The 131,296-nt window shown below is 41.4% G+C and overlaps 2 protein-coding genes across 7 annotated transcripts; one reads left to right on the top strand and one right to left on the bottom strand.

The window, feature by feature from the left end:
• Window positions 1-12,473: 12,473 nt before the first annotated feature.
• On the bottom strand, window positions 12,474-49,398 carry LOC310902675 (uncharacterized protein). Of its 2 annotated transcripts, XM_083844568.1 has the most exons (7): window positions 49,272-49,398; window positions 46,000-46,209; window positions 38,852-38,926; window positions 29,465-37,595; window positions 19,306-19,437; window positions 17,646-17,726; window positions 12,474-16,350 (listed from the first exon to the last, which is right to left on the bottom strand). In XM_083844568.1, exons 4-7 carry the CDS (start codon window positions 29,538-29,540, stop codon window positions 16,340-16,342), a joined length of 300 nt encoding a protein of 99 aa, XP_083700694.1. In that variant the 5' UTR covers window positions 29,541-37,595; window positions 38,852-38,926; window positions 46,000-46,209; window positions 49,272-49,398; the 3' UTR covers window positions 12,474-16,339. The 2 variants fall into 2 exon arrangements, with proteins under 2 accessions (XP_083700694.1, XP_083700693.1); XM_083844567.1 differs by lacking the exons at window positions 29,465-37,595; window positions 38,852-38,926; window positions 46,000-46,209 and having other exon boundaries at window positions 12,474-17,726; window positions 49,272-49,377.
• CHST15 (carbohydrate sulfotransferase 15) lies at window positions 48,125-95,294 on the top strand. 5 transcript variants are annotated; one of them, XM_083844566.1, is made up of 9 exons: window positions 48,675-48,852; window positions 54,005-54,063; window positions 76,275-77,349; window positions 78,129-78,468; window positions 82,195-82,341; window positions 86,236-86,392; window positions 90,427-90,583; window positions 93,258-93,405; window positions 94,664-95,294. In XM_083844566.1, the coding sequence occupies exons 3-9, from the start codon at window positions 76,807-76,809 to the stop codon at window positions 94,852-94,854; spliced, it is 1,683 nt and encodes a 560-aa protein (XP_083700692.1). In that variant the 5' UTR covers window positions 48,675-48,852; window positions 54,005-54,063; window positions 76,275-76,806; the 3' UTR covers window positions 94,855-95,294. The 5 variants fall into 5 exon arrangements, with proteins under 5 accessions (XP_083700691.1, XP_083700692.1, XP_083700689.1 ...); XM_083844563.1 differs by having other exon boundaries at window positions 54,005-54,073; XM_083844565.1 differs by lacking the exons at window positions 48,675-48,852; window positions 54,005-54,063 and adding an exon at window positions 48,125-48,524.
• Window positions 95,295-131,296: the final 36,002 nt, after the last annotated feature.

Raw genomic sequence — 131,296 nt, 5'->3', positions numbered from 1 at the left:
TTAGAGCTAATTTGGGCTAGATTAAGATTCAGGATAAAGCTTAATGCAATGTAAGAAATTACAGAGTTAGGAGACATGGCGATGAGTATCCTGTCTTTGCGACTTTATTATGATCTACAGTACACTTCAAAATATTTCCACCACTTTAACTGATGGATTTTCCAGCATTTGTATTTAGAGATAATTTTCTAGTCTGGCACTGAGATTACCTGGATAGTTAAGTGTTTGGGAGAGGAATAAAAGTATTTCAGATTCAGGGTAAAAACATCATCCTTAAGTAATGCAGGTACTTTTTGCCAAGCTTGTTGCAAATTGCCTCAGGGGTTGAATATTTGAATATTCCTCTTTGAATACTGTCAGGAAACTAATTAACTCTCAAAGACACAAGTAGAGGTATAAAATATGCATGGAAAATCATGTTCCGAGCCAAAGTTTTAACAGGAGTTGCACAGTGTGTCACCGTTCCAGTTTGTTATTGTCCCATGGAGCATTTTCTGTTGGCATCTCTTGGCCTTATCTTCATTTGGCTTCAGTTTTGAACTAGAAAACCCAAAGAAAATGTCTCCATGTTTGGGTAATGTTTTGAAACTTACTTATCTTAATGCCACAAAAATCAAATACATTTTCTCTGATTTTTTTTTATATAACATGGTGAAAAAAAGAGAAAAGGATATTCACTGCAGAGATATCGAATAACATCTTTGTGACATTATTTATCCTCCCCTAAAATATGCTTTGGAGATTGAATGGATAGAAACCATGTGACAGCTCATCATGTGTGACTGGCCGCACCGGTGAGCCCATAGGGATCGGTGGCTTCCTCTCTTCACCTCAGTGATGGTTGTGGGGGATCCAGCATCTCGCCTCGACTGTCACAGCCTCAGAAGTCCTCCAAAACCTGCCAGCTACCATCCTGTGAGTCCTGCTAGCTGGGACATCTCTGGGGTTGAGGTCACGTTTTCCCGTGTGGCCCATGCTTTGATCTCGTGCTTATTGTGGTCCGGAGCAGAATGGCAAAGCGAGAAATCCTGCAAAGCCTTCAGAGCTGAGAGCCTAGGAGGACAGTGTTGCACCACCAGGGCTGTTAACTTTGTTTTCTGCTTAAATGAGCTCTGATTTTTCTGAAACGTGGTCTGTGGTGGATGGAGCAGGGCGAGGATGCCTTACAAGGTGCTTTCTTGTCCTTAAAGCAACATCTGATCTCCGGGGGTCACATAGCTAAATAATCAGGATTTCCTGTAGAGCTCGGGATCAAAGTCACTGGTGCTCTCCAGCTGCTTGGCACTGTGCTGGTAATGCAAAGCAGCCATAAAGTTGGCTTAACGCTGAGACGTTAGGTGTTCATGTGGCTTTGTATCGCCGGTGAGAGCACGCCAGCGAAGCTGGTGCCATGGAGCACTCAGCGGGCTCGCATTGCCAAGAGAAAGAGTTGCCAAAACCACGTGAAGGTTTTCATTGCCCTGAGCAAAGCTCGGCACAAAGGAAAGAACTATCATCACGATCTGATGTCTTCTGAGCTTTCTGAAACACAATGCAGGATACAAGGCCTGGGGAGTGAAAGCTCCTGTGGTAGGAGTCAAATACTGAAAACTCATTTAAATTTAGGCACGAGCACTGCACTTGAAGTGCGACTCCAGTGTGCATTTTTTGAAACAACTCACTTTGGCTCAGGTGTCTACATGAATTGCATATTGTACAATAATTCAGGTGACAATAAGAGCATTTAGGTGGTCAGCATCCACTTAAAATATCAGTTGTAATGGCACATGATTCTTTTTTTTTTTTTTTCCAGATTAAATCATAAATCTAAATCTATTTATTTTCTTTCCCAAATAAGTAAAATATAATATGTAGCATTTCTCAAGAATTTGGGAACAGGAAGTTGTTACATTTCACAGAGGAAGATTTATGTCATGAACAAAGTGGTTTCCAGTGAAGTATGAATCAGTTATTTTCAGTTCTCTACATAGGGCTTGGAAAAGCTTTAATTATATAAGTGAGGTACACTTATAGACTACGTATGTGTTTTCAATGCTTGAACAATTTTTCTACCTTCAGTGCAGCTGTAGATGTGGGACTGGGGTCCTCACGCTCTGGCCTGTGGAGCATTTGCAGCAGCACATGTTTGCACGAGTCTCGAGAAAACAGTTGCATAATGAGTTATTGAGTTTTCCTATAAAGAGCGGTTTTCCTCTCTGAGAAAAAAGTTTTTCATTGCTAAAGGTCCAAGTAAATACAATTGTGTTTTCAGAATTTATTACTTCTCAGGGAAAACATTTTATTAGGACTTCTAGTCTGTTACTTATGTTGAATGGGGATTCTAAAAGAGTTGTGTTTGTTTTCTGAAGCGTGCTTAATTTCAGCTTAACCATTGGCCACGACTTCTTCAGTACCATTCTCAGTAATGGGCTTGCATATATTAACATTCATTTCTACATCCCAAAGAAGATTTTTCAGAAAAAAATGAACATTGCATTAAATACCCCATTTTCTACAAGAAGAAAAAGTTATAGCCAATTAAGCACACAAGCTCCCTGTTCCCAGTGATGTCAGAGGGCTGGGGGAAAGGGAAAATGCTTTATTTGACATAAGTAACTTGCCATTTCTCAGTTTTGTTTCTCTCTGTGAATAACCTGAAAGTGCCTTAATTTTTTTAATTCAATTTGTAGTCAGCTAATTACCTCTGCAGAACAGCTAATGAATGTAAAGGAGGAGGTTTTGAAGCCTCTTGTGGGAAAGTTCAAGTATTACTGGTGAACTCTGGAGTGCGGAGCTCTGCTCTGTGCTGCAGCTGGGGTAAGCAACACTCACAGCTCTCCTTCCTCAAGAAACCTTGGACACCAACGTACAGTCATTGCCAAACCGGTATACATGTACTCAGGGCACACAGGACCACTGCAAGAGATTTTAGAGAATTTCTCTTTTAAGTAAGCATGTGCTACTGTCCGGTGTGTGCTGATGCCCATACGAAGTGTCAAGGGTGAGCGTGAGCTGCGTGCAAGGTCCTGGACTCTGGAGAAGAGTTGGCCAAACCCCATCCTGTATGCCAAGGGCTACTTTCCTCAGAAACGGGAACAGGGCTTTTCCTATGTAAAAATGGAAGCCTGTATCTAGTGTAAATCAACACTGCTTCTATGACTTTTAATGGAAGTCCTGATTAACCCTGCTAGATGAGCCTCAAAACCTGGACACATAAATAGTCCTTGAGTTGTGTGCAGGGTGAACTAGGGAGGAAGCTGTAAGAAACATGAAAACATGGGGCTTTCAATTCACCAGAGAAATTCACCCATGGGACTAATCTCACAGAATTTCATGGTCTCCTCCAACACCAACTCCTGGGGTTTTTCTACACGCAGCTAAAACATTCACCAGTTTGCAGCATGTGCTTATCTGGGAGTGACGGCACCCTGATGTACCTCACAGGAGATGTGCTCTTCTTGGCATTATCTACTTGGAAAACTTTCAGTTTTGCCATAAATGAGATTTTCCATCTTCCAGTTCAGTACTCTTTGTTAACAAGAGTTAGAGAGCATTTAAGCAGAGAAAAAAGGCAAATTTTGATAGGCTCATTGTGACTCTGGTCGATGAGACTTGGATAGGGAACAGGGAATGGAAGAACAATGCTTTATTTCCACTTCCCCATTGATTCGATCTCACCGTGAGGTCTCAGCGTCTCATTTTCTTGACTTCTAAGATATGGGTCTGCTACATTGCAGGGTGCTTTGGCTTACAGGAGGCAAAAGTGAGTTTTCTGCTTGAAGCTGCATGGAGAAGCAGCCACACACATCAATAATGTACCTCCTGAGGTGTACCTCCCCTGTTGTCGTCTGTATGCACATAAAGCTATACTAAAGCCGATGGGGAGGGCTGAGGAGGTGGATTTGCTTCAGAATTATGTTGTTCACACACATTTCACACTGTTTAATTCCCTTTGTTTGTTTTCGTACCTGGGGTTACTGTACCTCAAGTAGGCTGAGTCAAATAATCTCATCTGCAAGGGATGAAATTCTATCAGGCTTCAGTAAAATAAGCTAGGAGATAATCAGCCTTTGGAAGAGAGCTTCAGCCTTCAGAGCCACCTGCAGGAGAGAGCCTGGGGGTTCGTACGAGGGAATCCGATGTTGGGAGGCAAAATCACTGCTCAGCACAGAGAGCACTGAAGGGAGAGCAGGAGCTGGAGCCGGTGCTTTGGAGAGATTCAGAACCTCATTTGGAGTGGGGAGAGAGTGGAAACTCCATGTGTAAGGAGAACAGAAGGAGAAAATCATTGAATCTGATGCAAAGAGAGCAGGAGAGTGTGATGAAACCCCTGCGAGCTGCTCGCAGTCTCCTTCTGTACATGGTGGCAGAGCTGCGGGGTGGGGGGAGCGCTCTCCTGAGGACGGTGGGACATGTGGGAAGGGGAGAAAAGATGAATGTAAGAAATGCACTTGACATGAAGGAGAAAGCTTTGTTCGGTAGCTGAGAGGAGGGAAAAGGCTTAGATTACATGGACTCCTGTCTGGCTCAGTCATGCTGCGGAGCAGCCTCTGGTCCGTGAAGCTGCCGTCACCTCCAAAATCCCCGTCCTCTTGAGCGACGCGGCAGAAAGCTGTCATCCGAGCTGTTTCCCAGAGAAGAGGCCAGTAAGGATACTCTCAGATTAAAAGTCCTTCTGTTGGAAGCCAGCAGTTTTCCAAAGTCTTGTAAGGCGCCTGCAGGAGCAGCGGGGAAAGGCCCAGCTGCTGCTGGGTGCATTTGGCACTAACCCCAGTGAACGTGTCCTCTTGAGTTTCTGGCTCAGCCCTGCAGACGCAAGGTGCTGCTGGGCTGGGGCTCGTGCACCAGTTCCAAAGCACTTCATTTTTTTAAGCTTTCTTATTGCTGCTCTTAAAATATGAAGAGCTGTTTTTGTTTTGTTCTGTTTTGTTCTGAATTTCAAATAAAACATGTCTGTAACATGCCTGGCCAGAGACGGCAAGCATCTGGCTCTCTTCAACACCTCAGACTTTTCTGAAGGGGAATTATACTCCACAAAGTGGGTCCTCATGTTACTAAAAGCACATAGATTTTGCTTTGAGTGCACATAGAAATAAAATGGATCGAGTAAAAAGATCCCCATGCCTGGGACCCCTGCGGCCATACAGCCACCTCCAACATGGACACAGCTGAATGGAGGTGGAAAGTCAGTCTGTGCTGGGGTTCCCTGTGCAAGCAGGCACAAGCTGAAGCCCAAAGTCTTAATGCAAGTTAATTTCTGAGCAGTGCTGCAATATCTGCGGTGCACATCTGGTTATGACAAACAGTTCTAACCCACTAGACAAGCAAAATAACTTGTCAGCTCTGTTTTCCTCTGGGGCAGCTTTTAAGAGACATCATTTTTCTGTAATTAAGTTTTACAGAGAGTTTTAGAGTGGCACGCTCGCAATTCACAAGAAGAGCTGAGGACACCGTCCTGCGTGGGGAGCCACATCGTGCTTGCACGGCCGGGAGCTGCAACCAGCCCTGGGCAGCGAGGAAGGAGCAGGGAGGACAGAGGTAAAACATTTATGCACCTGGAGGTCACGAGAGCACTTCGAGGAAAACGGACAGACACTAGTGGTGCCTGGGAAATGCTGAGTTTGTCAGAAGAGGAATATTAAAGCAGTTTCCTCCACCTGTTACAGCACAGGAAAGAGCAGCGTTGGAGCCTAGGCACCCACGAGGAGGGTAGCCAGAAGAAGGGCCATGGTGTGATGGTTGGCATGCCAGAGCCGGGGGGTTCTGCTACAGCTCCACATGGCAGTTGTTCCCATTGTCCCAGTCACAGCAGCCCAGAGAGAGGTGCGAGTCTCTCCCGGTGCAGCACCTTGTCCTGCCCTGCCTGGCCACATGGTTTTCCCAGGGGCACTTTTTCCGGTTTGTACGTGAACGACGCACTAGATTTTGCTCTCCCTTTTTCACAAAAATCACCCCAAATAGTAGAAATGTTCAGCTTCAAGATGATGAAGGTTTCATTTCACGACACGTGAATAACTGGGCTGCAATGAAACCTTAACTCATGCATGTTGTCTTGCAGAGTAACAAAGAATCATGTTAATCTTTATAAACCTGAACAAGAACTCTTCTAAGCATGACTTACAATCTGTTCTCTTTAAAGACAGCATGCAGTAACCTTTAGACATTTAAATTCTGTCTAAATCATACAGAAGCTGCAGCATGGCTTAGACATAAGGCCACAAGTGATAAATTAAAGGTATTAAAATCTGACAGAACAGAAAGGCTTCCAGCTTTACTTTACTATCATGGATTTATTGGAAGAGGAAGGCTTTCCAACTCAGTTGAAAATAAGATTAAATAAAAATCCCCAGATGGAATGTGGAAGTCGTTAGGAAATTAGCCTTCCATCTTTAAGTTGGTGTTTGCTCTCTTTCAGGCAGAGGAGGAAGATCCTCCATTGCCAGCCCCCCACAGGTGCTGGTGCTGGGAGCCATCCAAATCTTCTTGATGAAGGTGGTCCCAGCAACAACAGCCACCAGCAGCTCCTAGCCTGGTCCTTGATGTTATGATGCCGAGCACTGGTGGTAAAGCTGCATCAGCAGTGGTAACACTGCATCTTTCACAGATGAACTAAAGGAGTTGTTAAGGATATAATCCCACAGTCTTGCCCAAATACTAACGTGGACCCACCAACAGCCTTAAATGAAATGCCAAGAGCTTTTGGGGTTTGGTCTGTGAAGATATCCGAATGAGTATCAGTTCCCCACTCTGTGTATCAGGCACTTACTCCAGCAAAGAGACACGTGCAGAAATAAATGTCAGGACAAAATCTGTAGCTCTGTGATATAAAACTTGGGAAAAAAAAAAATGTGTCTGATACAAGAAGGGAAACAGAGGATGGTATCTGAATCTGAGTGTTACTCCAGACCTCAGCCAAAGGCTCGGGTTTCTCATCCTCTTTGTGCTGCTTCTTGCAGGCACAAAACATTGCATTTTAAGCACTGGTGTATACAAGGCTTTAGTCTGTATAAGATCAGACTTGAGGCCAAACTCACTGCCCGACTGCAGATTGCTTGCCCACATAAAAATATTTCTGATCAAAATGTTAGGTTTATTCCTGGCAGAATTTAAGTCAAATTTACTGAACTGTTTGTTCGGAAACAAAACTGAGCCGATTTCAAAAACAAACAAAATGTGTTCATGTTTCAGCAAAAATTCTTGGTGTTTTTTTGTTCTGGAATAATTTCCTTTTTATATATATAAAAAAAAGAAGCCTGCATTGTTATTGAAAATAAACAAGAGAAATGTTTACAAGTGTTTGAAGTCCATATGCATTTCTAGTTTGAACTGAACATTTCCATTCCACCCATCACAACAAAACCCAACTACAAAATCCATTATTCTTCCACCCCTCCCTTTTAATAGCAGTACAATTGAGTCAGAAGATTCTAGTCTGGCAACTAAAAAATAAGATGTAGGATAACATTATATCCTTATATACATACACATAACAGTACTCAATTCCATCAGCATCCTAAGGTGTACATCAAAATGAAAATAATAATTTAATATTCACTAAGTCTGAGGACAAGATTTACACACAGCAGGAGAAGTGGAGAAATATTTCACATGCAGTCCACATTTCATTGAACTTGCAGGAACTACGTACTTAGGGAAGCAAGGTCAATATTTCCACTGCTGCCATCCCTCTCCAGTGCAAACTGCGTAGCTGCAACTCTTTTCTCAATAAGAAAAGCATGTTTCTGGAAAAATAATGGCACGGCAATTGAATGTTTTGTAGTGTTTGCCCATGGCATTGCAGTATTCCTCTGTGCATCGCTGCGGTGTGTGGTTAGTCCAAGCTGAGACACAAAGTGGTCCTTTCCAAGAAGGGCCAGCAGATCTGAGGTGGAAATTAATGAGTTTTCCTAATGAGTCTATGGGCTCACAGCTCCAAGCCTGAATTTCAGCCTTATGGTCTCCACTGTCTGGGTCCATGCATTGTTTTAGGGACATACCATCGTTCCCTAACGATGCTGACATGTTCTCCCTGGGTGAAGCACTTCATCTGCTGCCAGACTCATTAGATGATGCACATTCACCTGCGGTTGAACCTGTGTGGCTCCTTAAAGCTCAGCCTTTGCGGTGGGTTAGCATTCCCTGAAGCTGAGGGAGAAACAGGAGAGCAGGGGTGAGAGTGGAAACTCTTCCCTCTGCATCCTCCTCCGGCTGAGTGGTGCAGTGGGAGTCTCTGTTACCTTCCACACATCTCCAATATTCCACAGCAGGCATTTATTTTAATGTCTGAGGTAAACATATTGGAAGGAAAAAGAGAAATTTTGCCAATGTTTAGCCTTACTGACTGATATCCTGCAACTATTGTACAGGGATTTGCATTATGTGCCAAGACTTGATGAGAAAGATGTTTCACGAGCAACTCAGAGAGTGGGTGGATCCTGCCCCAAGACATAATTTTTTTTTTCCTTCCTTGAACTAGAATTTACTTACTGGAAAGTCTCCTTGCATTGCTAGTAAATTTTGTGCTCTGAGGAGAAGGTTAAAATAAATGTTGTGAGGACTACAAATGTGCCCAGATAATCACTTTAGTAGCAGTGACATTTCTGGTGCAATTTTGGGGTAGATCACAGCAGAGCAATAAATAACTTCCTATTATTTACGCTGAAACCAAATATTTGTTGTGAGCACAACATGTGAGGCAGTTATGACTGGCAGCCTTCTGTTATCACAAGCTGAAAAAATATTTGTAAAGTCGTCAAGCGTGAGATACTCAGTGTGCTGGATTTGTCAAGCTGATGTCATCAGATACTGCTGATGTGTATTCAAATAACTGGGATTTCATGATTTTTTGTCACAGAAAAGCCCTTTGGCAGCTCTTCTCTAGCCTGCAGGATAAGCTGAGTGCTGGTGGCTCCGTGCTGGCTGTTCCAGGGCAGCCTGCCTGTCCTGTGAGCTCTGGGGGAGCTGATCCCAAATTGGGATGGAGGAGCACAGGTAAATGCTGAGCCTTCTCCTGAACAGGATCCAGGCCCGCTGAATTGAAACTCACTTTAAAAATACAACTCATGTTATGAATGTCTCAGTGACATTTTAATTAACTTGAAGATGTCCAGGGAGCAGAAAACATGCTGCAAAATTCCCATCCTTCTACCACATCTGTGATGAGTTAATGCCATGTGGTGTATGCATCATGCATTCAGTCACAGCTTAGTTCTGCCGAGGTCAACCCACGACACAGCAGTTAGTTTCTGGAACTCATTCAACCATCTTAACTATTTGCCGAGGAGCCACCACAACCCCACCTACGTGGGTGAGCTCGGCAGCTGCACAGCTCTCATGTGGTGATGTAAGGGGGCACCCATGGCATGGGGACTTCATGGGATTGGGAAGCCCCACTCTCAGTCATCCTACCCTGGCTGCTGTCTCCTTTAGGGTTGGGAAAAAAGTCACAAGACTTTCTTTTTGGGTGCAGGATGAACGGACGTTCTATCCAGCGCCTTTTCTGTGCTTGACATGCATGGACAAGAGTAATGGGAAAGTGGGAACCCACCCTGATAGAAACAATTGTTCTGGTGTGATTGTAAGTGATTGCTTTAAAAGCTGCGCACAATTTGTCTTTACTTCTCCGGCAACTCCCCTGAGGTTAATTAGTGCAATATTTTTTGTTAATCTTGTGGCAGGGAGGAAATTTGGAAGAGATAGCCAGTAGTGACCTCAAGTTCATAGGTTCTCAAAAAAAAAAAATAAAAAAAAAAAAGAAAGAAGCTGAAAATAACTTCCTTTAAACCAAAACATACCGTTTTCCTCATTCTTTTTGTCTGAGTTGGAAAGTCACATTTGACAACTGTTGATCAAGACGACAAATCTTGGAAATAGTTTGTCATAAATATCACATTGAACCTGAAAAGAAGCCACCTTAGGATATTGATGCTAAAGCATTTACATGGGAGGAGAACACAGACTGAATGAAGTGAGATTTTTCACAATTTCAAGGCTGATAAATAAGGAAAACACAGCACAATGAAGTATCTCCCAGCTAGCATCTGAGAAAAACAGGTTAAAAATAAATCATATGCAGATAAATACAGAGATGCTAACTACAGGAGGCTGTTACTGGGCCTTTGTAACTGTTGGCTGCAACAGGAAAAATCACAACATAGAGGCAACGTTTTAACACCATGCTGATTCAGCCCAACTACTGAAATTATCAAGTATTTTTAGAAGGCATTTTGCACCACAAGTAGCCCATTAGAAGTAAGGTATTTGCAATGATGCCAGCTAACAAAGCCAGACTTGAGCCTATTCTTAGGGGGCTAAGTTATCAGATGTGCATCCAAGGGATGCTTCTGGGGAATGCCCTGGCTGAAGTTTGGGCAATGAGAAGTCGCGACGGTCACCTCTGATTCTAGACCCATATGCTCCACTTACCACAAAAGCTCAGAAGAAACTATGAAATCTATAGAAATGACCCTCAAAGCATTTCAGAATGTCAGAGTTAAATGCTGAATTTTAACATTTTTGGCTTAACCAGAATTGGATCTTTTCTCCCCAGAGAGCCTCTCTTGATATCTATCCCCATGCAGTTTTCATACAGATGGTGGGGAACCGTGCTGGCTCTGTCTATGGCTGGGGAGAATCCAAGACAAGAGGTGCCCAGCATCTTGTTTAATGCAGCTTTTTTCGCACCGGTGGGAATACCAGCAGTCTGGTAGCTCTGTTCATTTTCAGAAAAAAAAAAAAAAACCACACATTTTTTGCAGTGTTCCTTTTCTTGTTTTTCTACTGTCTGCAAATACATTTGTGTCTCAGTAGGGGTTAGTTCATGCGCACTCACAACGTCGGGGTCTGCAGAGCCTACTCGGCTGATGATCAAAGGATGCAGTTTTGGAGACCAGCCACTCTTCTGCCTCTGGGCTTGTCCTCTCCAAGTTCACAGTCTTGCTGGTCATTTAAAGGCAAACATCCAAATTCACCACCTTTTTGTGATGAATTATGCACTTATTTATGCATAGACTGCTGCAAAGATAAGACTGTGTGATAACACTTTATTAAAATCTATTAGCTTGCTGGGATCCTACTGCAGACAGTAAGGGGTGATCATATGGGATGTTGTGAGTTAAAACCGGCAATTCTCTTGAAAATATCCTGTAGAAAACAGTCTTTCAGTCCCTGCAGAGGCAAGGAAAACCCCACTACTTCCAGCATTTCCCAAAAGACTTTCTGGTTATTAGCAAAGATGCAAGAATTTTTAAATAGGTCAGCATGGTTCACATTCAAAATGCCAAGTGATGGAGACACGTAATTGACCTGAAGATTAAAGCTGAAAACCCTCATTCCCCCAGTGCCCAGAAGGTTACAGAGGGAGCACCAGAGTGCTTTCACCATTGGGAAGGCCAAGGGGGAATATTGAAAGTATTTGTTTTCCTCCATTGGTAATTACTGCCTTTGGAGTTTCCATTTAAGAAGGCAATTTCAGAATGGAGGATTTTGAATAGCACGTGGAACCATAACACTGGGTAACATTATTTAATTGCAGAGCCGTAACAATGCCCTGTGTTTCAGCAGCCTTAAAATGTAAGTCTTAGTTCAGTAACCTTTAAGATTTGTTATTCTTTGCCTTATCACTGAGTCGTAACATTGTTGAGGTGGTTATCTCTAAGAGGTTTAAATTTCTAATCTATTAAAGTAATTTTAGCAATTTATTATTTCTAGGCCATTGAGGAAAGGTTAAAATGAAAATTACACTGGAGGGAATAAGTTCTGTTCCAAGTAGAGGTTGAAAACATCTCAGCTGTAGAAAGCAGTAAGGTTTCAGGGGAAGAAGCACTTATCAAGGGAAATGAAATGACTGATAACTATTGATTAAAGCAGCTTGAGTGAGGCAATGTGAAAGGATTTTTTCCCCCAGTAATGTAACAGGGAATTTGCAATGCATGATTTAGACAGCTTCTACCTCGGAGGTGCTTTTGCACATCTGAGTTAGACTTTTAGCACTATATTACAAGAACGGAAAATTTCATTTTCGGGAGTACACAGAAAGACCAGCATCCATCTCTGCACAGCCATCCACCCAATTTAAATAAATCTACATGGTGCAGGAGAAGCTATGAATACTGATGTTTGGGAGCAGCAGTGAGCCCAGAGATTCTCAAGTCCTAAGACCTTGTGGGTGCCAGCTGGACAAATCACCTTCACAATTTAAATTTGTGATGGGCAGAAGAGGCAATGCTCTACTTTGGCCACGTTGAGCGTCATTTGGTCGTGGCTTAATGACTGCTCAATGCCTGTTGCAGCACTGGCATTTTGGTCATTGCTCATCGCTCATGTGTTTCTCTCCTCCTGCCTCACAGCCCATGGCCTTGCTCACTGCTGAGCTTTGAGGGATCCAAGTGCATCTGGGTTTCTGCCATGCCCTGCAAGTGAGACCAACTTGAGGGAACAAAAATCATTTGTCTCTCTGTGCAGAAACAGCAGCAGCAGGAAAACCTTTAAAAAAAAAACCCTAGCCCTTAATGCTAGCTGTGTTTGTTTTATTTTATTTTATTTTTGTACAATATCAGCAGTTGATTTTATTAATTTTTTACAGCACTGTTGGGAAATTTAATAGTGCTATAAAATCTAGTATAAAAACCCTGTAATTGTCTTATCTCTTCAAATTAAATGCATACTCTGGGAATTTTGAAAATAGAGACTATCAACTGGATAGGCCCATTACTATGAATAATTTCCCTCTTAAACAAATACTGAGTCCTGACACAATAGACAATAGCCCTCCTGATTTGTTTGGGGGTGAATATGCCAAGGCTCGCTAAAAGGGGTGTTTTGTTCATTGACCCCTGTCTGCTGAGGGCTTCTTTTGAGCTGCCACGTGTGCAGAGCAAATTGCAAAGCACCATGGACTCTTGTCCGCTGTGTGATTGCACAGCAAGTTGTTTGAAAACAAATAATTCAGTCATTTAATGTATTTTCACATAGTAAAACTGTGTAGTCCTTGGTACGGATGAATGGCACGTTCAGTAAAAGGAACAACCCGCCTGGGGCCACTGGAGGTAAGTCTCCAGGAGGTGGTGGCACGGCAGGTTTTATGGGAGGGCACAGACTTTTAAGGCACAGAGTCACAATTTAAGCAGAGGAAAGAGGAAAATTGATGCTTTCCATCAGCCCAGGACCAAACACTCAAAACCATGCTTTTCCCGATGGCTTCTAGAAGGTCATTGCTCTCCCCATCAGCTGGGCCCAGCTTTATCCCATTGTGCCCCCAGCCCAATGCCCCAGCTCAGGGCTTGCAGCCACCATGGCATCCAGCTTCTTCAGCTCACCAAGGCTGGGTTTTCCTTGTTGATCATGTCCCCATTAAGGTCTTCTTACTTTTGATATATATATATTTTTTTTTTTTGGTAAGGAGAATGTGACTTTGCAGGCAGTGACTATAATGAGGAGTTTTTGCCTTCAGGGATCATCTCTACCACTGACAGAAATTGCAGGATGGATATGTTTTATGTTCCTCTGCATAAAGAAGAATGTAAAAAAGAATGAGAGCACCGAATCTGGCACGGAGTTTCCGCCTTCCTTCCTTGATCAGATGGCTTCCCAGGCTTCCCATGCGGGGCTGGTGCCAGGGTGCTGTGCTGTGGGCAGGAACTGCAATCCCTGTTCAAGGACGTGGAGCCAACAGGTGACACGTTGTGTGTTCAAAGAGGACATCCAACACTCATCCCATAGCCTCCAGGCATTATTCTAAAGCCCCTGCAAAATACCTTTGTCCCAAAAAAGCACCAGATGGAAATGGATTTTTTTTTTTAACCTAATTGTGTGAATGGCAGGGGTGCTACTCATCGTCCTCCACCCCCCCGCGTGCTGAGCACCCGACGGCAGGCACACGCTGCATGTTTTATTTCCAGAACGAAAGACGCCATCTGCAGCGTAGCCCCCTGTTTATGTCTGCTGTATCTCTGCAGACTGAAAACTGTTGTGTGTGTCAAAGCAGAGCCTCTCCAGTTGATGAACTTTTTCTTTTATTTATTTTTTTTTCTTACAGGGATGACTCACATAATAGTGCAGAGAGAAAGTCATTTCCAATCACAGGGCTATTTCTGAAAGTGTGCTTGGCACCAGTGTGGAAATCTTGGCTAAAGGTGGTTGGTTGTAGTGGCATACACAATACCCAAAGGCAGAAGTCCTGATGAATTTCTGACAGAGGAGGCTGGGAGATAATTCATCCGGCAGCTTGAGAAGGACTCTGCACCTCTCTTCCAGATAATTGAACTTTAATTTATTTAAATTTAATGGGAAACCATATGGAGAGGAACAGAAAGCTAATTTAAAGCAGTGCTCAAAGCAATCAATATGTTAACAGATTCCTTCAACTTTTCACACTTGGTTGCTGAAAAATGCTTAAAATGTATGTTTTTTTTATCTGGTATTATGAAAACACAGGGTTTCTGGCATGTTGTAATCAAAACTCAAGAGCCAAAATGAGCCTCTGTTGTGAAAATGAAAATATAATTTGAAAGCACAGATCTTATTAGAAGTGAAAATAACAACTAAGATATCTTTTATCAAAAACCACACATCTCTGAAGTCTCCTAAAAAGACAAGTATAAATCCTAGAGGGTTCAAATTGCTGGCCTTCATATGGCGCAGAATAAAACCAATAAAATAGTTGTGTGAATTGCATTAACATACTGAAATTGGCAGCAAAAATCCAGCAAAGAACCCTTGAATGTAAATGGAGTAAATACAGATTATGGAAGGAGAACACAAAATTACCAAGTATGCACAGTAAGGATGAAAGAAAAACTTTTATCAATTTTCATATTTTCCTTACACTTTTGGTCCACCTCAAGATCAATTCTTTTCATACTGAGTTTTGAAAAGCAACTTTCAATAGATTTTCAGGGGCAGGATATCTAATACCGTGCTTCTGCTCTTAGATGTTGATCTTGTAACACTGATCCTCTTGCGTCCCATGTTCAGATGATTATATTTTTTTGCTCACAGCAAGGTACTAATTGATTTAATTCTGTTATATATTAAACAAATTGTAGACATCTTAATATCTGAGAAAATAAGAAACATTCTCAGATTTTATCTAATAAAAATATAATGGTTTAGTAATGTCAGTGAGCTGTCAGTTTATATACGTAGTTTGTAATTTATGTTAAGGCTTCATCTATGCAAGGCTTGAAGAGTACAAGCTGTACAGGGAAGCAAAGCCTGTACTTTCCTAAAGTTTATTAACTTGGGATTGTTAAGAAGGCTGGAAGCTGAAAAGAGCAGATACTCCCTGCAATGAACTTTCAGCAACCCTTACAAAGTCTTATGGAAATTCTATAAATAGTTTTCAGTCTAACCTCACTCAGGGCAGGTCTGACTTCTCTGTGGCTTTTAAAAAAAATAAAAAAATTCTAAGCAACATTTTGGACATTACTTTTTGTAAGCAAATGTTCCTGCAGCCTTTTTCATTATCTGAGGCCTGGAATTCATTTCAGATTTGCCAAGTCCTCTCCCAGAAACTTAGTGAAGTGATACAGCTCCACGGAGATTAATAGCTCCAAAGGAAAAGGATAAAATAATGTCTACAGTAGGTTTTTATTTTTATTTTTTATATTTTATTTTATTTTTTATATTTTAATAATGTAAGACTATGTTCCTTCTATTTCTTTGCAACTTTTCTCCTTGGATTTTTTCTATGCTGGGATAGTCTTGACTATAGGGCAATGGATAATTAAAGTTCCTGTGTCCTGTAAATACTGTTTATTTCTTGCAAGATCAACATAATAGTAAAACTCCTGGATACCAAGTGAAAATGAAAGACTCTTTTAAATAAAATACATCATAAAACTGATGTAATTAAGATGTTTGTCTTCCAGTGGCTAGTCTGCTGGAAGCAATTCACCTACAGTGTAATGCAGAGGAGCTGGAAATTACACTTTCTGTGAGCTTCTTAAGGCTTCATGAAAAAAAAAAACTGTTATGATCAGTAAAAATTGTTATGGCCAGGCCTTAAAGCCAGCATCCTGAAGGAAGAGGACGAAGCCCATGTCTGCGTCCCAGGATGCCCGCAGCAGCTGAGCAGTTGGGGTGTGCGATGCCCATTTGACAACCAGCATGGACCTCCCTCCCTCCCTGGCAGGGCTCTAGGGCAGTGCTGGAGGGGTGCACGTTCCTGAGCTCAGGTCTGGTGGCTGGGATGACTTTGATCTTCTGCAAACTGCACCTTCTGCTTCCTGAAGAGATTTCTGAATGCAAGTGGGGGTGGCATCTCACCACTCCCAGCGTCCCAGCTCAAAGTGTGAGCAGCCTCTGCTGATTTGGAAGAAGTCAAGAAAAACCCCTCAAGTCAAAAAGTTCTTGTGGTCTGTCAGGCAATCACTGGGAGGTCAGAAGAACCGAATTAATTAATGGCATAAATACGGTGCAATCAAATTCATTAACAGTTACTCAGCAAATCTCCTTTCAACCTCTCACAGGGAAAACCACCCTTCAGGGCCTTTAATTACTAACTTGAGGATTCCTTCTGTTCTGTTACCAGCTGCCACCCAGAGAGCTGCCAAGATCCATCTTTAAACAGTTTAGGTTCCTTCCTCAACCATGGGGTCTGAGGGAGGGTTTCAGAATTTCAGCACAGTGGTTAGAAACCCAATTCCACCCTCAAATGTATTCAAGACCTATATATATATCCATTTCATCTTGTACTACCCTTCCACTTAAATAATTCTGGTTATCCCTAGACGATTTTTATAGAAAATTATTCTAGCCTTCTCAGTCTTTAATCTCCTGACTTTCTCTGTGATACCTGAGCAGATAAGTTGGTTAAGCCACTGGCTTTGGCTGCAAGCTATAAATCACTCTGCTGATTTTCCTTTACACTCTTCCTTCCAGAAAGCGGTTCTGTTAGGCCAATGCCCACTTACACTACCCTCCTAAACTAGCTGGGATTATGGTTTCTGGGGAAAATGAAGGGAAGTGGTAAGGGATAATCAGTGAGAGGACATTGCTTTATTTGCTAGGCAGAAGCTCCATGGCAGTAATGGTGATGACTTCATTAAATTAATATTGTAACTAGCTTAAATTATGAAATGCAGAGCTACAGAAAGGAGCAGGCAATAAGAGGATTTTAAACAATTAACATGGGATGTCCAAGGCTTGCTCATAGGGTAAACTGGTATTTGTATTTTTAATTGGTGAGTAGTGAGGTTGCTTCTTTTATTGACTTGAGGCTTTCTGTTAGGGGCCTACATCCAAACATTGGCCTGTCCAGTAATTTAAGACACTCATCTCTGGAAATTGTTTCACAGCAGGAACATCATTAATTATAATTTGTGATTGTCACTGAAGTGTTTTGAAATACTATAGGTCTCCTGCCTGTTATTTTTAGCCCTCCTCTCAGCTCAGCTGTGTAAGCGTGCCAGTGGCTGTGGCACTTGGCATGGAGAAAGTACCAGGGTAGGGCAGATGTGGAGCCACACATCGCCCTGAAGGCTAAACTCCCCTGGGAGATTCCTGCTTTCCTGTGAAGCAGCAACTCCTGGAGGTGAGATGGGACTCAGCTGGAGATGGGCCACGTGCTACATCTCTGCTCTTCCCACCTTTCTTTCGAGCATCATGTTTGTGGGGGCTCGTGCTCCCTGCAGCCAGGGAAACAGCTGCCAAGCAACCCTCCTCACCTTCCTCTTCATCCTTGTCCTCATCCTCTGCAGGTGGGGTTTGATCACCCCTGCACTCCATTAAAGCGGGATTTGTTTTATCTGCAAAGCAAGATCACGTAATGACATGCAGACACTGCTATTTTGTACTTGAGACCTGATGAAGACAGCTTCTGGTTTAAAATATAAATTAGCAACTTCTCTCTAAAGATGAGCCCAAAAGATCATTGAAAAGAAAATCCCAAACCTCTAGTCCAAAGTATCATGGGGCTTGTCTATAATTACGTAGCTTAAAAGAAAATGCTAAACATAGCAATGTTAAACCACACACAGTATGGGATCTCCTTTCCCAAAATCACAACCAGGGCTGTGGTTAGCTCTCCAGGCATTTGTTCAGAGGCAGGGCTAGCAGCAGAGCCTGCATCTTGTACGTGTGGTCATAGCACCATGATGTGAGCCCAAGGGAAGGATGTCCAAGACTGAAGTGACATTTTGTGCAAACAGGAGGATGCCTGGGGATTCTGGGGGGACATGCTGGAGAGAGGAAGGGATAAAGAAGCTTTGACTCCTGCTTGCAGGCTGTGTGCAGCACCTGAGACCCATGCACCTCGAGGTGTGGAGCTGTAGCAAAGCAGTCTGACCTGCCTGAGTGTCTCCAGAGGGGCCCCCAAATAGTCTAAGTTTAGTAAAAACACTAAAGTCTCTCCAGACTCACTCAAAAGGTATGGATGACATCATGTAATGCTGCTAGTGACTTCCTTAAACCACACATGGGATTAGAAAAAGTTTATGTGTATGTACTCCTGCGTTATGTATCAGAAGTAGAGCATGTGCAAATCTCATTTACAAACTGAAAGCAACACGATGCCCCGACACACCAGGTCTCACCAGGGCTGTGCCATTTCTTTATGCTCAGGTCTGCTTTCCCATAAAGTACGTCTGACACAGGCTCTTTAATATCCTAAAGACCAGTGGTGCACATTATTAATGTATTGAAGATATGATACCAGAAATTTCCATTTATACAGCAGTGTCTGTAATTTACTTAATTAAAACAAAGAACGCAACATAAGAAGTAGCACTAATGAATGGCTCCCCTCACCTTTTACAACCAAGAACCATCCATCACTTACAGAGGAAGCTGGTTTTTCAGCTGACTTCACCCTTTATTAGAATTTATTATTTTTTCTTTCCATGGCAGAAAGTCTTTTCTGGTTCCCAAGGCACAGTTCAGGATGTACAAATCAAGCAGTACAGAAAAACATCAGTTGTCTGTTGACTGGAATAAGGAGTGTTGCTGCCATGTGCCTTCACCTGAGAAATGCACTTATCTGGAAAATATTGCTGCAGTTTTGCAGAGCCCAACACCTGGAAATCCCAGCCCTGACTGACCCTCCATCTACGACATTGGTTGGATGGCCTGCAAGGAGCAAATCCTTTTCTCCTGCAGGATTTCCCTCCCGTCTTCTGAACCTTCAGTCTCACCTGGTCCTCATCCCCACCCCCATCTGCACTCCTTACCAAGCTGTCTGGAAATAGAAATAACAGCGGTCCCTCTAGACTTCTCCAATCTCTGTGGAAAGATTGGTTGGTTCACTGTGATTCACTGTTGTTATTTTCTTTTCTTTTCTTTTTTTTTTTTTTTCCCTTCCTCAGCATGGGTGTACGTGTTAGACATTACCTGGCACAGAGACAGGCGAGGAAGGAGAAGGGGTTGGGCTGTGGGTGTGAAGCTGGAGCAGGCTGGAACTCGCTGTACACGGTATATGGACAGTGTCCGTTCCTGGGGCTTGCCCTTCAGATACTTCTGGTCCTATGGGAGAAAAGTGAGAAGAAATAAAAATCCTGTTGTCTCAGATTGACATGTTTTCAAACCATTCTCATTGAACTTTCTGGGGATAACCTTGCCAAGCAGAGCACCTGTCCTCAAAACAGGCAGCCAAGGTGAAGCAACGCTCTCTAACAAAAATGATAGGAGTGATGGGTTCATCGGCAGAGGAAACTGGAGATCATGGCATCCCCCTCCCTGTTTAACAAAGAAACCTCCTTCTACCTCCTTTTGTTCTTCAGTCTCTATCCATGCTACCTCAGACTCACAGGCTCCTAATATATTTCCCGTCACATAGCTCCTAGCCCTCGTTTTATGGATGGGGAGTGAATCGCAGAGAGAGAGATCCGTCCTGTGAGACCTGTGGGGATCGCTTTGCAGACCTGGATGTGGGTGACATGCTGAAGACAGAGAGCAGGGAATCAGACCTGGGCTTTCAAAGTCCCTGTGACCACTGCCACAGACGTGGCAGATCAGAAATATTCCATTCATCACGGGGCAGACTTTTACAGAATAAACATTCAGCTGCAGCTTTCTGCAGCACCGGGAGCTCCACGTCTCCCTGCTAGCATCTGCGTAATATTTTAATCTTTTTTCCATCGTCCATTGTGTATTTTGTTCCTACACCCTTTTGATCCTAAGTGTTAAAAATGGGCTGACACGGGTAGTCCTATATCCCTTGCCTGTGCGGACTGGCTGCTTCCAAAGGTCTCCCCATGGCTGTAACTTTTCCATCGCTCTTCGAAATACCAGAGTCCTTCACAGCCCTTGGTTTCTGCAGAAAGAGGCCGGTTCTTGTAATACACAGCAAGAAATTCCTGTGGTGGTGTTTCAAAGTGCCAGCACATGTGGACTGCTCTCTGGGTACATATTTTTACTGTTTCCATTTCAGCATGATTTAAGGCTGTGGGGAAAATAGTTACAAAGGGGCTAAAAACAAAACCCCAAGCTCTCCGAGATGGCTGAGGTCGGGCAGCTTAATTTCGTACTTAGCAATCACGATCTGCAGTGAGATAATTAGACTCAAAAGTCAAAAGAAAAGAGACAGATGTTTTCAAACCTGTTCAGCATAGATTCTGCCTTTGATTGTGACAATTTAGCATATGAAATAAAACTATCTATAGTTGGAACTGGAGTTTAATTTCTGAGGAAAAAAAAATCTGCTTCCTCAGAGGAAGCTATCTTGGAAAGGAACAAATAGCTTGTGAAAACTAGCAAGATAAAAGGCACAGTTAAGTCAAAAATTAATGAGTTTTGCCCTTTGTAGAGCTTAAGCCCCAGCTACAACAGAAAGGCCATTGGAGTATATGATAAACTATTACTGCACACAAAGATAAGAATAAAAACTGTCCTTTTGATCTGTTTCCATAATAACAGTAACTTTGAGAAACAAAAGAAGTGCATAGGACATCTCTGTCTACCAAAGACTTTAAAAGACTACATATGGAAAAATCATGATACTTGCAGTTTTTGAGTTGAATTTTCCAAATTTTTGTTTTAATACTGGGCTAGAATGAAGTCGACAATGACAGTTCAAGTTACACCGGCTGAAGATTTTCTCCCATTTGATTTTTTTTGTGGACCTCAGCTCTAGCTTTCAGAAAGCAACCAAACAGATTGCAGGAGGATCGAGGAAGAAAAAAGATAATTATGCGAGCAGAAACTAATTAGGATTCTAGAGTATTGGAAAGACCAAGTGCACACAGACTGTGAAAGGTCAGGTAACTAAGAAACAGTCCAATTAAATTTACTTTCCCCTTCGGCTTTCCAAGGAAACCTCCACAGCCACAGAACATTTCAGACCCAAAGGAAAATGGAAATATTAGATTCACTTTAGAGAAAGTTTTTTTAAGTGTTTTCTCAAGAGCACTGGTATATGGCTGTAAACTACACATAACTTTGAACTGCAAGAGTAGAAATCAGTAGAAATGCAGCACACATAGCAATTATCTGATTACCCGTCCTTACGTGGACATGTAACAAAAACAGAGCTGCTCAGAGTCCACTCTGTGGCTGACCTTTCATACTGCAGAGCTGTAATCCAATAACTTCCAATATTTAATGTGAAACGTGTGGTCATGAATAAAATCTCTCTGGACTGGTCAGGAAGAGGAATGACTTTAACTCTGCCAAGAGGAAAGAAGTTACCATGTTCAGAAATCTTTACTACATTATCAGGCTGGCCCTGAGCAAACTGCTGAGGGAACCAGCCATGCCACAAGTGGTGGCTGTTGGTGGCAGAGCTCACCCCCTGGCCACCGGGCGCTGGTGTGAATGATCTCCATGCATGTGAGCTGTATTAATCACTTCCCAGTTGGGGTCATTGGCTGGGGAAACTTAATCCATTGGTTCATGGTAGAATCACATATTATGATATGATTTCCCTTCTAATAACATCTGTATTTCAGAGACAATTCATATTCAATATCTTTTTTTCTTGATAAAATATTCTACTGAGCAGTTTCTGCATATGTTCAAAGTTACATAGAAGGATTTTTGTAATAAACTGTTGCACAATAACATAAAAATTTATTAGAGCTACAATTAACCTGGATAGTTCAAAGTCCTCAAGCAATTTTTCCCAAATTGTTCCTATTCTCCAGCTTCCCTTTCATAAAGTAACTGATTTCTATGTACAGGCTAGCAAAGTCCATCTGAGGGCCAACTCATTCCCTAAGCAAAACTGATCCACATCTTAATCTAGCTGCTTCTGTATATGTTCTACTGCTGAAATTTGTCTTTTTGTAGGTTTGTACCATCAAGGCTTTCAGTCACTCTTCTCCTCATCTTTTTGTTCCTCTCTTCTCATGGTTTCCTACCAGCCACAACAATCTCCCTTGTGAATGTTCAGTGCACCCATGGTCTCATTGCCTGTGTGCTCTCAGTCTCATCACTCTCAATGCAGCTTCTCATGAGCAGGCACAGGTGTCTTACCCTTGTCTCGGAATGTCTTTATTACGAAATTGCCCTCAGTGCTTGGATAAGCTAAAAGTATTAACCTTTTGCTAATGTTATCTTGTTTAATGATGAAGCCCCCAGATCCCTAGCAAAACTGAGCATTGTTCCTACTACAGCAGAATGTAGGTGGCACACCCTATGGATCACTGCAGCTCCCAGATCAAAGATGGCCAAAAAAGATTGGTGGATGATAATTCTTTCTTCATATATAGCTGAAAGAAACCATGCAAATAGAGCAAAGTTGCTCTTTAAGGCTTGCAAATAAGCCTTTTACAACCTGAATCATAGAACAAAACAAAACAAAAAAATCTGCAGAGGATGTTCTCTTTAGATCTTTGAAAAAAAGCATTTTATGAAAATATATTGCTACTGATGTTTATGCAGTTCTCTGCTTTTACAAACAAAGTTCCCTTCTGCTTTTCTTAGATATTGAGATCAATACTGATTTTTTTCCAGAGTCTGAGGGATTGAATTTGCTCTTTTATGGGTATTTCTTTGCTGTTCTTCAAACTGATATCTGCTCACCTTATTTGGTTGGAGGGTGTAACTTACCTGTGAGGTAGGAGGGATTTATCCTTATTTTTCAAGGAGGATGTCTGAGTTTCAGAGATTGACTTACCTAAGGTCACTCAGTGTTACAGAAACAGGTACAGAAGCAGATTCAGACCACTTGTTGTCCAAACCTATATTGAAACTGTTAGATGTCTTTCCTGGGAGCAGCAACTGGATTATATCTGCAGGATATCCTGTTTTATTATGGGCTAATTGACACAGAAAAATATTTTCAGAGAAAATTAATCTTTAACAAATTAATAAAATGAAAAGTTGATTTAAAAAATACTTCTGACTTTAATCATAGTAGGAGATGAAGAAGACACTCTGGCTTCTTCTGAAAAATCTTGTTTTCCTGTAGTTTGAACCACAACAGAATTCAGATCTTGCAGGAATACAGCAAGAGATTAAGTATGTCTTATTTATATGTCATTTATTATAATAAATACTTTTTAAATGCTTGCAAAGTCCTGTCTTCCTAACCATCTGCTTCCAAACAGAATCCACACAAAATGCTACTTCAGTTATTTAGATAAATGTATGTAGGTGCTTTCTAGCTTTTGCGGGTCTTACAGGCAAAAAATAATTAGATGAAAAAGCGTCCCAATTTGATTAGGATGAAAATAAAATCTCTCTATATTCTGTTATTTGGAAGAATGCATTGAAACGTGGCTCACCATCAGACACAGGAGAGTGTCATTTCTGATAGTCTGAATCTTTCAGTGCAATATAATAAATTTACATTTACTTAATGCAAGGCTATACAGAAATATTCTTAGTAATACTACTGGGCTGAAAGTTCTGATATTCCAAACTCCAGGGGACAAAGACATCCTTAATGTACGCTTTGAGGCTTTGGTGTGTAGGGACAAAGCAAACACAATGGGTTGCACACAAGTGAAAACAACCCGTGTCTAATTTAGCTTCAGATGTGAAACATTTATTTGTATTTAAACTCATCCTTTAAGCTCTCCATACAATTGAAGGAGAGAAATTTCTCCCCTGGGCTGTTCCCACCATCCTTATCTCCCACTGAAGCCTAAACCTGAACTCTTTGGTGAGTGTTGGTCACCTGAAGTAGGAGAGAAATTTGTCCTTGCCAGGGGCCGAAGAGCATGAAGAGAGGCTGGACAGCTAACACCAGGACCGTCTGGCCCAGTTTTTAATTTCCTGACCATTGACACCATGGAATGTCACCGTGCTGTAGCAGGTGGCCTGGATGAGACCTCAAGGATTCACTAAGAACAAAAGCTGGCCCACTGGGGCATCGTGTATATTGAAAACGCAGAAGAGCAGAGGTGCTGAAAGCCTCAGGATCCCTGATACTGTCCTGTGAGGGCTCTGGTTTAGCGACAGAGAGATGCAAGGAGGCCATCTCACCTCAGGCATGACTCACTTGGTGGGGATTTTCCATCATTTATCGGCAGTCCTGGCTATCGGGGGAGGTCCCGGTTGACTGGCGGCTAGCCAATGTGACGCCCATCTATAAGAAGGGCCGGAGGGCAGACCCGGGGAACTATAGGCCTGTCAGTTTGACCTCAGTGCCGGGGAAGCTCATGGAGCAGATTATCTTGAGGGTCATCACGCGGCACTTGCAGGGCAAGCAGGCGATCAGGCCCAGTCAGCATGGGTTTATGAAAGGCAGGTCCTGCTTGACGAACCTGATCTCCTTCTATGACCAAGTGACGCGCTTGGTGGATGAGGGAAAGGCTGTGGACGTGGTCTACCTTGACCTCAGTAAGGCTTTTGACACCGTTCCCCACAACATTCTCCTCGAGAAACTGGCTGCTCGGGGCTTGGACTGGCGTACGCTTCGCTGGGTTAGAAACTGGCTGGATGGCCGGGCCCAGAGAGTTGTGGTGAATGGAGTCAAATCTGGTTGGAGGCCGGTCACTAGTGGAGTCCCCCAGGGCTCGGTACTGGGGCCGGTCCTCTTTAATATCTTTATTGATGATCTGGATGAGGGCGTCCAGTGCACCCTCAGTAAGTTTGCAGACGACACCAAGCTAAGTGCGTGTGTCGATCTGCTCGAGGGCAGGAAGGCTCTGCAGGAGGATCTGGATAGGCTGGAGCGATGGGCTGAGGTCAACTGCATGAAGTTCAACAAGGCCAAGTGCCGGGTCCTGCACCTGGGCTGCAACAACCCCAAGCAGAGCTACAGGCTGGGAGATGAGTGGCTGGAAAGCTGCCTGGCCGAGAAGGACCTGGGAGTATTGGTGGATAGTCGGCTGAATATGAGCCAGCAGTGTGCTCAGGTGGCCAAGAAGGCCAACGGCATCCTGGCCTGTATAAGAAGCAGTGTGGCCAGCAGGTCGAGGGAAGTGATTGTGCCCCTGTACTCGGCTCTGGTGAGGCCGCACCTCGAGTACTGTTTTCAGTTTTGGGCCCCTCGCTACAGGAAGGACATGGACGTGCTCGAGCGAGTCCAGAGAAGGGCGACCAAGCTGGTGAGGGGTCTGGAGAACAAGTCTTACGAGGAGCGGCTGAGGGAGCTGGGCTTGTTCAGCCTGGAGAAGAGGAGGCTCAGGGGCGACCTCATCGCTCTCTACAGTTACCTGAAAGGAGGCTGTAGAGAGGTGGGGGTTGGTCTATTCTCCCACGTGCCTAGTGACAGGACGAGGGGGAATGGGCTAAAGTTGCGACAGGGGAGTTTTAGGTTGGATGTTAGGAAGTACTTCTTTACCGAAAGGGTTATTAAGCATTGGAACGGGCTGCCCAGGGAGGTGGTGGAGTCACCATCCCTGGAGGTCTTTAAAAGACGTTTAGATGTAGAGCTTAGGGATATGGTTTAGTGGAGTACTTAGTGTTAGGTCGGAGGTTGGACTCGATGATCTTGAGGTCTCTTCCAACCTAGAGAAATCTGTGAATCTGTGAATCTGTGGATGGTGCCAGCAGGACCTTTGCTCAAAGCGGGGCCAGTGACTGCGGTGGCGGAGGTTGTGTGGGCGGTGGGTGCGTAGTCGATAAGATCCCCGGGTCACATGCAGCCAGGAGCGAGCAGCTGGACAAAAATGGCTTTTCCGGGGACTGGGTTATGCAATTTGTTCTTGTGATGATGAGGGTTCGGCTGTGACGTGGGGAAGCAGATGCAAGAGAGGGCTCATCACAGGAAGTCTGCGCAGTCCCCAGGGGATAAGCTGTTACCGGGGGAGTTGTTATCGTAAGAGACGAACAAAAAGCCACAAATCCAAACCAATGTTCCTACGCTGCCTGGGTGCAGGGGGATATGTTGTGCTCATCTGCTTGGAGAACTGCAATCCCAAAGTTTAGCTCCTCTAGCACTCACCGCCTAGCAGGCAAACGAGAAGGAGCAGCATGAAATGTGAGCGGCCTCGCTTCTCTGCCCATCTGTGTCTTCTCCTTTTTATGCTCATGCATATTAGCATCTAACATCTCTGAACTTAATTCTCACTGTACTTCTTCTCCAGCCCAGATTTGACCTCTTCTTGCATGGCAATAGTTTGTTCATAAAAATTGCTCTTCCTAGCCATCTAGCCAGTTCCTTATTCAGGCAGCTGCTCTTCTCTTTTCTCACCCCCCCCACCAAAAAAAAACAAAACAAAAAAAAAACCAAAAAAAAAACCAACTCTCAGACTGTGTGTAATGGCAGAAAACTTTTCAGTTCCACATTTTACTTTCATGTATATCAGTGCCTTCGGTGCCTTCTCTAGGAAAAGGGGACATGGGGGACACTGCAGAGCCTCTAACCTTCATGGGATCACCCAGACTATCCAACAGATAAGTGGGCTATCCAGTCCTTCCATTTGGAATTCAAACTGGACTCCTATTTTGAGAAACTTTGGTTCCTTCCTCCCCAGAATGATCCCCACATGGGGTCCCCAGTTTTGGGTACTACATTGCAAAGACACCACAGATCAGAGGCCGTGATTGCCTCTGGAGGTTGCAAATACCACAGGAGAGGCATAGCTGAGATTGGGTGTTGATTCAGGCAAGCAGGAAAGAAAAAAAAAGAAAACCAGTTAAAAACATAAAGTCCCTGGGAAACAGCTCAGATTTTTAGACATCATTGATTTGATTTTTTAATCTCTTTTTCCAGTCTGAAAAATCCTCCAAATGAGGAGTGTGTCTCAGGCAAACACAGACATCACATAGCCCCCCCCACCACTGTGCAGCAAGGCCCAGGACAGCTGAAGGCTGTGGACATGTGAGCTGTGCTTTGGCCAGGAATCACTCTCAGTCTCTTTCTGAATACCCTTTGCTACACCACAGACACCATGATCAGTGCAAACAGCATGTGTTTTGGCAAAAGTGGAGTAATTCCTGCAAAACAGATATTAAATATACTTCTCAGCTAACACAGAGTGCTGTCAGCACCCATCAAGGTAATGAGGAGGGAAGACGTAAGGAGATGGCACTGGGCTCCGTAGCATTATTCGCAGTTAATTGGGTAGCAGGAGTCCAAGCTCAAGGCTGGATCCTTAGTTTTTAAAGAGGTGCATGGAGAATTAAGCATTAATAGGGATGGGAGTCATCATGAAGCAAAACAAAAAGCCTCGTGTCCCCCTATGAAAATGTAAGTTTAAGTACAGCAGCTGCCAGCAGAGAGATAATTGGGTGCACTCCTGGCCTTCTCTGCAGAGCCTACCCTGCAGCCAGCCCTTAAAAGCCATCTCCCAGTGAAGAAGAGTGCCTGCCTCATATTAAGCTGTTTAAATGGTGCACTGTAATTATGCTTACAGATGTTTTAAGAGTAGGTAAGTAGGAAACTGCAGGTCTTTAATTATAGGTCAGCCTGCAGACAGTGTGCTTGGCTCGACTGAAAGCAAAGCCTCTGCTGCCTGGGGCGACCTTGGAAAGTGCCTGGGCAGGAGCTGGAGCTGGTTCCCTCCTGGCTTTCGGCTTCCCATGGCAAACACAGCTTACCACGGGCACATCCAGCTCCCAGAGCTTCCCATGGCAAACACAGGACACAACAGCAGTCCCTGCCTGATCGGGGGAGAGGCACTGAAATAAGGCTGGGTTTTCCCAGCCCAGCCCCAGAGCTCCCTGAACTGGGTGCCCCTCTTTTTGCATGCCATGGGATGTGGCTGCTGATGGGTGCTGGGTCACAGCGGGTCTGAGCTGGACCCTGCCTGCCCTTTCCTTCCTCACTCTTGCTTTCCCACCTGCTGGACAAACCCAGGCTGCAGAACCGACGAGCACACCCAAGCGAGAGGGAGCGCTGCTAATTACAGGGTACATGACATTGCTGCCGTTTGCCTGATTCCACAAGGAAACACTTTCTCCCTGTCACCATCTTGCCTTCTTTCATCCTTTCCTGCGGTGAGCACCACAGGGCAGTGTCCCTGTGTATGCGCGAACGTGCAAAACATTACGAGCGGAACTGAAGTGCACTAGCAACAGCAACAGTGCCAGCATGCTTGAAAAGCTGGTTAACCAGAAGCAGCAGCCGTGTTAAGAGGTGGCAACCCTTTCTGCAGAGCGATGCGCCTCGTACACATTCAGTGGCAGCTCAGCCATCAAATATCCCGCTGCCCTTTAATTATTTTTTACTTCTGTTAGCCTGGCAGGGCAGTGCTACCTGAGAAAGAAAACCAAGCCGAATGCCTCCTGGCGTGCTGCCTGGCAGCTTGCTTCGTGAGCTGGGCACACTGCTGACCAGCGCTGTGCCAGCTGCGGGGATGGGAGCTCGGCCACCCCTCGGTGCCTGGTCGTACCCTGGGGAGGGGACAGGACAAGACTTTCTCTTCGCTATCTTCTTGTTTTCCAGTAGTAAACTTAGGGTCTCAGCAACTAATGACTTCATTAAGAAGATTAAGCACTTTTCTATTAAAAGGTTTAAAGACTGCAAATACCAGTCAAGCGTCAAAAATGTACCGCTCATATTAAAATATTTTTTTTTCACTTGGGAAGTGCTCTGAAATCATTCCCTCTCCTGGGTTAGCTGTGTGGCTCACAGATGTACCAGCTCCTCTTTTATTTTACCCATACCCGGGTACCTCTCTTGATCTTACCACTGGTTTCCTCATCAACACTGCAGGGAGAAATCTGCGATTATTGGGGTGTTTTTGGAGTCATGCTCCCCATTGCTGTGATGCTGCAAAGCAGGAGAGGAAAACCATTTCAGGGCATTTCAGAGAAATGGGCAAACAGAGCAGACAGGTTGAAGGTGGCGTTGGCACCGCTGGGTGTAGGGACACCCTGGGGACCTGCCAGCGCTTGTCACCTCTGTCCCACTGCAGACCTGTCCCCTGCCCTGGAGGATCAATACTGCTCTAAAACCAGCTCCCTTCCCCACTTGTAAGGCTGGAATTGAAATTGCATGAGGGACCTAAAGCTGAGACTTTATGAAGGTTTTATGAAGACAGAAGGTTTTGTCAGTTTTGTGTTTTTATTGTTCTGAGGCAATAGGAGTCCTGCCCGAGGCTGCGCAGGGAGAGAGGAGGCAAAGCGAGGATCGTGCTCCCGGGGCAGCAGGTATAGGCAATAAGCAATAACTAATATAGGCAATAAGCGTGACATGAGAGGATTTCACACCTACTGAGAAATGCGTAGCAGGTTCCTATGTCAATAGGAGCAGTACCAGTGGCAGCTAGCAGTGGTGTGCTTGGGCTCATAGCAAATCCTTTATCAAGTGACTGAGGCCAGGGGAAGGCATCACAGCCATCCCCGACTTTTATTAAGCGAAAGAAAACCAATAAACAGGAAGGAGTTGCATGTGGAGAGACCACAGTCGATGGAATGAAACAGGAATAAAGGTTAAAGGATGGTTAGCAAATTTAAATGTGAGTGTTTCCAGACTCTCTTGGAAGCGGATGAAAGACTCTGATCTCCTCCAGGCTATTCTGAGAGGTTTTGGTTCAGGGCTGAGAAGAGCATTATGTAAAATATGCTTTCCTGCAACAGTTCCACTGTTTCACCATTTCCTGACCTTGAAAATCAGAATAATTTAACTATTTCAATGGGTTTGCCGTAGTGATGTCTACTGATAACTTGGAGCTAAGAGCTTGCCCACACTTAAAGCTTTTCAGCACGGCTCTCTCACTGGTAATTCTAGCTTTTACCAGCAAATGCTTTTAATGGCAGATATATGTCAGACATGTAGTAGTACATCGAGTCATTTGTGTGAACAGAACTGCTGTCTCAGTGCTTGAGGATTGCAGAGGAAGGTACGCTCATACAGGACAGAGAAAAATCCCATGCCTCTGTTCCTCACACGCTCAGAAATACAATATCAGTGTCTAAACACCTGTGATCCAGGCCTTTTTGTTGTTGTTGTTGTCGTTGTTGTTCATGTTGCCAAAATTTCAATCTTTTTTCTTTTTTAAATACTTGACTTGAGAGAAAGATGTCGCTGTCGTGTGGCTCCAGAACCAGAACACACCTCTCTGTGTGAAACTTCTGTATTCTGTGTCACCTCAATCCACCACGAGTGTCAAGTTTTACCAGTGATGGAGAATGTGCCTACAGAGCATGGTGAGGAGCAAGTCTAAACGGCAAAGCCATTGATGGGACACAGAAGTGCTTGGATTAGGCACAGGACTCAGATCTCAAACTGGCTTTTATATCCTTACTCATCCTAGTCTATTGTACATGGATAAGAATTTCCACTTCATACAGACTTTACTTACAGCTCATTTTAACCTGAGAAAAGTTAACTCCTTTAACCTGACAGTTCTTATTTCCCCCAACTGCAGCTGACATCAGAAAATTATACATGTGAATCGTGGAAGTGATTGTGGGATGAGCCCTGTGTATGCTCTCCTGCTATTGCAGAAATCGGTGACTACCACAGAAAACAAGTTCAAGGACAATAGCTATGAAACCTTCCTTCCTGGCTTCTGGGGAGTGATTGTTTGGGATATCACAGAACTCATGAGTGAGACTGGGTTGCATATGAAATCAAATAAATAGGTGGACATTTTACCTACCATACCTTGTCTTTTAAGATATTTTCTCTTGTAAGTACAGATATCCTGTGGGCTACAGATTTCCTGAGAGCTAGAAATAGTTCTCTCTCTCCCCTCTTTCTCTCCCTGTTTTAGTTTTGACTACAAGAATTTGTAGATAACTCAGAAGTATTTCATCTAGTGTTACAGTGAGCCATAACAGCTTTTTTCCTCTAGTTTTCCCTTTTTTTTTTTTTCCCCTGTAGCTGGACAATAGAGATTTGGAAAAGAACAAAACAAAACAAAACAAAACAAAAACAAACAAGCAAAATAAAACCAAACAAAAACAAAACAACACATCATTACATGCCTACAGACTTTTCTATGCAGGAGGATGAAGTAATGCCAACTCTGCTCATTAAAATATCTATTGATTTATTTAACGGATATACTAAAAGCACTGGCTATAACAGAGCATCTACAGATTCCTTAGCAGACAGTGCTCCCAAGCATTTACCTTCCTTGGCACCAGAAGGCATGTTCAGAAACTTCCTATGTTCAAGATTTTATGATCACAAAACCCTCTGCAGATATCTCTAAGAGTGATGAACTGCTTGCATGTATCTGCCGTACAAAAGCATGCTTTTAAATGTAATGGTAAGCTGGAGAACTGTCCAAACCATACACTGCATACTCAGGAGCCCCACTTAGAAGATATTTTTGCTTTATTGGAGATTTCTCCTTGGCCTGCTGATGTGTACAGGAAAGTAGTTCTCCTGCTTGGGAAAATAGGTAGTTCTTTGGCAGTTCACCCTTTGTGTAGCTTTCCAAATTTTAGATTAGAGTGTAACTAAACATTAGCTTGAAATGAAAAGTCTCATCTGGGCTCACACTTCATCAAAAACAAGGAGCTAGTCCAATGGGATTTTTAATTTCAACTCCACCTGTAATTTTATCTGCAAATCTAAAACTCATGAGTAATGAAATGGGAAAATCATAAAATGCCTACAGCTTTTCAAGCTTCAGCCTGTGATTTTCCAGCACCATCTGACTTTTGTTTATTCTCACATCACTTTTCATGAGAGCTACTTGAACCCTCACTCAAAGAATTTCCAGAAGCATCAGAAAAAGCCTTGTGCCTATGAGTGAGGGTTCATATTAAATGAGATACAAGGGCTAGAGCTCTAATGGAAACTTCAAAGTTGAGACACCTCCTACAGATACCACCTCCAACTGGACTTTTCCTGTAGCTTTTGTCCCTCCACCACTTGAATGCAGGCTGCAGCCAACTGGAAATGAAGACTACAGCCAGGTTATATGATAGAGCTATGGCATTTCTCATCATTCTGTATAAAGTTAGTCCTTTTTGGTTAAACGCATTCCCTTCTTGTCTTGGTCATCATCTTTGCAGTTAGCTATGGTATTTTATAACCATGATCATCTAGGGTTTAAGTGAGGCAATAGCTTTTAGAAGGAGAAAGTTTATCTCCTATTGGATCACTGTAAAAGAACAGATAAGCACCCAGGCACGCAAGGCCAAATGTTCAGAAAGGAATTGCTCATTTGAAAGCTTGTCCTTTCTCTCCAGCTTGGTCAATTTGTATAAGGAAAGTACTTTTCCTTGCCAGACTTGCCTTAGCCATCCCTGAAATGCTACACAGAAGTCAGGGAACAGCAGTTCGGATTCCCTGTCAGGAAGCGCTCATAGACAATTTTTGAAGAGCTGGAATGCCAGCCATAAACATGAATTATCTGTAGGTCTCGTGGACTTGGATGGGAGCTGGTCTGGGTTTTTTGGCTGCAGACGCTCAAGGCCATTCCTTGGCAGTGTTACAGCAAAAATATTTATACAAAGATGAAGCACAACTTTGTCAAAGCATTTGCACAAATTAAAAACTTTGTTTTTCCTTGCTCTTATTTATAATAGTACTCTAAAACAAAACAAAACAAAAACAAACAAACAAAAAAAAACCAAAGCAAAGCCACAACAACCCAAAGTTGTTTTCCCAATGAAGGAATTTTAATTGGTTTTCATGACAGGACTCGGTGACACTGTAGGTCCTTTCTCATGAGCACTGGGCCTGCGTTTCCTTCATCTTTAGACCCAGGGGAAGTAACCTGTTGCAAGTTTTATCAGAGGAAAAGCAGCACTAAAGAGAGGTCAATCCTGAGACCTAGAATACTTCATTGCCTTGCTCTAGCTACTTAGAGAGCTTCCTTTTCATCTCGGTGTTAGTGCAGTCCCTTGTACAATTTTTCAGACCCATGGCTGAAGATACTCCATGGATATATACCAGTGATAAGCTCTTTGGCATCACCCTCTCAGTGGCTAGGTCAACTCACTGAAGATCTTACTCAAATATTTATACAGCTCTGATGGGCAGGATGTGAATATATCCAAGTGTAATTAAGCAGCGCGGTTCTAGTTCAGCCTTTTCACCACTACAGAAACCTGTTGCAATAGCTATTCATTTAATCTTTCCTTTTGAATATTGAAATAGAAATGCTTTTAAATGCTTAGGCATCACCTCGTGTGAAATGTGGGAATGAGGAGGAAGAGGAAAGAATATTTTCCTCTTATTGAGAATTCTGTACCAGTAGCAAGAAACAGAGGCTTTAATATAGGGAATTTATGCTGAGCAATCTGTCTTAGCTGAGCTGTAGAACAAGCTGTTTTTCACCCATAATATGAAACAAATTCATTTTTGGCTTCAGGCTGCTTCTTGAATGCATGATAATGCAGACAAGGGTTTCTTAAATTTTAACTTCAACTTTAAAAGAAAAAGGAAATGTCTGTATTTAAAATCTGTGGTCACATATGGACCCCGGTAAGGTCTGTTGATGTTGAATACTGTGCTGGCAGCTGCTCAATACCTGGGAGATACACTCTATGCACTGAAGAACAGAAGAATAACAATGAACTGCTAAGTTAACTCTCGTGATTGTGCTAGGTATGAGCACAAGAGAGAGATATTACATAGCTCTCTGAAATGAATGATCTCAAAGATCTCTCACTCTGAGAAATGGATTTGTTTACCTGCATAGACTCATAATGGGTGAAAATAAGATTTTATTTTTAGATGTCTTGGTAGCCGATTAGAGCTATTTAGAAAATAGCAGTTTCATTTTTTAGGCAAATGTTGGAATTCCTTTATTTCTTCTCACTTCAAACTGGAATAAAAAGTTAACATTTGCTGATGCAATAATCATCAAGAAACTGTACTATAGTACTGTAGTAAAAAAAAAAAAGAAACAATGAGGCTAACGTCTTATTAAAATAAAATATTGAAAATATTGACAGTTTCATTAGGAAACTAGTAAGTATAGTAAAAATTGATATGCCATCTCAGCTTGCTGCTGCAAAACTGCAGTTCTCCAGGTTCTGCTCCATGCCTGTCTTAGCAAGGGCTGTAATAGCTGTATTACACACAGCTGTGACTGTGTCCTGCAGCTTGCTTTTCTCATGCATTAACAGCATTTTTTAAGAGAATTTTCTGTGAATACTGTTGGGTCTGCTGGTGTTTAAAGCCCTTGTGCCACGGTATCCCGTGCAAGAACAAGCTGTTTGGTAGAGCAGGCAGATGTTCCTTGTTTCTGCCCCAGCAGTGTCTGCGGGATATGATACACAGTCAGCTTCATGCTGATGTTCTATTAGAGAAAAAGCATATTTCTGGGAGCCTAGGGTGTCTACTTTCTAATCCTAGCCTCACTCCCTTGTTCAAAATACAGCTCTCTCTGCATTGGCAAGCAAGTGATCTCGCCGCTTAAATTCTACCTTGCTCTTGCAATGAAGCAGTAGTAGAAATGGTGAGAAACATTAGGGAATAATGTCTGATAAAGACAAGGGTGAAACAGGTCCCAGAAAGCCCATTTTGCTTCAGAGCTCTTTTACGTGAAAAGCTTCATGCATTTGTTCTTGCTGACAGAGTTAGAAATGTATGAGGCTGTCAAAAACAAACTCAGAAGCAATGTTATGTCTGTCACTATGTTGGTGGAGTTTAGATATGACTGAGAAAAAGAATTTGTTTCCTTGGTAGCAGAAAATTGCTTATTTTACAAGGTGCCATGGAGAGTGTTATCTACTTGGGATTTATGGAGTAGAGGCTTTAATAATGCATTTCAGCAGGAAAGGAATATTTGTTTTATGACATACTTTCCAGTGTGGTGGTTGGCTTTTAGACACACTGTGTCTTGAAAATTGATAATGCACATATCAGAGAGCTCGGAAGTCACTTGCCACAAGGGCAGGCAGGATTTGTGGAGCTGGAGCTCAAACTGACTGGGTAGATCCCAAGGCTCAGGGCACCCTGGCTGGCGGACATCCTGGTGGGACAACATCAGAAGTGGAGCATGAGCACAAGCATCAAATGAAATTCATTATTTTGGACAGCGTCTCCTGGTGTGGAAATGCCATTAGCAAGAGCAGTGGTGTTTAAGCCATTAAAAGCTATTCCTATACGGTAGTATAGGGATTTGGTCCTGTGGAACATTGCTTGTTGACTTCTGAAAATAATGATGAGATAGCACAAGACTTTGAACCAAATTCAACGAGGATAAGAACAGTGCTGTTGCTGTCATATTAAAGTCAGAGGATTGGAAAACATGATATAATTTACAGTTATTTGGCATGCAGCAGCTCCGTCAGCTGAGTGGAACTGGCACACCAGGCTGGGTAGGGAGGAAGGCACATCGCGTGACAAACAGCTAACAGGAGGATAATATCAAGTAGGTGCCGAGAGTTATTTGTTGCTTAATGAAGAGCCTCTTGAGGTTGAAAATTTACAGTCCTTTCACAGTTCAATTTTGTCAGAGTACAGAATAAAAATAACCATTGACTAGACCGTGGAGATGTTTCAATGCACAGAGGAAGTAGCGCAGACCTTGCAGACCCAAGGCACAAAATTATATTGACAAGGGAAGGCAGACCCAGAGAACGAGACAGCAAAGGCCAGCTAGGGCATAAAATGGGGGTAGTAATTAGGCCACTAATTAGATTCTTAAGGAAGGAAGGATGCTTTTGAGTAGAAAAAGGAAGAAAAAATTCCCAGCACACATGAAGTTCAGATCAGAAACTGCCGTGACTCCTCCACCCTCCTTGAGGGAAGAGGCCTGGTCAAAAAGTCGGGAACAAAACTGGGTTTTGGTGAGCAAGGGCTATGGATGGAGGTGTTCAAGGCAGGAATTGCCCTTTGCAAGCCAGAATGCAGTGCCATCTTGTAGGTGATCTCTCTGAGGTAAATTACAAATGCTGAGAAAGTTCCCTGTGGAAAAACATGTCTCCAGTGAGTTCAAGAAGCTGAATTTATGTCCTACAAATGCCTGAACTTGATTTTCTGAGATGGTTGGAGTCCCTGCAGAATCACATACATTTTTGACCTGTGCTTGGCGTCATCCTGACCCCCCTTCCACTTGGTCAAGTTTATAAATCACACTCATTTCATTATATTTTTCGTTTTCTAGGCTGGGAGTTCAATAGTCTAGTCACACACAAATATAATCCAAATCCTCTCTCCATACCATTTTAGTTCTTATCACAAAAATGGCTCACTCTGAAAAGAACTTTTACAAAAGATTGTTGATTCTGCCAGAATTGATGAAAGATAAATCTGTAATATGAAGAGAAGAGAGAATTCAAATAGTAAGGAAAAAGTGAAGGCACCTGGGACACAAAATAAACGTGTCATTTTAGCTGTGGCTCTTTCACCTCTGTTTTATTGTGTTCATGTTCTTATTATTTGAAATAACATCTCAGATTTAAAATGAGCATAATACCTGAAATGGCAAAAAGGCCAGAAAAGCTATTCAGAACCTTAAAAGTACAGTTAATATAATTTAGAAAATATTTAGTGGAGCAGTGTTTTCAAGGTACATATGCAAATGGTGTGGATGGCAGTGCTGGAAATGCAGTTATGACCAACCGGTTGGGCTGAGCCTCTCCCTGTGTCTGGGACCATATCATCATGTCCCATATCAAGTGCAGCCTTAGGAGTGTTTACCGTCCCATCACCTCCCAGCTCTATATCCCACTCACGAGGTGTCACTGGGGACTGCTCATCTCAGGGCAGGAAGCGGCAGAAAGGAGTATTTTGGTGAACACTTGCCAAAATACCCTCTGTGAACAATGGGAGCAATGATATTATGAATGCCCACTGGAGAGTGGACACAGCCTTCAACTCCACTGAAAAAGGTTCCCTACAGAAAAGTTATGCTCCAAAAAAGTTGAAGACTGGTCAGTGGAGCTTGCATCTTCCTGACAATTCAGCTACTTTTGTCAGAGATCGTATCCAAATAATCTAAGATCATATTAAAGCCAATTAGGGCCAATTGTCCTCATGCTTTTTTTTTTTTTTTTCCTAGCATTGGGCCAGAAAAGGGGAGACTTTGAGAGAGAGAGGTGACATCTGGAGCAGCTAATAACCAAGCTGCATCCCCCAGTTGCAGCGTGTGTAAGACGGTGTTGGCCCCAAAAGTTGACCAGAGCTCACCTTTATATCTTGCCTACAGCAGAAAGCACCAGGAGCCGTGGCTCAGCCGGTGGCCAGTTGGAGAGGAAACCAGCCCACCGCGTGACCTGCAGCAGCAGCTGCCGGGCCCGGCGGCAGCCTGGCGGTGGGAAGTCTCCAGCCGTGCCGTGGGGACACGGTGTGCGCTCACTGCTGCGGACAGCCCCGGCGGAAAGGACAGGACAGCTCTTTGTGTTCCTTTGTGTTGGCAACGCCATGCTTTTGTATGGCTGCAGGCTCTGGAGGCTGGGTAAACAGCTGAGCACACAGCTAGACACTTCTGAAAAAAAAAAACCAAACAGGGATAAACCCAGATTTTGCTGCAAAACTGGAAATGAGGAAGAGGAGCGCCTGATCTTGGCAGGACGTGCCCGGGGCGCTGCTCCAGCCGTGGGTGGAAGTCCCCATCGCAGGCAGCCCAGTGCGAGCAGGAAGCATCCTGCTGCAGCCCCGGAGGAAGCCCTTGCTATGACAACAGGAAACGGCTGACAAACATGAAATGTTGGAGAGGAAAGCAAATATTGCAACTCGGGACGGAAATGGCGATATTTCAATCAATGTTGTCACATCAGCTACGGATCGTTGTTGTTTCCTTGAAAGAAGTGGAAGATGGAGAGGAGCAGAGAGTTTTATCTTGCAGCACAACTCCCGCCTTCAAGAAATGTGCACAGAGTGCAGAGCGAGTTCGCAATGCCCTGGTGACTGCAGAGTGCCCCGCGAAGTTCAGCGTCAATACTTCTCTGCTACTTGCAGGTCGTAATTGACAGTGGCAGTTTAATTAAACAAAAACAGCAAGGCACTTTCTTGCTAAAAGGGCAGACCATAATCATTTTCTAGAAATGGACTCCTCAAGCTCTCGCTGAGGATAAACAATTGCAGCACTTGCAAATTCTGCTAAGTGAGTTCAAGCCTTCATTGTTATCTTGCCTTTTTTATACTGCAAAATTGTTGGGAGGAATAAAAAGATTCAGGAATATTTATTACTCTTCCTAAGGGATTCATTGCATTCTACTTTGCAGTGCTTTGTCATATTACCAGTTGTCACTGTACACACATTTAATAAATACTTAGTGTTATAAAGATAACACTCTTATCACTTTAATGACTTTGCACTGGTGCAAATGAAAATGAATACTAATAAAGTTAGCAGTAACCATGGTACAGTAAAAAAATGGTTATTTTCTTTTACAGTTCAGCGTAGTCTGTTTTACTAAAAATATCTACTCAGCCCCAATTCTTCCCCGAGGTAGTTCTGCTGCCTATCAGCACTGCCGTGACTGAATGAAGACACCATATGTGCATTTCTCTGCCAGCAGGTATACAGGTCTTTGGGGGTTCTGCAGGAATCCCAGCATACGGGTCAGACTGACATTTCTTTTTCGATCCAGAAGAGAAATAGCAATGGTGCTACAGCAGCCAACAGTGCTACGGCAGCCTTTCTAGACAGTTCTGCATTGTCTCATCCTAGCAGCTTTCCATATCCTTTCTGATCGTTCTTCCCTACCGTTTGTATGCCAGCAGAGCTGCCTTACCTACCTGAGCTGCTGCCAGGACGTGCCAGTGCAGCTTCATCAGGGCTTGGCCAGGGCTGCACATGATTTCGGTCTTGCACTGTAAGATAGAGCAAAGCCGGGGTCATGTCTGGGAACAGCCCCACGCCCAGGGAGCCGCGAGCTTCCAGGAAGGCTCAGACATCCTGTCTGTGGGTGATCTGCGAGGGCGCAGCCGGTTCAGGCGGCGTGGGATGTTCCCGACTGGTCGCACGTCTCCGGCCCAGCTGCACAAGGCACGAGCAGTTGGTCTGGCATGGCCCAGAGGCACTGGGCTGGCTCTAAAGGGTCTGTTCATTTGATCTCTGTTACTGCAGGAGACATATCTATGGTTTTTAGAGCTCTCCTTGCTTGGTATGAATCACTGGAAGTTGTGGACAAGGGGAAAAAATCCTGCAGTTGCAACCTACCAGAAAAGAAATCTTTGTGGAAGCAAATGCGTTGTAGTATTCATTTATTAAATGAGTCAAACGAAAGTTTGCTCCCTCTTACATTAGGTCATTTCACTCTTATTTTTATTTTTTAATAGTCACCACCAAATGATCAAATATAGAGATTTTTCCATCCCTGTACATTTCCCAAACATTTTTCTTTGTTCATATGAAGGTTGAATTTGAGATTGAGAGCACATGGAGCTGAGAACCAAATCTTATTGCATGTTTTTTCTCCAGTATACTTTGTGCTGACCTAAAAACAGCTATAGAAGCAATTAATACCAAGTAGTTGTATCTTCCACAACAGAGAGAATAATCTATTCTGAACAAAGAGCTCTCAAACACATGGTGCTTTCTTAGTCTAAAATGAGAGTTAAGCCAAAGTGCTGAAAGTGCAGTCAGGAGAAATAAAGATATTGCAAGATTTCAAATACTAAGCATGAATATCTTAAATTCAAAAACCAAAAGCTTATGTAAGTTTAAGCCTTGAGATTTTTACGTCTACAAAATCTGATAATTTTAAAGTTATTGTCCTTACTACACAGAACTCTCACATTGCTCATTTGCTTTTATGGTTGGTGGACATTTTTACACACTAAGGCATAAATTTAATAGAATAAACAGTAGTGTAAAATACTACAGATAGCAACTGTACAGCAGCCAAGCACTGGATCTTATAGTGAACTTAAATTTAGGGTCTCCTGGTTGAACAGATGGCAAATGTCAAGCCTGATGTTGCATTAATGTAGCTCTCTTCAGTGCAGTCTTTTGATGGAAGGAAGCTTGAGGTCAAATTCACAGAAAATCTGCATTAACTGCACCAGTACATTATCCAAAACACTCACTGTGATGATAATACCTTGACAAAGACTATATTCATGTGGATATGCAAGTCATCTCAGATATATGGGCTTGGCTTTCCAGTTTGGTGAAGGTACCTGGGATTTACAATGGGATGGAGACCATCAGCAAACCGCTGGTGGCAGAAGTTATGAGAGATTCAAAATGAAGGAGAATTGATTCAATCCGATAGCCTAGAATAATATATTTCTCTATTTTTGACTCGTAGATATAAAGAATTTAGTAAGAAAATGTGGTGTATCATTGTGGGATCTTGTGCTAATTCAATGACCTCTGAGGCACTTAATGAATAGTGCAGGAGTTTGACCTAGCTCTAAACATAGCCCTGTTTTCTGCACCATTATGACAGTGTTACTAGCCTTGGGTATAAAGGAAATGTAGTTGTATTTTACAGGACAATGTAGATTCCAGAATGTTCGTTCACCTCTCTACATTGGCATTACTAATCTGTCTTTCTGCACCACTCTGATTTACCACAGTCCATAAAATGCACACTAAGACCTCTCACTACTATTTATGTCACTGTCATTTTTCTTTATTTTGTCCTGCTGTTATGCTTTCAAGCAGTCAGAAGCTGGCAGCCACTGTCTTAAGGATAAAAATGAATTGACTAAATTAATAATGGCCACAGGGTACTGAGACAACCAGAGGTGTGGAGAAAGGTGGCCAGGTTCCCAAACAATGTTATTAAATATAGCAATATAACCTTGGTGAGTCAATACAACATCAATTGCCCACAACTAACACAATAATTTTACCATCCAGAAACACTCCAGGGAAATAAACATATCTCAAGATTGCCAGGAAAGCCAAATCATTAATGAACAGAATGATGATGAAATGCAGAAAGTCTTGGTTCTTGAGCAAAGCACATTAGTTTCGGGGACATGAAGCTCATTTGTAATGTGAATTTAATTCATATAATCAACACAAAGACTCTGAACAGCAAAGAAGAGATTTTCTGAAATGAAGACTGATTTCTTTGCCAGTACTTTTATGTGAAACACACTCACAAATTGTATTTCTGTGGCCAGGAGTGGATATTTAGACGCCTAAATATCCATTTGTATATACCAATGGGCAGTTTGCCTCTGCAACTAGAAGAATAGCAGCAGAGCTGCAGGTTTTCCAAGTCTGAGTTCCCCAGTGGTACTTCTCGACTCTCACTTTGAGGAGAACTGGCTCGCTGTGCTTTTCTGCCCTCAGTACTTCTGGATAAGATTCAGAGGACACTGAAGTGCTCCATAGCACTGGTCCTAGCTCTTTGTACAGGGGTGAGACTGTCCCTCGGTCTCATCTGCTGTGTAGTTATGCTTGCCATTAATATTTCACTTCTCACTAGAAGTTCTCAAAGCTCTTTTCAAACCTAATTAAGGTTCACGTTACGTTTAAGAATGAGGCAGATATCCTTATGACAGGAAAAGTGAGGACAAGAGAAATGAAGTGACTTATTCAATATCACACAGTTGTAGTCCTGAGACTGAAACACAAAGATCTCAATTCTTGTTAGTTTGCTTTAACCACTAATGAATAATAATGACTGACCATATTGAAAATTAATAGCGCTTTCACCGTGCTTAGCACGTTTAAAGTGCTGTTGAAATACTAATTCATTCACCCTCGCTGATCACTGGGGGTTATGCAAGACTTTCTTCCTGCAACTTGATCAGCTTTGCACTCGTGGAAAACCACTGAGTTAATCAGATTGCTCACCAGTGGAAAGCAGAGCATGGAGAGGATTGCAGGATGAGGAATGAGAGAGGATGCTCACACTGTCTGGCTTTGTGTGTAAAACTGAAGTGTCTGATGTAGGGGTGCTTGAGCTGAGAACTTGTCTCCCTTACCATCAGCAGAGAGAAGCAGGCTCCATTAGAAGGCATTCAAAGCATCTGAGTTAGAAGCTATTTCTCTGTGCTGAGCCTCTGGAGAGCCTAACATTAGAGGTCTCAAGCTAGACATGTGAATCCTCTCCCTTAAGTGCTTATTATTATTCCCATTTTGCAGGTGGGTGAACTGGAAAAGACAGGACTGTGCTAAATTAGGTGAGCTGCCTGCAGAGGAAAGGCTCCCTCCCTGCTCCCCCCCACCCCCCCACCGTAAAACCCCTGGAAGTGTGTATGTGAAAAGGAATGCAAATATGAATAAATCTCTGGAGGATATGTTTAGGCTGTAAAATACAGAGACAGCATCAAGATATCTGAAAGTGCTCTTAGAATATACGGTGAGTCACGGGCACGGCACTGTGTATTAAATGGTCAACACTTATTCAACAAAAGTAATTTCTCATGCGAGACCACAGGAGTCACAGAAATTGGCTTTGCACCAAAGTGCCTGATTCAGCAAGATATTACCAGTCTGCAGAAGCTCTGCTGCTGTGTTTCAGCTTTTAGGCACTGGGAGACAAGAAGTAACCAGTGTGAGGAGAAACCAAGAGACTCCTTACAGATTTGAGCATGGCGGTGTTTTAACTATGTGAATAGAAACTTATCGCTGAAAAATATGTAATAAGAATAGATAATATATGTATGAAATTCAGCCCTCCCATGCTATTTCTTTAGCTTGTATGAGGCAGATTGAATTTTACTTCTCTGTCTTCTGCTACCTCTACCATTCCTCTTGAAGTCAGAATTCAGTTGCAACTATGGCAGACGTTAAAAATGATAACATAAGAAAGTGTTTACCAGTTCTACCACTGCAGGTGTACTGGAGGAATGACTACAAATTGAAATGACTCCATAACAAAGCCTGACAAAGGGTAAAAAAAAAAAAAAAAAAGGAATATTCATTTTTTTCTCTGAAATTAACATGAAGAATAGCACTTGAAGAAAACATTTATCAGTATGTCAGCAAGGCAGCAAGGAGGTATGTGATTTATCCTTGTAATAATGGTTTTTGTAACTTAGAAGGTAAAGAGTTGATCCAGCTTGTTATTTTTCATATGACATCTAGGAAGTTAAACGACTTTATTTGTGTTTCTAAAATGAAAGCTAATCTAGCATAAGTGTGCCTGGCAATGCATCACCCCGCAGCTGGACAGGGTCAGGGCCCATCGTCTGGTCCTGAGGGAAGGAAGCCTGGCAAGAGCCATCATTGCACAACTAAACTCTCCTCTCCTAAAAGAGGGCTGATCTCATGTGTTGACCTCATCAGTGACTTCATGCCTATGGGAACAGCCCCTGACCATGCTGTTCCCTGAAGCGGGCACCCTCAGGGAATGCTAGCTGCCCGAGGCTAAAAGCAGAGCCTGCAAAAGCTTGAGTGCAAGTCCGGCTTCAGATTTTGGCCCCTCTACCCTCAGAGTGGCCAGGTAACAACTCCTCACCAGGTCAGAAGGACCCCTGGAGAACCCCTTGGATACTCTCTTATACAGGTATGGGGTTTTCTCCTCATAAGTAGGATTTCTGTTGCAGCAAAAGGCCAATCCATACAGAGAACATTCACCCCATGTACTTTACATTAACAAACCAGCATTGGTAATTCAAATATTTACACATTATGGCTAAAAGAAACAGCCCTTCCCTTCCCTTCCCTTCCCTTCCCTTCCCTTCCCTTCCCTTCCCTTCCCTTCCCTTCCCTTCCCTTCCCTTCCCTTCCCTTCCCTTCCCTTCCCTTCCCTTCCCTTCCCTTCCCTTCCCTTCCCTTCCCTTCCCTTCCCTTCCCTTCCCTTCCCTTCCCTTCCCTTCCCTTCCCTTCCCTTCCCTTCCCTTCCCTTCTTCCCTCCCCTCCCCTCCCCTCCCCTCCCCTCCCCTCCCCTCCCCTCCCCTCCCCTCCCCTCCCCTCCCCTCCCCTCCCCTCCCCTCCCCTCCCCTTCCCTTCCCTTCCCTGTGCTTGTTAGAACACATTCTTGATCAAATTTTGAATGCTTCTTTTTGAATTTAAAAGCTAAAGGAAGAAGAATAAATGACATGAAAAGAGAAACCCTGGGCAGGGGAGTGCACACAAAATGTCCCAGTGACCTACAATTCCTTACCACAGGCACAGTGGTGAAATATGTGACCATACAGCATATATCTGGAGAGTGACATTTTAAATGTATGACACAGAGGGGTAAAGATGGCTCAGTAGCAGAAATTAAACACCTCCAAGGGCAAGACTCTTCCCTCCTCCTTCACAGGAGCAGAGCTGCCATTAACTTCAGAGGCAGCAGTGTGTGCTTTGAACCAGGAGCTACATGCAACCGGTGCCAGAGAAGCCACCGGAGAGTTTTAGCGGAGATCTGTGGCATCTTGGAGCATCTTTCCCTATTTAGTCTGCCTTAACCACCCAAACTCCTTCTATAATCAAAGCTCATGATGTGTTACAGATTGCCAAAGACTTTTTTTCTGCATTAATACAAATAATTCAAATAAGAAACTGAACTAACCTAACGCCAAGCCCCTTGGTTGCTGGCTCACATAGTTGTTCCACAGCTGCAAAGAGCCCTTGGTTGGTGTCGAGAGTTATTGGAGGAGCAGTGTGAAACCCCCTGGCCATCAGCACATGTGAGCTATTTCTGCTGCCAATCTGAACCCATCTTCATGTGTCTTCTAAATCATAACCCCTCATTCAGATTCCTTTAGGGAATCGCAGAGCTGTACATGCACCAGGCTGAAAAGCGTTGCCTGCCCTAGGAGTTAAACACACGTATTTCCAAAAGCAGCAGGCTTCAATCGGCTCCGAGCCTTCTTGTTGCATGTGGTGCCACGAAAGCATTATGGTAATTCTGAGCACTGAACCATTTAAAATCTATTTTAATTGATTCCTGGCTATTTTGTGATTCCAGCATATTGTTAAATGGGTGGTAGATAAAAGTAGCAGGAGGTAACATCTTCTTTTGTATTGCTGCAGGGAGATCATGCCTAAAATACAGCATTAAATTCTGGGTACCTCATTGCCAGAGAGATGCAGACAAATTGGAAGGAATTCATAGAAGAGCAATAAAAATGATTAAGGGTCTGAAGAGACTGAGTTATGAGTGAAGATTAAAGGGACTTAATATGTATCACTTGGCTAAACGATGACTAAGAGGGAAATGATACCCTTCAACAAGTACTTGGAGGGCATAAATATCACAAATAAAAAGGAATAATTTAGGGTGCTGAAGGACATACAACTTGGGATAAAAGGATGGTGTTAGGCAAAGGGAGACTGGCTCTGAGTACACATCATTAAATCTAACAGACCATTTGTGGGGAAACGAATCCTGACACATTTATCTAATCCTGTTTCAGTATCAATTATTGCCTGTTCTTGGAAAAATCCTGTTGTCTTCAATTAAAGACTGAGAAAGGACTCCCAGATGCAATCCAGGGATTTATGAGCCAAGAAGCAGTGGCAAATTGGGAAAAGTGCAAGAAAAAAAATATTTGGAGTATTTGAAGGTTGATATACCCTTTCCCCAGCACCAAAGGATGTATAAAGACATGAAATCAGTGATCTGAATTTTAAGAATGTGTCTGTTGCCAGGATACCACGGGGAAAATAAAAGTAATAATGCATTTCTTTACAACGTACACATTCCATTAATTCCAGCGAGAACTGTACCAACACTTTAATGGGAAAACAGTCCATGAAGAAGAATAAATCTTTCTCTAATTTTCTCATAGCACCAACTTAGAGCTCTGAACCCGGCCTCAGAGCTGGAAGAAGTGCTGAAATGGTCTCCACAAGCCTGACAGCGCTGCAGCCCTAACCCCAGTCCGTCTTAGAAAGCAGCCGTGCATTCAACAGGATTGAATGTCTGCGTGAAATTAGGTTTTGCCGTGCCTGTGCCCAGCAAAGCGGATCAGCAGCATAGCAGTGTAATGCCTAAAACTGCTACACACGCCGTATAGAGCACCTTGTGGTTTTTTGGACTTACTGCATGAAAACTCCCCGGCACCATTCAGAGGTCCCCACGCAGGACATGATTTTGCTCCCAGCTCCAGCTCCCCCTTTGCTTCCCTGTGCTGAACCTGCTGCCTCGGCGGGACTCGGCTTTTCTGTTTGCTCCTCGCAGCTCACAGCACAAGGGGGACGGAAGCTCTTCGGGGACGTTATTCGCTTTTCCTGTCATAACCCACATCAGGTTCTGGTGAGATAAGAATTTAATGTGAGGGCATGAGTTTATGCTGGTACCCTGTGGAAAAATCCCTTGAGAAAGCCTTTGGAAAGCTGGGCCTGGGGATGGGAGGTCGTGGGAAAAGAACACCCCAAAAGCAGCAGGAGTGGGAAGCAAAAGTCTCCGGGGTTGTTGCGGGGAATGGACTTCTTCCTCCAGTGTTTGAGGGTGGGAGAGAGCAAGCGCCAAGCAGACACATCAGCATTCCTGCCCTCTTTGTGAGAATAGCCTAAAGATGCTGATGCTGTAGCAGGCACGCAGAGGAAGAGCAGTCCATTTCCCCGGATTAGCATCCCATTACAGCTGTGCTCTGAGGACACAATCTGATTTGTTTATCCCAGAGTTAACTCTGGCTGTAAATGTGCAGTTCTGCTCCTGTCAAACCCAGCCACCAGACCTCTTCACCAGGGGTCTGCCCCTAACTGTGATCAGTAGCAATGAGGTAGGAATCTCCCACATTAAAAAATCACCTTTTATATTCATGCGTCTGTGCTCCCAGGTTTCTTTTTTCTTTCTTTCTTTCTTTTTTTTTTTTTTTTTCCCCACTTGATGACTTGATAAGCCTGCTCAGAGCTTACAAATATGTTCAAACATGTTTTAAAAGCGAGATGATCCTTTCATGCACAGTGAGCATGGCAAGCATGAGGAATCGTATCTACAGAGGTGGGGGTCAGGAGCTTTTGTTTTCTGAAAGCCAATATAGTCAGGGACAGTTTTCCTATGATTTCTCTGTTTAATCACTTCATTTCTTCCCTCTTTAAACATCTTGAATCATGAGAATTAAAGCCCAACCTTAGTTTTAAAGATTATTTATTTTGACTGCTCTTTTTTCTGACTATAATTGTCCGCGATAACACAATTCATTGCTGGAGAGTGATTTAATATGTCAAAACATTTTGGATTTCCCTCCCCATCTCACTGGGTAAAGTTGAAGATAGTCCGCAAGTGCCCATGAGATGGGTAGACAGAAACTTTATGGACTGTCTGGAAGCTACTGCTTGTGGATACTGCATGAAGATATTTGCTCCAGCTGATGGTTGGTGGGGAGCGGGGTGAGCAGATCATTACCCAGGGAATGAAGATCTTGTTTTCATGACAGTTTCTTTGATTTTTTTTCTTAAATATATAGAAAGGAAGGAAGGGAGTGCAGAAATGTGGCTAAGCGTAATTGCTATTCAGAGCATCCCATGAGGCCTAAAAAGGCTTTGGAGGGCAGCATATTTAACCCGGAGCAGAAACACTGAATATGTGTGAATATTTCAGAAGTCCCAGGTTTTACCCAGTCAGCTGTTTTATTCCGAGAGGATTTTAAGGTGAGAAATTGGTGAGACTCATATATGACCTTAGCTGAGGCTCTCTGATCCATCCAGAGCTCACATATACCACGAAGTAGGAAACTTGTGGATGTGTGTTTTTAAGTCAGTCTCTTAGTTATCTGTATGTGATCTTACAGGTGTATTTGAATTCTGTTTGGCTCCCAGTCACAGCTGTAGTTTGGGAGCTGTTTTGCAGTCTACTTTTAAGTTATATATGGTTTCACTTCAAAGGGGATTCCTGTGATTTTTTTTTTTCTTTGAGATGTTTCTGACTGCTATAACCAAAGTTGGATTTAGGAATGGAAAATCTCCTAAAACCCAGCATTTTCATACTTAGCTCATGCTTTGTTACCTCGACACGTTAGCAATGAAGTCGCTGAGCACTACCCACGCAGACTGAAACCCGACAGTGGCTTCCCTTCGTGGTAGGAGAGGGGTACGGAGAGCTTTCCACCTGCGGTGTGCTAACACCCAGACCTTGGCCAGGGCAGGCACAGCTGCACAACTTCAGATAAGGCGAGCCCTGCGAGCGTGGCACGCGGCCCTGCCGTGACACCGCACGCTGAGCGCCGCAGGAGCGTGCAGACGTTGTGCGGACGGTTTCACGAGCAGGCTGCACGTTCAGATAAACACATCTATTTATGTCTACACGCTGGGGTCCTCTTGACGGAGGATGAACCGTGCGCTTTCGGAGCACTGGGTTTTGCCTTCCCAGCCAGCGTTTGTGCTGTTTGTGCTGACACAAACCCGAAGCGGGGCTGCGGGACCCGCTCGGGATCCTCGGCTCTCCCTCCTCCTGCCCCCACTCGGCGACTGGGGCCGCCGCCTTCCTCCGGCCCCGTCCCGGTGGGACAGCCGGGATCCCCGCAGCATCCCTCGGGAGAGGCCTTGCCGGGAGCTCCCAGCGAGCCGAGGCTGCAGCCGATGCCGGGGCGATGCCCGGCGGGACCCGGAGCCGGCTGGGTGCGGGTGCGTGCGGGTGTGTGCGGTGTGTACGGGTGTGTGCCGTGTTTCTGGGGGTGTGTGCGGTGTGTACGGGTGTGTGCCGTGTTTCTGGGGGTGTGTGCGCTGGGGCGGGGGGGGGTGCACAGCGGGAGTTCCCCCCCACCCCAGCGGAGCCGAGCACGCCTCCTCCCGGGCTGCGCAGCGCGGCCGGGGAGCGGCGCGGGGCTGCTCCCTCCCTCCCTTCCCCTTCCTCCCCTTCCTCCTCCTCCTCCTCCTCCTTCCCCCCGCAGGGGCGCGGATGGGAGGACGAGCAGAGCGGCGGGCGCGCCTCCCGGCGCGGTGCGGAGCCGAGGTAAGGCTGAGCCAGGCGGAGCCGGCTCTGGGGGGGCTCCCGAGCCGCCCGCTCCCCAAGTTTGGAGGCGGCGGCACTTTGCGGGAAGTTGGGCGGCACCGCGGGGCTTCCACGGGGACACCTCGGGCTGCCCCGCTTTGCTCCGAGGGGAAGGCTGGCGAGCCCCCATCCTCCCGGGTTTTTTTTTTTTGGGGGGGGGACGAGGGGCTGCGCCCCCGGGGCTCGGCCGGTGGGGAGAGGTGTCCCCCCTAAGCGTGTCCCCGCGGTGACAAAGAGAGAGCCGCTCGCTGTCACCCCGCAGGGAGCTGCGCCCTGGAGAGGGAGCAGGCGCCCGGCGAGCGGCTCCCCCGGGCAGCTGCGCCCAATTCCCGCACCGCATCCTCCCTAGAATTAAGCCCCGGAGGGATGTCGCCACTCACCGCTGCTTATTTTTCGGTGAAAAGGGGGTATTTCTTCAACGCGAGCCGTTGGCCGGTAAAAATAGCTTCGTGGCATGCGTTTGCTGAGAATGCAGTCAAGGTTCAGTGGCGGGTTGTTATGGTTAGGCTCTTAAGCAACAGTCCCCTCTCTGAACTTTGGTGGTGTCGTACATGGTGAGTTGGTGGCTTTTTGTTGTTGTTGTTTCTTCCTGTGCTGCTTCATTGTGATACTACAGCCGTACCCTGCGGTGAAGCCTCTTACTTGGTCACAGCCAGGTTTGCAGGTTAGACGGGGATAGATGGCAACATTGCTAGGGTGCTGCATCTCAACACCCACCAAACTTTCCGATATGGAAATGTATTTCTGTCTTATTCCATGGTTTTGGGCCTAAGGACATCTTTATATTGATTTGCTTGCATATGACATAAGAAAGGTTTCGTTTTTTGAATTGCGTTAGCCAGAAAAAAACACCCAGAAAACATTCACATCTGAAGAACAAACATGTGCCTTTTGTGTTTGGTGATCGAGGAAAGAGCAGAGCAGTCAGCTGAGCAGATTACAGGTTAAACCCCAAAGTTTGCTGGAGCTAGTCATGAAGGGTAAATATCTTTAAGGTTTGAATCAAAATTGCATGCGCTCATTTGTGTAAACAAATGCTTTATTGAACAGCATCGTACTTGATACTAACTGGGGACTACTAGGTCTCTGGCAAAAAGGAAGCTTATCTTAATGAGAGGTCACAGCATCTATAGGTTTTATATATATTCTATAGGATTTATACATATAAACTTATTTATGCTATTATATAAAGTGATGTAAGTATTTGATTTATAAAGAAACACACACACACACACATATATATATATACATACTCATAAACAGTAAATAGTAATGGAATAAATATCTTAAGGTTTTCTTTGTCACTGATCAAAATGTTGTCACATATCTCTTGGCCTGAGAGCTTCTCTGCTGCTGGTGCCATTTCACTCTTGGGCATTGAGTCAAAGTATTCATCTGGCTCTTCACATGCCAAAAGGAAGAAAATCAATTTGAATGCAGAAAAGAAGAAACTACTTCTATGAAGATTTAGTAGTGAAACTAATCTTTTTCTTATTTTTTTTCTTTTAAATGGCATTTATATCCTATGTCTGTAAGTGCAGTCAACATGCAGTTCTGAAATCACTAACAAAATAGTTTCATGGTTCAAATTTTGTAACAGGAAGCCTAATCCCAAATTCAGAGTGCTTTATTTGAGGGTTTGGAACAGGAACATGATGAAACAGCGGAGATTTGCATGACAAAACACTTAATTCCACTAATGCAGTGGAAGACAGTAATGGATTTTATCTTCTTTGCTAAACAAAAAGTAGTTATCTGGAAACTACAAATGAGCAGGTTGAAGCAGACTCTCATATTTGGGTTATTTCATGTAGTTGAAGTGGAAGGTTAAGTTATATAATCCACTAGCAGTATTAGTAAGGATGGGATTATAAAGGCATAATCAAAGAGAGGTAAATGAGATACTGCTTATATTTTAACACTATATTAACAGCACAGCCATTGTGGTATTTGTGTCCAGAAGTAGCATAAGTTTGGAGTTGACTTATTTCTTACTTTTTTTTTTTTTAATACAAAATATTGCTATATAGTTACTGTCTAGAATTGATGTATTTGTTAGAAGCAGACTAGTAACTATAAAATTAAAATAGTCTGAAATACACAGCAAATTTTTATGGTGAGAAAAACAATGAAAGTAGTTAGAAATCATAGACCCTCTGGACGAACTAAATACACTTGTGCAAAAATAATCATGAACTGTGATGAACAATTTTAATAATAGAGATTGACAAGTCATTCTTTTGCTATTTATCCTCTGTGCTAAAGTCCTCTGAGTGTGTGCAAGCACCTCATAACAGTCTTGAAACTTGAAGTGTCACCAAGAGTGTTTTTTTCTTTTTGTGGCCTGGTAACATGCAACCCATGGCAGGAGCTCTATGAGAACTGGGACTTCCAGTGGACAGAGATGGTGTTTGTAGCCCAGGTGATTTCAGTGGGCATTGGATGTGTTCTTAAACATGGACTGTGTACTAAAATCTCTTAAGTGTTTATTTATACTTAAGGTCAAGTTGCTAGGTGGTTGACAGCAAACTTCCAAAGTTCACGGGGCTATTGTTAAACATGATGCTACACCTCCCGCCACCCAATAGGGATCTTTTTCTCAAAATTCCTCTGCTGCCTGGCAAGGGGATCCTTCACGTTATTAAATACTTTTCCACTGCTGAGTACTTCCCCACATGCTCAAAGGAGCAAAATTTTAAGAAACTGTAGCTCAGCATTGTGTTACTCTTACATTTGGTGTTCTAAAAGTTGTTCAGATGCTTTCTCTAGAGACAAACAAGCAGCAGGAGGCCGATCTTGCCTAAATTACAACAATTTAGGAAGTTGGAACATCCAGCTGTGCTCTTTCAGTACAGATACATCATTCAGGTGAAGAGAGACATGACTTAAATAGGTACCGATATACTCCCTCTGTCTCCGAAGTTTTAATTACTCTTGCAGTTACTATGTCCTTAAATGCTGTGTATCCTGCCATTAGAAACTGCAAGGAGATGTGCTGTTAAATCATTCAGTGCTGCTCTGGAAACTCAGGTGATGTGAATTGCTCTGTTTCCAACATCCTGGAGAGTTTTTAGGAGCCTCCCCTGGTTTGAGCTGAGCTCCTTAATTGCTTTCTTGAGTCTTCAGCTCCTCCCTTGCCCCACCTATTTTTCTCCTTACCTTGCACAGGGAGGGATAACTGAGTTTCCACCACGCTCCTTGGCTGGACTTATTTTGCTCAGCTGGAAGAACCCAATGTGCGGTGGAAAAACAAGGTAGATTTCCAATAAGAGAGCATTTTTTTTAGTGCTTTTCCCCACAAATTAGTTTTTCTTATTTATTTATGTTTCTAGCTGAAGGCACTGTTTTTCTTACTGAAGAACTGCGGAGCCAGATTTGAGTCTAAATACAGCTATTCACATGAGGGGATGGGATCTGTGAGCTCCTACAAGCTCTTATCTCAGAGCAGCCTGAATTACACTGATCTTTCCACTTTTACTGAAATTTCACTAAAATAGACTGGCTATGTATAACATTGTTGACCCACTCTCTTAAAGATAGGTTGGGCTGTATGTGTATCTAACAGAAAGTGTGTTGTACAGTCGGTCACACTGGCTGTTTGTCTGTACGTCCTTTTCATTTGTGCTTCCCTGTCCGAAGGACGTGATTACAATTCTGCCCCGGTTGCTCGATTTGGTTTTTACATGCGAGGGAGACAGGAAAGCTACCGAGGAGCTGGAGTGCAGCAGACGCGCTGCAAAGGGAGCTCTGTAATCCTTTGATTACACAGCTGTGCCCGACATGCCACTAAACAGCACTTTAGGGGCAAGCAGTTAATGTAGCTTTTCCATGGAATATTTATTAATTTATGTTACACCTGGCTTCCAGCAGCTGTTGGACGTGGCTTGCAAGCACTGGTTTTAAGGATTGTGGAACCCTCCCTAAGAGGATGTAACCAGGTGAAGTGCTTGATGCCTAGCGAGAAGAAACAAAATAAACCCAAGTCCAGTTGGGTAGCGGTGGCTGATGGCAATGATGGGGCAGCTGTGGCTGTGATGAGAGACGAGATGTGATGGTGGATGTGAACAGGAGCCCGTGTCAGGCTCTGGCTGAATGACCTCTCTGTGTCCTCCCATGGCAGAGCACTGAGGTCATGGACTTGCCAACGCCAACCCACTGCCCTGCTGCTTCCCATTCCCAGATCCAGCTTCTCAGTGTTCCCACAGTGGCTTGAACTACCTGAAATGCATGCGCTCCAAGTTTCTGAAGTGGCGAGCCTGCTGGTTTCCTAGTGAGCTTGCCAGAACTCAGGTAGTACCCATTAGCTAACCCAGCTCCAGAGGTGTTTTTGGAGCTCCTGGTGCAGCAGCCCTTCCTCGCTTGGGCTCCAGAAAGTGACTAAGGCCACCACAGTGCTACAGAGCGTGGGAGGAACTTGGCTGCCAAGGTGCCTGCTCCCTTTGTAATAGGTTTCCTTTTAAATGAAGTCACTCATGTGATGAAATGTGGTTTTGGGTAGTAGGGAAATGACAAAGGCCTTGGAATTTCACCCTAAGATGGAAGTGATAGATAGAAAGGCATCCTATCTAATAGGATGGCCACAGTTTCATTAAAAACAAGGCCCTTGCCCTTCCCCAGGCTGAAATTGCTCCACAGAGATTGCTTTTGGCAGGCCTGATCCTAGTGCAGCTTTGGGCTTTCAATCCAACCCCTACAAGCAATCTAAAATGCAGGAGCCAGTGCATGTCCTAGATTACAGACCCCTGAACTGTGCATTTTGAGTGTAATTCCTGCTGTTTTTTTATACAGCAGTAAGTCCATTTTGAGGCTTTACTTGATAGGATTGAAGAATAGGTAGTACTGAATCATGAGATCCCTAAAATTTAGTTATAAATGTTCTTTTTTATACCAAGAACTACTAAATTCACACTTTTTAATTTATAACTTAATGTGCTATTATTTAGACTCATCAAATATGCATGTCACTTTATATATACACTTGTGTTTTATGATGCCAACTTTATATCTAGGGTAGCTGTTCCTTACTGTGAGGTGCACAGTGTACAAAACAGATCTGTACTTAAATAGCAAAATATTAAAACTGACTGCTTTTCATTTGCTTCATGTCTTCCAGGATGGAGAAATGTGCTTCATAAGGAGATATTTTTCCTGTATAAAACATCAGTGTTCAGTGTGGGTGAAGGTACCTTGCTATCTTACCATAAAATTAGAAAAGCTGATGAGATTGAAAAAGACTTCTGCATTATTATTTTTTAGTATGAATGCAAGCAAAGCTTAAATCTGCCTAGTTTAAGTCGGGCATGTCAACTTCTCATGGAATATCAGGAAGTGCTTTCCTTTCATATAATGGCAGTCATAGTTCTACAAATGGCTTTTAACTGGGAAGAACTGTGATATCAAACAAAAAGAGAAAAGAAAAAATGAAAGGTTTCTAGAAGTACGAAGAAAACAGAATAAGACTGCTTTGAAAAATGGCAAACTTCTGTAAGATACATAGAAAAAATGATTTATATGCAATGTGTCTGTATAAGGGATGGAAGAAGCCTGGTAAACTGCAGTGTCAAATGAGTGCTACAAAAGTGAGCAGCCCAATAGATGTGAGTTTGAAACACTGGATGACTTCAGATGAAGATGACAATGTCCTTATGTGCTCTATGTGTCCAGTTAAAATTCAGATCTTGGACCTATATGGAAAAAAGTGCTTAATTAAAGTGCTTTAGATCTGGCATGAAATTAGTTGTGAGATACCAAGAAATGGGAGAGACATTTTGAAAAAAGTAATAGAAATCAGGACCCTGGAAGGTTTTGCACATGATTTGAAGAAAATGTGAGCTCAGTGTAGTGCCTAAGATTGGATATAATGCCCTACGGACACTAGAATTTATTAATAAATTTATTAATCCAAAAAAGGAGGAGGAATATGTTTGGTACAGCCAGGAGGTCTAACTTTAAAAAGCTGGAAATAGGAGAAAATCAAGAAGGATAGTTTAATAGGTTATTTAATAGGTTTATCATGCAGTGAGATGGGTTTGTCTGTGAGCCCAGTTCTTTCTTTGGAAGCTTCATCCCTTGAAAATTCTATATCTAATTTTTATCTAATACTCCTTTCCAAACTCTTGTATTTTGGCTACTTGTTAGATCAGAAATTTGTCTTCTAACTGAACTGTGTAGATATTAAATAGATAATGTTAAGTAGACATTGTTAATATTAAATAAGTTAAATTGAATTCTGAAATGTGTAGGACTTCCCAGGAACATTGAAAACTCAGTAGTTCATAGACCTGTTTCACAGTGTGACGCCAAAGGTTGTGCTCTTCTTCCTTCTGTGATCATGATTAGTGCATCTGTAGGGCTACGGCCATAGAGTTCGTCCTTCTGGCTTGATTGCCAGGGCCTGAGAAAATTGCCTGGATCTATTCTTCTAAAGGATTTTGGATGCTATTTTGTTGAAGTGGAAGAGGGGCAGGTTGCACGTGTACATCAGGTCTGATAGCAGGTCAGCTTCATGAAGGCATATGGGTTCATGCTGTGCGATTGTGCTTCAGGATTCTTCACTTGTTTTGTGGCTCTCTGGATTTCTAACCACGATATCTAGATCATAGTTTTGCATCTATTGCGAGTGCAAAGGTCAGATAAAGTGACTGAATTTTGCTGTGTGAAAGCTCCACTGCGTGAAAGGCTGCCATTAACAGTTACTGCATTAGTTAGTTACTACATTACTGCTAAAATTGTGGTCTCTTCATTTAAAAAGACAAAAACACATTCTTGAACATTTTGGCATTGAGTATTACAGCTTTAGGCTGTGAGCAACTTGTTGGACTCATTCATAAAGTAAATAATTTAGATGAAAAAAATCATAAATTATAGTGCTATAAAAACAGTATCTCAGGTTGAGGATTAACTTGCCTGAGGAACAGATAAGGATAAATCATAATGAAACCAGTATTGCTCTTGACATTCAGTATTAGAATTACTTTGCAAAGCTATTTATGCCAGCTTTAAAACAGTTTCAACAACAAAAGAGATGTGAGAGGTGAACAGAAGGGAACAGTGGAACCTAAGCTCATCGTTCTCATTATAGGAAGGAGGAAGAATTGATTTGTTTAACATCAGGCTATTTAAATACTGAAGCATTTAACTCTTCAGAGTAGGTTTTTAAACACTGCTAAGGAAAGCAGTCAAATTAAAAATACACAACATAGTAAAATGCAACATATATTGGTAACCACAGAAATCCCACGTGGATTTCTCTTCCATTAGGGTAGGTCAGGAGCAGCCCAGCTCTGGGTTTTCACTGATGTAAGGGGGACAAGAATTTGGCACCTCAAACATGTGGGCACAGAAAAAGTTCTCCAGTTGTTTTGGAGAATTTCAGCATTGACTATGTGTGTGTAAGGAGTCATGTCCCAGCTGTGCACTCCTTTCTGCAAGGGAGGGCACCTTGCTGGGAGCCTACATCAGGGAGTGCGTTGGCCAGACAAGCTTTTGCCTTGTGTCCTCACTAGAAGGCAATGCCACCCTCTGCTTCCCCACATCACAGGTGGGAAAACTCCATCTTGTTGGACACATCGTTGTGCTTGCACTGGGACAGACCACACAGCTGAGTTGTCCCATTGGATGAAATCTGTCTCTCTTGCTGATGGCTGGAGCTGATCACTGTTTACATGCTGTACCTGGTCCAGCGGTAGAATCATAGGATCCTAGAACCATTAAGGTTGGAAAAGTCCCCCAAGCTCATCTGGTCCAACCATCCCCCTACTACCAACGTCACCCACTGAACCATGTCCCCAAGCACCTCGTCCAACCTTTCCTTGAACACCCCCAGGGACGGTGACGCCACCACCTCCCTGGGTACCCCGTCCCAATGCCTGACTGCTCTGTCCCCACGTGTCCTCTCCTGCCCCTGCCCAGCAAGTGTCCTGGGGTACATGGGGAGTTTCTTTGTACTCTTCCTGAACCTTGAAGGGATGGATTGGGGGGGTTCTCTGGTGCCTTTAACACTGCCATATCATGACAATGAGGAGCTTTTAGCTTAAGTCTCCACTGCTTTTTTTTTTTTTTTTTTGTAAAGAGGTTTCAGTAACTCTTTGGGTAAAACGCACTTCATAGATGGTTTCAAGTCATCTGATGCTTATTTCTGCATGCAGCTTTAAGAATTTAGTATTCTTGTTGTTTGATATCATGGTTACAATGTTGCAGTAACTCATTTTGGTTTAATACTGCGGAATGCATAAGAAGCTTCTGCTGAGATTTAATAGCTTTGTCTTTTAATGGTACCCATTAAGTGGGTGTAATCTCTCCAGTTGTCTAGGTTTTCATCTCACTGTACTAGTACACTGGATAATAATTGACAAAGGCAGTAAAAAAAAACTACTGTGAAAATACATGTAACAATGTAAATATCAACAAGGTTTTTTGTTGGACTATTATAATTCTAGATATTTTGTCAATATACTTTTCTAAGGCTTTTCACTATTGGAAAATAAAGCGAAACTTTATGACAATATGTAGTAGTGCATTAAAAATATGCGCTTGCTACTAAAACAAGATTCTCCCAAACATAATCACTAAAAATGTTACATTGCAGTATTTTAACTTTCTTTGTGTATCTTTAAAGATAACAAATAATTCTGAAACAACAAATATCATTCAGTTGCATTTAACAACAAATTTCAGGGTTTCAAATTAGGTAGTATAAATGCTGCACTCATTCCAAACAGCAATTCTCAGGATGAACTTCTGGCTTCATTGAAGTCAATGAAAACTCTTCCTGCTGACTTAAGCATGCCAGGATTTAAAAAAAATAAATTGAAAGGGGATTTTAAAAAGTTTTCTTCTTAATGAGTTGCTGGAGTCATTCAGATGTAGCTTTATGTTCTTTAGCTCAGCTGGGAAATTCTGAGGTGAAGATGATGTCTGGTGGGGAAGAGAGCGTATGAAAAGAAAATAACGTTTCCAGTTGAAATAATATAGCAGTGGTTGTGTTATCCCATAGAATCATAGAATATCCTGAGTTGGAAGGGACCCCCAGGGATCACTGAGTCCAAGTCCTGGCTCCACACAGGCCTACCCAAAAATCAGACCAGGTGTCTGAGAGCATTGTCCAAACGCTTCTTGGACTCCAGCAGGCTCGGTGCTGTGACCACTGCCCTGGGCAGCCTGTCCCAGTGCCTGACCGCTTCTGGGTGCAGAACCTTTCCCTAACCCCCAGCCTGAACCGCCCTTGTTGCAGCTTCATGCCAGAGGTCCCCTTTTTGGGGACCCACTTTGGTGCTAAGGAAAGCTGAGCGTGCAGGTGGACGTTCCTGTTGCAGATATTTTGTCCTTTAAAGTGATGGAAACCCCCAAAGCCCAGCTCTTAGAGTATTGCATTGTTGCATTGTGTGGATAAGAGTTATGGCAGGTGATTTTTCTATTTTTATTTTTTTCTTCATCAGGCACAGTATTCAGGAATAGTTTTAGGGACATTTTTAGTGTTGTTCTTCTGGCACCAAGGATTTTTAAGTAGCAATTGAATAGGAGGAAGGAATTAATGTGATTTAGTGTTGTCAAACTGAAAATGAAGTTCCTCCTAAACACATCCTTCGAAGAACACTCAATGGCTCTGGATTTAGCCTGCCATCCGCTTTATTTCCCAGCGATATTTTTGAACTTCCTCTGCTGATAAATATTTAGTCTGTTTATATTTCATCTGATTTTTTGCTAGATAGTGCTTACAGATTCTTTCTGTAAACACTTATTGAAGAAATTGGTATCACAGGCCTTGAAATTGCAGTGATGGCAATTTTGTAATTTTAACTGTAGCTGACCATATATTTGTTAATTATCCAGGAGAGGCTTATTGCTTTATAAAAGGGAACTTTATTTCTGGCTGCAGAAGCTAGAAAGGTAGCTGTAATTGCTTTGCCTGGAGTGCAGGTTTAGTTGCAGAGGACTTGGATTAGATGTGACCATCACTGAGGATCAAGAAGGGATGAAAAGAGGAAACACTTTCGTGTTTGTTAAAGTTTTAGTCACCAGGATGTTGTTAAACTCAGAATAAAAATCAGTGTTTTTTTTTTTTTTTAAAAGTTAAAATCTAATGAAAAACAATTTGGAGAAAGCCAAACCTATGTTAATTTATTTGAGCCCTTGAAGGATTTCCTTCTCAAAATTTTGTGCAGTCTCTCCTTACAGCATGGCTCTGCAATTTTAACTGGGGTTGCCTGGCTATATCTTAGTGCTGTTTTGCTATGCCTTGCTAATTCCTTTTTGGAGTAATGTTTTTTCCTGATGTGAATATGACAACCCCGCTTTAATTAGCTAACAGCAGTTGCCAGGGATCACAGTGCCTGAGAGTCTCAGAAGTGTCTGTGTCAAAATAAATAAATAAAACATCTAAAAAGCTTTACAGCTTTACTAAGAAGCAATAAACTTAATTGAAATGGTTAACAGCATTGAAATGACTTGCCTACTTATATTACAGCATGTAGCCACCAGATGTCACTTACTTTGTGCACTGTGCTGGGAGAAATATGCCCTTGTGTATAAAAGTTTTTTTTTTCTTTTAAAAAAAAAGGCAACTTGCTCTGAATGGGTTTGTTTCTGTTTGTATTCCTAATTGGCAAGTTCCTTCCTTTATAAATATTTTCATCTTAAAATAGATTGTATAAACTTGTTTCTCACAGACAAGACAGACTTGCATTCTATATGAGCCTTAAATGTCAGCAGTGACATTTTGAGATTCAGTCTTTAAAAATATAATTAATAGTCTTACTAAATTTTCAGAAGGACGAATGTACATTTCTGTACAAAGGACAGTCTTTTTATTATGAACTGTACGATCATTAAAGATACTTTAACCTGTGATTTACATATACATTCATCTCCAGCCAAGTTAAAAGCAGTGAGATGAGTCAAAAACTCATGCAGGACTGAAATCATGGTGGAAGGATGTTCAGACAGAAGGACCGCTTCTAAAAGTAGAAAACAGCATCCACTCACAAAACTCCACAATTAATCGTCAGGTTTTAAAGTCTTCAAAGCAATGTGTAAATATGGATAGATACATGGGGATATCTCTCTGAACTGGAAAAGGAACACTTGGTGCCCAGTGTAAAACTCTTTCTCCAAAACCCAATGAGCACAAGCTGTCTTGATGAGCAAAACGTAATGGCTAATTGCTCAGCAGTGAGAGCAAGCAAAGAGCTCATGATCAGGGTTGTGGTGTTTAGCAGTGTTTCTTCTCTCCTTCACCAGAGATGCTCAATTGACTGATGCACACTTCTTGGTCTGTATGCAAAAGCAAAGCCGTTTAAAAAATAGAAACTGAATTTTCTGTACTCGAGATAGAAAGACTGAGTTGTGCTGGTGTCGTAGTATCTCTGTGGGTCTTATGCAGATTGGAGGGCATAAATCCATATCTCGGAGTGAACGATGTGGTGGTTGTTCTCCCAAGTCTTTTTAGTTTGGGTCCTCAGGAACAGCAGTTTTGAAAGACTACTTACCTTCATTTTTCATCTGTGGTGAAAAATGTGCTGTAGCATGGCATTCAGTAAATGGAGGCAGAGTATAGGACACTGTTTTTACTTCCCTTTTCTGTGCTTGAGCAAAACCAGAGGCAAAGCGTTGTTTAACTGCTAGAAATGGTGCTGACTAATAAACGGAGCAAATTGGTGTTTTAGCAGTTAATACGAAACCAATCATATGAATGAGGGTCTTAACTGAGCATTGTTTATGAGCCTGAGAGTTTCACTTCCTCACTCCAGGTCTCGCAGCAGCGCTTCCGAAAATGCCACCTGGGGCTGCTGCTGTGGCAGGGGCTGGCTCAGCCCTGGAGAGGACCCCATTGCACAACCTGTCCGTCATCTTCCAGAAATGAGCTGCTCCACCCTGCGAGCTCGTGGAGAGGCTGACATTTGTCTGGTTTAATGCAGTTACTGGGGAGAATTGAGATTCAGTGCTGCCTGTCTTCGGTTGTTTCTCTAGAGATTGGATTGCCAGTGGCATTGCATCCTGTGCAACACATATCTGAATTTTGGCCAAAGTCCATCAATCCCCATCTCATGGAATTCGAGGTGGTGAGTTAGACCTGGGTTGTTCTTGGTCTTCTACCATTTTATGCCATGGTATCACAGGTAACACACATCAGTATGCACATTGCTTTGTCAGTCACAGACTGCAAAGCACGCTGACATCTGCCACTGGGAGTTACTCCAAGAAAGGGAATGGTGTCCGTGCCCTGAGGGGCTGATCCCCATGGACCTTTAGAAAGCTCCAAGAACCTTTGAACGCACTGCAGCATCCTCCCAAGTCTGCTGCATCTACATGGTATTTGCAACAGAGACTAATGCCTTTGCTCATTTAATATTTTTATTTTTTTCAGGTTGGACAGAAACTTCTATGTAAAAGATTAATAAAATAATTCATGTGTCTTATTTAAATGTTCATGTTTGGACAATAACTTATTGTCTGTTCTACGTCAGTCTTGCTGGCCTAGCTTAGCCCTGAGCAAGCATTCTTTATAAGAAAAAGGTAAGGATAACTTCAAAGCCCAGTTTCCACATGTAAAGGAAGAAAAAACCACAATTGTATGGCTTTATTCAGATTTGCTTTTATTACTGAAGTCTAATCTCAATAATGAGCCATGCAATAAGGAAATTAAAATATATTATCACTATATAATTTATTTTTTTCACTTAGTGAGAAGAACTGTGAAATTGTCTGGGTTTATAGATCAGTTAGAACCTGTGAGGGCACTTACTTGATTATAAACATTTTGGATACTGAAGGCATTTTTCAGGATTTAAACAAGTGAGAAACTTATAAATTGTATTGAACAGAGTAGTGAGGCTGTCATTTCTCCTATAATCCTAGGATGGCTGGTTTTCTAGCTTGCCTAATTTCTACATACGCTGGTGAAGAAAGTGTTGTAAAAGCAGCAGGTGAGTGACTTAGAGTGGTTTACACCGTAGGCTTCATTTTTCCCTTCTAGAAAGACTTTGTCCATTAGAGCCACCACTAATGATGGTACCAAAAAGTGGAGGGTTCATGGGGAGAGCACCAAAGCAATTAACGATTAAAAATAATAATCAATCAGTCAATTCGGCTGACCACCTCACAACCTGGATTCACAGAGACCCGCATGTGTGGATTACAAGGCTGCTGGCTGTCCCGGTGTTGGAGGTGTCTGCTGGAGCCAGGCGCAGAGGGCAGCAGGAGTGGCTTTGCTCTTCGGTCCCCTCTGCTACAGAGGCAGTGCCATGGGGCTGCGGTGTCTGAGACTGTTCCTGCCAGCTGCTGAGTCATGATCCTGAGGCTGTGATGAAAGATGTGGCATTTAGTGGCACTTGATTACGTGTTGCTGGCTTTGGATGTGGGCGTGGAGTGATCTTTGCAGAAGACAATGATTGATATGGCCTTCTGCAGCACACGCTGTGTTTTGTTAACAGCATTCTTGAGGGTGGAAAGCATTAAAGGAAACTGAGCAGAGACTGAATTGTACAATGCTGTATTTTTGAAACCATAAAACTCTTTTGATACCCTTAAAAAAAAAAGTAGGCATAACTCAATAGCATTATTTATACAGCAGGTCAGTGTGGAGCCCATTTCTCTGGACTTGAGGCATTGAAACAAGTGCCATCTCTGGAGCTGCAGTTTGATCCATCAGCTGCACCTCATGCTCCCGCTGACAAGTGCACCATAACTGAAGTGTATTTCTACACCGTAATCTGCACAACACTTATGTATTCTATTTATCCTTGTTTTGTAGTAATTGGGTGTCACTTTCGAGAAATGAACTCTGCTTTCATAGAATTCTTGTGTTGTCACTTACTGACAGCGTTTTATTTTTTTCATGGTGATATTATTTATATAATGTAGTAGTGCTTAGAAACCATAAATGGGCTTGGAAGCCATCTCTTCTAGTCCTAAGACACCCTAATAAGCTCTTATTTTGGTGTAGTCTCTGCAGCAGACATATATTAAGGAATTCATTGTTTACTTCACATTACAATATCTGCTCCAAATGCATCTGTATGCTCTTGATGCCATTTGAGTCTCCTGGGTGTCTGAAGGCCTTGAATGCATTAACAGCCTGAATCAAGTTATTGCATTAAGCTCATGAAATTAAAGAACCATATCCTTGACTCTAGGTAGAGTAAACACTAGTGTAAAAAGAGAAACCTAACAGATGGAAATGCATTCCAATACATGGGAGGTATTTTTTGCTGGAGATGGTTTTAATTAGATATGTTAATTTGGCTAAGGTTGGGGTTTATAGTTCCTCACAAAGCATTTAGTGGTGTGTATTCTGGAGGTTCTTCTAGTTCTTTATGGAGTTTTATAATGTCAATACCCTATCTTTTTTTTTCTGTCATTAGAAACTAAGTTTTTTGGGTTCTCATTAACAGACATGAATCTTTTTGAAAAGCTGAATGCCAACTGTAGTTGTTTGAATTTGTGTTGCTTTAGATTTATCTTTGAATTGCTTCAGTAAATGATTCATTTCAAGAAGTGGAACCAGCATTCCAGAACTTCTGTGGGTCTGATTTCAGCGGGGATCTCCTAAAGAGACTCTTGTCGTCTTCTGTTTTGAGATAATGTTGCAGAAAAGGCGGGGGAGAGGTGGGGAGAGTATATGCCAGGTTCTTCTTGGCACATTCGTCATTATGCAGAGTTCCTCTCCTCAGTTTCTTTCTGTTGAAAATCATTAAAGAAAGTTCTCAGATTTGTATCTTGTTTGTTTACGATCTCCAGTCTGGCTAAGTGCAACATAAAGAATGCAAAGATGCCTATGATTGTGTTATTTCCAAGAGGAAAGCAAGTACCCTGAAACCAAACACAGGCAAAATTTGTAGGAATACATGGCCACGTCCAGGGAGCCAGTGACCTAGGGGATGAAGAACAGGCTTCTATTAGCCTGGATTATGTATATCTGGATACTACAGCATTTATTTACTGGGAATTGGTCAGTCCCATACACAGCATGACCTTATCTTCACTGTTTCTGTTACAAACTAGGGTTTTTGTGCAGTTACTAGGCTAGAGTTTACTGGGTTATGAAAACTGCATCAAGAGTTGGGATTTTTTTGGGACGATGGTGAAAGAATGAAACGTTTTCCTTCTTTTAAAAGTGGAAATCAGCAAATGAAGATATTTGAATTTCTTCTTAAGTTTATGGTTTAAGTAATAATCTGAAGATATGAGAGGATGATAACACGTGTTTAAGCCATTATCAAATGGCATTAGGTTTCACATCAAGCATGTGCTATGCCTACAAAGATAAGTGTTACTATCAGCAGAAAACAGAGTGTAGTGGTGCAGTAATGTCTTCAGAAAGACAGTATCTTGTAAGCTGGTTAGTAAAAAAAATTTGTTTCACTTTTGTGTAGTTAAAGAGCATGTGATATGGGTGAAGCAGTACAGGCTAAGCCCTTGAAATGCTTATGAATAGCATTAGAAGACTTTAGAAGTGAGTATTGCTTGAGTAAATAATAAATAAAAGTAAATAAATTATAAGGTGTTTATTCTTACATAAGATGCAGTAAGTTATTGCTTAATTAGCTGTAGCCAGAAGTTACCTGTAGGAATGTTATCTAGTGATACCATGTTATGCTTAGAGTTTATTTAATTAGCAATTACTTGAGAATATTTAGGCTTAGTGGGGTTCTGCTCTCGGACTGTGAGCTCTGAATTGACTTCACTTTGGAAAAAGTGTGTACCTTCTTGGTACTTTAATAGGCTGAGATTTATCTGCTGTGTTGTCACTTAAAGAATGCAAGTTGTTGAACATTTATAAAAGTTATTGCTATGCTTTTTTTTTGTACTGAAACAAAGTCGCAGTTGTGACTTGGTTTCAATGAATAATATTTGTTGACTAATTTTTGTTTGAATTTACAAGACACTTTAATGACAAACTCCAATACTCAGTTTGTCTCTTCAGGATGCAGCTGTGTATGTTTCCTTTCACCCACTCAGTTCTAGATGAAAGATGAAATGCCCTATTCATGAAAAAGTACTTACACAGTAGTTATGTACAGATGAGATATGTTTTTCCATCCATTTTAATGTATGTCTCATGGAGAAGGTACCATATATGAGTCATAATGGTAAATTTCAGATGACAGGGTTAAGATAACAAAGCTTACAGAGAAAATTTAGTTTGGAGGTGGAGGAAAATCCCTTTCCAGTCATTAAAAATCAGAGGAAAGGCTGCTAGCATATACCCTAAAATTGTCAAAACAACACTGTTTAAAGCAATATTAAGTTTCACATCAACAAATTCCCTTTAGAAAGACTGCTTATTTATTGAAGTGTGAGGTGTGAACAAATGAATTCTAGTGGATGCCATTTTGTTGTGTCATTGCAAACAAAAATATTTTACCAAACCATAAGATAAACAGGCACTGGAGGCATTATGTTATGCATATTCCATTTATTCCATATAATAATATTCATCCCTCAAAAGCATCCTTAAATTAGCAGCTGATCTCTCACAACCCATGAGATTTAGCAATTCATATTGTATACCATTTGCAAAGTGGCAGAAAGTATTAGATTTCAGATGGTGGGAAGAATATGTTTCTCACTTTAAATCAACTTGAGGTAGCAGCTGCTAAAATTAAGTAAAATCAAACGTGTAAAAAGAACAAGACGGTAATCAGAGTAACATAGCTGTGAATGCCCACTATTTTGCAGCATGTCGAGGCTGAAAATGCTTGGCAAGACTGTTGGAAATACTCTCAGAACATTTTTCTCCCATGTGTTGGTCCTGGCCCAGTAATCAATACAAGAGACAAAGACCCATGCTGAAAATAACTCTTCATCACTGAAAGATCTCTTCCTGCAGAGTCAGCTGTGCTACATTCACCCTGCATCTCTTTCTTTAATAAGAGCTAGCTGGCGCTCTGAATAGGAAGATATATTTGTCTTCAACATGGTGAAGCTTTGGTGTTCATCTCACCTTAGAGGTGTGCAGATGTCTAAGTCTGAAGCAAGTCACTCAAAGCTCGCGTTGCAGCCAAGTAAACATATAGGATCTCCAAGGACATGGGTCATATTTAGACTGCTTCCTCTGGATGATTTCTCTCCAGTGTCCAATGTGATCATATTGTGTGTAGATCTCTGGCATGTACTTTTCTTCTGATTAATTTCATCTCTTCTGACTTGAGCTTTTCTGAAGCAGATCCTTATGCGCGAGTTTCAGCCGAAGGGCAACATTGTTTTTTGAGGAAAACGGAACTGGGGAATTGTCAAATGGATACTCATTAATAATCTTCCACCCAATATAAATTTATAAAACTGCTAGATTAAGTTTAGGTTGATTAAACACACCTAGGAAGGTGAATTCTCCAAGAACCTGCACTTCAAAGATCTTATTTTTACAAGAGCTCTGAGAACATACATTTTACTTGCTTCACTGCATTAATTGTACTCTTGTTTATAAGCACAGTCTGGTAAATGGCATGAGACTTGTACTGTAATCTATATTTATATTTTTATATCTCTGCTCTTATATTTAACTTGCTAAACCCTGAAAAGAATTGTCAGTGTTTAGTTGACATAGGTACACAATTACACTGTGATCTGAGGACAAGAATAGGCCTACCAATCAGCTCCTAATAAAATAATAGAAATCAAAGGGGAAATCACATTTTCTTGTCTCAGGAATGACAATGTTTGGTAAATGTCTTCTCTTTCCAGGTTATTTTTGTAGCCGTTTCTGTGTATTGCTGTTTTAGGATCAGTACTTGACCAAGGTACAAGTGTGTGAACACACACAGGAGAGCTGTGCTGTCTGCTCAGGCTCTTGCTGCATGCTGTCTGACTGCCTTGAGAGCTGGACAACCTTGCAGTCTGCTTCTCTTAATGCAAGAAAGTGCTCGAGCCAAGCTCAGCTTGCTGAACTTCCCCCCCCCGCCTCCACTGTTAATGGCGTGGTAGCACTCACTACTGCCGTATCTGCTAGTACTGTACTTGCTGCATCAGGACTGTTTGGTGTCCTGATGTGAGCTTGGAGAGGACCCGTGGTCTCTAAATCCCTTTGATTTCCATGGCTGGGCAGGCTGCTTTGCTGCAGAGCTGGGCAGCTTGAGCACACAGAGGATTTCTCTGTGTTCAGATAAGGTGATGGAGACAAGCGTGTTGTCCTCACCAAACCCAGTTTTACATGAAGGGAAAAGCTGTATCTCCACTGAGCAAGTTGCTCCAGAAGAGCTATTTGAGTAAATTACGGCAGTGTCAGCCCAGAGACTCAACCAAGGAAGCGGGCTTGGAAGGCTGAAACTAAAGTGGGATGGGCAGCTGTCAGAAAGAAGTGCATAGTGAAAAATAGCCTGCCTTTGGTAAGTGAACTCTGTCAATACTGGAGCAATTCTTTGCCTCCAGAGTTTTCTACAGATAAGTACTTATTTGTTTTTTGATTACAGCCTGCCTGCGGGGCATGTGGGAGCTGTTTTCCCACCTGCCAATCCCTCAACCCCCTGCATTTTGTTGTTTTAAAAAAACTACCTGGAGTGGAAGAGCTCCATCACAGATTCACCCTTCGTGTTATGTGTTTCCCTGTTGTATTAGTTCTTTTAATGGGAATGTTACCAATTTACAGAGTGATAGTGTGGTCTATTGCTTGAAAGTGCATATAAGCAAGAATTTTCATTATTGTAAAGTATTGTGATATCCTGTGTTGAAAACGAAACTTCAACATATGTTTGAACCTATTAAATACCTAATAAAATAATTTGTGCAAGGCCAGACTAATTGCTTCCACTGTACCTGATGCTGTATTTCAGGTGGTCCCTTCCTTTACCTTTACCAGGAGCTCTTTGTTTCTTTTGCTTCATAACAAAGAGAAAATAAATATAGCAAATTCAACCTGAAGAATTCTCAGTGACATTAAATCACCGAACGAGTGATTTAACCTCCTATGTCTGTTTTGATCACATTGTTGACGCTGGGTGTCTTTCTGGAGATTTAAGAGTGTGCTTTTTTTTTTTTATCGGGGATAAAAGTTAACTGCCATTAACATCAATATTTTATATCTGTTCTGGCTCTTAGTGATTCAGTTGTTTTCAGTGAGGGCCTGACTGTTTTGATAGCCATTAAATAGATGTGATTTCTGCTTGCATTCTGAATACCACAACTTTCAAATCTGGTTCCAGATTTGTGGGGAAGGAATCTGTGAGCCACACAGAGTGGACACATCAATTTATCTCTGTTTTTGTGGGATGACCTCAGTGACTGTGTAGGATACAGTGGGAGATTGCTCATGGTAACTATGTGAGTAATAATAATTACAATAATAAAATAAAGATACTGAACTTTGACCCTGCATAATGCTTTTTGAATCTGGCTTAAAATGGCTTTTCTGTGAGAAGACAGGCACTAGTATAATTTAGGTAAAGGTGAAGTTTTTCTACAGTATGTTTTTTTTTTTAATGTTCGGTATAAATCTGTCAGTATTTCTCTAGCAAGCCGCTATGTGAGATGAATAGAAACTAAGTGAAGCAAAAAGATGAATTACTGGAGATGTTGCACACAGTAATCAACAAGCTTTGATCAAGAGTTGAGAAGCTAGTTGAGTACTAGCAAAATTCTGCTCTGAGTTACCCTTATCAATACATGAGAACAATGTTTTGTTCTGTGGTTGGAGAGGAGGAATGCCTTAAAAATATCGGTGTGAGCTCCATCCTGATGCAAGGTGAAGGATTCACCATGCCTGGGATGCCTGATGTCACAGGTCAGGTGGCTGGCAGTGGTGGTTTTTCTTTCAGGGCTTTTGGAACTGCTTTTCTGGAGAAGTCAATGCAGTAATGATGCTCCAGGTCCCTAAGCTTCACTTCTGCTCTCATCTTTGACATAAATCTTGCACTGGAATTGCTTTGGAAAATGACTGTGTGTGGATCTGAGGCAGGTATCACCATGGAGGAATTACTGGCTAGACCTCATCCCCTATGCTAAATGCAGAACTACCAGCCCATTGCCTTCTAAACCTTTATGCTAGTTTAGATCTAACAGGGTCACCATGTTATGCTTTGGTATTTATCAGTAAGATGGAGGCTGGCTCTCTTTCGTTCTGTTTTATTTTCCTGTCTGGACATTTTATTCTGCTTTTAACATGGAGAAATGATGGGTCTGATTCTAGACCAATTTAAGTCAGGTGAAATGCAAAGATAAAACCAACTCAGAAGTGATTAAATTTATTTATTTATTTATTTTTCCCACTGAAAAATAACTTAATCTAAAAATGGACAATATCAGGCTTAATTAGCATTTTCACATTTTCAAGGTAAAACAAACAATAACACATCAGAACATGCTGACACAGAAGCAAGAAGCTATGCCTAGATCATTTCTGGGAACACACATGGACTTCAGACATAACAGGCTCCTGGGCAAGGCATTGCCCTGCTGCAGCTGGTCTAGGACAGTCTGCTGCTCCCTTCCCACCTCCCCTCCTTTTTCCTTGCTTCTGATAATCTGTTTATTCAGGCAGTGTTCATGCCCTAATTAAGTGGTGATTCAAGCTCAGTAACTATTTCCTGAGCTCTGCAGGACAAATAAGAAGAGTAGGTCCTTATTTGATTGAAAATACTGTTGTTAATCTGATGTTAGGGGAGTTTGCTGATTTTTGCAAATAGAGGCTATCATTTGTCCCACTTTTGCATTTTCTCTGGAAGTATATTGATGAGTAAGGAGTAGAGTGTGTTTGTATTAGATCTTGAGAAAGAAACCAGCTGTGTTAGGGCATGAGCCACAGTTAGTATTTGGGCAAGACTGGTGATTCAGTGGTGATTCAGGAGGTTTGCTTTGGCTTTAAAAGGCTTCAGAACCGGGTTCTTTAAAGAATATTGTACGCTTGAAAAGTGTTCAGCTGTTGTTCAACAGGTTGAATGTATGACCACGGGTTATGACCACATATTCTAGATTTTAAAAATGAAACTGTTTCTCAAGTGATTGCCTTACAAATGTTTGTGGTGGCTTAATATCACTTCTTGGGAGTTGCACTTATTTTCTTTTTTTTTTTTAATTAGCATTTTTAAGCAAGTAGAAGAGCTATACTTCAGTCTGTGAGAGGTTGCTGAGCTTTGTAATGAGTCCTGTGGCTTTTCTAAACCATTGCAATAGCATTTTTATTTTATTTATTTTCACTTATTTATTTATCTTGCAAGGAGGTTGCAGAGAGCAATGAATCACGATTCTCATTTTTTTTGGCAGCTCTTTGATTTCTTTGAGGTAAGTAGATGTGAATTCAGGCAAAGTTTATTTCCTAAAGTGCTAACTTGAGCGGCCAAATGAGTACAATAAGCAGGATAGAGCAAATATACAATTATTCCTTTCTTTTGCTGAGCAGTTTTTTTTATGTCCAGTTTTTATGGTTTCTACTGTTTTGTTTATTGAACCAGTACTGCCTACTCACTAACAGGATGAACTTCCTCACGTTGCTTGAACAAATACCTTGGCTTGCTCTGAAAACACCATGTTCGAGAGCAAAACCTCTGTGCAGCCTGCAATCTTGCTCAGTCCTTATCCTTTCCAGTAAGGATAGAACAAGGAAGCAACAGAGCAAGAATATGAACTTCTCTTGTGTTTCTGTGTATTAATAGTTCTAGGTTTTGGCTTTTATTGAGAACTATGAAGATTTCTTGTGGAAAAAAATGCCCTTCTTTCTCAGGTGTAATAAACACATCAGCAGACAAAACCTTAATGTGATGCCAGACATGGGTGGCAACAGGAAAATAGAAGAAAAAATAAAAAGTAATTTTGTGAGACTGGAGAGCCTGTCTGTGGGAACTATATCTGAGAGATGTGCTTTGGCTGGGCTTCACCACTTCTACCCTGAGAGTCTGTGGATTATTTTGCAACTTGTCTGAGACATCCACATTTTCAGGCTGTGACCTTCCCAACAGGACAACCTTCCTGGGTCAGATCTTCAAATGGCACATACAGCTCTGTCCCTGTCTCCTGTCTCTGGTCATGACCAGTAAAAAGTGCCCAGTGAAAGAGTGTAAAGCAGGTATTTATAGATTTCTCCCAGCCCCATATTTCTGTCTTGTGGTAATTGGCAAAAGCAACCACTGATAGACATTAGACAATTAATGGAGAATAAATCTTTTAAATGCATTCAAACTTTTGGCCCTGATGAGTTCCACATTTTAATTATATTGTGTGAAGAGAGGAAACAAAGTGATGTAGCTCCACTGACATCAAACAGAGAAACACTGTTATACATCAAGCTGGGAAGCGTGTTACTGGTCTACTTGAAGTGTGTTTATAATAGGTTCACAGCATGCCACTCTTTCATGTGGTAGCAGGAAAAGCTGAGCATGTCTAAAAGTAACAAGGCTAGTATAAAATTTAGACTTAAGTGTACTAGCAAAAGTTCACTTTGTCTTCATTTTAAAGAATTATGAAAAAAGGAAAGCACATTAAAAATTGAAGCTTGTGACCTGAAAAATAGAAGTCATATGCTGAGACGTCCAGAAGATGTGTGTGCATCTGTAAAATCTATTCCATCTGGTTTATCTTATTCATTGAGGAGGAGAATTTTAGTTATACGACTGAGCATATGAAAGTAATTTATTTTCATAGTCATTTTGATTACAGTATTCCCTTACAGTTCTTTAAGAGAACTGAGAGGGATTATATTAAATCTTTATTTAAAAGAAATAAAACAAATTTTGAATTATGTAGGTATGTATGAAAATATGTGAGCAATGAAAAATCTTGCGTGTTTTATTCTTCATGGGATTTATCTTTTTAGCTGTCCTTAGGACGATAAATAAGGCATAGTGGGTACTCCATTTTCAGTAGGTTTGTTGCTAGGCTGTAGTGGGCAGCTCTGCCTTGTGCTGATTTCGATGTATCTGTAGGTGTACCTGCCACTACTCTGGTCTTCTGCAGCCTGCACAGGGCAAGCAGGAGTCCTCTGGCCATTCAGCCTGGGCAATACTGGGCAGTTTTATGTAAAGTGGGAGTTGCACAGGGAAACTAGCAAGGAAAAAGTCAGTTTTTAACAGGCAAAAAAAACTTATTTGCCTATTATATCCTCTGTTGTCTGTAAATATATTTGTTAGGTTAAGTCTTCCTCAGTTGAAATCTGTAGTGTAGGTCCTGTTGGCTTCAGTGGGAGTTTGCTGAAATCTGAGGTAGCTATTTGAAGTGGTTTTTTTTTTTTTTTCCCCTCCCCTCCTCATTCTGATGTGTCATCTCTTATGTCCATTCTGATGTCCCCGTTTCCTACTTAGGAGATTCCCCCAAACCCTCATTTTTATGAGGAGGATTACTTTTGGCCAAGGTGCTTGAAAAGGTTTATGTTGATTCCTGCTTTGTAAGCTGGTATATATTTATGTACAGCAGAAAAATACTGCATAGACATGATCATAAATAATTCACCATTCATCTCAACAAGAGGAAATTACATGCTACATTATTCAAGAATGTACAAAGATACTGCTTGTTGTGTAAAGAGAGTAATATTCTGCCAGTGAGCCGACAGCAGTTTTGCAACTAAAATAAAAAGACATAAATGGTTTTATTACCAACTCAAGTCTCACAGCTTTTCTTCTGTCTGCAATTCACTTTCTTCTGCTGTCAGTATTGAAATACAAAAAAGGTAAAGCATATCTGTGATTATGACTGCTGGAAATGGTGAGTGGAAGAAACAACGAAGAGATACTTTAGATTGCTTGATTTCGTGGGATGAATGAGGAAAACATGGGCTTCATGCCCTGAGGAAGATCCTGGCCTTCTGGGTGTGCATTCTTCATTGCACAGTGGAAGACTGGGGAATGTATTTAATTAAAACTTCTTGGTAAAGAGAAGGGAGTGGCTGTAGGGAATTATATCCTGGTTTTTGTGTGTTTATTACAGTAGTTTAGTGTTTTTTTAATTTTTATATTGCATGACCATGACGGTGGGAAGTCATATAAAATGGTACGTCTGCAACTAAGTTATTAAAAAAAATAAATAAAAATCAACAAAACAAAAGCCCTCTCTCTATTCTATTAGCTGAGTAATATATCATATTGCCTAGTGATAGATCTTCAAAGAGATCATCTAATAAAACAACCTGTTGTAGTGCATATGCATAAGCTGGCAGAATTATGGTTACTTGTGGAACTTTAAATTTTTTCTCCTGACTGGTGTGATTAAGATCTCAGTTTTACTGGGGCCTAAGCGTATTTCTTTTTTTTTTCCTTCCCTTGTATCACCTTCCCAATAAAGCATTTTCCTCAGCTTTCAAAAGTGCAGTTAGTAAGATTTTTCCTTGAGTTTGTAATATGTATACTGCAGTTTCATGAGAAGTGTCTGCACCTATTAAGAGTTCAATAAATTTTGGTCCATTTTATTAACATGCAAATGGACATAGAATAGGACTGAGAAGCTTATGCAATGTTTCTGAGATCCTGTGATCTGAATCCATCAATGTACCTCTGATAGCTCTTTTTAAAAATTTGAGAAATAATGTCAAATACACAAGTTTTGAATTGATTCTGCAAGAGTGTATGGGGTACATTTGTTCAATCCATAACACTGTGAAAGTTTCAGGTGCTTGTTAGAAGAGGACTGGAAAATAAAATGGATTTTCTGTTAGTAGTGCACAGTAACTGGTCCCTCTGAAAATACATAGCATGGGGCTAGGAGGAGACTGAGATACTCGTTGGGTATCGTTGACTTTGGGGTGGAAGGACTGCACGAAGATATAAAAGCAGCACCTAAAATGCTTAATTGCACTGATGCTGTAGAGTTCCTTTTGGTTACTCAGTTTTTTTTATAGTTACCGCTGTAACCTGCTGCCTGTTCTTTGTGCATCTTTCAGCTCCCTTTTCTTTTCAGGGCCCTTGTTTCCATCCGGTCTTTTTGCAGTCTTTTCTGGGGGAAGGAACTCTCTTGGAAACTCTGTTCTAGCCCCAATGGATAATACCCAACTCTGCCCTTCCTGAGTCTCCTCCTGACTCCATTTCTTTCCCAGTGAAAATCTTTGCTCAGGTGCCTTATTACCTTGCATTTTGACTTGCAAAGTGGAAACTTTTTCACTTGTCAGAACCTCCCTTTCTCATCCTCCCTTTCTCTGACAATTTTGACTGTCCATGTCATTTGGAGAACTGCTGAGCTCTTCTTACTTTAAATCTTGGATCCTTCTCTCCCCATTATGGTGCTGTCAAGGAAGTGGAGGTGTTGGGGGGAGTGGATCGCTGCTCTCACAGAGTCCATGTGAGGATGGACAAGGAGTATCACAGAGACAAAGCCTTACAGCACCTTCATTCCCAGGGACTAAAGGGAAGTTGTGTCTTTACTGGGTGACAGAAGCCAAAATAAAAGTTGACCTTCAGGGGCATAACTGCTTCTTTATTTTTCAGCATCTTTTTCTTTTCCTTCTCATTCTGTCCAAGTTTACTGCTTTGTTTCTGACTTTTCAAAATTGTTTTAAAATATTTCCTGTCACAGAATGGCTCGGTTTGAAAGGGACCTTAAAGATCATCCAACTCCAACCCCCATGCCCCCATAGGCAGGGGTGCCACCCACCAGATTGGGTTGGCCAAGGCCCCATCCAGCCTGGCCTTGAACACCTCCAGGGATGGGTTATCCACAGCTTCTCTGGGCAGCCTGTTCCAGTGCCTCACTACCCTTACAGTGAAGAATTTCTTGTAGTGTCTAATCTATATCTATGTTCTTTTAATTTAATGCTGTTTTCCCCTTCATCATTATCTATCCGAGTAAAGAGTCCCTCTCCATCCTTTTTATAAAACCCCTTCAAGTATTGAAAGGCTACAAAGAAGTCTCCCCGGAGCCTTCTCTTCTCAAGGCTGAACATCCCCATCTCTCTTAGCCTTTCTTCATAGGAGAGGTGCTCCAGCCCTCTGATCATCTTTGTGGCCTTTCTCTAGACTCACTGTAACAGATTCACATCTTTCTTGTGATGGGGGCCACAAACCTGGATGCAGTATTCTAGGTGGGGCCTCACAAGGGCGGAGTAGAGGGGGACAATCAGCTCCCTCGACCTAGTGGTCATGACTCTTTTGATGCAGACCTAGGATGCAGTTGGGCTTCTGGGCTGTCATTAGTTCCCAAACCAAAGTAATTCTTGGAATTTTTAAAAATAGGTAATATAAGTATTATCTAGTGTATTGAAGCACATGTATTATCTGTGAATTTTGTATTCGATAATCTCTGTTTTGAGAAACTGGATTTGTTTTTGACTTTAAAATGTGGGTAGTTCCAGGAAGTTATTTAATAAGCTGCAAAAACAGAAAGTCTAGAGGAACTATGCATAAATATGCTGTAATTCAGACTATCCTTTTGAAAACTGAGGACTTGTTTGTGAATTTGTACATCTCTGCTCTGAATTCTGTCTGGAAAACCAGGCATGAATGCTGTCAAAGGTAGACACAAATACTTCTAACCACCTCTAGTCACTTTTTGGCTATGAGCAACTGTGCTAATGAAGTGGTTAGAGGAGGATAGCACATGTCCTGTGCATCAGGGTCCTTTAACCTGCATGGATGCGGAGGCCTCCATGAGATCCGTGAGTGCTCAAGTCCTTGGAGCAAGGGGGCATCCACTCATGTGGTCATTACTGCACAACCTCTCCTGTACTAAAGTGCGATCATTTAAGAGGATTTTCTGGGTCAGGGCCTTGTCTTGAAATTGCAGTACTGATTGTACATTTCATTTAACTAACACATCTTGCCATTTTTGTTGATTGATATCTTGTCAAAATGTATTTGACAGGTAATGCTGAAAGCATCTTAGTGCCTTTGTAGTGCATTGCTGGTGGTTGCTCTTGTCACAGAACCACTTGTTCCAGAAAACAAAGATCCTGATAGGAGTTTTTGCTTATGTCTATTATTTAATCTCTTAAATTTACTGAATGTTTTACTTGTGGCTTTTTTATTTGTTTTTTGGCTGTCTTCCCCTTGTGCTTGAAAGCATACTGTTGTCTTATCTCTACCTTGTCCTCTTACCTGGGTTCCTGCCCCACTTCAGGAAAGTTAATTTAAGGTCCCTGTGCACAGATACAGGGTGAACATTTAAACCTGTGTTATTGGCTACTGTCCAAAAATGCTTTCAGACTTAAAGAGCAGATTAAAAGCTGTTATAGAGGTTAGTGAGCAGGTGATGTAGGTAGAGTAGTGTTACCTGTGTCAACAACTGTTTGCTGATGTGAGCAGGTGGGTGACTGAAAAGAAATGGCAACTCACTGCGGGCTTGAAGCCAAGCGTTTCCTGGGTTTAATATCATGAGTGCCGCAATTAATATACTTAGCAAACAGAAGGCATCTTTCATACGGTAGTGTGAAATTACTTGTGATGGATTGCAGTTTTGCTATGACCTTGAATGAAGGTGAATGTACATATTACTCATTTGCTCTTCTGCGTGTGTCAACACACGTTTTTTTTCTTTAGGTTGCACAATGCACATCTTTGAGAACATCTCTGGGACAATGAAGCTTCCAGGAGCAGAAGTCTGATTTGGAACCTGCTTGTTTTAAGAATATCTGGGAATTTCTATGCATATTTGCTTATTCCAACGTAAATCAGAGGACAATGAATTCTTTTTATTTTTTGTATATTTTCATGCCAAGTAACAAATTTTCTTCTTTCCCGTTCTGTTCAATGGGAAAAACTTGAGCCAGTTGTGTAGCTGATTTTTATTTTGCCACATTCCTCCTCCTGAGCCAATTTCTTGGAAAACGCGTCTACAATACATCTATTTTTGTAGTTGGATTTATTTTTTTTTCCCCTGTATATGTCATATTTCACTTCTGGAGTCCTTTTAACTGTTCTGGTTTGAACCTGTACTTTTGTGTCACTGAGAATTCATAGAATCACTCAAGGAATTAAATAATTTCAGACTTGCAGAAGATGACTCATATGCTTCAGAAACATTTTTGTGGCTGTGCTAGGCTCATTAATACAGGAGTTTAACAGTACTAATATGAAGCATTGCATTAATTGTTGCATACATTTATTACCAAATGACTTGCACAGACAGTGTTTCAGATGCCGTGGACCTAGCCATAATAACCAGAAGTGTCCCGTTTGCAAAGGAGAAAATAAAAATCATTTGTACACTGATAGCAAGCAGATGAAGTTGCTTGCAGTTTTGGAAGTAAGGACTGATCACAGTGAAAGCTGGCATGGATTTCCCTGCTTGAAGAAGGGGAAGCTATGCAGCTTAATATTTGGGTTGATTATAATGACTCTAGTGATGGCATCCTATGTACTGACTGGAGCCAAACATGGCCTGTTGTTAATACCGTCTCCCTTCCATTACGGAGCTTTTACTAGCAATCCAAGCTTAATGGACAATGAAAGCCTTAGTGAGATGAAAGACCATTACCAGTCTTCTAAAATTAATATTTCATATGTAAAGGATTATCCAAGCATTAAATTAATTATTGACACTATTTCTTCAAAGATAGAGTTTATAACAAGACAGCGCCCTGATTTAGAAGAGCTGAGGAAACAAGAGCCACATGTAAGTAAGAGTTAAAGTGTGTCTGAAATTAATGCATGCTGGTTTATTTCAAGAATTTGGGGTCAATCTTTTGCTAAGATAAAAACAGTGCAGATGCTCTCATGTTCGTATTGTGATTTATACCACCTGGAACCTCCTTATTTATACCAGTTGAAGAGTTGATGTTATAGATCAAGTCCTTCAGAGTCAGAGGCAAAATGGATGGGCTATATAAATGGTCTTGACACCTGAAACAAAAAATCAGGCAGTCTTCCGGCAGCTGTACACTCTCATTGAATTGAGAACCTTGTCTCACCCAAAATCATTCTGAGTTAGTCAGATTTGCCAGTCACCTAAAGTGATAAATAAGAAGGGAGACTTTCTAACTACCTGTGTGCGTTCCTGAAAAACTGGTTATTGCAAACCTTGTGTTTCAGAATTAACAACTGGAAGTTAATTTGTATATTACAACTTTGACTTGAAAAATTAATTCCTGGGGTGGTGGGGGATGTGGGGTTTTGTTAATCTGCCTTCTGGCCTTAAATTCAAAGGATTTTTAAACGTGCTTCTCTCCCAGTCCAACTGTTTGCACTGGAGTTTTTTCCAGTGCCATCAGAAGTAAGTTAAGTCAATTTCTTAGTTTAAATACTTTTTTTTTTTAATATATTTAAAACAGGGTGGGGGGGCAGGGGATGTTAATGATAATGTTTCTATTGTGTTGTATCATTGTGCTAAGTTAGAAAAATATAACTGCCACTTTTTTTCTGCCTTGACTGAAATTATTGTTCTTTATGTTGCAGATGTTTTCAGTAATTCCTAATAAATTCCTTCCAAATAGCAAGAACCCTTGTTGGTATGAAGAGTACAGAGGAAACACAACCACAGATCCTTATACAACGAACTCCTATGCACTGTATTCAAAGCGTTTTCGAACCATATTTGATTACCTCAGGAAGGTATTTTGGAACCACTTGTACCATTACAAGGACAAGCACTACCGGCTGCGCTGCCTCCCCCACTTCTACATCATCGGCCAGCCCAAATGTGGGACAACAGACTTGTACGATAGGCTCAGGCTGCATCCCGACGTTCGGTTCTCAGCAATCAAAGAACCACACTGGTGGACAAGAAAGCGGTTTGGTGAGTAAACGTGCCCTCTGGTATTCAGGAGGGTGGTCTATGAAGCTTTGGTGTTACTTGTATGTATGTGGGGTGAATTATATGGATCTGGTCCATATTGGTTTACCTTGAAACAACTGAAGGTGATGGATACTCAATAGGTTCTAGCCTGCTTCTGTTTAATAATGTTTTGTGTTAAACCTTTCAAGATGATGCACATTAAATTTGGTTTCGTTGCAGTGGATTGGAAAAGTCTAGAAAAATATAAAGACACTGGATAAAACCAACTATGTTTTGTAAAAGCAAGAAAAGGAACAGTTAGGTTGTGATAAGAGGTTTAAAGAATAGCAGTAATAATTTTACCATGCAAAATTTTTCTGTGAAGTATGGATAAACGATGGGACATTATTTGATACATGAGTGTCTTCTGCCCTTGTGATTCAGTAAATACAACTGTGTATTATAGTGGCAGCTTCACTAGTGTTACAGCTCTAGTCAAATGCTCTGTGTGAGACATCTCTCTCACACGGAGGAACATGGATGTATTCTTAATGCTCTTTTCCTGAGTGACATCAGTATTTTAGGAAATGGTTCTTCATCTCTGAAGGCAGAATGGAACAGCTGAGGTTGTGGCTGCTTCTTCAAAGCATGTCTGAAAACCATGGGCCTGAATGCATTGTTTTATCCAACTGAAGTGTTTTTATCTTTCTTGTTCTCTCTTCTGTGGGTACGAAGGCAGGTCAATCTTGTGGCTAAAGACTGGATGAGACTCAGAAAGTCCAAGTTCAGTTCTTGACTTTACTGTGTGCTTAGTGCTTTCCTCTAAATGCAGGCGTATATAGTACTTGCTTTATTTCACCCAGGCTTTGTGTTTTGTCACGGTAATAGTGGTTGGGTCTAGCTGCTAAGTTCTAGGATGTTGATATCAAAGTTCACAGGCTTTTCAGTGGTATTATTGTTTCCCAGTAGATGCTGGTTATTTTACAACGACGTTATCTTTCCTTCCGTATGTGATTTGCTGTGCTCTAATGCAGCCATTGCCTTTGGAGCAAGGGAAAACCTAGCACTGTGGGGTAGATCATTTGATGAAGCCTTTACATCACTACTTCCCTGTGGTGCTTTTCCTGAGCTTCCTTGAAATCAGAAACTCTCTCTCCTAATGAACTGCCATGGCTAACATTAGGCTGATTTCTGAGGGACTGGGACACCTGCAGTGCTGCCTCTGTGCTTTATTTTGGGGTTGTACCTTCAATTCATTCCCATACACATGGTGTTACCATTTCCATCTCCCTTCTTTTTGCCTTGAAGCCCTGAAAAACCCTTGAGCTCCTGCAGATGGGGGGTTTGATCATTGCTGTTTGGCTCAGCCACAGATCTGGGATTCTTAATTTCTTATACAGAAATGGCTTAGCTGTGTTCTTGGGGTTTGTTTTCTTCCTTTGAAAGTTTCGTGAGAAAGTGGCTCGTACTAAACCCACAGTGGTGTTTCATATGTAGTGCACCACAAAGCTAGTGCAGAAACAGTGAGCTTGGCTTCCTTTGTCTCTAATACAATTAACCCTCTTCAATGTATTGTAGACATTTAGAAAATGTTTCTTATAAATTAAGAGTTAAAACAATATGATGAAAATACAGTTTTGCTTTCAAGATAATTGTCTCCAGTACTGGAGGTACAGGAGGTACCAGTGTGAATGAAGGAGCTCGGCTAGTTGCAAAGTCAAAGAAAAGAAGCATTGTGGTGCCTCCTGAAGTCCCCTGAGAAGGAGTTCATTCATCACAGTCAGTGGCTGACTGAAAATGAATGATAAGAATTGCCTCATGACCTGCAGGTGGAAAGTCAGATCAATGAGGAAAGTGGATTTGAGACTTGGACACCTTCCAGTGCGAATGCCGTGCTGCTTGTTTCTGGGTGTCTGGATGCAGGGACCATCAGCAAAACCATCTGTGGAAGATTGTCTTCCAGGAGAGTGCTGGCAGGAAAGGCAGAAGCAAACTCTCAAGTGATGAACTAAGCTAAAATCCTTGATGCTAAATGAGTATCTACACTTACTGTAGTCTTAACAGCAATGTTTGCAATTCATGGTGGAGGAGGCTGTGCACTCAATCTCACTAAAGCCAAGAGAGTTGCTCAGAAATGGACCAACTGAACAGAAGTCAGTTTGGAATGAGTGTAATTTGAGAACAAGGATGAATTCCAGTCTCAGTGCTGGCACTCACAAACCTTCCACATGCACAACCTTGTGGTCAGTCACTGGGGGACCTGCAGCAGATCCACAAAGGGAACTTTCTTTCCATAATCAGTTTGTTTGTTTGTTTGTTTTTAAAGCTGAAGAATGAGGAAAGGTTGCAGAGCTTGGCATCTTATTGAAGTAAGATCTATAGAGATGACCTTCTGGCCATCTCAGGCAGTCTGCCATAGAGAAAAACTAAATTTTAATTTTTTCTGCCCCCGAAGTACTTTAGATAATGGTTGCTATTCAGCAAAATGAAAAATAAAAAGGAGAAAAAAAAAAAAAGAACAAGTAGGCTAACGAATGAAATAGAGACAGCCCTCTTTAAAAGCCAGCTTGTGGATATGACTTCTATGCTGCTGGTTATTATCTTGTTTAGTTTGTAACACTTATCTGGAGAAGAAAGTCTCTTTGTTCTATGGCATTCCCTGATTCAGGGATTTTTATAAGACAGACTAGTTTCAGCTGAAGCTAAACAACCCTCCTGGGAAGGTCCCTTTTCACAAATCACCACTTTCCCGTTCCGATGGGATGGTTGATGCTCTACAGGACTTTGTCCCAGCTTGACTGTCTCTCTTTCCTGGCTCTTAGCCACAGCTGCTGCTCCCATGAGTGGGGTGGCAACAAATCAAGGCAGCCTGTAGCACCATGCATTTTTGAGCCTTTTTTTTTTCCTCCTTTAAAAACAAAACAAAATACACTGCTGAGCTTTTCTCCAACTTCATTAAATCTAACTTTCCTAAAGGGGAAAATCAGAGGAAATAAGCAAAAGGACCCTCTTGTTGAGCTTTTCTCTCACATAAATGATAATTACCTGCCTTGCAGGAACAGAAAATGAGAGCCAAGGAGTCCTGCTCTATGCCCTTAGTTTTGTTCCCCCTTGGTTGTTTTCCTTGACCTCTGTCTGGCTGAGAAATGTGGCTCACAATGATGAGAAATGCAGGGAGAAGGCTGATGATATTGAATGCACCCTACAGCACATGGAGGGATAGGGAAAAAAGTTACTATCGTGGAGCCTTGCTTTCTTACTTCTGAAAGATAAAGACATGAATAATTTCCCTGTTTTCTGACTTTGATAAATGTACATCAATTTACATATTTGGCATCAGAGTCTGTTCTTAGTCTCAATACAGTAAATCTAGTTGGAGTCCATATTACTCCGGTTCATACCAGTGAAAATGAAAGCAGAATTTTGTCTTTTATATTCATTCATTCTAAATGCTAAATTTTGAAGAAAATAAATGCAAGCTATTCATGCAGAAACTATAAAACAGAATACTTAAGATATTCATATCACTAAGAATTTATGGCTTAATCGTGTAATATCTTGAATCTCAGTTACTCCATTATTGACTCTTTTATCTGAGTGCTACATTTCATGGCTCTAATTCTGTGCCAATGTTAGCTGGCTCAGATCCAGCAATGTCAAGGAAGCTGTCTTGATGTACACCAGCAGTTAATCTTGCCTTGCTATTATTATTATTATTTTAAACTTCTCTCTTTTCACTGTCTTTAGGAATCATTCGTCTGAGGGATGGATTTCATGACCGCTACCCAGTGGAAGATTACCTTGATCTGTTTGACTTAGCAGCACATCAAATTCAGGGCGTACTGCAGAGTGAAGCAGCAAAAGAGCACAGCAAGACGAATAACATCATAATTGGTAGGGCAAATACAGCTTCTGAAATGTGTTTTCATCTCTGTGTTTGTAGCATCCATACTGTAGGCACGAAAAGGGCATTTTCTCAGGGGTGACTGGTTCACTGCATGGGGCCACTGATGCTTGTTTCCCCTGCTGTGCACGGATAGGGCAGAAGTTCTTATCTTGAGAAGATGCCTGAGAAAGCAATAAATGCCTGATGAACATCAGCATTTAATTAAATAATAAAATAAAAAGAAAGCGAGGGAACTTGGTTACTCCTTCAAACGTTTTAATTTTGTTTTCATTACAAAGGGTTTGTCTGTATCCACAGGATTGTAGCTTCAGGTTCAAATGCTGCAATGTTTCTTCCCAGGCATAGCAAACAAATTGTAGTATTACTACTTACAAAATGACACTGTAGAAATCCTGTAGCTGACTGGAGACAGTTTCCATGATAGTGACACAAGAGGCTCTTCTCAAGCTCCATCATAAGACACACATAGGAAGAAAGACCACCATGTTTTGTGTCATCATCCTTATGTAGCCATTCTGGCTTCAGCTGGGCTACAACAGTAGCCTATGGTGGACTGATATAAACAGGATGAAACCCTGAGCTGCTTCATTAACAGCAAAGATAACACAAATTCAAGAGCAGGAGTATACAGAGTCAAGCTGAAGCTATCTTGCACTGCATTATTTTTCAGGTGTGGAACTGAGAGGCATGGTACAGGATCGAATTTGAAGAAAATTTTATGGTTCCAGTTGATATTAAGTTACTCAATTAGCATTAAAAATAGAAATATCCAGTTTAGAAAAGCTGTTGTGTTGCACATTATGGAAGCCTATGATCAGGTCCAGGCTCCACGGAAGGATGCCTGGGTTGCTTTCCATGACACGTGGTATTCAGTAGACCATGCTCATCCACCGTGGTGCAAACGGATTGCAGTGCCTGTGAAGAAAATCAGCAGAAATTCTTAGATTCTGTTTTTGCTTTCTGCTAGAAGCAGAAAGCCAAGGGGAAGAAACTTTTGCTGATCTTACTCTGTCACCTCCAAATCTTCCAGGGAAACCTGACACCACCATGAAAATATTAGTTGGGCAAGAGGTAGTTCCTTGTTGAAAAGAGACTTTTGAAATAAGCTGAAGTTGTTATCCTACAGAAATTGCAGACAAGGGTTTTGCTGCCTGCTCATGAAGAGAATACCCTCAGAATCCTCTTTTTCATTTAATTTTAACCAAAAATAAATTCACCTATTGTTGGCTTGATGGAATGGTGACATTGTGTTACATTTCTTAAGCCAGAGACTTGGCTATAGTCACATTTGTTCAATACTTCCTTAGCCTTTAAGTCTACCATTTGGTTTATTAAATATTCAGTGCTGAGCAAAAGTTGCAAGACTGGGTCTTTAGAAATGTTGCCATAAAGGACATCTGCAGATTTTCCTCCTACTTACAATAGTATCTCCTGTCCTTTCATGGGTGAATTGTTTATACTAATTAAATACACTAATCTAATTGGCTGTGTACATCTTTGATTACTTACCTCCTGTTACAGCTTTTTCTAGAGTTCAGTTTGTGTTTCTTTTTCCTGTAGTCTCATTTCTTGTTTCATTAAGGTTCTGTTCACTTTTCTTATTAAGTTTACAGGAAAAGTCCTGAATGATTATGCTCATTAACTTTTTTTTATTACCTTGGTGAAACAAAACAAAGCTAGCTACGATAAAATGAATCTGTATGAATGTCAGGTTTGCTTAGAATCCTGCGTTTTCCTCTTTCAGGTTATTAGAAAGAAAAATCTAATTAAACCTGTAAACATTTCAGTAGTTCATCATGCTATGTTATTTTGAAAACGTAAACTTCATTGGGTATTATACTTAGTGGGTAATAATTGCATTTTTCCAAATAAAATTATGTCTGCTTAGAGAGAATTAAAGTGGACAATGCTGAACTAGCTTGAGGGAGCTTGAGCAGGACTTGTTTATCTATGATCATTAATATCATTAATTCACAAGAATGTCTTTTGAAAGCACAATATGATTATAATCCATTAATGACTGAATATAGAAGTTATACATTTATTCTTTGAGCAGCTTAGTAATTCATGTGTTCTTTAAGTCCTTGAGAAAAAAAATACATTTTTGGTTGCGCTGCAGTAATTTCATAGAATTACTATAGCAGCGATTAATTTCTCTCATGTTTGGTATGGCTGACTCTCTTTGCAGATATTAAATCTGTATTATAACTCAGAAAAGAGCACTATCAAATTATCAGAAGTTTTTTGGGCTGCTTCAGGAAATTAAAATTATAATTAGCAGGGACCAGAATGATTCTTTTTTCTTTTTTCTTTTTAATTCTTGATGGCCATCTTGTTTTGAGACTTGCATTCTGGAACCCAACCTAAGCTGGACTATTAGAGCATTTATCTGCATTAGATGGTGCGACATTGGTCTTCCCTTGCTCCTGCGCTGCCTGCAGATTTTGGTGGTGGCAGCTGATCCAGCTGAAGTGATTTCTATGGAGTATTTTGATCTGCGGTATTAAGAGAATCTGCCCATTTATGTCTAAATGCATTGACTTTGTTTAGTTCAAATAGCACGTGTGTATGCAGATGTTCTTATGTTCAGGTTTAGTCACCCTATGTGAGCTAATTAGGGAAATGCTCCGTCCAATACAGAGCATGAAATAAAATCAGAAGTCTGTGGAGCACAGGTGTGTGAAGGAAAATCAGAAGAACCGTATTGAGAGAGGAAGAGGCTGTGTATAAAAGAGTATGGAGTTGAAGAGCTTACACTGCAGTAAGAAATATGGGAAAATGTGCCCTCTTCTGCTAGCACTGGAATAGCTTCTGTGGCCCAGCTATCTCAGCGCTTGTCCCATATTTAGTCTTTTGTGCTTCTGCTTCAGCCATCACGGGAGCCAGGCTAAGTGAGTTTTAATTGACAAGTCAAAGCCTACCGATGATTAGGCGATGCCTTGGCTGATTAATTTAGAATGAAAAAACAGAGCTGTTGTGGACACCCAGCTTTAACCAATGGACCTGATCCCCTCCTTTTGAAATGAGGCAAAATGAACATGACAGAAGATTAATGTGTTTTCTAATAACTCCCAGACTTTATTAATGAATCACATTATATTAAGCTAGAGTTTGGAGCAAATAACTATTTCATGTTGTGTTTTGGCAATCTTTTAAAATCTTTATTGGTCTTTCCCAAGAGAGAAAACAAAAACAGAAAATCATGTGCAGGTCTACAAGCCTGCAATAGTGTTATTATTTTTTTCATCTCATTCCTTTTGATTCAAAAAAACTCATTAACAAGAGTTAGCTCTCATTAGGCTGTCAAAGAGTAGAAGTTTCCAAAAGGCTTCTATATCACATATGCTTTATTAAGCAGCAGTGTGCCACATAAATGCCACTATTAGTTAAAAAGACAGGGAAGACCGAGCAATTCAAAACATCATATCAGATCATATATTTAGCAGCTGAAGCATCATATACCTTGTTCTGGTGGAGGTGTTACCTATTGTGTTTCTCCCTGTAGCATTGCCTTAAGAGTATGCCTCTTCAGAATCTAAGTATGTAAGAATTTGACATTTAATGAAATGTTAATCTTTAGTAAATACTTACATTTCACTTGTTCTATAATAATTGCAGTTATATATTAAAAAGAAAAAAAGGCAGTGGGGACATTAATAGTTCATGTCTAATTGCATAAAACCTGCCATAGCCATCACCAGCTTCATAAAGGTTGAGGCAGCGTGACTGCTCTAGCTCTGGGGTGCATCAGCCAGATCCATCTGGAAGAACCCACAAGGTGTGTTGAAGTCAGCTTTTAAATGGTCTACACCAGCTACTGTATTTCCACACTGATACAAAGAATGAAATGAGTTACTAGCAGCGATGTTTTTCACTTCCAGGGGAGGCCAGTGCCTCAACGATGTGGGACAACAATGCATGGATTTTCTTTTATGACAACAGTACTGAAGGAGAACCTCCTTTCTTAATCCAGGATTTTATCCATGCCTTCCAACCGAATGCCAAACTTATCATCATGCTGAGAGATCCTGTTGAAAGGTGAGCAAAGATTGCATTGCAAAAGCATGCAAGAACATTTTCTTACTATAACAACTTGATTCAGTCTTGCTCTGGGGCACAAATAAACGCTCGTGTGGTATTTGGTCAGTTACTTAGTTTATCATATCATGTTCTTGGTCTGTAATTTTTGGAGTATGTAATTGTGATAGTGTATTAAAGAGAGGTGTGTGAGTGTAATGCCCCAGTGAGTGCCATGCACAGACACCAGAGCTACTCAGAACAAAGCAATTTGTACGTTGCCTAGTACAATGGAAGTCTATTACCTGAGCTGACATGCCCTGGTTCTCAGCAGGGCTCACTAGGCTGAGCATGGCATGGCATTTACATGTCTCAGCATAAGTGGCCCTGAGAAGGGCTTCCATCCATATTAAATAATAAGTTTTATGTCTTCAAGGGCATACGGTTCTAAATAATCAAAGGGTTGTGAAGAGCTCCAGAGTCAATAAACAATACTTTTCTTTTTTTTTTTAATATGAAAAATGCTTGGTGCAACACCCATAAAACTTCCTAAAGCAATTTTAGCTTGCAGAGCTAACAGCTACTTAGGAGTTCCCCCTTCGTCTTCCTGACTTTGTCTGCAAAGGAAGGGCTCTACTTGCGCAAAAGTATGAGCTGCTTTTGATAGGTTTTCCACTGTTTTAGCCACAAATGTCCTTCCTTCCATCTGCATTTCAATCTTCCTCTCTCCAGTTTTGTTTGAGAGTTTTAGGGGATTTCTTTCCAGCGTCCTCTGAAGGAGGAAGATAATGGGGGTGTGGGGGTGAAGGAGACAAAGGCAGAGACCTTTTCAGGTACCTATTCAGGTTACGTGGGGCTGGGTCAGAGCTCAGGGGCACCCAGGAGCACCCAGGAAAGAGGAGAGAAGGATGCAGATGTTGATGGGGACCTACTCATGAAGTGCAGAGCTGTGTGAGCCTCCCATCTCCCATGTCAGCAAATACAGCTCTCAACCCTTAACGGCTTCTCCTGACCTCAGGATTTAACAGATGGTAATTTTATGAGAAAGAGCTGGCCGAAGTGAATTCCTCATGTAAATTACCAACAAATTCCCTGATTGCTTTAACCACCCTCTGTAATGTGGGTGTAGCTCTTTGCCAGCTGTAATGAGGGTGAGATGAAAAGTGAGTTTCTCCTCCCTTACTGTATGTATGGTAAATTGGTTTCTTGTTTGTGAAGTCCTTGCAGCTTTACAGCTCCTCTGAATGGAGGAAGGGGCACCAGGGGACAGCTGCCTTACAGTAGCAAGGAAGGTGAGGGGGCAGTGTGCAGGTGCTGCACGGGGTCTGAGAGCAACTGCCCAGTGCCCCCCAAAATGGGGTGTGTTTGAAGGACATCAAGGTTGGTGATGGTGGGTATTGATGGTGTCCTTATTTCATTGTAATGGATGGGGTTTGAGGGTAATGACTTCAAGTAGCTCGAACAGCTGAAATCCTAATCAGCAAAGGTTTTATTTCCACACAGATGTCCCCAGAATTAAAAACAGATGGGAAGAAATATAGAAAATCTCAGCTGCCCTGCAGAGAGAGAGAAAGCTTGTCTTCAAGATCATAGTTTTCCATAAGATGTCAGCAAGTCTTTAAAACTATGGGTTTATTTTAATGCACGATTAGAAATACTAAGCGCTCCTATTAAGCCTTTTAAACAAACAGCAGCCAACCCATGCTGTACTTGATGCCTGCTGGCTGATTTCCTCAGGCAGGAACCTTTCCACCTCTAGGAGCAGCTGGTTGTGCCCTACCCGGGATGAGTCTTGTTCATGTTGTTGTTTGCTCGCTGTTAAGCGGCACTCTTCACAGGCACACACTTTTCTGCACACAGGAGAGGCTGTTGTGCGTCCAATGTAGCTGAAGTTGGCTGGCTCTGCCCCATAGCTTTGCTTCATCTCATCCTTGTCCTCTTTGGTGGGTCCAGCAGAAGGACTCCTGGAGGAAAAGGACAGGCATGGTGCTGTGGTCATAGTCCTCAAGAACAATTGGGCATCGCTCTCCTCAAGTACTGGTTAGTCTGGTCCATGCCTGGTACCCTTCCTCCTTTCCTGTGCTCTGAGATGGAGCTTTTTCGTTTAAATATATATTTATTTATATATATATTGCTTCCAAATTGTTCATAAAACAGGACTGAGATGAATTCTTCTTAACTTTCATGGCAATTTTTCCAAAATGAAAAACAAGTCACCAGTAATATATTTAATTTTATTTTTTTAAAGTCTATCAGCATTAAATTAATAACTATGGGACATAACTAATACAGACACCCTCTGCTGAGATTTTTATTTTTTAAGCAGTTTTCAAAACACCTAGATCAAATACACTTACAGTGGGCAGTGCATAGTATGGCAGAATATTGTTAAATTAGTAAATTGAGCAACCTTGGCAAATTCTCTGCTTTCACTACAAAGAGCAAGGAGAAGGACATAGCAGCTGGGGCTGTGTGCTGCCTGTGCAGCTGGGTCTCCTGTGGACATGGGAAGTGATGCCAGGCAGCAGCATGTCAGCATTTGCCAGACTGGAAAGAACTGGGCAAAAGTAATGATTTTCAATCTTTCTTAATGGATGATGCATTGGTTGCTGCTGCCTCATTTTCTATGCTTTGCCGTGATTTCTATTTTAAAGGGTGTAAAAACTGAATTAAAAACAGTCTGCAACATATGCATCCCTTCTCTTCCTTTTTAAATGTACAGAGAATTTGTCTGTCATATGGGAATAAAAATCTTGTTCTTGCAAAACACTAACATAAATAATGAGTGCAGAGGGGCAATTCCTGGGCTTAAGTGCTTTGCTGGATTAGGGCCTAAACTTTCCAAATTAAATGATGAGTTTTAAAGTACCTGTGGCAACCTAGGGAAGTAAAAATATAAAACGAGTGCAATACAAAAGACTACCGCACTAATAAAATGAGCCTTTTTTTTTTTTTTGAAAGAGGCTGAAAGATACCTTCTGTTGGGAGGTGGTGCCATGGAGCTGTAACATGGGTAATATGAGAACACTGGGAAAGTAAATCCCTCTCAAGTGTTACAAAACTGGCTAAATAAGAAAGAAAATTAAAATACCATGTTCAGCAGATGATTCACAAACTAATATTTGTCATGCTACAGCATCTCCCTTGTCTCTTTGGACCATGCATTGTTGCAGAGTTTAATCAAGGTCTTAAGGATTAATGCAAAAGTAGATTTGTTACTTGCTTCTAGGTTTGGGGCTATTTTCCCACCGCCACCACCCAAAGGGATTTGATTTTAGATAATCTTTCTTGAGAGATGTTAAGCAACTGTAAAACTTGTGCTAAAAATGTGCAATGAGGGGAAACCTCCTGTGCAGCAACTTAGAGGAATTCCTGCTGCTGGTGGTTAGTGCAAGGCTCTGCTCTCCTGCAAACACAGGGAAGAAAAGTGGAATGATGTAAATTGGGGAGTTTTCAATGGGCAGTTGACATAGAAACAATTTTGGATTTGGAGGTGGAGCTTCCTGGAAAAACTAGGAAATCTAGATTTTTTTATTATTTCTGATGATGGCCAGCTTGGTAATCAGAGAAAAAATGTTGTTTCTAACTCATCCCATTCCCCTGTTGGTTTTGGTTTCAACTGTAAGTTGTTGAAATAAAGACTGTTTCTATCTTTTCTATGTGCTATGGCAGCGTGGAGCACCTAGTACAGGGGGGTACTGATATCTGCCTAGACCAGTTCTACCATTTATAGATAACACAATTTTAAAGTATATATGTTCAAAAAGTTTGCCTTTATGAGAAATTACTGGCTCATGCGATTACTAGGGTCTAGATCTCACAAGATGCTGACCTAGCAAGCGGGGAAGATTTTGAGCAGCTCCGTGGAGTAGCTGTCATTCTGAGCCAAAGCCCATCAAATTGAATAGAAAATGTGTCATGGCTGAACAGGGCTGGTGGGGCAATGTTACACACACGTGCCACTGCTCTCAATTCATGTAAGTGATTGCCATTGTCATGTAAATAGATCTTCTTTCATTTCCTCTGTCATTTACTTGCACGTATTTCATCCACAGATTGTACTCTGATTATCTGTACTTTGCAAGTGCTAATAAATCTGCAGAAGATTTTCATGAGAAAGTGGCAGAATCACTGCAGCTGTTTGAGAATTGCATGCTGGATTACTCACTGAGAGCCTGCGTCTACAACAACACCCTTAACAATGCCATGCCCGTACGTATTTCCAATAACGTTGGATTCCTCGCTTGGATAATGACACACTGTGTCAAGGTTGTTAAAATGCCAAAACGCTGTGCCTATAAACATCAAGAAATAAAACTTTCTTCCTTTTCATTTGTAAAGCGGATGACATAAATATATATGTAAGCATGTAAAAGCTGATGTACTGGCTCAGCTGTCTCCTCAGTCTGTTCCCTGATGAATGCCAACAGCAATAATACAGTCTTTCTATTGTGCAGGCGTATGGAGAGCACATTTAGGGAAGATTACAGTTTAATGTGTAAGCTTTTTGCAAATCTCTCCAAAAAGTAGCTCTGGCAAGGACCTTTGTGGTAGGAAATTGCCTCAAAAACAGAATAAATTATGTATTCTTTCACAAGAGAAGTCTACCAATAACTAGATAAATCTTCCTTTTTTAAATTGTGCACATCTAAAAATGATAAAGAGAAATACAGAAACTGCTGGCAGAGGATTGATGTTACAGGCTCAGTATTCCAAAATTCACATTTTTAGTGTAGAACGGGCTTTGAATTTTCCTTGAGAGGGAGACGAACGCCTATGCAGAATAATATCGAGGAGACTGACTTGAAGTATCAAGTCTGGCCAATTTGCCATCCAATCCTGTTTTATTTGCTAAGGTTTTAACGGCCTCAGAGGGAATACTTCCCTCCTTTGTCCCCAGGGTGAAGTTATTGTCTCCTTCAGTCGATAAAGTGCCCATAAATGAGTGCATCACACAGGCCTGAGCCCCATAGCAGCAGGGAAAATGGGATATTCCTCTTCCTTACCTTGGCAGTAGAATGGAGCCATAAGGCTTGGGTGGTAGCCTCCAGGACCTCCAAGGACAGGAGTTGCTGCCAGGTGGTGCTACAATACTTCCCAGGCATCTGCTTGCATAAACGGATTTCTTCCAGTGTGGGGAGAGAAAGGCAGGGAGAGAACCAGAAGGAAAGATTTTTTTCCTCTCTGTTCTTCCTCAGGGTGCAGAAACACTCTTCATTTGTTGTCTTAGGCAGCCCTCAGAAGATGCAAACCCAAGCAGATGTTCATAAGAAAACACAGATGCTAACTGCGTTCCTCTGGACTTCTTCAGCCCCTTCTTCAGACAAGCTGATAATCTCTGTTATGTGCATGGTTTGCTATAGATTGAAAAAGATGGGATCACTTTCCCCTGTGAGCTTATTAGATTGCCAGTTATGTTTTGCTATTAGTTAGCATGTTCCTGAAAGAAGAGAGGTGAATGTCATAGATGTTGTCACTGCTGCTGGATGCCAGCCTGTAAGGAATGAGGCGTTTGTCAGTTTATCCTCATTGAGAATCTGTGAAAAACATATTATCTAGATATAGGCATGCTGAGCCAAAGGAATCAAACCAAGCCTGCAGATGTGGACATTATGGAAAGGAGAATAGCTTGGGAAACCCCACTGGTGCCCTTTGATGTGCAGGACGAAGCACTGAATCTTATGGAAGATGATGATGTGTTTTGGAAGTACAACATGCTGTGTAGGGTAGGAAATCAAGGTTGCTCTTGATATAAAGAAAACTGAAAATTAATGGGACAGATAGTTAAAATTCCTGTTTCTGGTGAAAAGCTTTGAAAAAAAGATTCTAGGCCTGTGTGAGGAAAGCACTGCACTGCCAACATGTACCGTGCAGCCGAGACTGGACTTTCACTCGCCTTTATCTATCAGAAGAAAAAAGTGAAACCCAGTGCTGAGCTACATGTTTCCCCAGAGTTCAGTGAAACAGGATACTAGCTAAGATTGATAAGGTTAATCAAATGTTTTATCAAATAAGAGTTCAAGAACTTGTGCAGCACATATATAAAGAAGTCTGCTGAATATGGGGGCTTATTGTAAAAAGCAGCCAAAGACACATCAGAATCACACATTGTGATAACAATCGCTTAGCAACAATCCAAAATTTGGCTTATTTGGGGGCTTATTTAGGTAGTTTAGGTACATGAGTCTGAGTAAGAAACGAAAGACTTGTTATGTGTCTTCATCAGTTCTGTGGTAATGAGACTAAAGTTGTTAAGTCTCTTTTATGAAAGACGCTTATGACTTGGGATTCATGTTTCTGTCTTTTGAGCCTGAACAGTTTTAGAAAAATAATTATAAGCACAGTCAGAGGCTGGACTTTTAATTTTTGTATTGCAACTTATCTAAAATTGAGAGGGTTGGAGGGAAACAGATTAGGTCAGGACAAGATTTTCCCACCCATCCTCCTCCTCTCTGGTTTGCACAACGTGATGCTCTCAGCGTGTGCTCAGCCGACACACCACAAACGCTGACTAGCAGCCACTGTTGCAGCCTAGATCTAGATCTGGAGATCACAATCAGAGGCCACCAAGCTCCTAGGAGGCAACGCTGCTACGCAGAGCTGCGGCTGATGCAGCAAGTGCTGCAGGCAGGAGTGCAAGGTCAGGTCCTTCATAAAATGTTTCCTCTCATAGATAGGCCTTTCGAAAAGATTTCCATAAGCTTCACTGAAAGCAAGAGTAAAATTAATTTTTTTTCATACATTGTCTTTTCATGGTCCTTCCAGAGAACATATTTGGGATTTGTGCCCAGAAGACATAAATGAATGTTGGTTTGTTTTTGCTCAAAGTGATGTAAATTAATTAGTTTTTTTGTTTGATGGTTTGTTTGTTTTTTTATGCTTATAGGTAAGGTTGCAGGTTGGGCTTTATGTTGTCTATCTTTTGGACTGGCTGACTGTTTTTGACAAAGATCAGATACTTGTTCTTCGCTTAGAGGATCATGCATCAAATGTGAAATACACCATGCACATGGTGTTCCAGTTTCTGGATCTGGGTAGGTGTCCTCTGGCTGTTCTGAGATAAGTACAAAAAATCATTATTATCCTTCTTAGGTTATTTTTGCTTTATTAGCAGACAAAACAAAAGCGTGTGAATCAGTCTTGAAGGATTCATTAATCTTCTTGCCTTGAGTCAAGCAAAATTAAAATTCCCTAATTCCCATAGAACGGTTGGTGTTAGAAGAACTTAATAAAACTGTATTAAAAAAAAAATATTAAACTCTTTCACATTGTAGGGATATATCTTATCAGACAGAAGCCGGTCCTGCTTCTGAAGGCAGTCAGGGCTTGTTTGTCATGGGTTTTACATAGGTGCAAGATCTATCCCACGCAATTTAAACAGCTTCAAGTGTTACCAGGTTGTGAATGCTGTTGCCAGCTAAAACTGATCCAGCATCTAAATGCGGGTATGTTGAAAGGTTCTGTTTTTAGCTGGGGAGAAGGGGAAAATTGTGTTTTTGCTGTGTTGACTGAGACATCTGTTGCTAATCCTCGGAGAAATGCTGGCAGACAAACTGTTGCCCAATGTTGATTTGACAGTAGCAAGAGGATGAAAACGTGGCTGCAAAATAGTCTGACTGGTCCAAACACTGGTCTAGATGATGAGAAAGTTTGAATGTGGCAGATTGAACAGATGAAGAGCTTGGCATCTTCTTCTTGAAGATGGTTTATGCTGGAGAAGTCTGTGGGTTATTATCTTTCTGAAGTACATTGTCAAGGGCTAAGATTTACTCCTGTGATATCTATTATGTGTATATATATTACTATACCTGTGCATCACTTTGATCCCACTGACAACCTTAGAAACAGCAATAAAAAAAAAGGGGGGGGGGGGCTTGTACAACCCATGAGTGAGTCTAATGAGTGAGTTTCTACTACGGATTAGACAACTCACATCATAAAGTGAAATAACAGTTTAAAAAAAAAAAAAAGAATTTTGATTCCAAAAAAGGACAGGGAGTATATTCAGTGTCAGAGTTATTTTCTGAAAACAAATCTTTCCCTCTAGAAGTGAATTACACTGCTTGTTTTACAGATGATTAATTAATATGAGAGAAAAACATATTTCCATATTTACTAAAAATGATTCATTTTACTAATCTAAACCTGTTTTTCAATATTCTGAAACACTGTCTCTGCTACCACAAATTCCATTTGTCTTCACTTGGCAAACCTTCCGACTTAGTCATTTTTCTTCTTTAGCAAGGGCATTTTTGGGGAAGAATACTAAGATAATATTCTATTTTACCACAGGACCTCTAAGTGAGAAACAAGAAGCTCTGATTACAAAGAGTCCTGCATCCAACACTAGACGACCTGAAGACAGAAGCCTGGGACCTATGCTACCAACAACAAAGGCAATTTTAAGAGATTTCTACAGGCCTTTTAATACAAAACTGGCACAAGTTCTTTTTGATGATGCTTTTTTATGGAAAAGGACATAATATGTAAATTTAGTGCCACAAATACAGTGCTTAAAGGAGTTTTTATTTTTTTAAATTCTATTTTTGTGCGTGGATATTTACATTTTTCCCATTCCAAAGAGAAGCCGATTGATGAGATGAGACTCTCACTTTCAGTCAGCACAATTCATGACAGTTATATCACATTTTCCTTGTGAGAATGTAAAGCATCTTGCTTATGAGTTTCTTGCAACTTCTTTTACCCCAGCAGAAGTGTAGGATGGAAAAGTGTTAGGCAATGTCTTACACTCTCGGCTGGGATGCAGAAGTTTAACCTTCTCTAAGATGCTGCAACACAGAATTAGCATCAATTTCTTACAATTACACTTATAATCTCATTTTCAATATATATTATTCATTCATTTTTTCAAACTATCAATGTCATGTAGTCATTAAATTTTTTAAGTGAATTCAACCAAAAATTTTGTTTCTTTTTGTCAGCATGTTCATAAATAGTCTTCTCTCACACTAAGGTTTCTATGTCTCCTTAATTCTGAAAGTAACTTTAATAGATAATTACATTTACATAAATTTCCAAGTCTAATTTATATCTTCAGTATAAATAGGCTTTCCTAGCCCCAAAATTAAAAGAAATTTTACGTTCACATAAGAATGGATGACTGAAATTTAAACAACAGTCCACATTCAATGCTTAGTGTAACAAATCCATTTGCCTTCCATATTTTGTTCATGTAAACACCAACATGTATCATCTATTCATATCATTCACGTTTTCCTAGGAAACCATTATTGGGCTTGATGTAAAGTCAATGCTGGCCATGGAGAGCTTTTATGGAGTTTTCTCTTAGGTCCTACACAAGTGCTCTACTCCATTGCAAAGAAGTATGCATTTTTAAAATCATTATGAAATCTGGTCATTAAATGCATTAATGGACAGGATACACCATATCAGGCATCGTTATAGAAAGGATATGTTAACTAATGAACTAGTTGCACACTATGTACCTCTAGTTTAAAAAAGGCTTGAAAATAAAGACTTGAGGAAAAGCTATTTTAAGGGTGGTGGAGAAACTTTGGATTCAGTTTGTAGTCTGGAATGCCTAAAATAAGAAATTTAGGTAAGCTGTTCTGGACAACCAGAACTGTTTAGCTCTGGTTCAGAAATGTTTATAGATCAAAAATTCTTAGAGGAGTGAGAATGGATTTTTTTATCTGTCTAAAAAAAAGTAGTATGGCAGCATGGATCAGAAAGTCAGAACGAATTCACCGCTAAAATTTTCACTCAATATTTTATTTACACAACACATTTCTGCTAGCTGTTCTCTGAATTAGAATCAACACCGTATGGCCAGGAAAACTATATGGAAATTTTAATAAACATAACTGCCATGGACACATTTCTGTATTTCTGTTTAGTTGCCAGCTACAGCCATGATCTGATACTATCTTACCAACCCTAAATGCTAATGAGTGTCATTTTCATTTAGTGTGAACATCAATTCCCTGAACTAATCATATGTACTAGTTTGGGCATGGTGCTGAACTTTAATTTCACCAAGGGCCAGAGAGACTCTCTATGTCCATTGCCTACTTGTACAATCTAAATTAGAACATGCTTCAAGGCCAAAATTTCTGCCCCAGGTTGAATCAGCCCCAGCACACTGCTAGATCACAATCTTGCCTAGTTATGACTCAAAGGAAGGGGAACGGTTGAGGGTTCCCTGTGCAAAGGCGGACGGTGATGGCCTTTCAAGTGTGGGTAAGTTCAACATAGAGCCAGTGGTGCTCTGAGTGTCACCACACTGTGTATGGAACAGTAACGCAGCGGGAAGGAGCTATAGTTATTGATAATCTGTAAGGAGCCTATGGTTCTTCCAAAAGTGAAGTTTCCAGTGAGGTTGCTTTTATGTCTTCATCTCTTTCATAAGCTTCAGCACATGATCTCATGATTTAAGGAACCGCAACCTTATGACACTGTGTTATTGAAAGACTAAATATTAAAAAGTAGAAAATTAAAGAGGGCATCTCTTGGGAAGTTTAGGGGGTGGGGATGGGGGTGGTGGTGGTGATTTGCTCTCTAGTACAGACTGTAAAAAAATATTGAACTGGTGACTCAGAATAAAATAAAATAGCATTTGATTTTCTTGAGTAATGGTGGGTGTCAGACCCCTCCTCTGCAGCAAGAGCAAAGTACTGCTGCCATTCAGTGGCTTCACTCTGGCCTCACAGCAAATCTCTACATATGGCAAAGCTCATCCAAAATTTTTCCAGTGTCTTTACCTTCCTGTTGACAGTTCTAGACGTGAAAGAATATGATATTATTGTTATGCACTGTAGCCCTGACTTGTCCTACATCCCAAGAGCAGTAATTTGCCGAGAAATTGGACTTACTATCAAGACAATATGTTTTCATGTTTGCCAAAGTGTAGCAGTGGCTCTTTGCACAGAGCTCAGAAAATGTGTGCTTCATTCCCTATTTACTCTTATCTCTGCTGAACTAAAGTAATCAGGCGAGGATGCAGCTTTCCTGAGCCCAAAGGCACTGAGGAAAGGGTCGTTTCCAAATGTTCTTGCTGCTACTGCAGAAGAATGCGAAATGTGCTTTCTGTAAGACCTTGCACGCTCGGGCCAAGCACGTTGGCTGGCTGGAAGACGCGCTGTGAAAACAAAGGCTCTCCTGCTAAGAAAAACAGGCACTGATTTACAAAGAAAATGATACGCTGTTATCTCCTGAGCCCAGTGCACAGCTTGTATGCTTCAGCCAAACAAACTGAAGAGAAGCAGCGAGGTTGTCACCCTTCTGAATACAACTTTCTGCTAAGAAATTAATCCATCTTCCAACCAACGCTCTTTTGTTATAGACGAGGCACAAATGTGGAGCACAAAGGTAATAGATATCTCCCAATAGATAGCCCTGCCACAGGCAAACCCAATCATGCTCGTCTGAGCAGCTGTAGTTTTCTAACAGAAAGGCTTGTGTTGCAGTACCATCTTGAGGCCAACGTGTGCAATATGTTGTGCGTTTGAAACGCGTGTTGTTTTTTTTTTTTTCCATTTTTTTTTTTAATTGAAAAAAGAAAAGGCAGGTTAAAAAAAAATAAATCCAGTTCTTTTCATACGTCTACAGGGCATCAAATGCCCAGATTTGCTGGCTGCAGTTATTGTAGCAGTGCTTCTAGGTATTAATAAATGCATATCGTTGCCGTTAATACAGTTGCCAGACTGCTGTCCTGGGAATCCTGGCTTACAGAGGTACTGCTACACACTTTGATCCACACTTCTCTCTGGACCAGCTCTCTGGCACGGCCTCTATAAAGGGAATGATGTCAGCAGCAGCAGAGGCTTGAGAGACTTTGGCAGCGTCATGCTAGGGACCCCTGCTTTTAAGTCACAGCTCCCGTGGAAACTGCCTGCTCTCTGTGCTGCCTCCATCAACTGAAAGGCCCTTAAAATGATTGCCAGAGTGGCAGGGGCTTAATGGAGTTCCAGGCTGAAATCTGCCATTGAAAATTAGAGCCCTGCTGTGTACACACTAAGCCCCAATTAACAGAAAATAATGTTTTAAAGAGGCACAAACAGTAATCAACATATCGCATTTCACAGGAAGGAAACGCTTCCTGTCTCTCACCCTCCTAGCTTCTGAGCATCCACACACTGAGTGAAAAAACTGCCTGCACAGGGCAGTGAGCTGGGTTAGTGCCTCTGGGGCTGGGGCATTGCCTAGCACTAGGATGCTCTCACTGGGGCAGAGGGACCACGGGAACAGCTGGGGTCCCCAGCCCCTCCTGCTCCCCAGGTAGGTCCATCTGACGTGCATGATCTAGAGGAAGAATGCTGAAAATATAACTGAGAGCTTTAAAATTGACATTTAGTCACTGAAGTAGCAGTTGCTGGGGTAACAACTCATTGCATGGCAGTGGTGGCATTGCAAGTAGCATCTTCCCCAAGGAAAACGCAGGCCAGCTATTATTAAGCACGGCCATTCACTATTTAAAGGGAGTGCAGACTAATTTGCAGTTATTTCCTCCATCTGGCTATAGCTCACACACTTAGAAAATGATCTCTTCCTCTACTTTAATAATGAATGGGAATGAGCAAAGAGAAAGTTGTGCTCGCACTCCGAGTACTGCAGTAGAAGGACAAACCCATCCTGAGAGTAGCTCCTAAAATTTTCTTTATTTCAGGCTACAGGGGCCTAAACCACAGATGACTTGCAAATAATGTGAGCTTGAGCTTTTGATGAAGCTAAGACCAGTGCATCCCAATTATCAAATATTTTACATTTCCCAGAGGCCAAAGGATACATGTCTGTATCATGTGTAGCAAGGCCTCATTCACCAGCCAACCAAAATGGGTCTTTTCCCCCAGTTTTTGAATCAAGGACCAAAGGATGCGACACAACAGCTGCAGGAAGGTAGAGGAGGGGGAGCCATAGGAAAGGGGTCCTGCAGTTGAGTCCAATGAAATCCTGGAGTGGTGAGAGAAATCGATTGGGCAAAATTGCACTGAAGAAAATAAAACCAAGCAAGGTAGCCAAAAAATAGAAGAAATTGGACAGAGAAATAAGCTGAAAGAGGAGAGACACGCAGCTGTCAGATGGAAAGAAAGGATTGATTTTTTGATCAGCTGAAAAGGCTTAGGACAAGAAAATAATGATATAACTTGGGGAAACCATGTTGCCTTAGCTGGAAAGGTATCAGCTGAGCTCACCACGGACTGGGCTTTTTGTTTCGTGTGGTACTGGGAGATTTCATCTCAAGGTAAGGAGGGGTGAGATGGGATCTGCAGAAAGGCTCTCACCTGCCTCTGTCTGCCTCGTACAACAGTCACTCACTGCATTAATGCTTGGGAAGGAGCAAACTACATTAAGGGGAATAAAACTAGATTATTGCAGGGAACGGGCTAACATAAAAACAGGAGTTATATGACCGGGTTAAAAATCTGAAAGAAGGGCTAAATATTGCATTTATAGCTAAGAAGAGGAAAGTGCTGGCACTATGAGATTTTTTTTTTTTTCTGTAATTTTTCCCTGACTGTTTCACTAAGGCTCACAGCAGTACAGCTCTGCACCCACAGCATCCCTGCGGATGGGGCTCGGGGGGGGGGGTTCCCCGGCACTTATTTTGGGGGGCTGTGGGAGCAGCAAGGAGCGGTGAGGCCGGCAGGACACCGCAAGAGGGCAGGGCATAGTTGGAAATTCAGCCGGCGTGCCTGGGACAGCTCACAGCCTGCAGAGAGGGTTTAGCGGAGATTTTCCCCACGATTGCACCGAGGGAAAGCGGCTCTCAGCGCCACACAACACAAATGCGTGCATAACGCAACATAACTCGCAGTAACAGAGCTCTGTAACTCAGCATAACACAAAGAGCACCTGGAGAATTAGGAAAAAAAAAAAATTGCACAGCTGGGCCATTTACACCCTGGAGTGTATTAACTGTGCATGCCATTGATGCTGTTTGTATCGTGGCATTGGCATTGCAACCTCCTTTCACCCTTCTGCGGGAGCCGACCAGCACTGGGGTACCCAGCACATCTTCCAGGTCGCTCTGATCCAAGCTGCCGAACACAAATCCCTTCTCAGAGCTCAACACGACCGATTAGGATTTTAAAGGTAATAAAGAAAAATCCTCTTTCTTATTGTGATGGGCAAACCTCAGCCCAGTTTCTGTGAATTTATTATTCTGGTGCATTATTTACATACCCTACAGGATAATATATCAGGAAAAAGACAGAAGAAAAATTCTTCACCACTAAAAAATACTTTTGTGGTAGTTGCATGCTAAACTGTCAGTTCAGTATTTATTGAATCATTTAAAAATATTTTTAAAATGCTTTGTTGCCTTACATTAATATTACCAAACTGAGGGGAGCTGAAATATCTTCTGCCACAGCAGTACTACCAAAACATGGAAAAAGTTTCTTAGACTGAAAAAAACCACCTTTTTAAGGGGTTACATTTAAGTAACACCTCTTAAACAGGCACACACGAGCCAATCCTTGAATCCCTGTGTAGCAGTGCTGCATCAGCTGGCCCAAGGTGAATCCTACAACATTTTTTCCCAACCCAAATCCACAGGAGCGTGATGTGTGGCTTGATTCAACAGTTACGTTTCTCGAGGTCGATGGCAAATCAAGCATATTTCTTTGCAGCAGGTGGTGCTGCAGAGCAGACCTGTTCTTGTATCTGTGGCTGAGCTTTTTATAAACTGTATTTGGAAAGTACTGAATATCTACATTTACATTAAGCTGATTTTCAATAGTTTTCCATTCTCCTCTGTGTGTTACAGAAGTTTATATTATTCAGTGAACATGCCAGTGGGTACGTGTTGCTGTGTAATTAAAGGCTAGGGGGTCTGAGGCAGCGCAGCATGAGCTAACACAGGTATTTGAGACAGAACGATTCGGCAAGCAATCAAAATCCTAAGCTTTTGAGGCCAGAAGGTTCAAAGCACTTAGACTACGCTACATCTACTAGCATGAGCATGATAAAACCTCAGGAGGCAGAAGCCGTAGGTGTCTGGCACCGCAGGAGGCAGCCTTTGCTGCTGTTAAACTCCTGGCAGAGACAGGGAATTGGGCATTTTAGTACTGTGAAGTCCAGGAACTGAAGTGCTGGAGGACTCGGGATAGTGAGAAATGAAAGGCTCCAAGGGCAGTCCCAAGGGGGTGGTGGAGAAACTGGGGCTGGTGCCAGCACGATTTGGTCCCTTGACTGTAAGGGGAGCTGAATAGTGAGAAATATTTGCTGGTCACTGCTCTCGTGAAAAGGATCTAAGAAATTTTACACATTAATTATTTAAAATTTGAAGTGCACTCACCTGTGGGTGCTTAAAATCTGTTCTTGCTCTTAGGATCATGTTTTTGAAGGGTTGCATGACCCTCACTGTTTACATTTTCTTTACTTTCATGAATTCTATATTGCACTAAGGATTGGCTCCAGGTAATAAAATACCCAGCTCTGGGTTGTAGTCACCAAACCTAAAGGAAGATGGTCTTACAGCTAATGCACCTACCTGAGATGCAGACAGTTTTAATGACTGTGTCTGCCTGTGGATGTGCAGGAGACCACACGTAACTCCAGATGGGAAGGACAAAGGACAGACTTGAGAATTTGGCAGGACCTGTGTACAGACATAGCGAGGAATTCACCTGCTGCAAAGTACCAGCCTGTTACTTGCTTGACCACTTACTTTAAAAAAACAAGGCAAAGGGGAATATGAGGAACCTAATTGATTAATATCCTGATATTTTTAAATACACAGAGTTTTTTACAAAGCTTTGTGAAAGCAGCAAAAAGATGGTGGTTTCTAAAGCCAAGAACCAAGAAAATATTGGATTTTTATTTATTTATTTATTTTTAAATCATTTTCTATCATTAGAACTTGCACACAGTTAAAACAGATTGACACTGCCTTTCAAAAATAGATGTCTGCCATCTCACTGGGGCTCTGGAAAAAAAAAAAAAAAAAGAAAAGAAAAGAAGAAAAAAAAAAGGTGATTTTCTATATTAATAGTTCAGAAGACCAGAGAGTAATAAAGAGTGCAAAGCTGTGAAACAATTTCCATAGCAAATACTAAGTGCCAGGCTTCTACATAGTATAGGCAGTGCTGTGATTAACAGCATCAGTTACCAGTACAGCACTTCGAGTTCTCTCTGTGACATATTAACATAGATGTAGGAGCTTTGAAAATCAGGTTACGTAGCATTTTAGGAGGTCTGCTGATTGACATGATGTTATGATATCTACCATATGCTTAAGGAAAAAAAAAAAAAATTACCACAGGACTTCATAGTATATTGCTAGTCTGTTCTATTTGCACCACATTTTTATTTAGCCATTCAGGCCTGGTCCTCCTAACACATTTGTCCTACTTTTCCCCAGAGCAACTGATTTCTAGACACATGTTGCAGATTTTCTGCTCTGCAGCTCACACAAGTCCCAGAATAAGCTGAGCTGGTTCCTGGTTGTCCTCGATGCTTTGTCACACTAGCCCAGTTTTAATGTGCAGATGTAACACAACTCAAGCTCAGGTTTGCACGTTAAGCTGGTACACAAAATCGTAGATGCCGCCTGAAGAAATCTTCAGCATAATGAATGTCTCCTAAATAAAGTGTAAATTGTCTTTAAATACATATCATGATTACTGGGACCAAAGGAGAGAGTGAACACTTGTGACAGCACCAGCACAGCTGCAGGACAGCCAAGCTCGACACCTGGATGGTGACCTGGAATTGCTACCTCACAGCACATTTTGATGCCAAAATCTTCTCCTGCACTCTGACACAGCAGGATGAATGCTAAAGTATAAATATTTTCCCTTTGAATTATAATTTTTCAAATTTATTCCATGTTTAGAATATGGAAAGTGTATACATTGAGATACAAGCCCAGACAAGAAAAATATCTTCTCCGAATAAGTCACAAGAGGATACTTAGATGTACATGTAGTTATGTTCACTGAAGTTTAGAAATCATTTCACATGCTCCAAAGTCAATTTGAATAGGACTGTAAGTGGCAGCAACACCTATTTCCAGTGTCTACTATCTTGTATTTATGATTTATTGAATATAGTTGGGAAAAGATGTTTTCAGGTTGTATCACCACTGTGTATTGTTTGTGGAGCTGAAGCACTGTGCTTCTCCTCTGCATTGAAGCAATCTGGTTTGTATGTGGGAACTCTTCACCTTCTTGAGGTGTGCAAGGCAGCCTAAGAACCACCTTGCATCCTTCTGTGTGATGGGCACTGCATTCCTCTGAGGGAGATGGAGATGACAGAAGAGGCACCAATTTCAGGCTGCTCCTCTGCCTCAGTCTTTTCTGTGCATTTTTTCCTGGTTGTTATGCTGCATGTTTTATGGCAGCCATGTAATGGTCAGCTAGGTTTCAAAGTACTCTTTCAAGAGGCAGCAGCATGTCACTGGTTAATCCCACCCTGGATCATGACCATGTCAGCTGCCACCGCACAGCCACAGCCTGGACTTACACACCTCAAGCTGTTTTTTTTTCCCTCTCTGCACGCACCACAGATGAACTCCACAGCATAACCACGAGCTGATTTTTTTCGCTGGTGGTCCCAGCCCAGAGCTTGGTTGTGGGGCTGCCCTGCAAGCTGCGGCCATGCCATGGAGCAGGGCTCTGTGCAGTGGAAGACCAGCAGGGCTGCTCAGCAGGAGCAAGGCAGACCCTGCAGCAAGGGTTGTGTCACTTGGTCTTAGGCCAGCAGCAGGGGGGACTGAAGGGCTTAATGGGTGAGGTCCTCACACTGTTGCTCCTCTCTTTGGAGCAAGGGGAAAGTATGCAAAACTAAAGCCAAAACCTGAGGAGAGTATCTACCCGGAGCTGTCAGGGATCTAGCATCAAACCTGTGATTTCTGCTCCAAAGTACATTTGCCTGCTGTCTCTCTCTGATTATTGTCTGTCCAGATCAACCCACGGAGAGGCATAGCTTTGTTACTTCAAAAGATTTCTTACTGGCTAGGGATTAAACAAAAATTCAGTCAGAATCACAAGACCATTTCAACTGCAACTGCTTGAACTCCACTCTGGAAATAAAGACCACACAAAATAACATTGCAGACTTTGCAATGAAAAATGAAAAGGTGTAATCCAGTCACAATAAAACAAATAAAAGGGAAATGCATCTATGTGCTGCCCCTATAGATACAAGCAGTGGCAAAGCACTGGGATCTGCAGAGCCTGCTCCTGCCCTCTCATAGATTTGTGCACACTGGAATGTGCTTTGTGGGGATGCATCTTCTTACCCCTGTAATTATGGCTCAGGAAATAATTCTACTGGAAATCTAGTGAAAGGAATAAAATCCACTTAGCTCCCTTATGAGTGCAGGTTGGCAAAATGCAGCAGGCAGAGCCGGAGGGTGGTTTTCTAAGGACTTAGAGCAGGATCTATGGTGTTCCCCCATTATCATCAACCTGGATGTTATATATGCACAAGTCCTGTGTTGGGTGAGAGGTTGTGTTGCTGCATTGCTTCCCATTAGCATGTGCATCCTTCCTGGGGATAAACCCCAAATCTGCACTACAAGTTATATGGGATGGTCGCACAAGGAGAGCCGGAGAAGGTGAGGCCTTGCCAAAGTCATCTATGGAGAGGCCAACAGAAGCTCCCTGGGAAGCTCTCCAAAGCTCTAGTCTGGGCCTCCGCTGTGTACTTTTTTTTTTGTAAAAAGCCCTTTTCTTTAATCCCTGCCGATGTTCAGGGTCAGGATGGCACGAAGCCCGATGTGTCAGCCTGTAGGGCCTAGTGCTTTGCAGGAGCAGGAAGTCCCAGCTGTGGGAGGTGTCTCCCTGGTGCTGGTCCCACCATGTGCTGGGAGAAGGTCGCAGCTGAGCAGGCCCTGAGCAAACAAAATGTGCATCCAACACATCTAATGGGGGCCGTTTTTGAGGGGGGAGATACTGGGCCACGTCTGGAGCAGAATCCTGTTCTTCTGAGCCAGCAAGGCCGAGCAGAAAGCATCTGCTGCTGTCTCAGCCGTGCGTCGGCTGACTGACGTGGCCTGGTTTTAATCGGAGAGGCACTTTCAGGTGAAATGTTGAATCCTCCTTAGCCCTGTGAGAACACATCTGATCAAAATTTTATATGGCCTTGGGATCTTGGCGTTTTATAAACAAAGCTTTTCCAGAAGTGTAAATGAGAAAAGACTGGAATATAAGAAATTGTACATCAAGTGAAAAATATAAAGGAAGAAAGAAAAGCACAGGAACTTACTTAAAATAAAATGAAAATTATATTTACATTTGGGAGTTTTATGCAACAGCAATACTGTTGCTCTTGTAGGGAACTAGGGCACAAGGACTTTCCTATATCTTTCCTTCTCTCTTCCAGGGGTACTTTATAACGTGACCTTTGAGTTGAGGTCCTGAAGTGTTGATGGGATAGGTGCTATAATCTGTGGGGTGTGGGTCAACTCAGATGGGGTTTTAGAGACCCTTTTGAACTGACACTTCCAAGCCATTTGTATGGCTCCCTGGCATTACACAGAACTAGACTTGGTGCCCCCTGCAGTCCCTTCCAGCTTTGTCCGAAAGAAAACTAGTGAAAAGAATGTTTCTTCTTTTACAACACTTTTTAATTGCCATAAGGACATTCTCAAAGGTTTTTAAAGTAACAGTTATTATCGGTCATAACACTAACATTAAAAGAAAATGTGATCTCTTTGTACTTATCATTTGCTTCCCTGGTGAAAATAACATGTCTTTCCTTAATATGAAAAATAAAACAAAGCAGTAATTACTATTTGTGCTCTTTGCTTGTTTGTTTGTTTTTCAATTTGCCTATACAGAAAATCATTTTCAAAAACTACAAAATGTGTTTCAAGTCTTTAAGAAAAAAATAAAATCTTTGGGCTGGTGTTCCCAAGGTACTCCATTGTCTTTTAAAATGGTTGGACGAGATGATCTCAGAGGTCTTTTCCAACCTTAATGATTCTATGATTCTGTGAAAATGCTGAATTAATTCTTATTAATTCTATCCTTCCTGGACATCCTGTAATAGCTCAGATTATTGTCTCTGCTGTTTATTTTGCCTGCATTCACAGCTAGGGATGCTAGTGAAGAAGCAAGGCCTTGGAGCACCAGTTGTGTTAACATGGAGTGGTAGAGGCAGCCCTGCCTAGGTATCCCACAGCCTCTGCACACACACAGGCTGATAATGGCATTTCCTAGCTTCTGAGGCTTTTTAATCACAGTGCTGTTTCAGTATGGGTTTGGGGTATCATCTAGCCATATTTTCCTTGGCAGGCAGTGATCCTGATCAGAAGATCATTGCCAGTTTTGGAAGAAAATATCTTTGTTTTAAAAGAACGAGATCCTTAATTCATTGGGTAATCCACTGCTAACATCTAGTGGAGAGAGGCTGCTCCCCTCTTTGTTTTTGGTCTCGTAATATTTAACAGGTACAGTTGCTCTCGCTGCAGCAGTACTACAGTTCCTGGCAATATTCAGAGCCCCTGATATTCTGTTACCCACTCAGCTACTCGGTGATCCTGGAAGTTACAGAGTGCTGAAAACTGGACCACTGCTTGGAAGTGTGCTTGCTTGAACAGCCTGTGTGATTTCCATGTCCTGTTCCCTCCAAATCCCGCTTGCTATTTGAAATACATCTGATTAGGATGTTAAATCACTCTGATGTTAATGCACTCCAGGTGGTCCTATGCTGTTGGGAGCTGACGTGTTTCATCACAGAGAGACACTGCAGTAAGTGCTTACGAAATGGAAATACTGCAAAGGCTGCCAGTTGTCATTTGTTCAACAAGCAGAACGGTCAGCACTGATTACAATGCTCCAGCGCACCTCTGGTGCAATCCCTGAACCACAAGCAGAGCCTCTGCAGTAAATATAAATACAGCTGAGCAAGGGCTGCTGAGACATAAATAGATAAAACCATCTGGTAAAAATTGACCTCACCTCCCTTACAAGAGCCCATCTTAAAACCGAGGGTGGCTGCCAAATGCATGCTTGCTGCTTGTTCCTGTGCTAAGACATGGACAATGAATGGCATTTTCCGACTGGAAGTGGATCCTTCTTGGTTCAGGGTTTGAGCATCAGTCACCACACTTTTGGTGGTACGGTGGATCTCTGGCAGAAGTCTGGAAGCCAAAAAAGGGCTATGTGATACACAGGCTGGTCACAGGCTGAAAGCTGTACCTGTTGCAATAGAAAGGCTGATGTTTTAACTTTTCCCTGAAGATGCCTGGTGGCCACCCACAGTCTCTAGTCACTTTGCAGAAGACTGTTTTATGTAGCCATAGTGGATGGAGTGTTACTCATACCTGTGTTAAAATATATATATATATATATATAAATATATAAAATCTATATATTTGAATAAGATTTTCAAAGACATTTAGGTACCAAGGAGGATACTTGGGATTTCTAAGATGTCCCAGGCGGGATAAAGAAATGAGTTTCCTATGAGCGGAGACCTAAGCAGCTATCAGATCTGACAGAGAGTAAAAAAGGTTTTCATGTGAAAAGTGTGGAGCATTTCAGCCTTTCTCCTGGCTGAGAGTTGGACCTGGAGAAGGTCTACCTGGTAGAACATTGGCTGGAGGATAAGGAGACAGAAACAGGCAATAAAAGACTGAAGGACTCAGCACCTTAGGGCTGAAAGATGGGGTTAAGTAAAGCCTTTCAACTCTGCATCCCTTTTCTTTTTTTAATGGTAGATTAAAAATGAACGAATTGAACTGCTTTTTTTTGGGGGTGTGGGGGTGTGGGGGTGGGGTGGGGGATTGGGGGGGGAAAGCTCTTCTCTTATAAAAGCAATTCCTATTGTAAACTTCTGGAAGACAGAAGGTGTTATATCAATATGCCCAATATCACTTCCCTTTAATGGACAGTGCACAGCATAATTTTAATGGCAAATTTATTATAATGGTACTCTTCTCTAGTAAATCTCATACCACAATCCTAAATACCGATCTATGTTTTCAGCCTCTAAAATAATCCTTTCCTTTCTCAAAGTACTAAAAACGTCTGTTTGAGAGAATAACTGTCCAAACATTTTCAAACTGTTTTGCTGAATTGCTCAACTTGAAGATAATATTTGCCGGAGTCTCACTGGAAGTTCATTTTTCATCATTTCCTTTATGCTTATTTCTGACATTTTGTCTACTAAATTTAAACTTCATTCCTCTGTTTGTTTTTAAGATACCCCTTTTTTTGGCTTCAAACTGTTATACTAGCTAACTACCACAGCTAACTGCTATATAAACTATTGTGCTAAAGCTAAAAATGAACTAATAATGTTTATGAAACTGACCTCAGAATTGGGAAAACTTTCAAACAAAGAGATGTGTTTCTACTCAAATTTCACCATTTGGATAAATTTGTCACTGTTTCTGTCTTTGTAAAAATTACAGACAGGTTTAGTTTTCTTTTCACAAGGAAGCAACTTTTTCAGGTTAATATTGCCCCATTTAGATTTGGGCTTGTTTGTGTTCAACTCTGAATTATCAGGTTTTAAAACCCACCAAGTTTTTATCTTAATTGTGTTTGAGAACTGTTTGATATCATTTCCAAATATTGTTTTCATCGTTATAATTATGCCTATCATTCTCATTGTAGTAGTAGGAATTACACGTATTTATTATACCAAACAAATGTTTTTCAGATGTCAGACCACAACAGCAATAGGTTTGTGCACATCCTGCACCTTGAGATAATTATAGATTCAACTTTTGCTGTTAAGAATATATATATATATTTTTTTTCCATCTATTGAGTGTTGTGCCTTTTCAGCTAAGAAAAAGACATGTTCTGCATCTGTTCTTTTTTTTTTTTTTGTATGTTACCATTAATAAGAGACTTGCACTTTTATTTACAAAGACAATTTATTGTACAGTATCTACACGCTAAGTGGTTGCTAGGAAATCCACTTTAATCCATTGCTTGTGAAAGAGAATCCATCTAGAATTTTAAATAGATAAAGCAAATGTGAATTATTTCTTTGTTTCTAAGTGCACGGCACACAGGTCCAAATTAAAAAATGACTTTGAAAGATTTTTTGGGACTGTTGATTCTAGATTAATTTCATCTATCCATTCAAATTACTGCATTTTATTAATGCTGTCAAGTAGAAGGCTGTTGTCTCTTACTAATCCCCTGCTCCTAGCAGTCTTTACTATCATGTACCACATCCAGGTTTGTATGTGAAAATCCAGGAAGGTATTTTAACTTTCACAAGAGATGTGTTTCAGCCGGACATCTCATTTGGCAAAAATACTGCTTCAGACCTCAGAAAGACATCAGTTTTAGTGATCGCTCCGGAGATCTCTGCTCTTGGGCCATGGTGTGTCTCACACCCATGCAAGAAAACAAGATTTCAGAAAAATAAAAATAAATCAGTCACACAAGAAATCCTATACTTTTGGTTAATTCAGGTTTAATTAAAAGAATAAATACTGTATATTGCATGTGCACTGCTGCTAATCCTGTGTATTGAAAAATGTGAATGCAATCCCATGAAATGTGAGATTAATTAAAATAAAACATTTGGGCTTTTTCTGAGGCTTGCGTTTTGATCCACAGGTTTCCTATTTCATTTTTATGTTTGCCTTCCCAGCCATGTGGGCTAGAAACTAACTTTTTAAGGGAAAGTTGAGACTCTTGCACACTAAATAAGTTTAGCTGGTGGGCCTCTAAAGAAAATATTCATTACCAGCCGACTCGTAATAACATCTTTCAGCAGCTGCACGGCGTGTGCGGTGTTGTTCTCCATGTGCTGGCTCAAGTGCTGGGCGCACGTTGCTCTCGGGCAGCTGGCTGATCTCCAGCCCTCTGCCAGTGTCAAGGCAAACACTGAAAGCCTGCACAGGGATTACAAGTGAGTGCATGGACCCTGTTAGTGCTGCAGGTGAGTTGGGTGCTCTACGAGTAGTGTTCCCATAGTGTTGGGAACTCGTGTTTTTCAAAAGTCAAGAATTTGTATTCATCTGTTGTGACAAGAGATTTTGTTTATGCTTTTGACCTTAAAACAATGGCTTTCTATGCTTTTGCCATGACAAACACTATATAAATAAAAGTGCGTTCTTTTTCTAACACCTGAGACTGTTAGGAAATACCAAATCTATGGTGACTTGCACAAGGAGGAACTGCCTACGTAAGAAAACAAAGCAGGTCTTGAACCAATTAGCACAGCATGAATTCATTTAATATATTTATTATGGTTTCTATTAAAGAGCCATTGCTTGCCTAGTTACATAATGCTATCATTTTGATAGAGTGTAACGGTCTTTATAAAATATGATATTATTTTGGCTCGTGATTCCAAGAACAAATTTTTCACTTCACTTCACTTCACTTCACTTCACTTCACTTGTTAAGTTTAAAGAAGCAGAATGAAGCTGATACTGACAGTCTAGAAGGAAACAGGTAAAAATTTTGTAAAACAGTCCTCGTGTACTAGCTGTCCAGGTGAAGTGAAGTGTATGGGGAAGACACAGGCACATTTCCAGTTGCCATCACATTGTCTTGGACACCACTGAAAGAAGAAATGGAACAAATAGACAAATCAAACAAATTTCCTGCTGCTCAGGGTCTGCCATGGAGACCAGGAGGGGTTCTGCAGTTGGTTTTTCTTCACACTTTGTGTCCCACTCCATGTGGAACAAGCTCTTCACCTCTCAGCAAGTGTGGATTTCAGTGGAGGATGGATATTTTCCAACACTAGCTGATTTCATTGAGGAAAAATTCCCTTTGTTGTGGTTGGATCTTGCAACGAGGCAATTTTCTCCAGGCTGCAAAAGTGACTGTAGTGCATTGTCCTAAAATGATAGGCTAGGTTTTCCGCAGACTCTTACATTAACTTCTCAGACCCTCAGACGATCAAAATGAAGCACCATCCAGGGAGCTTAAAACCATTAAAACCCAAACGTTACCTTTCATCACCTCATGTTGCTGTCACAGCTCCTTTGCTAGTGCCTTGAGGCAGTTTCCTGAAGGATGCAGGAGCTGAGGAGTGACTTGCAGAGAGTCTGAGAGCAGAATACTTGGTTATCTAAATTGGCATTGCTGAAGTGATATCAGTGTACATGCACAGTTTTATGTCATCTGGAGATCAAGGCTTGGAAATGATTCCATGTCTTGAAAAAAAACAACACATAGCTTATTGTGCTGTTTCCCTTCTCTTCCTCTTTCCTCCCACTCTTCTTTATTTATCCCAATGTTTTGTTCCACCTTCCCCTCCTTTTGACACTATTTTCCATACAAATTCTATTTTTTTGTTTGTTTTTGTTTTGTACTGCTGCTTAGAATTTCACCATACACGTTTCCATATATGCTTCTGGATGACATAGCACATACATCACTAAACCCTGGCTTTAGAACACAAAAGCACAAAGTCATAAGTTTGGTTAAAACTTTCAAAATTTGATATAAAACTTACAGGAGGAGATCAAAAATTAAACAAACAAATAAAAACAAGAGTGTAAGAAGTTGCATTTCAACACATCATTCTGAAATCTCTTGTCTCTTTGCCATGCATCATGGTTGAACCTTTTGCCAAGACCTTATTCAAAATGGTCTTCTGTGGATCTCACCTCTGTGCAGATCAATTTGAAAACAAGAGCAGGCATTAAAGTTTGTGTTCCTGTTGAATGTAGGACCAATGCCACTGATTTCAATGGTATTACTTGAGCAATAAGCTACTGCTTCATATAAATGAAACAAACAAACAAAAAGGAAAATTCAGCTCTACAATCTGAAGTCTGTTTTCCAATGAAAAATACTTTTAATGTCTGATGTCATTCTCCATGATACCTGACAGTGCTATATAGTCCTTATTACTGAGAAATAGTTCATTTAAATCACCACAAAATCACAAATGTCTGCAAATTTGAGATTTTTTATTGTTCAGGACAAGGGCTATACCCACAAGCTCCTGAGTTTTGAATACACAAGTTCTTACCTGTCTCAATCTAAGTTAGTTAAAAAGAACCATGGACTTTTCAAGATATCGCCTGTGGAAATTCCTGTGATAGTTACTGCACATGACATTATCACAGTCTTGTAACTGTTAATTGTTTTAAAAAGTAGGATAAAGACTATATTCCTGACACACAGCCAACTAGAAAATTACCCTTTTGTTAATGTTCTAACCTGAGAAGAAAAAACTTTGACTCAAGACTCATTAGAACATTAAGAAATATAATGGGATCTTTCCTTCTTTTTAATTTTCTCTTTCCTTCAGTAATAATAATAATAATAATAACATAAGGTTAGCCATTTATAAACCTGAATATATTTTCTTGATTGTAATATAATGACTTTGCTTAGATTGCCTGGAGTCAATGTGGCATCCATTCCTCTAGTTTTTTTATTAGCAAAGAGCTTTTTTTTTTTCTTTTTTTTTTCTTTTTTTTTCCTGTTAATCTGAAAAATTGATTCATTTTTCTTCTTTTAAAATGAAAGCCCTATCCAAGTTAAGTCAATGAGATGTTCTACTTACTGCAGCAGTACCATATGCACACCATGTCCAATGTGCTTGATGTGTATCGTGTGCTACACAGCAGTTACAGCATGGGGAAATGGTAAATGAGATGTCAGACACCAAACTGTCACAGATCTTGCATCCTGGGTGACACATGAGCTTGGTGCTGAGTGAAATCACGGACTTATTCTTCGGCAGACAGCTTCTTCTGCCAGGGACCACATGACAATGGGCGTGGGGTCCAAATGAAGGAAGGCTTTGGGGTAGGTCATCACCTCTGCTCCACAAAAGTTCAGCTCTGTGGGCACCACCATGAACTCTTCCCAAGAAAACTTCACAAAGGCCAAGTATGCATTTCCTCAGCAAGATAGTCAAAGCTGTATAGATTGATGAGTGCCGCTGAAGTCTTTGCTGGGCTGATCTTGCTTGTTTTTCTTTATTTCACTTAAAGAATGTATTTGGATGTGCTCTTGTTACTGGAACAACTTCTGGAAAGCATATGATGACTGCAAACAGTAAAACATATTTTATTGATATACCATGGGTGATTACCAAGACTTGGTTGGAAATTTGGAAAAATCTGTTCTTATTTAAATATAATAAACAACACAGCCTTTAGATTTGCAAAAATTTTTGAATAATACTTCTTTCTCTGAGTATGCATTTGTTCATGTTGATAGATATGAAGAAAAACCTCATGCAAGTTACACTGGAGAAAAATGAGCATAGGAGGAAAATTAAGGAAAGGAATCTGAAGCAGAAACCACAGCTTCATGGTATGGGAAAAAAAGGAAGTATTGTTGCAACTTTTAAGGGAAATATATTTATCACACTGACATTTTAAGGCTGTAGTTGGGGGTGCTTTGAGAATAAATATTATTATACAAAGAAAAAGAATTTGTAAGGTCCTGACGAAAGTAGATGCCAGAGACTTGATTCATTGCCTCAAGCAATTATTTCATGTAAACAGAAGCCCCCAAACCCACTCCTACATACTACTGAATATGTTCACTGTTTTGTTTTGTCAGTTGTTGAAAGTCATATCACAGTTTGTTTAAATAAAAAGCTTTTTATTTCAGAAAACATATTTACCAGGAAATCACAAGAGATCAGTCTGTATAGCAGAACGTACAACAAGCAGATCTAGGGTAATCCTTACCCTGAGAATATGAGGGGAAAAAAATACATTTTCTGACGTATGAAGTTTCTGGATTCCTTGGCTATATTGTGTGAGGAAGCCACAATGGTTTTAGTTTCTAAAATTGGAACAGAGTTCCTTAAGGAAAGAAAGGTTTCTATTAATTTTGGTTCTTTTGGGTGTCTCCTGGGGGTGTTATTTATTCTTTCTATTGCTGGATCCACACCAACAGTGTTTGAATTCACTGATATTTGCACACAAAATGTACCTAACATTTCTGAGAACTCTAAATATGTCACAAATATACTAGTGAATTTTTCTTTGGACTTGAGATATTTTGTCTCCCTACCCTTAATATTTAAATTCACCTGCTCTGTGAGATGCCATATACATTTCAGACCTGCTGTTTACCACTCAGTGGTGATGATAAAGAGGGTTAATCAGCCAGAGACGTCCAGTTCCTCAAAAAGAACAGTAAATAGGACAACTCAGCTTCGATTACCCTGTTCTATCTTGGCAACAGTTTGAATACTTCTGGTTTGGTATTTTTCCAAAAAGTCAAAATTGTCCAGACACACTAATAAAAAGTTGAGAACAATATATTTCATTTCTAGCTAGAGCAGATCAGGAAATAGTCTTGCATTTATTTTACTTGTCCAAGTCCCAAACAGCTCTGTATTTTGCTTGCGTGAGACTGAAGTCAGACAAAGAATGAAAAGCAGCCAAATACTGAATAAATATTTCTCGGGGAAGGTGACCGTGATAGTCCATCCATGATAACTCACTGGATTACTCTCCTTCTACACTAAGGGGAATACGTTTTGTTCCACAATACTTTTCTAGAGATTTTTCAAAAAAATAATTAGAGTCAGTGAATGTTAGCTTTTTACAACTCTATCAAAATTCCATAATTGTTAAAGGAGTCTTAGATACGTTCTGTTCAGCTGAAAATAGAGTTGTTTGAATAATCTTTTTTTTTTCTTTTTTGTTGTTCCCAGTTAAGATGTGATTTTTGCTAGTAAGTGGATGTTTCCATCAAAATATTTCAGCAGCTTTCTCTCTTTCTTTAAGATTGGCTCAACCTTCAAAAAGACAACTGTGTGCCATGGGCTGCATGGTATACAGCCTGGGACTGCATTCTGCCAGTTTATCATACCACTAAAGCACTTTTGTTACAGTATAAGGTACAGTCAGGCAAAAAGAACTTTATTTTGATGTTAAAAAAAAAAAGGCTCACAGCAGTTGGGACAGGTAACCCAGATTAGGAGACAATGACCTAATTGAAAACATTAAAACTAGACATTTTTTCACCCATGCAGCAAAATGACTAAGTTGGCCAGGACTTTTTTTCATCAGTTGGCATTCAAAGCATGCTCCTGGCTTTATATATTTATTTATTTATTTTTCAAAAAGACTGAATGTTTTGCAGATAGCAGATTGAAGGTGGTGTCTTGCTAAGCCATTTTCAACAGCAGTTTTTGCCGCCATGTACTAAGATGATTTTCAGTGCCAGAGAGAGCAGAAGATTTCTGTTCGAACCTGGCAGTTTGAAAACATCCTCAATCAACAATTCTTTCCCTTGTGTCTGAACGTGAGATTTACTTATTATCCCCTTATTTTGGAAAATTCCCACCTGTTGGAAAGATTTTGTGAATTCCATAGTTAAAGCATTTTAACAGGAAGATGGGAGAGAGAAGATACTGGAAGCAGAGGGGCAAAAATCCTTCATCTAATCCTTATTCACCAACAGAAATGCTTATTGCCTCACGTGCTTACACTTTCATGCCACATGGCTTGGCAAGATCACAGTCTTTCTCCCCAGCCACATCAAACATCAAAGAGCATAAATGATGCCAGCACACATGGCCTCCCTCTCCATCATTGCCATCTCCATGATGCTCGTGCACTTGGATGTGTGATGGGAGACCCTGCTTCATTACACTTCGGGGTCACAAGTGAACATGCCACAAGTCTGAGAATTGCTGTGAGTGGTAAAACCATCTGGTCTTAGCTGAATCCCTGTCCTGTCCTGCAGGGTGGGAGAGGTGGGACGTGGTGTGGCATAGTGGGATGCTGCTGCAGTCCCACATTTCCCCCAGCTGCCAATAGTTTTGGTGTTGCTCTCTATTGCTCATCAGCTGAGCAGGAATGAAAATTGCACCTTGGAAACCTGGGGAATTTTCACAAATCATGAGGAAGGAGGAATAAAGACAGTGGGCAAAAACTAAGGTGGCTGATGACGACAACCACAGCAGCACAAGGCTGGCAGTAGCTATGAAGGGAGATTTCCTGCACACTGCAAAACCTACGCCACTTTGACAGAGGTTGCTATTTTATTTCACACCGGCTGATGCTAGATGGTCCCTGGGGCCCGCTAGGTCTCCAAGCTGGTGAGCTCATGATACTTTCAATAATCAGAAGGTGGCTGCACTGATAGACAGACTAACAGGATCTACCTGCAGGGTAGAAATTGCTCTGAAACCGTAACAGCAGCGTTGAGGGATTGATGTGGTGAGGTGCTGGGTTTTCACAGCTCCCTGTGGGTAGGATTGCTCTGTGCTGGTGCAGGAGGATCAGTGGGCAGAGAAATTGAGCTAGAAACAAACCTGTCTTTTCTGGTTTTTATTTTATTTTATTTATTTTATTTTATTTTATTTTATTTTATTTTATTTTATTTTATTTTATTTTATTTTAATTATTTTATTTTATTTATTTTTCCCCTGGAAGCCTTGTTAGATTAGAGTTTGTTTCTATTAGTCCATGTATTTTGGGTGTTTTAAGTCACCTTTTCCAGATCTCTGTCATTACAGCTATCACAGTGCCACTGTCAGGAGATGGCTCAGCAGTGACAGCCACCCTGTGGGTGCTGCCAGTGTCCTTTGGGGGTTTTCAAATTACCACGAGCTTCTTCTAGGGTGGCAGGACAGCTATCAACCCAATCTACCTATTGGGTTCCATTTCAGACACTGCAAGAAGGGGAAGCCTGTGCTTTGCAGCCAGTGCTGCTCATGGATGCAGATTAATAGGGGGGACATTGCTCTCTTCCCCTTCCTCTCTGCCTTTGTGCTCAGTCCTGGATGCTGGAAGGAGAAACTTTCATTTTTTTCCATGTATTCTTCCTAATTTTTACCATATTTGAGATGTGGAAATTACTGTTCATCTTATTAATTCTTCAACCATGCTCTTTTCTTCTTATCCCTTGAATTTCCAATGCTTTGTATCCTAGAGAGGTGGCTGTATGCTTTGTTTGTGCTGGTAAACCTAAATTATATCCCTAACCCCATTTGTATGGAAGATTAGTAGCAAAGCAAGCTGAAGAGAAGCGGTAAGTCAATCAATGAATTAACCTCCTGGTTAAATGCCATGGTATGTGACAGGACAAATGCATCATGATCCCTCTTTGGTTTAGAAATGCAAATTTCAACAAGGGAGATTAGTGCAGTTTATAATGACCCAGAATGTTTGCCTTAAAAAATGATATCCCAGATGTTGGCTGGCAGACAAGGATTCAGCCTCTAGAGTTTCAGCAATATGCTTGCAACATGAAAAATGTGCTCTTATCAAGGAGTGGAGACTCCAGGCTCAGTATTGATTTAAATTTATGAGCATATTTCAAAGGCAGCACAGGGTTTATTTAGTGCAGGCAACTGGCTGAAAACAATATTTACCTTGCTTCCCAGGGCCAGCAGAGGTACTACTGTAAGTGCCAGGTTTCCAGCCTTCCCTGGTGTATGTGCAAAACTACATCTTCCAGGCTGTACAAGGGGGAAACCCAAATCTGCCCACCCAAGTGAGAAAGCAGACGGATCACCCCTCAGCCTTGAAGGAACAGATCTGGCACAGGAGCTTCGCTTCGAGTGCACCTGAAGTGTTGGGGAATTATCTGAGGTGACAACTATTGTCTGGACAATTTCAGTTTTACATCTGGAAGGAGAGAAGACAGCTGTTCCCTAGGGACACCTAGATGAGCTTCTTGCTCATTAACGAAGGCTGAAGAGGACCCCATCCCTTCCCTTGCATTCTTGCAGAAGAGGCGCTTTATGAGAATGACTATTCAGGACTGGAGATTTACTGTAAATGTCCTAGTTTTCCTGTGGGTTGGCCAACTGTGGAGCTCTTTCTGAAGATGTATTCTTCCATAAGTGTCCATCATGGATTGTTTTATGATATCCTCTTCATCCGGCCAATTCTGTTTACTTTAGCTGCATATAAACTATCTCACAGGTCAATGTGGCAAGAAATTAAGCTAAAACAAAATATTTAGCTTAAAAAAAAAAAGTCCCTTATATTTTACTGTTCACTGATCATCACAGGCTTCTTATTTCTATTTTAAGACAAGCTTTATGTATTTTTTAGGAAGGAATATCAATTATTTGAAGCTTGCACATAGTTATATACATTTTTAAAGCTTAAGAGAATTATTAGATTTTTTCTTTAAAAATTAGAACTTTACCTTTCACTTTTCAAGCTCTTCACTTATTGCTTTCCCCAAGCTTTTCGGCTTTCTAGATGTGCCTCATTTGATGTGCAGCTTATCTAGATGTGCCTCCATTAGATGATATGCAGGTTTATCTGTGATAAAATACTGGAGATGAGTTCTCAAGGATTAATCTGACAGAATTTTCTTTCTTTGATTTGCATTTTAATGAATTTATATAACCTTAGGGTACTTTTTAAACATCAGCAGCATTGTAAATGATTTTAAAATGTATAGAGATGTGCATTTTGTTAAATACAATGACTAAAAGTTCAGATTTCTTTAACTCTGTAGTTTGTTTATAATCCACACTGAACAACATTTAGAAAGGTGACCTTGATGTCTGAGCATATCCAGGACAAACAAATCTAGATGCAGTTTAGTCATAAAGTCTTAAATAAAGCCTCACAAGTCTTCCTCCTTCACCAAGATAACAATAAGGGAAAAGGAGAAAAAAAAGATGGAAGCTATAGGAGACGACGAATATAACTCGGGGGGGGGGGGGGGGGGGGGAGGGTCGGGGGAGAGGGAGAGAAACTCCGTATAAACAAATTATTAACAGAACAACCTTGGAAAAAATGTATGAACTTTTAAAACCATATGATGGTTTTAAGGAACAGAATATTACAGAATCACAGAGTAACTGAGGCTGGAAGAGACCTCCAGAGATCATCTGGTCCAAGCCCACTGCTCAATCAGGGTTGTCAGCATTTAAGTGAGATTGAATTAGTCATGCTATAAAACCAGAGATCTGTAAAAAGAGGTAATTATTTAAAGGAATTCAGTTCCTAATGGAAACTTCCTGGAGAAACAAATCCCAGTTTGGCTATGGTCAGAGCCCTGATCCATGCAGCCAAAATTGCCTGAAGGAGTCCAAAGCCAGAGCATAACCACTTCTGTAGGTCTGCCATTGGTATTCTTCAATATCCAAAAAAAAAGACATACAACCCAAACCATGGTAAGTAACTATATTTAGAATTGAATTAAAATCAGAACAATAATAAAAAAGCAGTAGAGTTAGAATTAAACAAAAACAAAGCCAAAACCAAAACATCTAGGGAGAAACTTGAAGGCACAGTGATTTGGTGTGCAAGAGTCACTTGCCAGGTAGCAAGGTCAAGAAGGAAACAGTAGTGAGAAGTAATACGGTAACAAAATGAGGTGGATGACAGTGTTCATACAGAACTAAGTGGAGAGTTCCTCACTCCATGTCTTCTGTGAGACCTCAAAAGGTGAAGCTGTTATTTTGCAATCAATTCATCTGTATGTACATTGCAGCACATATTGTTACAAAGTTCTGCCTGAAGTTTTGTAGATTAAATATTTATGAGCTCTTTTGCAACTCAGGAAACACTGAATAAAATTGGACTCCTGATCGGAATGGAAATACATTGCTACTTAAAAGACTGAAGATTTGCTGGACAAGTTTCTCGTAAGTTTTATTTTGAAGACTTGTACCTGTCCTATGTGTGAAAAAAAATCCAGCCATCTTTATTTACATCAGAGGCAATTATTGCAAGAAAACACAGGAGGAGACTCGTGGTTTGGATCTAAACTTATATTCAACATCTGGTACCATAATCTAAATGAAAGCTTTTGGAAAAACATAGCCATTAGGTTGTTCTAGATTATTTTAAAAGTTTTAGAAGTGTTTGTTTCCATGACTTAAAATTAGGAAAAAAGATCTGACTTTTTTTAAAGACTTTTTTTGTTGTTGTTGCAGATGCATTTGTAGTTAATACAAACCAAAACAAATGAAACAAAGATTCTTCATGGCAGTGTAGCAGAGATTTAGAGGAATTGACAAATTGAGATTAAAAACCTTGCATAAAACATTAATCTTCTTATTTAACAATTTCATAATAAAAGTCTTTGCTACTCATAGGGCACTCATGAACAAGATGGGAAAATACAACAGTTCTGTGCAGTAGTAAGTGCAAAGCGTCTGTCATTAAGCTGGGACAATTCTCTGAACCTGAGAAGTGTTATGTGATAAGGACACTCCAAACTGACCTATGCAGAGATGTGTGTATTACATGCTACACTATATTTTACATATGGACCCTGAAGAAAGAATTTCTCACTTAAGGGGAGACTAATTATATGACCTTTGTATTTTGAGGATCCATCTGGAGAATTTTAATCACTCAGACAGCATGAACGATTCAAGTCAGCTCTACTTACAATCAATTACGTGTAAGCAGATTTATCATCAGAACAAGCCATCAAAAAAGGCACCTTGATAGAAATAGTGCAGCTTACATTGCATGCTAGAATGCATGTTATGATTTCATATTTTCCTGATATTAATCAGGAAATCAGGATACCAATCCTGATGAATTTATAGCAGCAGGGACGTTGCTAGGACAGGATGTGATTGAAGCAATGCAACGTATTTTCCAGTTTAAAAACACAGGCTTCTATTTATTTATTCATTAATTTATTTATTTTATATTTTGTGGGACAAGTTGTGATCTTTTATGCTGCAGTTTGGTGCCATAAAGATCTTCAGCAGCTCTAGTGATACCTCAGCCAGGTGCTCAGAGATTCACTGAACTGTCACTGTTTACCTTATGGAAACCTGTAACAGATATTTTTATAGCTACTGTTGATGGTAGGCTATTACGGGTTTTCTACTCTTCTCAAGTTTTTTTTCTTACTAAAAACACCAAAAGTGGTGATCTGTACTGGGCAAAGAGCCTTCTTCACCATCAGAAATGTAAATTTGATGCATTCCTATGTTCTGGAGCACTTCTGGAATTTTCCCTAAAAGACTAACTTCCCCATATTTATAAAGATGAAAAGACCTCAGTGTGATGTTCATTACCAGAGAAGCAAACACCGACTCAATACTGACTATCAGATGTAAGAAAACACCACAAAAGGACAGTTAAAATTTTTGGCATGGGGAGCTTCAGACATGGAACCTATTGCGTTGGTATTGCTGTACGGATGAATACAGGTTTTAAGAAGCACAAGATGGGCAGGGCTGTATCTCCAGCCTGAGCAAACTGCATATTGAAATACTGAAATTGAGGTCAGCTCATCATCATCAACAATTATCTCACCTTCCAGACACAACAGATTCTTAGACCTGAGCTCATTTGATGCCTTTTCTTCCAGGGTTAATCTGGAATAACCAGAGAGAATGTATTATTCTGCTTGCACCACGGGTCAAGAATCAAATGAATAAGTCACCCCTGAGCTTTTAGTAAAATATTACTTACACAACTTATATTACCAGATGATTTTGCAAGAAGGCCTTTGGTTTTTTTCTTAGTTTGTCCTGAAGAAACAACAAAGCATTTTGGAGACACTATCATCATTAGAATCATAGAATCATTCAAGACTTAATTTTGATTCTGGTGTCTTGAGCTGAGCAGAAACATTTCCCTTAATTACAACTCCCATGTGAAGATATTTTATCGTTCTGTAGGTAAAATAAACTGACAGAGAACCAATGAGCCTCTACCTCTGCACGTCTCTCCTGTTTTCTGCTTTTCTGCTGAGAAGATGATGAGAAAATACATACATTAAGACATACAAATACCTACTGGTCTCTGGAAATTCACACAAAATTGATCTAAAAGATCATTTGTATATCTGTCTGCCCAGCAATCCCTTTTCTCTAAGACATTTCTATAGCATGTTACAAGGTTTTTGCCAGCTCTGCTATGATGATGGTGCTTTTTTTACTAGCTGTGGACCCAGAACATCTTGGTTCATGCAGAATCCATAGGCTGGAAGTCTCTTGGAATCTGCTGGTACCAGGTACCTGCATAAATGCCACCAGTAAAAACAAATTTGAACATTTCATTGTTGTAGAACATCAAAACTATTCAAATACAAAGAGATGAAAACTTCCGCTTGCTGAAGGAGTGACTATGATTTGATCTGCTTCTGTATCCAGAAATACTTGTTATGGGCTTAGAGATATGTATAGAAGTAATAAAAATAGTAACACATTGCTAATTTGAAATACATTCTGATTTCCTTTCTGGAGACAGACTCTGCTGTCTGATGGCAAAAGACATGAGTGAAGCTGGTGGGGGGTTAAAAGCAACATTTGTAAGATACGAATTACCCAGGCCTTATGCCCCTATAATGTTGAAAAACATGCTGGTATAGCTGGAAGCCTTGTAGAGATTTGAGTCTTATATTCCTATAGGGAAAATTTAAATAAATAATTTTCTCTTTCAACAGCTGTAGGAAATGTTTAGATGTACCCTTTAATTTCTCTCATCAATCAGTTCAGATTGTTTTTAAATGGGGATCATAGGGAAGCCATATGCTCAGAGATATTCTTAACACATTGTTCAGCCTAACAAAACTGAGCTTGCTCCTTAGGAGGTTAATTTTTCACTGTAATGTTGTATTCTGATCAAATTTCCTAGCAGTAGGTGGTCGGTTGCATTGTACAAGGGCCATTTCAATGAACTCCAAAGGAACGTGGCAGAACAGCTCTCATCTCGCTTTCTTCTAATTGCTTAAAACATCTCCACGTGTGAGTGGCAGCACAAAGACTTTGCAGCAAGCAGTGATCAAGGTAGCTGCTCAAATCAAAGCAGGATATTGTTGTGAGATACTCTATTCATTATGTGAAGAAAGTCTTTCCTTTTTTACACAGACTCAGAAACATGGCTTGACCTGCCTTTTGCTCTTAGAGGGACAATTGGTCCCTTTGGTTCTCACCCCTCCAAGCACCCACCAAAGTCAGTGAGCTCTTTGCCTTTAATCCGTAAGTTCCTTTTCTATGGAGTGCAAGCTCTGAAAAATCAATGATTTGAAGGAGATCATATGCACAGGTCCTGTCTCAGATCCTTTTCTGTGTGAAAAACTGCATGTTTCCAAAAGGAGCATTAGCTCTGAAAAGTTCCTCATATTGGAATGGCAGAAATATACACAGACATCCATATATATATCTATTATTTTTCCCCCCTACCTTTTATTGTTTATGAAAGAGGCCTTCAGAAATAGAAGGGGAAGAATCACCATTCAAGTCAACTGCAAAGTGACCAGCTCTGGACCTGAAAGCTGCTGCTTTGTCCTGGGAAGGCTGAAGACCTCCAGCCACCTCCTGGCTCAGCAGCTGAGGATGTGGACGTGGCACAGAGGCAGCAGCTCTGCAGTACATCATGAATGTGTAAATTGTGGAGTCAGGTCATCTGTGGTAAAATGCCCTGAAATGGAAGATTTTCATTTTTCCTGATGTTATTTCTTTGTGTGAAAACAGAAAAAAATGAGCTCAAGAATATATATTGAATGGATCAGTAGCAAAGTTTGTGTCCCAACTTAAGGCCAATAACTTGTTCATCTGTGGAGACAAGCGTTTGCACCGTGTTGCCTGGGCAGGGTATTTTGGGAGAGAGGGACAGCAGTACACTTGCTCTTGCTCTTGCAAGGGAACAGCTTTCTGCATGGGCCTCAGCCCAATGGCTGGGAGCTAAAAGGTCACATTACCTCTAAGGAAGAGGAGAACGAGCAGTCTTCAAGGCTAATGGAAATGCTGGCACTGGGTGTTGCATAAATAGAGCTTGGTTCTTCTTTCAGGCGTGTGTAAATCAATCTGAGTAAGAGATAATGCATTATAAACTGTTGCACATAGAAAGAAAAAAAAAAAAGAAAAAAACACCGAGAACACTGTTTTTTTTGCTAATGGCATGTGGTCTTTGCAGCCTCTAGTAACAGCTCTCAGCATGGGAGATATTTTATATAACAACATCTGCTTACATAGTGCAAACAAAACAACAATTTACACAAGGGCATGTGAGAAGGTTTGACATATGGTATTTATTTATGAGTTTCAAAGAGTTGCCTGTATTTAGTTTCCATTCACATATTCCATATATCCCATGAAGAGACCCCATCTGGGTTGTATACATGATCAGATCATTTTGGTGTATTTAGGCACAATGCTGAGTTAAGTGAACCGCCAATTGGCAGACTCAGGTTAAGCAGAGATTAATCACAATTGCTGCACACTACTGAGAGATATGGTAGTTTTCTACCAGAAATATTAGTGAGAAATTCAGAACTGAGAAAAAAAAATCACAATTCATCGATAAGGATTAGGCACCAAATATATGTCATCTGATTTATAGTAAGAAACTTCCTGTAATGACATTGAGCATCAGCAATTAATACCAAGTTTTGATCCTAAAGTGTTGTGGAGTATCCTGTTAAGTAGGGATACTTTTTATTGTTTAGAAGGAACATATATCAGAACATTTTAATGCTTTTACTGCTTAGAGAAGAAAAAGTGTACTTAATAATATAGAAGTCATATCTATGCCAGTCATTTGGTTCAGATCATGATGAACTCAGCCATGACAAGCGTATAAACTCTCTGTGTCTACATGCACATCTGCTCATTTCTGCTCTAATCTTCCAAGATCCTGAGTGCACAAAGTGGCCTCAGGACTAAAAGATACATGACTAGATTACTATATTACAGATCTGTAATGTCAACTTCATGTCCGTATAGGAAAAAAGTATCATTTTCCAGTGACCAAGAACAGTAAGCTAGAAATTTCAACTACTTTACACTGATTTATTTCCAAATCTTATATCCAAGCCTCAGATGGGATTTCCAAATACTTTGTAAACATATCAAACCGGTAAACTTGCATAGCTAAAACCCAACCAAATGTGAAAAATCTGTGGACAACATTTCAATCAAAACAAATTTCTAGAATACCAACATATAAATCCTAAAAATTAGAATCATGTTACTCTCACATCCTCAGGTCATGACATTTTCCAGAGAGGAATGAGAAAATGTAAATTTGGGAGGGATTTTTATGGTTACCCAGTTTGACCTACCACATGGTACAGACTAGAAAGAGATTTTTTAGATTATTTCTGCACCCAAATTCATAACTTTTGAAGACATTCTAAATTCTCTATTACATCTGTCACCAGTTAAGTTCCAATAAAGTTTAGCCTTGCCATTAAAAATTTGCAGCTCATTCCTGTTCTGATTTTTATTTATCAGTCGGTTTCAGCTACTAGAGCTGATAATTCTGGCATTTGCTGAGCCAAAAGAGCCCTCTGCTGTTGGAAACCTACTTCCACCCAGGGGACTTTTAGCCCACAGCCAAGTGTTCTATTGCATAGTGTAGAAAACCAGAATTTTTTAGTTTTTCAAAGGCAGTATTTCTTATGCTGGCATCCTTCTTGCAGTTCTGTTCTGAAATGTTTCTAAAATTGCCAACAGTTTTTGTGGGTTGGCATTGCAAACATTGGCATCTCGATTGTGGTGAAGTTAAAAAAATACTTTCTCCCTCTCTCAAGTTTTTAAGTCTCAGATTTCACCTTCAGATAGTTATTCTTCAAAACAACATATAGAAAAATGGCTCAAGTTAGACCTTGTCTTTGGTGTGAGCTAGGCAACCACAAGTAAAGAGGGATGTGTGACACTGGTCAGTCTTATAGGGAAGGCGCCTGTCTGCAGTCTTGTTTTGGACTATGTCTCGTGGCACAACCACTTCATCCAGCGTAGAAGAAACATTTTTATAAGGCAAGATGATAGTGCCTGCAAACACAGTCAAGGCTAGCAATGGTCCAAAGACTGAAGTTTTCTACAAATGCAATTTATTTTCATGGCTCTCCTAAAAATATGGCTCTCATTAGAGGTATGGAAGTAGACCTTTAAAAAAAGCTCTGTCTCTGCAAAGTGAAAGCAGTTGGCTTGTCGAAACGCCAGGTTTATGTCCTTTGAATGTTAGTTGTGAGAGTTATTTTTATTTGGCTGCTTCTCCCTTCATCCCAACACAGAGCTGGGTCCCCTCTGGGCTCTCCCTTGCATCTGCAGGATGAACGTGCTGTGTAGAGCAGACGCACTGCAGCTTGCGTGGAAGGAGTGAGGACCCTTTCTGACCAGCAGAAGATAGGTCACAGCATGTTATGTTCTTCTACCCACCGCAAGCATAAGGGGACATCAAGGAAGAGAAAGGAAGAGAAAGGAAGAGAAAGGAAGAGAGGACAGGCCACGCAGGCTGCCACAGTGGTGGCTGCAGACACATCGTTATGGACAGGTTTTCTTCCTTGTGACAGCACAGACTAAAATCACTCCATGGAAGCCAGGACTAGATCATCTACTCCAGAAAACCTAGGCTGTCAGGATGAAATACTAATTTTCTTTGCACCAGATTTTCACCAGTTCATCGCTTGTATGAGCAGTTTAAGCCAGCGTGCCCGGTGTGCGGAGCTGTGGCAGTGCTGATGGGACCCAGCATGAGCTGTGCTGGAGGCCGGGTAAATGAACCTGTGTGGCTCTCGCAGCTGCTTTCATTATTAATTATAATGGGCATTTATGTACAATCTCATTTAAATACATCCATCACATATGAGACAATTTCAAGGAAATGTTCAAGAAGCTGAAAATAAATAGGGTCCCTCGAGCTGTATGAGCTGACCCTGGCTCAGTCACTGGCACTCCAGATGTCTGTGGATCGTACCTTATAGTGTCTCCTGCATTAATTAATGCCCAAGAGCCTATCCGTTCAATGGCCTGGTCACAAGATCTTCCTCACCTTTGCTTGACAGTCAAAGGATACCCCAAAGTTACAAATTATTGGCCCAAATCTTCACAGCATGTTAATTGTGTACACATGACTAATTTTATTAGGGCTCTGGATATTGTTATCAAATCCCAGTTTGATCCTCTAATTAGCCTGCTTTGTTAATTAATTAGGCTTTTATATCCACACTGTGAGAATGTTGCCTCCAATAGTTTTTGTTCTTTTTGGACACACTCCTTTGATTTTGACAGAGAACTCGGAGTATGTAGAGATTTAAAGTTACTACTGACTTCCTTTCCCACATTCTTATTTTTATGAAATACAGATTGCTGATGCTCTGGGTGAGGAACAGGCCATAACCTGAACTGACTCGTTAACAGACAACAGAAGTTATCTGGGGAGGCACGTGATAAGTAGCTCACCCCCTTCCCTCCCCAGATAAATATTTATTTAATTTTTATTGCGATGGCTTATTATGTAGTGTGAACTGCCATAGCTTCTGTTCTAGTTTTGAAACAGATTTTTGGCCTGATCTTGCACTGCAGCTACTTTTCTTTGCAGCTCTGTTCATCGTGGCCCATGGAACCCCAGGGAAATCAGCAAAGCTCATGCACCTGGAGAGCTCCATGCCATTGAGGGCCACATGGTGAATCCCCAGAGACCAGAGGGTTTTACACAATAACATACCAATAGAAGAGAAGGGAAAAAAAAAAAAAATGATCAGAACTCACCATTCCAGCAACATGAGGGAAATGATGGAAACCGAGTGTGTTTGCCAATACAGACCTTAAACTGTCATGTTAATTGCTCTGGAAATAGTCAGGAATAGTGATGTGGTCTGAAACACCTGGCAGTGACTGTTCATAGCACACTCTACCCCCAGAATCCCATTTACTGTTTAAATGAACCTGTCAGTCCTGGACTTGTCACAGCATCCAGGCTGGGGGCAGCTGGGGACTCAGGCAGGTCTGGGCAGGAGGGGTTATTTTTAGGACAGGAATCAACATGATCCAGAAGCAAGAATTATAACAATTTTTACCTTCCAGATCATGAGCTTATTCTTCAGAATTAGCTGAAATTAATGGTAAGTCTGGAAAAAGGAGGAGTTGCATATCATTATCAGCTCCATGTTTTTCGGAACAAAAATAAGTAAATAAATAAAAAAAAAATCCCTGACCCCATTTTGAAGCCCTCATTAGCAGTACCTGTAAAGCAGGACAACCTGCTCGATGCCCAGCCCCAGAGCTGGCCCAGCATACCAAGGGCACACCGTGGTATCCATCAGGCTCTCAGTGCAGCACCTCTTGCTGATGCTGGGGACAGCACCAGCCATCTATCTCAAGTCTAAAGTGAGAGTGATTTATGACAGGTACCTCTAAGAAATCAGCGCTGAGAGAGCCAACTGCTTCTGAGAAGTTCAATTTATATGAATGTGGCCCTCTTCTTATATTAATCTTGAATTCTGGAACTATGAAGCTCTCTTGAAAACTCCTAAGTTTTCCTTTCCCATCCCTTTCTTGTATCCACCCCATCCTGATTTTGAGGTCAAACAGCCTGTTTTACGGCAGCTCTAATGTGTTGTGCTAGCAAGCACAGTCTACCTGTGTACCCAGCTTCACCCACACTATTTAGCACAGAATTGTTTCCTAATAGCTTGTGTTATCTAATTGTATATAGTTGCATATAACATACATTACAATTATAAATTTGCACATATCTGAAATACAACCACCATTATAAAATTAAACAACACTACATTTTAACAGCTTTATAGCATCCTTATAAAGGTACCAACTAATCCTATACATTTCTGTAAATTATATATATATACATAACATAACTTCTATACACAGACCATTGTATGTTGAGTGTTACTCAAAAAATTTCATGCTAAATTTCCCTATTAGGGAAATATTTTAATTTCAGTGAAAACTATTAAAAAATCAGCTTTGCCTGATTTGCTTTGGAAAGTGTCATTTGTAGGAAGAAATTGTTAATATAATTCATATATTACCTCTTGTTTTTCCCTTTTGTGGCAAAGAAAACACATGATTATGCTTTATCACCTTTTTAGCCAGGACATCTGCTTAGAGATGAGACCTTAAAAGTCTAACTCACAGGAGAGAGACTCTTACAGTCCCTTTTATAAACAGCTCGATTGTAAAACTGGTAGCTTACAAGCTGTAGGTCTGTAGGTTCTTTAAGAAATAGTTTGGAGAACTGACTGCAACCAAGTAACACTTTTTAAATAGACGCCAAGGCTTTTCCATCATCCTGCCTCCTCCTTGTTAGGATGGTGGAGCACTGTTCACAGTCAACCTATTAATGAATCTTCCCTGCACGAATTTCCAAACAAAGTTATGCAGTCCTATTGAACGTGTGTGTTCAATATACACAAGCACATGTAAGTACAAGAGAATTAAAATTGCAGCTCTTATCAGCTGCACGAGAGTTTTTCCAGAGAAGAATAAATGGAGAAAGTGAGTCACAGAAAGCTGGAGCAGCATGGTCAGGTTGACAGAACATTGAAGAACTGAAGGTAAATCTCGGCTCTGCTACTCCTCAGCTTTCCGTGCTCGTGGCTGGAACGTGGGTGGCTGCCTGTACAAAGAAACCGGACAGAGAGAAAATATGCAAGAAGGGCCTCAGTGCTTGGGGGAGAGGGAGAAATGTAAAGAAAAAAGTTTTCCTCTCTCTCAGGTCCTAAATCTGATCTTGAAAGAGTGCGGTACTGTTGCTTATATCTTTAAACATGAGTATGCACTGCTGATTCTCTGGAATGAATAGCTTTTGATTTTTTATTTGTAGAAGCACAATTACAGTCCACTCTGAAGAGTCCAGAATCACAACTATCCCATTGTGAACCTTTCTTTATAGCACAGACATCTACTTTCTGACACAGAAATGAAAGAGACTGGCAGGCCAAGCAGAAAGATCCGCCTGTAAAGACAGTGTTACCTCAACAGATTGCTGTTGGGCTGGTAATAAAACCTGCTTGCACCCTCTGGCTGTTTTCTTAGCAAAACCGGCTATTTGAAAAAATCAAGGTGGTGAAAACACCAACACTATAAAGAGTAAGGAGTTATATGAAATGATGTCATTAAGGACCAAGCGGCAAAATAAGCGGGCTGCCTGATGGGGAGCTGAGGCAGAATGCAGGGGACTATTCATTGCCTGGCCTGGATAAAGGCTTTTTGGCCTGAGCTGGCTGCACGGCACGGCCAGCCGTGGGGCTCCCACCGCTGCTGACACGCACAAGCAGGGCTCTGTAAACACCATCTCATTAGGGCTTTCAGAAAGGGAATTGTTGTGAGCTGGGGCTGGGAGCGAAGCCTGCATGAGGCAGGTCACAGGCGGGATGGGGCTGAGGGCTGCATCCCAGCCTTTGCACGGGGCTCACCCCTGGGTGGCTGCAGCAGAGGAGCGAGGGTGAAGTATTTAATGCTAGAAAGATTAAAACCAAAACCCACCACCACCACCACACTTCCAATAATCTTAGAAATTGCAAGGGATTTTTTCCCAGATTAATGAATGTCCATGGAATTGGGCTGTCTGTCTGGAATGTGGTGTGTCTTGCTTTGCCTTTCTCCATCCTACTGTTTTTGTTTTAAGCTTCTGGTGTTTTCCAGGGCATTTTCAACATTGCCTTATAAGAATTTTTTTCTTTCACGACAGCCCTAGACAAGTAGGCAGGAGGAATTTACACATGATTGGGTGAAATAACACGAAACAAATATTTTCCATTGCAATTACAAGGTTGGCCTCCTCACATAAATTATTTATGGAAAAGTGTGCTTAATACTGTTACCCAGATTTTCCAAGATAAAAGAGGGTGAAGCTAAAGTTGCTGCACTGTAATCCATTAGTCTGGTATGTATGATGGATCACAGCTAGATGGGAACCATTTACAAAGTAGCTATAAGTGATCCTCCAGCTGACCCTGACTTTTGAAGCTGATTTTCCACTACCAAGGTGAAGATATATCTGCAGCAGCACAACAAAACTTCCTAGGCACGTTGCATCCATCTTCCCTGCCGTGCTGGCCCTCGGCTTGTTCAACAGCAGTTCACTGCTGTTCACTGGACACAACAGATACGTGTGCATATAGGAAGGTTAATGACATGAGGCATTTCACACTGGAAAATATGATGCTGGGGAACGCTTAGTTTGTCTGAGTGGAATCCTGAGCCTCCTGACTAACTAATGCTGCCCTGCAGTAAATTGCTGAACGTGCGAGGAGGTGTACAGACACGCAGGGGAGATGACCATGGCTGAGCAGACCGGTCATGTCTACCAGAGCCCTCTCCTAATTCCCGTGGCTCAGGGCCCTGCCAGGTGGCTCAGGACGAGGCAGAACATTCCTGTGCAAACTG

The sequence above is a fragment of the Anser anser genome (assembly GCF_964211835.1).
Source record: "Anser anser genome assembly, chromosome: 7".
In the NCBI taxonomy this organism is placed as follows: Eukaryota; Metazoa; Chordata; class Aves; order Anseriformes; family Anatidae; genus Anser; species Anser anser.
The sequence above is the reverse complement of the archived record's forward strand: the minus strand, read 5'-3'. Positions and strand labels throughout refer to the sequence as shown.

Bases quoted from the DNA above. Each gene is read 5' to 3' on its own strand.
- LOC310902675 (XM_083844567.1), bottom strand. From the start codon at position 49,347: ATGCCACGAAGCTATTTTTACCGGCCAACGGCTCGCGTTGAAGAAATA. The intron at 19,438-49,271 runs GTGAGTGGCGAC...TTTCTCCCATAG, and splicing joins TCACCGAAAAATAAGCAGCG to GACCAGAAGTATCTGAAGGG. The intron at 17,727-19,305 runs GTAATGTCTAAC...CTTGCTTTGCAG, and splicing joins CTCGCCTGTCTCTGTGCCAG to ATAAAACAAATCCCGCTTTA.
- CHST15 (XM_083844565.1), top strand. From the start codon at position 76,807: ATGAAGCATTGCATTAATTGTTGCATACATTTATTACCAAATGACTTG. The intron at 82,342-86,235 runs GTAGGGCAAATA...TTTCACTTCCAG, and splicing joins GACGAATAACATCATAATTG to GGGAGGCCAGTGCCTCAACG. The intron at 90,584-93,257 runs GTACGTATTTCC...TTATGCTTATAG, and splicing joins CCCTTAACAATGCCATGCCC to GTAAGGTTGCAGGTTGGGCT.